This window comes from Lagopus muta, chromosome 9 (assembly GCF_023343835.1).
Source record: "Lagopus muta isolate bLagMut1 chromosome 9, bLagMut1 primary, whole genome shotgun sequence".
Lineage (NCBI taxonomy): Eukaryota > Metazoa > Chordata > Aves > Galliformes > Phasianidae > Lagopus > Lagopus muta.
In genome coordinates this window covers 16,329,338-16,473,516 of record NC_064441.1, presented here as the reverse complement: position 1 = coordinate 16,473,516, position 144,179 = coordinate 16,329,338, and the positions used below count along the sequence as shown (strand labels likewise).

At 39.0% G+C, this 144,179-nt stretch overlaps 1 long non-coding RNA gene across 2 annotated transcripts; it reads right to left on the bottom strand.

Moving 5' to 3' along the window:
- Nucleotides 1-37,287: 37,287 nt before the first annotated feature.
- Nucleotides 37,288-119,003, bottom strand: LOC125697453 (uncharacterized). Of its 2 annotated transcripts, XR_007378797.1 has the most exons (5): nucleotides 118,932-119,003; nucleotides 96,599-96,735; nucleotides 45,902-46,037; nucleotides 45,436-45,542; nucleotides 37,288-38,161 (listed from the first exon to the last, which is right to left on the bottom strand). It is a non-coding gene; the product is annotated as an uncharacterized LOC125697453 (long non-coding RNA). The 2 variants fall into 2 exon arrangements; XR_007378798.1 differs by lacking the exon at nucleotides 45,902-46,037.
- Nucleotides 119,004-144,179: the final 25,176 nt, after the last annotated feature.

The following is a 144,179-nucleotide window of genomic DNA, read 5'->3' as shown; positions in this document are numbered from 1 at the left end:
ATCTTGAGGCATTCAATTAGAGTCACTTCTTCTGAAGCAAAGCCATTTTTTATAATGGCAAAAAAATTTTGAAAGTGCCTCATTAGTGCTTGATTGCACCACTCAATAATATCATTTGGTTAAAAAGGGTATTCTTTCTGATCTCATGACCTTCATTCAACCAGGACTGGAAGGGGCAGCATGAACTCATTAATCACATTGGATTATTTAAGCGGGTCTCAAGGTCTGATCAGGAGAAAGGGCTGTGAAAGTAAACTAATATTAACTAGGCTGCAAACAAGATCAGGCTCTAAATTTCAGATACTCCAGAAAAGACAGAAAAAACCCTCAGGCTTCAAACCATCCCTGTTTGCCAATCAAATATGTCTGGAGTATGTAGTTGATGTTTTCAAGGTGCAAAACAACAGCCTCCTCACTGCCTAGCCTAGTGTGTTAACAGCAATACTAGTCATCTACTTTAGCCATCTTTCATTCTCAGCATCGTTACATGAAACAAAACAACCCCAGAGCCCTCAAAGCTTACCAAACAGAAATGCTTCAATGTGCATACAGTGATTCTGCATGAATGTTGAATTACTTCTCATTATAAATTGAAATATTAATCAATGTAATTGTGATCTCAACCATTGTGCATTAATTCTACTGATTAACAGGCTAGGGTTTTGTTTATTTTAGAATTTACAAACTCTGTAAAACCACAAAGTTCTCTCATGCCCTCATTATCTGCCTTTTGGAAAATCTACATATTACAAAAAAATGGATTTCATATTATTTGTTTCAATCAAAATACAATTAGTGAGCTAAAGGAGAAGCACCATGTTGGCATTCTTGTCCTACAGAGTACACTCTTAACTCCAGACCTTTGCCAATCCCAGCAATTTATGTTCAGCCTGACAGCCAAAGGAGCTGGGATCTATCTTAGATAAGGGAAAGACAACAAGACACTGAGGTGCTGCAAACTGAATTCATTTGGAGTGACTGTATCCTGGCAGGATTTGGCCTCAAAATACTCTGTAAGTACCACATATCAAGCTAAGTCATTTATGTGTCTAAATCCTAACACTTTTTATCACAAAATTTTGATACTGCAACTCTCTGCCTAATACTTAGTTCAAAAATGTCTTTTCAGCATCTTCCTTTGATGCTCAAAACAGCATGCAGACTCTTTAGTAGTACTGCTTTGGATGCACTGTGACAATTACTCATTAAAATCATATAGAATTCTTCCATTTCTTAGGTTTTGGACAAGGATCTTACTATCCTGTACAGTTGAAGAGAGGAGAAACAGCCCTAGCACAGTCAGCCCATTAACTAGGTGCAGGAGATAAAGCAGCAGGACCAGATAAAATGGAAATGTTGTAAAGTACCTTCAACTGATTCTTGAAACCATACTTACAGGGAGGGTCATACTTTGCTCTGCTGTATGCAAAGCAAATCACTGATAAATGGGACAGTACTTGTGTAGGTAATTATTTTTTACATATGTTTGTTGTAAATTTTAGTTGATTCATTCTCCTCCTGACTCTTTCTCCATGAATTGCAGAAACAAAAGTCAACTGTAGTGATAAAATGCTTAAGATTTAATTAAACTATTCACTATAAAAATGTTAATAGAGAAATACCATGTATCATTTAGTTTTATAACTAAGGAAATAGCTCCTTCTGAACAATACTGTTATTCAGCATTAAACTGAGCACAATTGGCAGCCAGACATATCCAGCAGTGCAGACATGCACTTTTGGCCAGGTCATAGCCCCAAAATAACATCATTGGCACTTGCTGATAAACACATGGTTATGGAGCTAAAGATAATGCTGTATCTACTGTATCAAAATTTTTAACATTTGTCATTTGGGGGTACTGAATGTCCAGCCTGCTATAAGAGACCTAACAGGCAGAGGACTGCACAGGATCAATTTATTGCTTTCCAGATGGACCCACATAACCACAACACACTCCTACTGTCTTTCTTCTCAGTCACAGGTTCTGTCTCTTCCCCATAAAAGCACAAGGGAATAAAGATACTGCCAGGTAGCTTTGGCTTATCTAAACAATATTTTAAGAATAGATTCGGTTCTTCCTTTCTAGGTAATATATCCTGTCAGCAATCTTAGAATAGGCTGTGATACAAAAAACACACTCAGGTGAAATAGAGCAAACAGTGAAGTTATATTGGCTTGAGGAACAGGTTAGTTAATTCTCAGCTATATAATGTGACATGTTAGATTCATTCTAGACTGCACTTCAGGAAATGCCAGATGTGGCCTTTTCCAAGAGCTGTAAAAATTCACCTCATGCATGTCATTTGTTCAGAACTGAAGTGCCAGTATTGGTATGGAAACAGCAGGGCTCCTTTCCTGAAAACAGGTGGAACAGTGCATACAATGGACGATTAAGCAAACTCTGGGAGTATGTTAATGCAGTTCAGCCACGCTGATATTGTCCTATGAAGCCCTTGATCTGATAGTGATTTAATACTAAGAATTGCCTTGATTTTTCAGGCCAGGCTGAGAATTTCAGAAATGAGATAAGGCTGTCTAGAGAGTTCTTTCTGAAAGTAGACTTTAAAAGAGCATCTCAAAATAGTTATGAAGAAACCAACTGTTAGCAACACGTGTAGTTTTACTTCATAACTGAAAAAACTCAGAAATGTATGGCAGATTCATAAAAATAAAATCAGGAATCAAAATTAAGGCTGAAGAGCAGCCTAAAGGATTTCCTGCAACTTTCTGTCAAGTTGTTTTTCCTGAAATTCCCACTCAGTGGTTCTGTGCCTTGAAAAGTGGCTGTTTTCAGAACACTGAATTTAAAAAACAATTGAAATTAGAACTTGTTCCCTTAGTCGAATGAGATCTCTTGTGTTCTGCATCTGTCATGTCCTGAAATAACCAATAAACTAAAAAGAATCTTCTCTGCACTCTCTACTCCCTGTTACTTTTTGTTTGCACAGCTCAAAAGAGATAAATGTGCACTTGACTGAGCATTTAACATCAGGGAATTTTTTAAAGATCCCTTGCAGAGAAGGGATTGCTCAGAAAACTCAATCATTGTAAAGATGCATAGCTATATGAATTACTTGTCAGCAAGAAGAAAGAGGGAAATGTTGGGTGAAATTGAAAGAGATAAAGCCACGGAGGGAAAAGGACACAAATAGGAAAAGAGAAAGTACTGGAAGATAAATGAATGCTACAGAGGTCTTCTTACTGCACACAGGGCTGCACAGCCAATACTAGCAATATGGCAGTAGCACATCTAAGCCATTTGTGAGAGGCAGCTCAAAGGAAGACTGCACTGTGCCTCTTTGCTGGCTTAAGCAGGCTATCAACCTTGATTCAAAATGTTTTAGCATTCAAACCACAGAGAAAAGATAATATTGGACATAAAAAAGAAATATTACTTGATTCTCAACTAAATTCTGGGAACTCTGCAAAGAAACTGGAAAGAATTTTCTTGCCAGCATAGGCAAAAAAGGATTTCAGGGCTACTCCAGATGGTATTTGGGCTGATACTGTGTGCAGACCATCCACACATTTCCAGAAAGCCCAGTTGTATGTAATGCCAGCCCAGGTGTAATCCAAGATTTCCAATGTAGAGAGAAAGCAAACCTAAGCAGGTGCTGGAAGATGCTCCACATCTTACCAATATTAAAAGCAGACAAGGAAGTTGGGGAGAAGATTGGGAAGGGAAAATCAGAGCTAGTTAAAGATTTCCTTTACATGCAAAACAACCTTGAAGAAACATAATGCCAGTTAAATAACTGATGATCACACCAAATGCTGGATAAGTTGAGAGAATACAGTTGTAAATACAGAACAAGAGCAATAAAGTTCTGGCCAATTTAGATAGATTAAGAGCACGCACTGATAAATAACTGCAGTTCCAAGATGAAAGAGACAATGTAATATGGCAATAAGAAAATCAACATACTTCTCTATTACAAACACTGAACATCAAAAGATAATTACACGTAATGAATAGAAGTCTTCTTCATATTTTCCACACAGTGCTTGATGGCAGAAAAACTCTGCATTGTATAAACTGAATAAATGATACATAAAAAATTAACTCAGGAGAATAAGTTCAGTAGTAAAAAAACAAGTAAAAAATGAGTGAAGACTCACCCAAAGTGCAAAAAGAAATACCAGTCAACAGAGAGTATAAGAAATAACAAATAGTATCTCATTTGATAAAAGACAAAAACAGTAAAGCTTTTAAGAGGTGCAGTATGTATCTGTTAGAAGCAAGTACTGAAGTATATAAATGCATAAGACAATGCATGAGAGTTGGGGAAAAAATCCATTTTCTCATGCATTTAAATGTTTCCATATAGGAATAAAGCAAAAATCTCAAGCAATATTCTTTATAATATCCAGATTATGGAAAACATATAGAATTTGATGGATAAAACTAAAAGATAAAATTCAAGATTTTGTCCAGTCCTCTGAAATTTAAGGGCATCTATGTGGAAATATTGCGCCTGACATTTAATTTCTCACTAAAATACAAGGGTTACTCCAAAAGTAATGCCTTCCATTTTATTACGTCAGCTCACTATGTTGGTGGAATGGTAGTCTAGGTTGAATATACCAATATCCCATCACATTTTGTTGCTGTGTGACAGGTGGTAGACAAGGGGAAGCCTGACAAAATAGCGTCCGACACGGAAGTGTGTATGAAGCAAAGCTGTGGAACAGAATTCCTCTGGTGGAAAAAATGGCACTCACTGACATTAATGGATGCTTGCTGAATATTTATGGTGGCGACCAAGCAATGGGTGTGAGCACAGTTAGGCAGTGGGTGTTGCATTTCAGCAGTGGTAATAGCAATACTGGGTCATCTCCACTGGTGCAGATTTTTACAAGCACATCATGCAGGCCCTTGTTCATTGCTGGCAAAAATGAATAGTTAATGGCGGTGACTAGTTACAGAATAGTCTTTTGTAGCTGAGAATTTGCTCTATCAAACAGTGTTATTGTGCTCTTTGAATCTGTTATGGTTTCCATGAAAATAAATAGAAGGCATTATTTTCGGAGTGACCTACATATTACAGAGGTTAACGTTTGGCTGTGATGCGTAAGTAAATCTACAGTGTCACTTCAAAGGATTGTTTTCTATTAGCTTTACCTTTTCATTGCCAATGACTAAAGATAGTAGAACACTGCAAGCTCGGTCACGTGCGGAATATACTAACCATGCAATTACTTACAGTATTTGTGAAGAATCAAGAACGAACATCCATAGAAAATGCTGAATAACCCTAAATTATCTCAACACCTTCAAAGCCCATCTCTTTCCAACACTACATTTAGTTAAGATTTATACTTGCAGTACAGTAATACCAAAAGCTTTTAATTTCATTATGTTGCATAAAATTACTAACAGTGCTTTTCATCATTTCACATTATGAATGATAGAAGGTGATACGCACACTATTTAAAATGCTGACAGAATAAACTACATGAGAACCAAGAAATGCAGAAGGAAAAGAAAAGTAGGGCCAAGGTTGAAAGATTCTGACCTTACTCAGCCATTATTTTGGAGAATGTATAAAAAGACACAATAGATGTAGGATAAAAAAATAGAAGTTCTAATTCCATACCAGGTGTCTGACAGATTGGTCAAATCCTTACACATGAGCTGAGGGATTTTTTGGAATGAGATTATAAATATATTTAATGTCCTAAATCTGTATACACTATAAGAATAAACTTTAGCATTTAAAGGATTATTTGAAACATCTGGACTTCCCTTCAGGCCAGAGAGCTCACAGTTGCCTTCCCGCTGTTGATCACAAACACCTGAAGTAGACATGTGGGCTTAAAACCCCACTGCGCAGTCAGTGCTGCCTAACTTGGGCTGGCTGGGGGGGACAGAGCTGAGACTATGGAGAAAAGAACCTCTTCTTACCAAACGTGGCTTGCTCCATGAAAGATAGTGAAAGCTGGTGTTGTAAAGAAAAATGCACCAAAATTCCAATTTCAGTAAAATATACTCAGTTCCCACAGATTCAGGATTGCTATATTTCACTTTTTTTTCCATGCAGAATTTTAACTGTTACACTTTTACAGGCTCTTCCAATTTGTGAGTAGCACCACTGCATAATCGAGTGTATCATACTACTGAAATCAAGTCATTCGGATGTTCTACGTTAAAAGTTTTATAAAGCATTAAAAAAAAAAAATCAGGCAGATGCTGCTGCTTGCTGTTTGATGAATCTTATCTTTTCAAGTATTCTCTATGCGTGTGGCAATAAAACATTATCAGACTTCAGAATCACACATGATTTCCAAGTCTCAGACTACAGAATATATGCATACATAAATGAAAGATCTGTATACTCACATTCCCATCCTAAGCGAGAAAAGGAAAAACTAGTTTCTGAATCAGAAATTCTTAGTTTTAGCCTTAGTACTCATGCAGTTCTTAGGGTGATGTGCACTCTGCATCTCAGACACTGAGAAAAAGCTGATGAATTCATAGTTAAGTAAAAACAACCTTAGAAATAAGAGCCTTTATAGCAATCCTTCAAAAATTAATGTAATAATAAAACAGTAAAAAAGCCAGCAACCCTACTTGTTTCCTCATCCTATCTTCCAGAAAGGCTGCCATTGTCTGTATCCAGATTACAAGTATAGAATCTATTTGCTACAACACACAAGATCATGTCTAAATAACTGTTTTCAATAAATCTCCTTTTGCAGCAAGTAATTTACAACTTGTATACATTGACCAAGTTCCATGGGTCATTCAGAATGACAATTCTTTTTCTTGGAGAATGCCTTGTCTACCTTCATGCACAAGTGATAAATGGCATTTGTTAAACATCCAATTGGCAATTCACTTTATAACTTTAAGGGTCAGACCTCAAGCACCTGGAGAAAAATTTTTCAGAAAAAAACTCCACTCGCTCTCCCTTCCAATTTCATTTACACCAATGTAATTCAGGCAAGGAGAAATACAAATCAGTCCTATGCAATATGAAAATAATACCTTATGTAAAACATCTAACTATATCAATTTCTATTTAAAAATTGCTGAGATATTTCATGGATTGGTGGTGAGGAAGAAAATGATGGGAACAGCATCATCAGCTCTGAAGGTAATTTAGAAGTTGTATGGACATATTTAATAGACAAAGGTTTGGCAACAGTATAATACCTAAATCTACATTGAGCCATTGAAGAAAGCAACAGATGGAAGTTGCATAGATGTAAGTTACATCCTCTTGAAAGTTTGTCATCAACCTTACTACAGAAGCTAATACCTGCAAAACTCGAAACTTAATAGAGTTGACTAAGAGGTTGTTTAAGGTGGTCCTTTTGCATCATTGTAAAGGTCACCATTTTGTGATAACACCAAAAAATCAGCTCATAAATGACATCTGGTCTCATACAATGTGTTACCAGTGATGCCACATGGAACAAGACAAAAACAGTGACAGAATATCCTTGCCAGAGATCATTAAGACCCACTGTTTCACAGGGACTGATAACTGATGAAGCACAAAATAATCAGTTCCTTCAAATCTGTCTGATTTCTTGTGAATTTACTTCCCTGGCTGACTGACAACTTCCCAGTTTGGCAATGGCCGTGTTATCTTGCAAAGCTGAATACCCAGGGCTGAGCTCCAGCCCCGTCTGCCAAGAGAGTTCTGAATGAAAAGGTGGGAGAGGGGACAGAAAGGGCTTCTGTTCCACACCAAAATGAATTTAAACATAAACATCTGTATCCTCTGCAAGTTAAAATTCCTCTTCATGAAAAATCATCAGTAAGATGAAAGAAATCATCAGTAATTGCAATGCCCAAACAAAAGCCTTAAACAAAACAGCTTTCTAAAGTGAAAAATATTTTTGCCTTTGTTTCTCCACGTTCTAATATTATTTCTACCAGGAGTTCAACATGACATTTTAGATGTGCTGTCTGAATGGGTGTTACAGGGATTCTTACTCCTGAAAAGATATAAAACATCTATTTCATGTAAAGAGTAACAGTCACAGGAGCATGCTGATATCAGTTTTGTGAAGATTCACAGACAATATGTTCAGAGATCTAACTGTGCTACTACAGAACCTCTTCATTAGAGGGAGGGATTCATTTGTTTGGATTAGATTCTGCCCATTGAACACAATGACTTCTTCCTGAGAGGTCTCCCTGATTCACTGACATTTGTAAAGTGCTATAAAATGCTAATTTGTATAATTGGCAAATCATTAACATTCTGTTTAGTCTTTCCCTCCAAGAAAAAATTATAATAGGAAATAAAACATCACATAGCAAAGAAATAGCTGAAGGCTGTAAAAAGAGGCAAGTATTGTTTCCCCTTAGATGATAAACCTATCTCTGTATAACTCCTTGTCCTTACACTCTTCTGGATACCCACAGCCTTATCAGCCAGAAACAACCACTATTTCTGTTCATAACAAGTCATCTCCAGCCAAGGAAGTTTGCTGCTATAGATATTCAACATTCTAATTAAAATCTATGTTTTATTAAGTTTTTCTAACCTTCCACTCTTTGCTAATACACAGACATGCCTTCAGCTGACCAGCAATTTGCATCTTTGTCCCAGGTATGCCTTTTCCTACCACCACGTCTTGGAAAGAGAAGTCAGTCTGCTCTGCTGCACTCCAGTACAAGATGCTTTTCATGGCTCTACTAGGCTGAACGCTGCAGAGTTCAGGCACAACACAGTATTTGAATTACACTAAAATGTAAAAACATTTCTGGTTTAAAAAAAAACACTTTATTGCCACCAATTTAAAACCATAAACATACTTTGGATCCAATTCAGTATATTCCTTATTTGTTCCTGATTCTCTCCCTTTATTATTATTAGAAGACATAAATTTCCAGCAAGGCTTGTGCTTGACAAGGCTCCATTATTTGCACATGACAAGGTTTATCAAAAACAGTTGGATTTTTATGAGAAGTCTTTCATGTTCCCTCCATAAAATATAAATAAATGAAAAGGATTAGATGGAGGAAGCAGAGCATAATTCATCACCAATGTGAAGCAGAAGGAGTAGACTGCAGATGGATGAACTGAAGAAGAATGAGGTGACTGGTCTACAGAAGAAAACTACTGTCTCTCTCAAATACCATGGAGCAAACAGCATGAAAAGAGAGCACTAACTTCTCTTGCCACTTCTAGGTGTTCCTCGAAGTACAAACTGCTTAGGGTTCAGATGTAAAAACACATAAAATAGTGATTCAGCAGTCTAGTTTTATTTGCTTGGCTGATACCTGCCGGTTTTGTGGTTTCAGGATAAATTACAACACAAGAAACTTAAAATAAAACCCACTCTCTGTCAACAGTTTGAGAACAATTAGATGGAAAAACCTTTCAAGGTTGCAATATCTCACTCTGTTCCCCATTACCTTCATGCCAGTCAGATAAAAATCCATTAAATGGCCCTGTATTCCCACAAAAACAAGTGGTTAAGACAGTGGTCCACTTTTTTGCCCACCTAAATCTGAAAAGTTATCCTGTAATCCTAAAGCAAGACTTTGGAATTAATTTATCCATCACAGATGCCATACAAAGACACTCGGGAACACGGTTGTTTTCTACACAAGTTAGGCAACTGCATGACCTTCTATGTCTCTGTCTGTGGTAATGGCATGTACAAATTAAGCATATGGGTTACCATGGTTACTGGGATAGAATTTAAAAAGCCATAGAAGTCTGTTAGGGGAGGAAAAAAATGTAGTCACAAGCTTTAGCTACTGAATGCAATCCCAAATCCATTTTTCCAAGCACAGCCTCAATTTCCAACAGAAATGAGCTTATATGTCTATTCAAAGTCAAAATATAGGCATTCACTTTTGGTTCCATTCAGAATGAATACAGTTTTGTAGAAGGTAAGAATCCTAATGATTGGTTTCAGTAAAGTAAATACGAAGCCAACAAGCACAAATGAAGTTTTATCTAATTTTATCTTACTAAAATAAAGTAGAAAAATATTTATATCCATTCACTTAGATGCTTTTTCTCTCAAAATTCATCAACATGAATAGAACATTTCTCCTTTGTCAAAACTGCAGGGAAGAATTTCTCAAAATATGAGAGTTTGAAGTGTGCATTTCAATGGATTGTCTTCAAATAAAAGCTGATGATTGTCATGGTAGACACTTGCTGTGGCAAGTATGCACTTCTCACATGCTCTGTGAAATACTTAGGTGGGATGAACTATGAAAATATTGTTTCACCTTAAACCATTGCAACATTCTCTTCATTTTTTCAAAACAAGTAGAAGACCCTCCCCTAAGCTTGTCTCCTACTACCTCATAATCTTACCACCAAAAACTTCTGCTTTTTATCTATATGAGGTGTGTCTTTCTTCCCACACCTACACAAGACTCTGCCTGTCAGTACTAAATCTGTTTCCAGCAACAAAGGAGCTGGGGGACACTGTCCTTAGAGACAGAGTGAATTAGCCAGAATAAGTATGAAAGCTTAAGTTAAAATAAAGGTTTATAGAATGATGCATACAAGATGGAGAATACTATCTGAAGGATATAAATTTGTTGAGAGTTTCCACAGTGAAAAGATATACGTTATATTTAACCAATCCCCAGATTCAAGTGTGTGAGCCACAGCAGAATTCCAACAGAGAACTATTTTTGGCACAATTTTACATCACCTTGTCAAAGAATAAGCTAAGTCACAAGTGCTAATGTGCAAAGTAAATACAAACTCGAATATTTTCTCACTTTATTTCAGATTCAGTTCAAAAAGAATAACTTTGTGTTTCATTTTTTCCTTCATTTTAACATTGTAATTTTTGGTCTTGATCCCACAAACTTTTATATATGTAATTTCCTCATAAAAGCAAAGCTGAATGCTTGCATTATGGTTTGCAGGATCTGTGCCTTCCATTGCACATTCTTCATGCGGTATTCTGCCATACTACAGCTCTATATAAATAGAGAAAATTAATAGGCAACAGGAGAGATTCAGGTGTTACGCCAAGCAAAGTCATTCCCAGGAATTTCTTTTGATGCAGACTGTGTAGCTGTGGATTGACTAGCTAAATCTGTGCATTAATGAAGTCTATCTTTTATTCATAAGTCATAAGTGTTTTCATTTGTTGGAAATGAATTGTGACCTCCTGGTATGTCTCCCTCTGCCAGGTCTTGTGAGATTTAAATGCGTTGTATATGTCCCAGTTTAATCAGGTTGTACAAATCTGATTCAACTGACGATAGATTCTGACCAGATAACCTTAGTATTTGTTTTGGACTGTTGACTAAATCTTCGGCACACCCTGTATTGGATTGCATCATGGACCAAAAGAGAGGGGAAAAAAAAAACATGAAATGATATTTCAATATATGGAAGGAGGCCTAAATCTGATTTGCAGACATGCTAACAATAAATGCATGGCAAAATCGAACTACAGGCAGTCTGGGAAAGTTTCCCCATGTACCCTACACAAAGACATTAGCATCACATTTGTGCTTGCTTCACTTCTGATCACAAAGCTGCCAAAGTTAACTTCTCTTTCTGGATACAGAACAGTGATTTTCCTATAATCAAAATTAATGAACTCACAGGGAAGCACTGATACTTAAGTAATGTGCAATAAAGGTATCTTGAAGGTGTTAAGTGTGGCAGCCTGGGATTCAGTCTTCCAGGGCATGTTCAAAAGAAGCAAGTGATTGAGAGAGGTCAGCATGCAGAGTCCAGCACACAATAATTGACATTCTACATTCACCAGAGCTGTCCTTGTGACTCTTTGATAAGAGCTCAGGAACCAACTGGCCACTGCCTCTAGGCCAAGTCCCTGATGACCTGCTGCATGTCAACAAAGTGTCAGATGTCTCTGCAATATATGGAATCCCTGGAGCAGAGTGTGAAACACAGATAAGTGACAGGGGAAAGCTGATTTATACAGCCTAACTCTCTCCCCAGAGTTAGACATCAGCAGTGCTCACTTGCTCCTCATCTTGTATCAGGACAAATATCAGTCCCTTTACTACCAAAGAATGAACAGAAATAAAGTTAAACCATAGAAAACTCAAGCCTCCTCAGAGCTGTGCATCCCAAGTAGGCACTAGGTGGAAAGACTGGTTTTATAGCAGGACAGGGAGGATTTGAGAAAGAACAGAATGGAGAAAAGGTTGTAGAAAGATTAAGTGGACATAAAGGAGCACTGTTGCAGATACTGTATTAGGCGTCTAGCGTCGAGATCGGGATGTGACGTGCCAGGAGTAGGCATTAACAAGGCAATATCGGGATGTGATGTGTCAGGACCTCCCCTGCTCTGTGATGGATGTATAACACCTGCTTTAGGGGCGTAGACGAAGCACATAGAGTATATAAGCTAGAGTTCACTTGTAATAAACGCCATTTTGCTGTTCACCATATTGGTGTGAATGTCCAGTGATTTGGCCCTGGCCCTATCGTGGCAGTATCGTAGATCCTTAACACCGCAAATGGTGCCCCGTGTGAGGAATGAACTCACACAATGAGGCGATTGCTATTTCTCGGTGTTTGACATTTTCTACATGCCTGCGGGTGTTTGTTGGAACCTATGGATGTTTGCTGTGGTTGAGGTGTTCATTTGTTTTGTTCGTTCTGTGGGGACATGCCTGCGGAGGCTGTGCACAGCCATCCATGGAAGTCCGGGAGCGGAGAGAGCCCTGTGAGTGGGTCGCACGCGGATCGCAACATCAGTACCGTGTTGGTGATGGACCAAGTTATTAAGGTAATCCTTCAATTTTCTAAGTGCTATTGCGGCAAGAATATTCCTTCCAGGATGGACGTCGCCGCTGTTCTCACCTGTCTTGAGAGGGAGGGGAATTTCTCCTCCCCTCAGAACATCTTAGATCATACCAAATGGGATTCCCTCACCTCCCCACTCGTTCAGTATGCAATGGCTGAACAGAAAGCGTCGGAGCTTAAGATATGGGGGTTGATTCTTGGGGCCCTTAAAGCCGCGAGGGAGGAGAGTAAAACTAATGAAGCGATGCGTGCCACGTTGGGGCTTGGCTCTGTTAACCGAGGGGAAAGCGGTTCGGGAAGCGCGTTTCTTCGTAGATGCTCTGATGAAGAATGCGCCTTGAGGATGGTGCCCAGCACCCCAGCCGCACCTTCAAAGCCTGCCTCGGACAAGCAATCGGAGAGTGGTGTTCAACCTGCAACTGACCCCCCTCAACCGTCAGAGCCAGCTGCCCCCCCGCCATATCCGCATCAACCGCTGTATCCTTCATTGTATGATCTTACACCACCTGTGGGGGTAGGCGGGGAAGTGAACCGGGGCGGAACGCCTGCCTCCACTCTAAGGGTAGAAGATAAACGTTGCAACATTCAAGATGTGAACCAGGGCAGAACGCCTGCCTCTGCTCTAAGGGTAGAAGATAAATGTTGCAACATTCAAGGGGGAGGATGCTGGGGACGGGGCCTGCGAGGCCTAGGTTCCAACTGGTCAGAGGAAAAAGGTTATATGGATACATCTGCATTCCCAGTTTTGGCTGGGGAAGAGGGACCTATGTGGGTCCCCCTCGATCCAAAAGGAGTAGCTCGGCTAATGGAGGCCATCGATAAGAAGGGGTTGAGATCACCATTGACACTGAATGCGTTAGAAACTCTCACAGCACAGGGACCCTTGCTACCCTATGATGTGGAACGCCTTATGCGTATTGTACTTAAGCCAGGACAGTTTACAGTCTGGAAAGAGGAATGGGTTGATCAGTTGAAATTTGTTGTTGCGGCAGCCCAAAACGATCCCAGGCATCCTGCACATGGTTCAGATGTACAAAGACTGACAGGTGCGGCTACTGGAATGCTCAGCCCCCAGGGACAGATTATGCAATTACACCCGGGGGAGTTGATTGCTACATCACACTCAGCAGTCGCTGCATTTAGGAGATTCGCCCAAAACGCCGAACCTTCCGCCCCCTGGACAGACATTAACCAGGGTCCAACGGAATCCTTTCAGGATTTTGCAGATAGATTAATAAAGGCAGTAGAAGGGTCAGAATTATCGAGAGCAGTCCACAATCCAGTGATATTGGACTGCTTACAACAGAGGTTCCTCGATAACATCAAAGCTCTACTCCGTGCAGCCCCTAGAAAGTTTCAAACTCCGGGAGAGGCCATAGGATATGTACTGGACAGAGAGAAGGAACCACTCTTGATGAACTCGCCTGATAAGGGGAGGGCATCTACGCTAGTATCAGGCAAGAATGCGACGTGTAAGACATCTACAATGGCTCCTGATAAGAATGTGATATGTAAGGTATCAATTATTTTTGTCTTTGTTCATTTGGCTTTCATGGTAAGCGCTGTTTCGGGGTCGGCTTGGTACGGTTATGTAGGACACACTGGAATTATGGGACCATCCTCCAATGTAACCTTGCTAACGGTGGTCTTGCGTGGCGATGAACCATACAAAACTAAGGAGTGGGGATGGGATAACAATAGTCGAATTCACAGGCTTTGGGGGGAAGTAGGACAAGAAATAAAGGTGGGATGTTGGATGATTAATGGATCCAAACAAGAGACAGCAACTCAGATATCTGTGACAGATAACGTGACCGGAAAAAAGAATAGGACATCTTGCGGCCTTAAAGTATCGGCCTGCTGGTACAATTTTACTCTATCTCAACCTGTCATAGTGATTTGTCACTGGGCAAACTCTCATCGGCCCCAGGGAAATAATGCCCCCCATTACGTCTGGCCAGAATCACAGCAGGGACGAACCTTTAAGTTTAAAATAGATTTCCACAAACCACTTACCACAGTTACCCCATATACTCCAACTCCCTTCAAGGACCAAATTACAGAGGGGGAGTGAAATGTCCCATATGTATATGAGATCGGGCTGTATGTTATCAAACGTACAGGCCTACAGCAAGTGATGTTTAACCCAATTTGGTCTCTCAAACGAGTGAAACTGGCAATGCAGACTAATGTTTCAGTCCTCGACCCACACTGTACGCCATTTTTACACACATCTTATGCAGGCTGGTTAACATGACTACATCAACAGACTCTCGCTCCAACTAGGAGAGTACAAGGGGATGTGACTGGCATATTGGGAACAGGTTTAGGAGTTTTGAACAGCATAGATGCTGAAGTGCTTGAAAACAAATTAAGTTTAACAACAAGTGATTTATATGCGTTGCGGCATCCATTGCAATCTTCTTTATCAGTGTTGGGGACTAATTAGTGGTTTTTATCAGATGTACTTCCTCAGTGGGAAAAGACAAACATGAAAGACCACCAGTTAATTGTAGATACACTTGCTGCTAGCCAAAATGATACTTTTCTAGCACTTGGCTGCATCCAAGCCCAAATATGGATACAATCTGTGGTGGCAGCAATTGTCAGGGAAGGGGAAGGAGGTACTCTACCTACAGAAATCTGGAAGGTGATTTGGGATAATGCGAATGAATTTGAAAGGAAATTTCAGTCTTGGTGGCTTTTAGTCAATTTTACCTATGATCCTGTCACCAGTTACGTCACAGCCTTCATTTTAATAATACAAGAGGCTTTAGTTTTTACAATACATCCGGTTGTTGCATTGGGAATATATCATGGTTGGGGTATGCTTTATCCAGTCGAACATCAAATATGGGCCCTTCAAAAGGAAGGGAAATGGCAGACTGTGGATGTTAGCTCATGTGCCGTGTGGGAACAACAAGGATTTTTTGTGAAAGTAATACCCTTGAGACGCAAGACATCTGTCTTGACACCGAGCAGAATATTTGCCACTTTGAGGTCCAACCCGGTGTAACATCCAAAACAGTGCTTATATATGCTGGAAAAAGATGTGCTTGCATGAGGACTTACTGTGATTCCATACAAATAGATGATATGGCTGTAGATACCAGCAATCATTCAAATCTTTGTGTCTATAACTTTATCAGTATTTTAGGATGTGATTTTAACTATACAGCTCCAGTTACATCGTACTGCAGTCTAACTACACGTTGATCCAAGACTTAGAGCCCGCACCAATCAGAATGAATCTCGCTTTAGTAAGGAAGCTTTTGCAACATGATGATCTGTACCAACTGCTAAAACGCATTCGAGACAATGGACAGAAAACGTTGATCACTGTTCACCATGACATGGAAGAGATACATCGTGTCCTAGAGAGAGTAAAGAAGGACGGAGAACATCACTGGTGGGAAGTACTTTTTGGATGGTCCCCCACAGCAACGGGGATATTTAACTCTGTACTGCATCCAGTTGTACTTGTGCTAGGTCTAGCATTACTATGCTTAGTGCTTATAGTTTATATAAAGATGTGGTGCTTGCTGAGACGAGTGTCCCGACTCGATTCAGCGTTATCTAAGAATGTGGTACACCGCCTCATGTAAGACCCATCTTAAGGCCAGTAGGCTGCTAGGCTTTTAAGGTAGAACTATTAGGCGAATTGCACTAACGGGGCAAGGCTTTACCGAGCATGGGGAGGGGGAGATGTTGCAGATACTGTATTAGGCGTCTGGCGTCGAGATCGGGATGTGACGTGCCAGGACCTCCCCTGCTCTGTGATGGATGTATAACACCTGCTTTAGGGGCATAGATGAAGCACATAGAATATATAAGCTAGAGTTCACTTGTAATAAACGCCATTTTGCTGTTCACCATATTGGTGTGAATGTCCAGTGATTTGGCCCTGGGCCTATCGTGGCCAGTATCATAGATCCTTAACACCGCACAGCACAAAGAGACAAAGGAGGTGTTTCTGTCACACATAAGAGTTAGAAGGAATCACTTCTGAGCAAGAGCTTGTTTTTTTTTCTACTGGGACTGGGCTGAAAAAGTTTTCCAGACCCCTTGCGCAATGTAAGCAGTACAGATTCTGATCTCAGGACACAGAGGACAGGGACTGACTCAGTATGTGCAAGTCGTCCTGTGACAAATGGATTCCTTGCTTAACAGGACCAACCAGATGCACAGGAAGCAGGTCACAGGTGCTATGCACATGCCTTCATCTCCTTCCCCATCTGGTACCTCTGAACACCACAACTCATGTGCAGCTTCTGCGCATCCTCTTTCTGTACCCACCCTGCCACACTAGTCACAGAATACAAGAACATCACTTGACAACTAGCCAGACGTTGAGTACAAAATCCCAAGGCATCATAAACACGGGCACCCTAACTGTCAAGTGCCCTATGCCTCAGTCTGCTGCAAAAGCTCATGAAGGAGATGCAACAACTATTGCGCACTGGAGCTCAATCTTTGTACCATCCTTATAGCCTTATTATCTACCAGGACAACAACCTCTGAGACTGTCACTCCATTTGTGTTTGTGATTTCTGTTTTCATTCTCAATAACACATTCACAGAATGAACCAGGGAATACAGAAAAAATATCCCACACTGTCTGTTCAGAAGGTTTATTTTACATCCTAGGGCTGATGTCACTCTCTAGAGCAACTAAAAAAGTGAGAATTTCAGTTCAGCTTTTAAGATCTTTGTGCATCTTCTCAGTAACAAAAATAAGCCTTTGGTTTCAAAAATTTTCCACAGTTTAGAAACAGACTAAGTACGCGATAGCTATAACTTGTGGTCAAATTCTCCCCCACTAGAAAGCAGTCTATTCCTTACACAGTGTCTGTCATTTCACAGGGATTCCTTAACAAAATGTGCAAGAGGGGAATCCCACGCACTCAAAATCCAATTTATTTATGTGGACTAGACAGGAAATACATCTGACTCTCACATATTATTATTATTATTATTATCTTGTTTACTGAGAAACAGAAATGATGCCATTATACTTCACTACTTAGAAATATAAAATCACTAAATAGAAAGGGATGAATAAGAGCAAGGAAGACTGATTAATAAAACTGTTGCTAAGTTAATTGAGCACAGCATTGCTATTTCCATGTCAAAAATAATAATTGCTTTTCAGCTCAAAGGATTCATAAACATACTGCAAATTCTGTAAATACAGAGCTGATCTTGGTCTGAGGAGCTATTGCCATAACCAGTAAGTTAGTTTTTAAAATAAATGAACTGTGGTTATTTTCACTAGTTATGTGGCAAACCAAGCTCATTTGCCAAAATAACCAGGAAACATTTGGTTTAGACCTGGATTGTTCACCTCAGAAACACAACTCTGCAGTAAAGATACTCAGTTACAGCAAAGCCATCTGACCAGTGAAGACAGCTTGCACTGCACAGTTTTAATACTTTAAATCTGCCAAAATCCTTTTCCAAACAACTTAACCAATGTCTACAAAACTGTTCTTGAAAACTACAGATCACTGATTCAAATGAGAATAGGTTTGATCAACTTAAGGTCCACTTGCCTGACAGATGCTGTACAAAAGAGATAACACATGCACAAAGCTCTGAAAAATGTTTACATCTTTCTAAAGAAAACAAACAAACGAAAAACACACACCAAAACCAGGAACTAAACAAACAAATAAAAAACCCTCTGGAAAAAAATACCTATAATAAGGATGATTTTTTTAAATAAGAAAATTTATTCAGGTAAAAAAGTATTTAATACCTATTTCACTGTGATTCAGAAGGCTATTGGCAGCCAGCACTGCAATTTATTACTGGAAACCTTTTACATAGACAGACTTCAGGGAAAGTAGAATTGCTTCAAAAGATGTTACAGTTTGCCTTACAGTTTGCCAATTGGAAATCACTACAGGAGGTTTGGTGAACAGCCTGCTGCTTTCATTACCTCATCATTTTCTGAAACCTGAATCAAAAGAACCCCAAAATAAAGTAACCCAAATTTAACCACAATAGTATTGGCTTGCTGTGCATTCACACAGGTTTGTATAGGTTTAATTGAAAGTGTATGTTCATATATCAAGCCTGGAGACTTGGCTTAAGAAGACAGATAACTCAACGGTATGCAGCCCCCCTCTTCAAACTTTTGGCCGGAGGGAAACCAAGGAGTGCTTTGAAGTTTCTTATAATATGTAGAAAACAGTACCTTACTCGAAGTGGGAATATGCAGATCAGAATTCCTCAGGTATTAAGCTCTTCTGACTCACAAATTGTTTGTGTCTGAATGCTGTCTAAAGGCGAGGAAAATAAAAAGTGCTATGCCATATGATTTTTTATGACACAGTTGAGGAAGCTTGTTTTATTTTTTTCCCTCTAACAAGGAGTCCTTCTGGCATTTGTTGGAAATTGTTGTTTGATATCAGTAGGTTTTATTCTAATTCTCCACAGAGAACATACTAAATAGTCATCATTTTTACGGCAATTTCATTTACTTGTCACATTACTTTGTGTTTCTTGGTAAAGGGGAGGTGCAAGGATATTTTTGCCTTATTTCTGGTACCATTCTCAATTTCCAGTTGCCATCATTTAGGAAATGTTAATGATATTAATGAATACTGAAGGTCATTTCTGAGGGCTCTGAAAGTAATGCCTCTTATTTCACTATGTTGGCCATCAGAGGTGGATGCTGGTGGTGTGGCAGTACAGCTAAACCTTCCCATCAATATCCCATTACATTTTGTTGCTGTATAACAGATGGCAGCAGTGGGGCAGTCAGACAAAATGGCGTCTGACTGGAAGGGCATATGAAGCAAAGGGGTGTCAGTGAATTCCTCCATGGGGAAAAAGCCCTACCTAGAGCAGAGCTCTAAATGTACCTTGGAGTGACCTACATAGTTAGTTTGTGTTACCTAGCACAGCCCAGTTGATTTCTGCAGCTGTACTGATTCAACACTATTGCAATTTTCTAGTCTTGGTTATAGATTTTGTTCCATATATTCAGCTGTACAGAAATATTTGCAGGATCAAGTCAAAATGCAGGTTAATGTACTGATTGCCAAGCAATATGAACTGAAACAACTTTTCATTCATTCCCATTTGCATTCATAGACACACAGTTAGGAGCATTTTTCTTCCTTCATTTCTTTTTTTAATAATGAATGCACACGAAAAATAGCCAAGTTAAATTGAAATCTGTGAAGCTTGCAACTAAAGCATGAACAGAGCATTATGTGCTCTCAATAAATAAGCTGCACACCCACCATTTTTAACTTGCACACCCCTAGACTTTGAATCCCCAGACCAACCTATAATTTTAGTACAAAATCATAATACAGTAATCCTGGAGTCACCAATATAATCACAAAGGAGAACAGATCCCAAACAACTATGGAAGGCTCCGAATGCCACCATGTTTTAAAAAAACTCCTAAGCAATTAAGCTTACATTTTTCCTAGCTTCATCCTGTGTGATTCATCTAAAGATGTGGGTTCACCTTTATACAGTGCGTCTTGGCATGTATCATGTCTTTTGTGAAATAACTGATCTCCAGGTCAGTCTACTGCACTGGCCAGAGGAACCACTGTGCTTGCTATCTATCTGTACATACTTTCTTCATATGAGATGAAAACTCTCCAGGACAGGGTATACATGCATTTCTAAAGGAGTCTGAGTTGTAATAGCAGGTCCCAGACATCACCATGATACAATTACCTATGTGAAAATTACTCTTTATTTGCTCTCTGGAACGATGTACTGAAGTAACACAAAACTCTGCTATGCAAACTTGTGACACATCTGAGAAAACAAGCAAACAGTGGAAAGACTACTAGCTAAAAACTCTGCATGAGAACCACTTTCTTACTATGGTCAGCTAAAAGCATAATAAGACAAATGGGTGCAGCCTAAACAAGACTGGCTGTTCTGAAGTTTGAAAAAAACTATCAGAGACTACTCTGAAGGCAGAAGGAAATGAAAACAACTCAGTTGAACTACTCCAAAAAACAAGACAGAATAGACAATGGCTAGGATAATTTCCCTTTTCCACTGACACAAACTCATAATGATAATAAATGATGACAGTAGACAATAGATAGATTTTCTTCACTTCTTACACCCATCAAATAATTGAAAATGAAAATTAGCCATTCAGTGGTAAGGTGCTATGAAGGCACCAATTTGATTCTGGCAGAAGTGGAATTTAAATGTAGATACCTTAAACTAGGACAAACATTTCACTCTGGCAGTTAAAGGGGAATGGTGTGATGACACTTACAAACCACTTCCTGAAAAAGCACAAGTTTACAAGAAAATATTTGTATAATAGTTTTTGTCAAGAAATACACGCTTCATGATCCAAAAAGTCTCTCAACTAACCCTCAAATCCCATTTTCTTCTTTTTCATATTGTCCTTGAGAATTGTTCAACCAACTCTGGTTTTTAAACTAGAGTTCAAACAGAGTGCATAAGTGAATCTCTACAAGCAGTTTCCATTGAATGGCTTTCTAGCAACTTGAAAGCTCTGGTGTCAACGCTTCTGAGTGAAAATGCCTACTACTGAAAGTCTGATGCCCAAAGAAAAAGAGCTGTCTTTGAGTCTGCTAGTTTGAAGCTTTTTTCTTGTGTGCCTTTCCTGCCATAAAAAATGTCAAGATCATCAGAGACTATAGGACAAGTCAGGTAGGGAGGAACTGATCGCTTTGCTGCAACGCTTCAATACGCATGGTGAGGCTGTGAGACCTCAGCGTGCCATCCTTTGTGACTGAGGCATCACTTGATGGGGCTGGAAGTGCTTGATGTGAAAATACTGCCTTAGCCTCAGTAGAATGTCACTCCATTATTAATTGGTGTCAGAAAAGGTGATTAAGGTTGAATTTACTTTTATCACCACAACAAGCTTTTCTAGAGAATTTTTAAAGTGATTTTTTAAATCCTGAGACAAAAAGCTGGAAGAATCAATGATTTGTCTTGCCCTTCATGTTCTCATTTTCAAGCTTTTAGCCTTATCTTATGAATATTAGACTGCAGCAGACTATGGTAATATAAAGTATATCAGTTCTGCTCATTGCTAGGATTTTCTTTTTTTTCTTTTACAGAGAAAGAAACATAATAGAAAAAGAAGCCTGATATAACCTGGTGCCAAGGATTAATGCTGTATTTTGCCAAATGGGATTTCATAAAGCAACATAAGAAAAATCCCTATGGTTTCAGGAAAGATCCGTGAAAGCCATGGAAAAATAAACTACACCTTTTTCTGAAAGCATCACAAATCCTGGAGAAGAAAACATTTTTAACATACATAAACAGAGCAGGAACAGATAAGGCTCATACAGTCTTCTAAAACTTTTTTTTTTTTTTTCCCAGGGAAATATAACTTTTACTTATTTCAGAATTATACATATATTAGATGCAAAGTTACACAATGATAACAATTTTTTAGAGCTTAGTTGATTTGTGAGTGGAACTTGTTTGGATAAGGGTAAAGGGCTTGAAAAACTCCTTTCACTAATTCAAGAATTTGAGAACATAGAATTGTTGTGAGATGCCCATAGTTCCCCCTCTGAGAAAGGCCTCTTCTACCTGCTGTTTATTCTGGCATAGATTCTGGCATCTTCTAGATAAACTGTTCTACCTGAAGAGTATTTGGACTTCTGCTTCTTCCCCTAACCTTGATACACATGAAATTGGAATTTGTGTTTTAAGCCAACTACACAATTTCCTCTTACATCAAACAGTATCTTCAATTTATACCTAGCTGGAGCACAGCAGCCCCATCAATCTTAGGTCTGCAGCCTCTGTTATCCTTTCCTTCTCCCCTCCCTCTGGGAAGAAACAAAGCTGCATTTTGTAGCTTCTGCCAGCTTCTGCCTGAATCCATGAGCTCTTAGCAATCTGACTGCTATAAGCACTAGTGCTGTTATATCTATGAATAATTTTTGATTCTTCTGTTCATTTTTCCACCCAAAAGCATATCTCATTTTCCTGTCTTCTAAAATCATGGAGAACAAGAACTGTAATGGTAGTTTATTTTACCTTTGCTATCTTTCATCCTTTATGTCCGTAACTACTACTGAATAATGGAAATGCATATTGTCCTCTGGAATCTATGGCAGCTTATGGGAGCTCTCCTTCCAGTTGAGGCAGTTTGAGATTAATACCCTTTGTTAATCAGCCTTCTGTGTCTACCACTGTCATTCACACCTTGCCCTCTCAGTGCTCCTGCTGTGAGGCAACATGCCACAAGAAATTTAGGCATATTCACATATTTGCACATTACCATAGTATCCAAGTGCAGAGTTAAAGTAGAAAACAGTAATCCCAAACAAACAAAGAGTCAGCAGCATTACATACAGATAACATCAGACCAGAGCATAGGACAAGACTGTGCTAGACTAGTTAGTACTGGATGCCTGAATTAATTAATCCTGCCTCAGTACAACCAAAACGCTGCAGATGCTGAATAGTTCTACCCGTAGTAATCCCTGTAAACACAACACTGTTCTACACTGAGAGAGGTACCACAACAGGCAAATACAGTGATGTTAATTTAGCCCTACTTATTTCAAGTAAAATTTAAGACCAGACCTTTACCAAATGAATCAATGTAAATTTGCACAAGACCAAGCTAGAAAAGAACCAAGGGGAGAGTACAGTTCATGTGAGCACAGCTAACACAAGTGGACCACTTCCATCAGCCAGCGCAGAACAAGGACAGAGCAAAGATATATGTGTTTACAACCAGCGTTGCATATCTACCTTCAGATTTACACTTGATCCTTCAATTTTCTTCACAGAAAAGATAGTGCCATTTTATTACTGTGAGGAAGAAATTACTATGGTGCAGTCAGCCTGCACATTTCTTCCTTTCTTCCCTTCCATCCACACTTAGAGCAGAGACAAGTCTCAGTTAACCCCACAACACACACATCCACAAAGCAACCTTTTAACAAAGGTGAGAACAAAAGGATGTTTTATTCTTCTTTCTTGCTAGGACAACGCAGTTGTAATCACTGTATATTAAGTTTTCCAATAGAAATCATCATTTACCCATACCTTTGGGGAAAAGGCTTGGAAAAAGAATGTGAAACATATCTACCTGCGCTTACTGCCATTATATTTGCAGTCTGAAGAAGAGGCCAAAGCACCACTGAGGGTTCTCGGGGACAGCTGCACAAGTGTTAATGAAATCCCATTAATCACAGCCCTAGCTATCATGGGACTTGTCATCACAGGAGGTTGCAGACTACTCACGGCAAGTAGAGAGGTTAGAAAAACATGTCACAAGAAGGTACATGTATGACCTCTCCTGAATCTGCAGTGTTGGTCAAAACATTTTCATACTGTGCCTATACCGGAGATGGGAGAAAGAAATGCCATAGGGAGAACATCTGCAGAACTTAAAATGACACAGTTCAGTGAATTTTCACAGTTCCATTCTCTACTTATCAAACTGGAATGGTAAGTATTTCTCCACTTCCATTGCCAGGCAGGTAATTCTTTGTACTCCTTAGGATCGATATTAACTGCACCTGGAAAGATGTGTTGTTTTGCATGCATTTTGTATGCAAAATATGGTAATGGAGCAGTGAGCAATATTTCTCACCACTAGCATTAAAGCCCAGGAAAAAATAAGCAGGAACTACAGTACTGTGAAGAGAAATACCTTCACCTACTTGACACACAATCTCCTCTCACTCTGCTTGCCACAGCTGCACTAGACATACAGCAACCCTACACCTCTCACACACAGCCCACGAGATCCAGCACCTGATAAGGTTTCATCATTCACTCTGGCCCAAGTTCATTCAGGTACACTGGTGTGAATTTGTACTTGCCCCCAGTAAAGTCAGCATAGAAATATCAGCACAGTTAAACCTACAGTACGCTTCTAGCCTCTTGTTACTATTCTGGACACCTCATTATCACAGAGGAATTTAGTATCTCTGGAGCAGGTCTGGAGAATGGAAGCCTTTACTGTTCTCCTGTGCCAGATAAAGTGCCTTGGAACTCACTCGCGTATGTGGACTCCATCAGAGAAGCTGCAGAACAGCCCCAGATTTTCCTTAACAAACATAAGCATCTGTAGAGGATTGATTTAAAGTGTCACTTAACAGAGGTCTCCACCCTAGCATTCTCATAACACTGGGCCAATTTAGAAGCTATGGAGTATACAGTTGGAAAGACACATAAAAGCTGGTTTTGGGAGCCTTAAAGAGGGTTGATCTGTCTGCATCACAAGGCAAAAGCAGACTTTTTATCAGAAATACATGAATGATTTGCTGGGTTTGTATCTCAGTATTTAACAGACTGAGTTTCTTTCTTTTTCTGTCAGAATAGCCTGTACATTTCCTGTATCTCCAAACAGCTATATTCTGAAAAACATATGAAGAGCGACGTACATTTCCTCCTGTGTATATTTACAAGGGAGGAGAAGGTATAATGAAATGTAAGATAATAAGGGAAAAATGTAAACTATGTTTCTAAATCATCTGGGGGGTTCTGTTAACAAAATACAGTGTTTGGTAATATCTTTCATTTGTGTAAATTAATTGCACTACTGCTTCTTTTGGCCAAAAGGGCTGAATTCACAGATGATTTTTTTAATGTATATACCTCCAAGTGACCATCTAAAGGTGGTTTTAGTCAGCATGCACAGATGAATTCAGTATTTCATATGAGATAAAAAGAGAAAGACAGTAATTTGTAAACTGTGGAATAATAATAATAAAAAAAGATATCAAGGGAGAGGAATTGCTTTATATAACAAGCTTTGAGTATAAATAAGATGTCTGGGCAGGATGTTTAACTGTAATAAATTGACTGTTTGGGTCTTTGCTGACATATCTTTTTAACTTTATTGACATTAGCTATATTTGTATGGAACTTTATTGCATAGCAAGGATTTCCTTGTTCAGGATTTTATAAAATTACTTACAGTGCAAGCATCTTGAAAGCACAAATGATAATCATGACCAGAGCATGAGAAGATAAAGAGAAAAGAAAATCATAGGCAAGACAGGGGATGCAATATGGATGTATTTAACTGCATTTTCAGCAGGATCAGCTTTTTGCTACATTTACTTTACTGGTTACTTGTAACACAGCAAGAAAGTAGAGGGGAAAAAAACGAAGTTCTACATATTGTATTATTGCAATCTGAGACACTAGGGAAACCAAAGGATTAGACTTCAGCATTAGTTAAGGGTGACATTCCTTCCATTCAGCCCTAGCATTTACTGCTAAATGAACAGCTCTGCCCTCAAATTCTAAGATGGAAGCAGTTCATCAGCCCGCGTCTGGAATGTGCAATGTTACATAAATATTTTTTTCCAGTCTGCTCCCTTCAGTTCTTCAAATTTATTATATACATATTCTTTTTCTTTTCCACTGTCCTTAGCGATTTTTTTTTTCTCCCAGAGCTGAATTTTATGCTCACCTAGCAAGGTTCAAGAACCAATCTGACTCCATGCCCTGAGACCTCTGGGAGTTCTGCTCTTTCCAGTATGTCAGTGAACTTTACTGAAATCCTACACAGCTGCGTCTGCTCAAAGATGAGGGTAAGGGGAAGCGAGGAGGTTGCACAGCACTGCCCCTTCCTGCTTCATATAATAAGGAGTTACACTACACTGGACAATGAGCTTGTCCCAGAGCATCCTACTTTCCTCTAGTTGATGCATGCTTTCCCACAGCATGCCTAATGGTAAAACAAGCCCTTCACATTCTGAATCATAACACAGGGTGTTTGCCAGAAAATGTGTCATTTGAAAATGGGAGGCTCTGTCCATCTACTCATAGGAAAGAGGCCGATGTTCGGAAAGGGCTGGAGATGCCTTTTTCCAACCAGGCAGACACAAGGCAATCACGAATCCCCAGGAGTTACGATCCCACTCGGACAATGGCAGAACTCTTTGCCTACAATGCGTGGCATTTTCTCAGCTCAGCCACAATCATTTTCACAGCAAGACTAAGATAAGGTAAAACTGTATTACACTCTACAAGACACATAAGGGACCTCAAACCTAACACAGGTCTTGAAAAAGCTGAGCACTACCTCAGTAGGTCCTATGTTTCTATAGTCTGGACTTCTCAATGAAGTATGAGAGGTATGAACAAATTAGAGAAATTCATGAGGAGAAGGGAGATGACTGTGAGTAAAATTCAATGAGAGCTGCCCTGCAGAGAAAGACTTTGGGGTCCTGACAGACAAAAAGCTGGACATGAGCTGAGCCAACTGTATCTTGGGCTGCATCACGAGGCTGCATATCATGGCCAGCAGGGTAAGGGAGGGGACTGTGCCCCTCTGCTCTGCCCTCACAAGGCCCCATCTGGAACAGTGTCCAGGCCTGGGGTCCCCAATGCAGGAAGGATGTGGAGCTCTTGGAACAGATCCAGAGGAGGGGCACGAGGATGATCACAGGGCTGGAGCACCTCTCCTCCAAGGAAAGGCTGAGGGAGTTGGGCTTGTTCCATTTGGAGAAAAGAAGGCTCCGTGGAGCCCTTCCAACCTGAGCCATTCTATTAATCTTTGACTAGGACGTCTGCCATATTTTTTTCTTTCAAAACCCACACTTTTTCTTTTCAAATAGGATGGCCAGAAATCTATCCCTGAATGCAGTGAGCACTTGAAATGCTTATGCCTTTAATGTGCAAATCCTATACCGCAAAAGGGAATAACTAATGAGCCACTATTTTAATGAACCAAGTTAAAATGGCAAGGTGACATCTCTCATTTAAGGGAATGAATTCTTAATGCCATTGCAAAATGAGCCCCTCCTTCTCCTGGGAAAGGAAGACAATATTGGTTTGTTATTAAATCCTACAAGCCCAAGCAGTACGTAGCAAAGAAGCAAGGTAACCTTTAAACGCACAATAAAAAGCCTAGTGAGAACACTAGTACTCACTGTCTTTTCTCACACTCCCCACTTGCACTGGGTTTGTTAGCAGTGGGGACTGGTGGGGTCTTTCTGGGGGGAGAGTGGGGCTCTGTCCCAGTGGGACGCATCCAGAAGGTTCCAGTCAGTTCCAGCTTAGGCTCAGCCCATCAGCAGGGCTGCTGATGCACCAGGGACCACAGATCTGATAAAGGGCACCAGAGAGGGGAGGAAGTGCGAGAAACACCATGCAATACTTGAAATTTTAATCGATATATTTTATATGTGAGATGAGTTTCCCTGGGATGGTTGGTTAATTCAACACATCGTATTTTTCCCTTTTGAAGTTCACAGAAACTTATTTCTCTCCTACTCTGCAGCGTTATTCAAGACAGTGCTCTGTGCAGTTAATTAACCTGGGGATCTGAAGACAATCTACAAGTAGCACTAAATTCATGCACACTACTGCTTGAGCTCCCATAAATCCCTGATCCATATTGACAAGTCCAATCTAAATTCCAGTTTATAGGAATCTTTCTATTAACTTGCAGGCACTTTTTGAATCATTTCGTAACTCCTCTGACTGCACAACTTTTCTCAAAGAAGCATTAAAAGGGGAGGGGGAAGGGTTTGTAACTTTATGATTTCCATTTCCCAACCCTAATAGTAAAACAAGATGGACAACAAGATCTACATCATTCCATTTACTGATCCGATATATCTGATATTCAGTTGTTTGTGGACAATACTGCAAGAGGAACTGTTTCAGTGGAGTTACGTTTCTCCTCAAGCCCTGACTCATTAGTGGGATTCTGCAGACAGACAATTAATGGACAGGACACCAGCTCTCAGCAGGCACACCTCACCATCACTGCGCAAATAAGGCAGATCCTCCAGAATTATGTAAACAATTCTCATAAATGTTGCAAAGAGTTCCAGACAAGTATTTAACTAACCTTTCCTGCTGGGAAGTGAAGGAAGTTTGAATCATCATCTGTCCATGGAAACAAAATAGAGAAGCGCAAGGCTTTGATTTCCTGAGTGGGAAGGACTCTGCATCAGATTGCTGATATCCTCACTTTGCAAAAGCCCATAAGCTAGAAAAATGGAACATGACTGCAAGAGAGATGAACGGCCACTGTGAAAATGGACAAATAATTTATTCAGAAGCAGTTGTTCATTATTGTTCACAAAAAAATTGTTAGAGTCTTAAAACACATTAATTATTTCAAATTGTTCCATTTATTTCTTCAACAAATAAGATACATGTTCTGAAGATATTCTAGTTGTGAAGTGTACCATTGACTACTCCAGTCAATGTCTTGGATAGCTGAATTATTTGCACAATTTAATTACATAATATGGGGCAGGAAAATCGAGCTTTTAATCACAGTGAGTAATGCTTACTCAAGGAAGAAGCCTTATCGAAATCCAAAGAGTAAAGACTTTTCAACATTAGAAAATGAGTCAGAATCTGACCTTATTCACAGTTGGTGTTCTGAGGTACCTTTACTCCTTGTTTTTCAAATGCATACATGTCCTCACAGTTTTGTCAAGGAGCAATAACAAATATCTTTTGCCTTGCATAGTCAGCCAGCACAGTGCCAATTGGAAACTGAAATGCTATGAAGAAGGACCTGATGTTCAATGACTCAGGTAGAGGAAGGAAAGAGGGAAAATACCTTTTCCTCCAGAGTCTCCATGTTAATGAAGTACAACTATTCACTCTTTATAAAAAGCGGTGTTCAAATTTATTTCCAAAGTCAGGCAAATGTTAGTAGGATAAAAAAGAAAGTCTAAAATATTAAATGAAAAGTAAGACAGAGCTGCACCCGATTAGCTTTTAGCACTACAGAAAAAAAATTATGAGCTGTTCTGTCATCATTTTCTAGAGGTTTTTAGGAAGAATCTAAATTGCTATGCGGGAAGAGCACTAAAAGAAGAAATTACAAACATATGCTAACTTGTGGTGTTTTGTATGCCAGCTAACACCACCCCTCAATAAATTAGATGAACTCAACAAGCTATATTCTTTATTAAGACAAGCATTACAAAGGAGACAGCAACACAACGAACTGACAAAAAACCCTCTGTAACCTAACAAGAGTGATGGCATGAATCTGAAATGAAACTGTAGCTGCAAACTGCAATCAGCAGAGACACCACATAGCACACTATTCAATTCCAGCACAACAGTATCAGAATCTGTCAGTGGGCACTGGGGACCCACACATGCACTTGTAAAGAAAACAGTATGGGTGGACTGGAAGAGAAGGAAAGGTCCAAAAGGAAGTTTTTCTACATGTGAATGACATTTTAAATTTAGGGGGAAAAAGATAAAAATGGGAAGAAAAAAAATGAAATGAGGAAAAAAAAAAAACAACACAAAAACAGCTACTGTGTCCCAAGAATGTAGCTTCAGCACCAAGGAATTTGAACTGAATCATCATCAATTTTCACCATTTCAGTTAGGTATTTCCAACTTTCCTTGAGGAGGAAAAGGCTTAAACCTATTTTGTTCTATTTAGAGATGGAGCCAAAGCAACACTAAAAGCAGGTCTAGCCAGTAATTTGACTGTCAAGCTATTTTTCTTCCATCATTATTATTTCAGTTTGTACCTGCTTGAGTTTTGCCCACATCTGTTATGTCTGGTTCATTAGAAGAGCTTGCTAATAAATATACTGTTTTAATAATAGAGTTTTGGGTCTTGCACTAGAACAAAGTTATCATCTATATCTTAGGCCTTTTATCCTCCTTTTATGTGGAACATGTAAGTTCCTTTCGTGGAGGATTTCACAACTTCATTCTGCTTTGCTGAGAAACAAACCTCTGAGTAGGAAAGCTTCTCCAGATATTGAAAGCATTTGCTCCAGATGAAACTCTGTTTCAGAGTTGACTTGGTGGGGGGCATTTTGCAAGTTCACAACAGGGCAAAAGAGGTAAAAGCACTGTCAGCTGTTCATATCCAGACACACTGCTCACTCCAAAGCACTGAGGGGATGTGGGTTTTCTGGCGGCGGCAGTGGTTTGGGTTTTCTTCTTTGTTTTAACAAATACAGTCTCTTAGATCAAACATTCAGACTTCAGGTCTCTGAACCTCTCAATTAGGCTTGTGCAAATGCACCCAGTGCCTTTATGATCTGCTCCTTCCCTCTTCCCCTTTCATTCTCCCTTCCTGCTTCCCCAGCCTCGGAGTGAAGCCTCTCAGACTTGGCAAGAGCTGTTGTACTCCAGCCAGCTGGTGCTACAGACCTAGGCTGAGCTTTCAAGGCACAGACCTCAAGCAGGGTGGGGTGGAATCACAAAGCACAAACCTGAGCCAAAGCACTGAGGCCCTGGGAGAGCTCACCATGCAGGTGCTGCTGCATGTAGGAGCCTTGCTGTGTGCACCACTGATACAAGGAGCTACCTCCAACCAAGACAGATCAGATATCAGCACGGTCACGCCATACCAAAATTACCACATCCCATTTTTCTAAAACACACTGGATCAGGCTTTTCCACTGAATTTGAGCCAGTGTTACTTTTGGTTAATTCACAAAACTCAGCCAACCCTCATTTAGATTAGTTCCTCAGTTCTTTCTCCTATATAATACATTAACCTTGCACTGAGGTCTAAGGGAATCAGCCCAGTAGCTCAGAATAGAGGAGGCCATTCAGCTTCCCTGGGTCTCCAGCTGGCAGTGTTAATCCTCAGGGCTCCAGAGTTAAATCTGCTCCCACAGGCACACTGCTTGTCTCAAAAAAGGAATTTTCAGATTTGACAGGGACAAATAGCAGATCTGCATTCAATTCATTCAAGCAGTAGTGTTTTATTTTTCATTCATTCAATTACGTGCAATCAGTTGCTCTTTCCTTTAAGACAACCAGAATTTGCCACAGAAAAAAAACTGGTGCAGTGAGCTGCCCCCACAGAAACGGTAACACCTAGGCCTGATGGAAATCTGTGAGAGCAACTGCTTCTGCTGTAGCTCCTACCAGGTGGCATATTCAACTATAGGCCTGATTTCCAGGACATCAATGAAGCAGTGGTGGATGCACAGGGGAATGCACGAGGCAAACTTCACCCTTGCAACAGTGCAGGAGTTAAAAGAAGTTCCCTACTATATATGCTACACACTTACATGCCCAGAGGCACTGCATTTGGCTTCCTGTACCTCGTGTTTTACCTTTTTACTTACCCCTAGTGGTTCATTATTGCAGGCCTTTAACTTGTGAGAACAAGACTCACCATTCCCTCTGGGAGTTTCGCCGCTGCCCTCTCACTCCCTGTTCCTCCCTTTTTTGTTTATCGCCTTCTAACTACCTCTCCCAGCTTGGGAAAGGAGGTAAAAGGCAATGTTTTTATCATGCTTTCCCCCTCCTCCACAATCTCTTCGCAGAATCGTTTAGCTCTTAACAAGAGAAACACCACCATAAGGTGAAGATGAGCCAGGTAGGGTTTATTTAGAAAGCAGAACGAAACCCACAGGCCAACCTAACAGCACAGGGATATCCACACCATCTTCAGACTGAAACACTGGCTGCAACCTGCCCAAGTCCATCCCTCTCTGTGAACCTGCCTGCAGTTTAAGTGGATCAGTCTCCAAACATTCCATGCCTGCTCATCTCCTACACTTGTCTGCAGGGTTTAAGCAGAGGCTTATGAACAGTAAGGGTGAGCTCAGTAGTAGACGTTTACAAACATGCTGTGCTAAAAAGAACCCCATTTTCTATTAGCATCAGTCATATATTAAATGCACTCAGTAAACCTGATTATATTTGCCAAATCATTTATTTAAAGCATTTATTTTGCTTTTTCCTCTACCAATCTTTTTCCTAACTTAATGGTTGAGGAAAGAAGGTTTTGATATAGAAAGCCCTCCATATCAATTCGAAAAATATTTGACTGTTTCAGACCTTATTTTTCCCCCTGTGGGGCAACAGGTAGCTTCTTGCCCTTCTACCAGGAGGATATGACAAAAGGTTTGAAGCAGCAAATTCAGCCTTCTCCATTGGATCCCAGCACCTTTAACTTCCACAGGAAACAGAACAGATGACTGAAAGAGCATGGGAAGTTGAGCTCAAGAGACAGAAAAGTGGTTAAAGGAGAAAAATGAGAAAAAAAAAAGGCATTTCTTTCTTTCAACATGCATTCATTTTCCTGGTGGATGCAATAATGCGTGCTGCACGTGTTTTCTCTTCTAGAAATAAATAATTTGCAGGTATGTGGAGTTCAACTACAACAAATCTTTCAAACCAAAGCAACATTTTCTTTGTATGATTAATATGTTACATTACAGCTTGCTTATAAATTAAAGGAACAGAATATGATGTACTGCAAAGGAGTTGTATATTTTCCCTGCTAAGCTACAGTGCCTGTAAATCATTTCCACTGCACTTCATTTTTAATTTGAATTCATAAAAGGCTGTACACTTCTTTGTGGTTTTAAACAAAAACAAAAAAAAGAAAATGATGAAAGGATGCAAGCTTATATGTTTATTAAAGGGAAAAAAAAAACATGCTGATGTAAAGCTTCAGGAATTAAAATATATGTAAAATATAAGGAAGGTGAACAAATAAGATTTCTAGTTAACCTCTGGGCTTTTGAGTGAAGTTTGAGACCTCCCACTATAAATGCATCAGCATTTGGCCAGGACAAAGTGATAAGAGAAGGCAGGGGTGAGGAACTGGAAGGTCTGGAACAGAAATGCCCTCCACAATCCTCCACTACCCAGGTCAGGAATTTTCTGAAGTCAGCTTAGTCTATCGGTAGCTAATCATCTTTAGAGGTAGAGCTCAGTCTTTCAGAAATGTAGGTTCTTTCTTCTCATCATGTGTGCAAGTTCACAGTGACAGCTTTGCTATCCAGATCACTAGCATAATGTAAGTTTCCAACTTGTAGCAATAAACCAAAAAATTCAGGTTAAAACTACACAATGGTTTTGATGGACACAGGAAGGTTTTATTGCAGGGCTGTATTTTTAAAGCAATTATGAGGGAGTTCTTTTATCTGAAATTAAAAAATAAATGATACACTTCCTAAGAGATGCCAAATGCAGTTTCTGCCCACCTGTAGATATTCTGGTCCTATATATTTAAGTAAATTTGACTTTCAAACATAAAGATAGCCTTAGTGAGGCCAGATCCCAAGAGAAGACTTGGATCTTACTTTTGTAGCCTCAAGGTTAAATGAGTATAGGAAAGTTCTGAGATAGGCTCTAGTAATGCTCTTTATAGGTGAGGCATTAGTGTTGAGGTAAAGGTCATGCTTCCACTGAATGGCGACTCTACATTCACATTCTGTTTATTATACTCCCCACCTAATTTATGGAGACATCACCATCACTAGTATGATGATCAGAAGGGGGAAGTAATTTTAATTGCAAGAGCAAGAAAATCACTGAAGTGATATCAGACAAACTTTGCTAAATACTTTCTATTACATATGTAGTAAGCTAAATGTCAGTTGCTTTAATAGCTCTTTCAATGAAGTATTATGTCAGTCAGTGAGAAATTTACAGAAGTGCAGTATCAATGACGATGGCTCTGACTCTATACAAATCTATGATTTCTTAAAAATTAGCAGCAGTCTTGCCTCACCTCTGCATTGACTAATTTCAGTAGGAATGTGTTTCTAATAAAGCACATACTTAATTTTTTTCTGATGCACCAGAATGCAGCTGAGTAGTTCAAAACTCTTTTTATCTCCCACATAAAACTGCTGTAATGCTAACAGTAGTAGATCAAACTTTTCAGAATGTACTGACTTCTTCAGTGAAAACTGCACAATCACAGTTTTTCAAATGGAAACAGTTCCCAGTTCACATTCTAGTTGCTGGAATTCCCATTTCTAATGCAGCAAAATTTGCCCAGAGCAGAAGAACATGGTAATGAAGACCCACGCTTTGCTCGGGGCATTTTAATTTGTACCAATTCCATTTCATAGGGAAAGGAGAGCTACAAAAACTGTACGAGTATATGTTTTGCCTGTATACTATTTGCCTAGCAATGCTGACATTTTCTTAGAGAATGCTGTGCAGAGAACCCAGGCTTATCCTTCAGAAAACACTCCTGCAGCCACTCCTGCTCCTGTGAGCAGTGTGGCTGTATAAAATCAGAGATCTTAAAATCCAGAGGACAAAAAAAAACAAAATCCCACAGCTAAACACCATCATGTTTTCAGAAGGCAGAAGAAAGTATTTTTTAAGGCAGAAGAAAGTAGAAAACCAGCAAACTGGCAAATAGCTTTAAGTTTTAAAAGAATATCAACTTTAAGATCTGGTCAGTAGGGACAGTTCCTTCTAAACGCAGTAAATGATCCTGGGTTCAAATGAAGAACCATCAGGCTTCAGCACACAGTTCCACAGCAAGTGGTGATGAAACATGTATGTGCTTTCATGAAAGCAGACCCCGTATTGCACGGATACTACATGGGGACAGTGGGTCCTGCCTAGATTTAGAGAGCCTAACTGCAGAGAGTAAGCCTCGAGATCCTCACTTTTATAGTATGCTGGAGTTTGTATACATAAACAAACTTAAATAAGCTTAACATTTGAAACTTCATGCCATAGTAGATGAGCTTTTCTACATCTCAGCCAGAATCAGCAAGCCTGCATTTCTGCATGTCTGCAGTGAGTGTAGGGAAGCCCCAAGCAGCAGGACCCAACAGGCTAATTAAAGAATCATATTTATATCAGGTGCCCAAAGAATGTTGTTTCGCTTGGCATTTCCTGCCTGACTGGTTCTCTTCCTAACAACCGATCTTTGTTTGTCTTAATTTGTTTACTTTCCTTGCAGTAAAAGCCAACATCTTCCTAAGAAGCAATTTGGAGGAAACAATACAAGACAGGAAAGCAACTCATAACAGTGTCCAACAAACTGAGCTTATAACATCTCTTCTGGGACACTGGCAAACTAATGAGCAATCTCCTAATTACAAGGAAGGTATTTAAGTAAACACAAAAGCCTAGATGATGCTAAATTGACACCTCTTGCAGAAAAAACTGCTTAGTCTTAAGTTAGCACAAAAGCAGCAGCTGCAAAAATCTACAGGCAGCCAACAGGCTTTTGTCACTGATGCAAAATAACAGTACTGATTTATTTTTTCAAGTTCAAGTGTTTTCTGACTTAGAGATCCACTCTGCTATAAACTTATATTTATTTCAGTCTACATTCCTAGCAAGTTATAAAGCCTTCCTTTGAACTCAGCAGACAGTGCAAGCACAGAATCAATTCATAAACTTAGGTCCAGACAAAATGCTGAAGTCTTATAACAGACCTCATTTGCAGCAGTGCTTATTCATCTAGTTATGAAGACCAGTCCTGAAACCTCCTGCTACAGTTCAGAATTTTTTAACAAGAAATAGGAGACAGGAATAGCTGCCAGGGAGGAAAAATTGTCCATGATATTAGTACTTCTTATGACAGGTTAGACAGATGCTAATTTGCTACAGAAAAAAAGAAGGTTCTATGAAAGAAACTTGTGTTGAGATAGGATTGCGATATTTTTGTTAACTGTATTATGTATTCTAAAGCTACATGAGTAAAGGTGGCATCACACAAGCTCAGAATATATCCCAATCAAAGTAGCTGGGAGGAGAAGAGAGGAGACGGAAAAGGGAGAAAGAAGTGGTAAGAGGGGGAAAGAGGGAGCACTTGCCCAGCACCTGGCACAGCACTCCAGATCTGTCTCACCAGGGCTGAGTAGAGGGGAAGGATCAACTCCCTTGGCCTACTGGCAACACACATCCTAATGCAGGTCAGAGGCTGTTGCCTTGTTTGCCACTAGGACATAATGCTGGTTCATGGTCAGTCCGGCACCCAACAGAACTCCCAGGTCATTTTCTGCAAAACTGCATTCCAGCCAGCTAGTGCCCATCTGTCTGTGTGCAGGTGGTTATTGCTTCCTATGGACAGCAATTTGCACTTCCATGTGTTAAACTTCACAAGATTTCTGTCCATGGCAGTGCAATTAGTGAGTCAGTCTCTCTTTCTAGTTGCTTATTGTCTGCACATTTGCTGAGGGTGCATTTTGCCTCCCTGCACAGGTGGGGCAGAATGCACACGAAGATGTTAAACAGTGTGGGTGCCTGCATTGACCCCAACCATAGTGTTACACCACCAATGACTAGTCTCTAACTGGGCTTTGTGATACCAATCACATCTCTGAGCCCAATAGTGCAAACTTGCTGTCCATTTACCCAGTCTATGCTTTAACATCTGTGTTTGTCTATGAGGATATTAAGGAAGACAGTGGTAAAATACTTGCTAGAATCCAGATAAACAAAAACTACTGTTCTCCAGATCAAAACATGCTACTTTTCTGCATGGCGTGTAGCCACTGTAAGCTTTTTCTAATACGGTACTCTTTCTTAAAGCTCAGTTTAAAAAAAAAAACAACAACAACAAAAAGCTTTACCAGCCTATCATAAAAAAAAAATCCATGTATTTAAAGCAAGTTTCAATTATGTAAGGAAGATGCATGACTGAGTACATACACTTCTAAAACTAACTGTAAAATCAAATAATACAGGTGAGTAAAGATGGGTAATGGTTTGGACATGAAATTGAAAGTTAGGCATGAAGCAAACATACTGACATTCCTCACATTCCAAACATACAATTTCTGCTATCTCACAACCTGGTGGAAGATTCAATGCTGCAAATTCACTTTTTTTTTTTTTTTTTTTTTTTTTTTTTAATGAGCTCACAACCAAATTCCTATGCTTCACTATGAATCATCTATCAGAAAACACTAAGTTCTTTACATAACAACTTTCGGTAGAGACTGGAGACACAATCTGGCCAGGAAGTCCATGGTTCAAAAGCATAAGGCAATAAAACAATGCCACCTGAGAGACTTTGCATCAGTTCAGAGACAGAAGTTCAGCCACAAAACAATCCAGAACAAGACTTTTTGCTCTTGCTCAAAACAAACCAAAACATGCAAACATTTCCTAGAAGTACCCTGTGCAAATTCTCTGGGGAGCAAAACGCTTTTTCCACTCAAGGCTCTGGTAAAACTCTCAGCAATCAAAAGTCCCCTAGAAACACATCGTATTGATCAAAATCACAGTCCAACTTGAATTTGTAAACAACCCAAGAGCCACTGAGGTATTTCCAGCCTTGCAGTGATGCAAACATGACAACCTATGTAAGGTCAAGACCAGAGCTACAAGCATAGTTCAAATCCACAGAAAATGACGCTGAGTTTCTTAAAGTTCAGAAGGACTTTTTTCTATTTCCACCCTCATTCCCATTCCCACGCTTACCTTTTGGAACTGATCTGTAAGTACATAGGCTGCTCCCCCTTCTGCTACAGTCAAGTCCACAGTGGGTCTGCAGAGTACAGAATCTTCCTCTGGTGGAACAACACCTTGTAGATCTCTCATTTGTACTTAGGATGACCAGCTGTACTTTTAGAGCATTTTCACACTTTTCCCAGCATTTTTTTAGAACAGCCTTCTCAAATTCTGAAGTTCACAGTCATTTCCACCATTCCAGTGCAGTTAGCAGCTCTTATGAGAAGGAGATAAACCTCCTTCTGTCTGGCAAACACGCTCCGGTCTGAGTATAGTTTTGCACCATTCTGAGGAAGAAAACAAAAGCAAAATAATCTCCGATGTGTACAAGTTGATTTTCAGAAACTTTAAGGACATCTAGAAGATATGTTAAGTTCCCACAAAGCTGTAAAAACTACTCAAAATGTACAAGAATAGCATGCACTCATGCAGAAATGTAGATAGTGTGAGTTTTTGTAATGTCAGGAGGGAACAACAGCAAGACTATTCCAGGAGGGAAAACGAACCAGGAGCTGTGGGAGATCGTGGCAACAGCAGGACTCTGCCCTTCCCAGCAGACAGAGACCCAGAAACCCCAAGCTGGGCAAGCAGAGCATGGCAGTAACAGCAGATCTCATCAGTGCTCCAGCAGTCATCAAGCAAAGGCAAGGTAACAAGCCAGGACTGGGATCAAACAAGGAAATCCAAACAACAATTCAGGAACAGCAAGGAAGAACACTGAAAGCCCAGGCCTCTGCTTAAATGGGCCTCCTGGAACACTGAGCTTCTGTGGGTATGGATGAGGCTCCCAGCTGAGGCTCATGATGATAGTCAAAGCACCCATATCCTTGACAAGTAATCTGATTTAATATTTAAAAATATATTAAGGACAATTTTTTTTTTTCCTATTTGCCATTCTTCTCAAGCCCAGCCAACTCTTCTCAAACTGTAAATGTGGCAAATATCCACAGGTAATGATTGTCCTTCAAAGAAACTGTGACTGTCCAGATAAACAGTGTTCCAATATAGCTTGCTTCCCAGGACTAGAGTGCCTAGGGAGTAAGGCAGGATGCTGCACAGGGATGAAAATCATTTTGGAGTTTATACCACATACTCCTTTAGCCAGAAGTATGTTTCTCTTCTAATGTCCAGCCAGTATGGACTATCTGAATCTAGCTGTACAGACGGGACAATAATAATGAAAGCTCTGAAGCCTCAGCTGAGAGATTTATTATTTATTTCATATTTGCTCCCTTTGCTTTGTAATTCATCTATACCATATGCCCTAGCACCTAAATGTGGAGTAAAGTATCTTTAATCACATACTGTCCTTGATAATTCATTTTGCTATTATCTTAAAAGGCAGTGCTCAAAAGAAGTCATCTCCCTGAGATAAAGACTGAATCACAGCATGACTCAATATTTACTTTCACTAAAGGACTACATTCCATTGCTCTTTAAGTTTCATCACAGAGCTTGTTTCAACCATTTTACTTCTAAAATTTGCACACTATGTAGTCAACATTTTGCAAGTTGATTTACTACTTCACAAAACACTTAAGAGTTCACTGAAAAAGCTTTGAAGATTTTAATATCAGAATCCTTCTCCAAGGTCTGCTTTGGTACCTGTTTTTCTTATTAAAATAAAACCTACTTACAGCCTACAGTGAATGGTGTGGGTTTTCTTTCTGCTAGACAGGCCTATTTGCATTCTGCGAAAGATTGCTGGCACACCAGATGCCATTTGATTCAGTTTAGTTCAAGGATGTCCCACTGAAATTTGTCTCTTTACCTACCAGCTGCTTGCCCCAAAAAGGCTACATTTGTTTTCCAAATCAGGTGCCCAGGGCCTAAAAGTTTAGACAGACTTCATTACCCAAGCTAGATAAAGCATAAAAGCATAGAGTTAGCAGCAGTCGCTCCACTGAACCATTCCTTTGCTTTGTCCCCACCTCCAGTGACACTGATTACAAGACATTGTTCCTGAATGTGAGGCATCCTTCAGTACCAGAAACCCATCATTAACCATCTTCCCCTTCAGGTGTTCTTTATTTGTTCCCAGGTACTTTGCTCAGAGGAAACTCACTAAAGCATAGCAGTGTTCATAACAACCGGTGAATTTTAATTATCTCCATCCATGGAAAACAGTCTTAAAATTGCAACCAGAGCAATTATGGCATTTTAGCTGACAACAATGGGATGGTATTTTGCTATTGGAGGTACATTTCAAGGGGTTCCTTGTTTTAAGGCACTGACCCCTACTGACTCTGTATCAATACAGAATAGAAAGCTCACTATGGCCTAAAAAGTAGCATTGTCGTCTGCCACAAACATTTTATGGAGAACATTTTTCTACTGGAAGAGAAGGGAAATGAATTGGTAAATTATAATCAAGAGAGAATGCCTAAGGCCAGAAAAACAAAACTTTTATCACTATAAACTCTACTGTGAGGGTGACAGAGCCCTGAAACAAGCTGCCCCAAGAGGTGGTAGCATCTCCTTCTCTGGAGAACACAAAACTCACCTGGATGCTTTCCTGTATTACCTGCTTGTAGGGAATGTGCTTTAGCAAGAAATTTGGACTGAATGATCTCCAGGGGTCCCTACCAAACCCCCTCTAATTCTGAGACTGTGTGAGAAAGCCCCACACTCAATCTTTGCAAGTAATTTGTGAAGAAAACATAAATTCAGTGACCATGAATAAATATAGATTTTAAATTCCAGAAGAACTGATATAGAGAACTTCTATCAAAAGCGATTCTTAACAGGTCAGACTTGCAACTGTTTGTTCAGAGTGATGGCTTGTATTCTCTACCTGTAACCATACTTCCTATGCAAATAAGGCATACTGACCAGAAATGTGAAGCAGATCTTTTTAAATCAGTGACAAAGCCATTCACACAGCAAATGAAGTTCTCTTCAAAACAAAAATCTGTCCTTTACGAAGTCCTCCAAGTGGCAGTCCCAGTTATATGCCTTCAAGCCTTTGCCTTAAAATCCTCCTTGCTCCTGCAGAACAGTCCTTTCTCTCCTATGCTTTAGGTTTCTTACACTGTATGAGAGAGAACTCAGTCTTTCTCCACCAGGCTTGGATTAAAAATCCCTGTCCTCAGAGACAATTCTTGAATTGCTGTCCGCAGCACAAGCTTGTTTCAGACTATCTTAGTCCCTTCAATATTATCTTTATTTCTGAAAATTTTCATTATTCCTTAGAAGCCACCCTAAACCCCATTTTCGTTCCTTTTTTTTCTGTGCACTTCACAAAGTGCAAGTAGGGATCTCTTCCAGAGAGGTGGGGTCATGTCAAGCTGTAACTAAAGACTGAGTATCGAGTTTTTTCCCTTAAGTCACACAAAGGAATGTCTAAAAACATTCCTTCTCTTGTTCCTGTAGACTGCTTTTCCTACAGAGCCTTTACAACTGCCTCCACTAGACCCAAGTAGAGCTTAATCGAAAGGATCACTGAAAAGGCTAAATTAATGTCATAAACTAACTTTATATCAACTTATTTATTACATTCATTTTGAAATATATAACTGATTTGATCTATTTATTTATCTAGCCTCCTCCATGTAGGCCATATAAGCCATACGGAATCTATATGGAAAGACCAATCAAATTCTCAACTACTGTATTTTATATATATTTTTCATACGAGTCACTGGAATTTCTCTGAATTGTACCTGCTGAGCCTGTGATGGAAAACAGTCAACTGTGGATTTAGTGTGGAAAAGGTAGGAAAGAGAGAATTGAGTATTATTCTGTTAGCTCTTATCTGTTAAATCTCAATTTGTTCTGCTGCTTTTCTAAAGTGAAACCAGTTGGTAAGTCCTTTATGAATACTACTTACATTAGCTAAATCTCCCTACTGACTGTTGTATTCTACTTGTTGCAGTACTGAAGCACTAAATGCTTCTTCCTCACAACACTTCTCTGAATATGAAAACTGATATACTAAGTCTCTTTCCATTGCCGGTCCAGAGTGGTTCCATTTTGTTTACATGTTGTTGTGGGATTTTCAGTTAATCTACTCTGTGGCATGAAAAGAAACAGGTAAAGGAAAAATGGGGAAAAAGGCTTGGCAGCCTTAGATTTACTGAGTATCTCTCTAATGCCACAGTCCTGCATTCCATCTTTATCTACTAGCTTTACAAAACATTTGGGAGGATTTCTTCTGTTCCCACACAATAGAGCGTGCACAACTATTTTAATGCCACTGATGTCATCTAGCTGGACTGTAGTAAGGCCTTTAATACAGTCCCCCAAAATATCTGGACATGAGCCAGCAATGTGCCTTCATAGCCCAGAAAGCCAACCATATCCTGGGCTGCAGCAAAAGAAGCATGGCCAGAAGGTCAAAGAGAAGTGATGCTGCCCTTCTACTCTGCACTGTTGAGACTTCACTTGGAGTACTGTGTCTACATGTGGAGTTCTCAGTACAGGAGAGACGCAGACCTATTGGAGCATCTCCAGAGGAGGGCCACAGAAATGCTCTGGGATGGAACACTTCCTCTCTGAGAGCTGGGGCTGCTCAGCCAGGAGAAGAAAAGGCTCTGGGGAGGCCTGATGGTGGCCCTTCAATATCTAAATGGGGGCTATTCCCATTTTGCTGATCACCCAATCAGACATCACATTTTGCATCGCTCTATGACATTTCCTTGTTTTTTGGTGTTTTTTTTTTTTTTTGTCTTTTTTTTTTTTATTTGCAGGTTTCCACCTGTTTTTGACTGCTTACTTTCAGTCCTGCCCTTTCCAAAGTTATAAGTGGAAATTATTCTCCCCTCTTACTGGCACAACAGATATTATACTCACTAATCTTTCCTGAGTAGTGTCCCAACTTAGTAGCTTACATGGATGGGTGGTCCTAACCACATGAGACACTTTGAGCCTGTAGTTAGCTGCCCTGCCATGCCAGTCAGGTTCTTTGGTTGACTGGTATTGTGATTACTGTAAATATACCCTTAAGAAACTAGAAAATAGAATGTACCTGGTAAAATTCAAAGAAAAAAAATTTTATCTTATCCACTGGCCAGGGTTAGGAACAAATAGCTGCATATGGATAAAGAATTATACAAACCTCTTTAAAAATAACTTGACAGGAAATAGAGCATTCATTTCCACAAAACTGAGCTATGGGCAAAATAATAAAACATACTATCTTTTCTTTAGCAATTCAGTGTAATCTCACGTATACTGCTGGGACATTTGTAATACAGTGCATGTATCTTAATAAAAACATCTCTCTTGAAAGCATATTCAGCATTAGCTAGTGGCAGAGGAGGTAAAGGTGAGGTTATACTTCAGTCTACTCTTAGATATATCTCCTACAGAAGTCAACAAAAATGATTGTTTAGCGATTCTGATGTGATTTTCAGAACCCTGGATTGGTATTTAACCTAATTCTACAGTGTTTATTTAAAATGTATGTCAGCTGACATATGACTCATTAAGGCTAAAGTATAATGTATTTTGTTGTTTTTCTGATCTACTAGTCTCTCTTTCACAGGTTGGTAGCTGATTTGATATTCAGTATATCAGAACTATCTTGTTTTAGCTGGAAGAAATGTGCATTTGGAAATGTTCGTTAATACCGTTATCATTAATTGGTTCTTATCTGAATCACAGTGCTGCAGGGACTCTTCAGATTAAATGACAGATTGTAGTTATCTTTTTTCAAGTAAAATTTTAACAGCACTCACACTGCAAATCACATCTAAAGGGCCAGATTCTGCTCTCCTCCTAAGTCCAAGTAACAGAATTCAAGCTATTCTTACTATACACCAAGACATTAGAGAACAGAACCTATACCACTTCTACTGCATCTAGTGCAAAATTATACCCAGGTGTCTTAATCTTTGGAGGGAAGAACACACACTGAAATTCAGTTCATCTTGGCTTTTACAGACTCAGTTGCTGAGGTGTGTAGACAAATTCTGAAAAAGCCTGAGCTCAGGTAAATCAATAGCAGAGTCACGTGCTTGAAGTTGAAGCCTCCCTTGCTTTGAACCTCACCTATCCATTCTGATGCCCTTGAGCTGCCCTCCTCTGGTGTAGTCCTGGCAATGGAAGGCGAGTGAGACACCAACTGACTGTAGCTCAGGATCTGGCCTTGGGATTGCATGAGCACAGGTGTGTCTAGGATGGTCACGCATCAGATGCTGCATGTTCTATGGCCTTTACACCTTAAGCTGCACCTGCAGTGTATTGCTGTCTGTAACATAAAACAACCCAGTAATTTGAATAGCAGCTGGCTTGTGACCCATTAAGATTCACCCTCATACTGTTCCCCTCACTCAAATTGTTTCTGAGCATCTAAGTGAAACGCTTGCTGAAAGGACAGGCAAAGGGAAACCACAGGAGTCATTCTAAAACCCTGAAATACAGAATTCATTCACTTTCCCCAACACTGAATGAGTCCTCAAATTACAGCGGTTATTTGACTCCCAGGCTTCCCATCAGAATGCAGAAAGCTTAAGTACTGTTTTCTCATACACAAAGCTACAGCTCATCTGATTAAAAGCAAATGACTGTCTTGATCCAACTTGCAGGATTAAGCATCTCCTGGTGGGATGAAATGAGTCCTATAATATACTTATTAATAATCTTTTCATGAGGGACAATAGATCTAAGAATTATTTTGTCTTGGCCAGTGCATTAATTGACTTTTTGACTTCTCTAATGTAACATAAAACAGTGTGTCTGCTGCAGCAAAGGAATTGCACTTAACCGTCCAGCTGGTGCAGTCCTCTATGACAGAGACTTGTTCAGAACACTCATATCAAAGCAGATATTTGAAAAATTCTAGCAGAGGAAATTTGTTGGATCTCTGGTAAATGCTAGCAGAGAGCAAAGCATGTGTATGTGCTCATATGCACACGTGTTACAGAAGGAAGGAAACCCCTCTCTTTTAATTCGTTAGGAATAAAATCCTCCGGAGGACTTTAGCATAGAGAATGTCACCTTTCTCTTAACTTACCAGGTTCCATTCTGCCAAACTGACACCTCAAGCAGTATTTGAACAACACACAGAACTCTCTTCTTCCCCTTCCAAAACCCAGCCCTCAACCTATAAAAGGCAAAGCATTTACCATGTATGCAAATCACACTGGTTACTCAGCTTCTCTAACAGAGAAATGCCACACTGAGATGGGAACAAAATGCAACTTAAAGCCTTAAACGTGCTCTGTAGGGCACAGTGTGCTCTTTCAGATTGTGAGCAAATCTACTCCTCGAGTAAAACATATAAATATGCCTCACACACAAGCACTGTTCTTTCTAACAAAAAAAAAAAAAAAAAAAGGAATAATAATAAAAAACCTTTCCTCTAATAAAGTTACTAGTAAAAAATGATCATTAATGGCAGGCTTTATAATAAATTCCACAGCCCTCCTGCTGTCCTCTGCACCTGCTGACTGTCTGGCATAGTCAGCCCCCCCTGTATTGTCCAGCTGTTTCAAATGATACTTTACTTGGCAGCGCTTTTTCACAACAAGAGTTCTGGGAGGCTGATTCTCCTCCAAGTATGCTCAGTATGAACCTGCCCCTCTTTGTCCTTATGACACAGAAAGGAAGACTGACTCACCTGTTCTTTTCCTGCTAGCTCAAACTTTCCATTTATTGGTAGCACTGTACAGTAATGCATCATCCCAAATTGGCAGTAAACACAGTGGAGTCCACCACAGGTCAATCCTGCCAAAAAAATTTGGATGAAATTATTTTAGAGATCCCCACCTCATCCTCCCTACCACAATGAATGTAATTGAGGAAAGAAAAACATCATGTGGTTTCTCAGACTTTGTTGATCCCCAGGTACCACAAGAATTAATTGGCAGAGCAGTGCTCACAGCCCAAGTTTTACCATGTGAACAGGAAATCTCCTCATTGTGGATTTAATACCATGTGTACTAACAAAGAGGGTGAAAGTGAGATTCACCTTGTTGAATATAGCGAGTCTATTTTAAGTAGTGCCAGGGCAGAGTCTGAACTCAACCCCTGAGTAGGAAAAACGGTTCAGATAAATACGGAAGTCACCCATAAAATGCACTCACTGGAGGTTGGTGGCATTTCCATGCTGACTGTATACAGCAGATAGTGTGCTCTCAATTCAACAGAGGGATGATCTGCCTTCTGTACAGCACTGCTTTTATTTGAGCCAGAGCCAGCGAGCCTTGGGCTCCCTGCCACCTAACAATAAGAAATACAAATTACAGCTGCAAATGGTCTTTTTAGCATAAACAGCACTTCCAGTCTTCTCCGATTCTGCTCCTCCCTAATCCATATTTACTGGTTTGGGGGACTAATTTCTCCAATTTCCCTGCCACTATTTGCATGATTGCAGCTGTCTTTACAGATATGCAATAAATTGCATGAAAACAAAGAATAAGCACATGAAAAGAATATGAAAACTACAATTAAGCAAGACCAACATTACAGGTGTCTCTTCCCCTTTCCTGAGTATCAGATGCTGATACCCCAAACCTTTTACTTCAGTTTGCAGAGTCCTGGCCCCACAGAACATGCTGGCAGCAGACCTACTGATAGCAGTAACCGTGTCAATGTGGCATTGCTGGCACAGTGCGCCCCAAAGGACCAAGGAAATGACTGGCAGAGAACCAAGCTGGTGAGCAGCATCATGCAGGGGAGAGCAGCAGAGGGAAGCAGGGCAGGCAGCTGCTCCTTTCTTCCTTCCCCTCTGCCTTGCAGATGGACATCTGGACACAGATGACACATGCCTGTCCTCAGCTTTCAAACTGGTCTCCGTGATACACAAGACGGATAAGTCAGCCACAGAATGGCACCCTATGACTTACAGAACCCTGGAAGCTCCCCAAGAGCCTTCTCCCTACCCCAACATTTTATACCAATTTGCTGAGAGCTCATCTCACTGCAGATGATTGTACCAGACTACTGATTGCAGCAGTCCTTTCAACAAATGCCTAAGGAAACGGCTGGCAGATTTGCAAGCCAGTGAGCAGGGGTCTGCAGGGGAGGGCAGCACAGGCAGCTTCTTCTTTGTTGCTGCTCTCCTTGCAGATGGACATCTGGATGCACATGGAACTAGACCACCACAGCCTTGGTCAACCAGTCCACACCTGCACATGGACACAGCACCAAGCCAAGCATGAGGAAACCACATGCCTCGCTCTGTACCACATTGTGGTCCTACAGGCAGCCTGAGGATTTGCACAGCATGGACAGAGGGAGTTCCCCAGCACCTCTCATCTACAGATCCCACCACAGACCTACACATGGATGTACATTCCCCATAGACATAGGCAGCTGCTCTCCATTCATCTTATGATGGAGTGAGGACCTTAAGTATTGCACACATCAGCATCTTTAGGAACCATATAAAGGAAAGAGAAGCTAAAAAAATATGATTGGCCCAATTAAGAATTACTAGAGAAACCACATCCAGAAGAGAAGGCAAGCACCATAAGTGAGTATGCTCCTAAGACTGGAGTCAAAAGTTTAGGAGTGATGAAGACTATCAACCTTCCTCCCTCAATCCCTAGATGTCCCCGGAGAGGACTGGGAGACTGAGGGTGGACTGTGTATGCTCCAAGTGTGAGGATATTATTTATATCATTCTAAGAAATATTTACTATATGAATGAAATTCTGGGAAAAACAAGAACATGTATAAGCACAACCAATAGATGTAATCTGCACATAAGTCAAGGTGCACGTATTGGACAGAGCTATCCCCTATGTGCCCAGAGCTGCAATAAAGGAACACTTGCTTCACACAACTCATTGGCACATCAGATTAATCTACCAACATTCTCAGTATCACATAGCCATGCTGGAAAGCTATCACACAATTAACACTTTTTAAAAACTTTTGTAATAAATTTTCTGATTTATAAACCTCTCCCTGCCTCTTCCATCTCACTATATATATTCTGCGAGCTTCTGGAGGGCTTTCCTTCTTTGTCATCATCTCCTTATATTTATGTATCTGTATATCATAGAATCACAAAATTCTTTTTGGCTTTGGGTTGAAGGGACCTTTAAGATCACCTAGTTCCAACCCCCCTGCTATAGGCAGGGACACCTCCCACTAGACCAGGTTGCTCACAGCCTCATCCAGCCTGGCCTTTAATGCTTCCATGGTGGGAGTGGGTTATCCACAACCTCACTGGGCAACCAGTTGTTTCACCACCCTCACAGTAAAGAACTTCTTCCTAACATCTAGTCTAAGTCTATCTGAATCTACCAACTTCCAGTTTAAAATCATTTTCTCTCATCCTGTCACTACATACCATTACAAGATGTTCCTCCCCAGCTTTCCTGTAGGCCCCTTCAGGTACTGGAAGGCGGCTATAATGTTTCCCTGGAGCCTGCTCTTCTCTAGGCTGAAAAGCCCCAGCTCTCTCAGCCCATCCCTGTAGGGGAGATGCTCCAGCCCTCTGAACTTCTTCGTGCCCTCCTCTGGACCCGCTCCAGCAGCAACATGTTCTTATTGTGCCCCAGAACTAGTCTCAGTACTCCAGGCCAAGTCCCTTCTGTTTCACACTCGTTACCAACAATCCCAACACCTTTCTCCTTCACCAGCAGAAATATGCAGGTACTAAATGAAGTTAAGACAAAGATACAAATGCAGTTATGTGACACCATTGCATTTTTAGGTGCACGTCAGTTGTACATCCATACTCACTGCAGGCACAATAGAACATAAGGTGAGCACACAAAAATTAAAATAAACTATCTAATTACAGGGCGGAAGAGCATCACAACTCAAAGTTTTCAAAGCCCTCTGCACTTACTTCGTTTTGAATTTTGCCTTTTTTCCAGTGATTTTTTATCACAGGAAAGGGGGCTCTCTTTATTTTGACATACAGAATCAAGCCGTGGAATTTACACTAAATTCATATTTTAAAAATTCCACAAGTTGTTTGGATTTGGAGTTTGGGCTGACCTATTACAATGCCAGAATTACCCAATATGACTTACTGAGGCTCACATTTTACACAATTAGTCCAATTGCAGAATGGTAAGATAAATGGGTTTCATTTATCTCTGATTTTGAAGAGGTTTAATGACATTACAAAACATTGTTCTATGCTATTTCATTTAGAACTTGGGAACTGCTTTAGTCATAAATAATAAAAAAGTAAATATGACAAGTCATATATTGATGAAATGGCATTTCCTAGCACTACTTGAGTACTTACATTCTGTAGTGTTTTCTTGTTATGAAACTAACATGTACCCATTGCAGTTGTCAGGTGTGCATTCAAAACAATTTCAGCATGCATATCATATTACTTCTGGGATGAACAATCAGCATACTTACAGGTGTGGTTTTTTTTTTTTCCTCACAGAGTGTGACCATAAAAAGTTTAGCATTGTCTTGAATGCATCCCTTTTATAAACACAGTAGGATTAGAAAAGCATTCCAGGACATATATCTGTCACTATAGCTGATATCAGCCTGTAACTCCACTTAGCTAAAACCCCTCCTTAATCAGGAAGGACGATAGGTTTGTTCTGATCGCACTGGAAAGTGGCTGTGCAAGTGACAGATGCTGAATATCATTCTTGCTAAATTCTCTTCACAACTGGGATTAAATAACATAGCCTAGGAACCTTGTCCTCGCTTTGTCTCTTTGGAAAGAGAAAGGTTTGATTTTAACACTTATCCTACATCCTTGTAGTCTTACGTTTGAGCTTTGATAGCCAGATAGAGATGAACTGCAGCTTCATTTTCTATCTTATTTCTAGGGAGATTTAAAAAAATGTTAATTTAATTAGCAGACTTGGCACACTGGGGAAAAAAAGGAGGGCTTGGAAAAAGATCAGGCAGAAGCATGACCAAAAGTAAAGGCACTCCAGGCTCAGGTGCTGTACAAAGCATACACTCTTTGAGGCCATATACAAGTTCTCACACTGAACAGAGGCAAAAACTTCCCAACCATTTGGCTCTGTCTATCATCCCACATCAGGGAGAGAAGTGCTGCCTGCTTGTGCACAGCAGGCCAGGGGCTGCGAGGGAAAGAAAATGAGGGTCTGTAAAGTTGCTTTCAAGGCAATCAGAGCAGACAAAAGATCGGTTTAGTGCCTTTGTTCTTAGCTGCAGTTCTGGCAGTGCCTGTGAAATTCCTATTGACATCCCAGTCACATAGAAAGGCACTTCAGGTACATATGGCACGAGTGTGATGTTCCCTTTTTATGGGTAACATTTACCCGCAGGGTTCAGCTATCCCAGAAAGTGGCATTTAAGAATATTCTCAAGGGTTCTCTCAGTAGCAGAGAGAAAAAATATGCTTGTATCTAGCCTGGATTCTACATTCTATATTAAAGGAAAATGTACTGCTCCAGTCACATGCGAGGTAAACAGATATTTCACTGTCATCTCTCTGTTAGCTAGCACTGAGGTTTAAAATTCAACAACATGACCATACTGAAAGGAAAACAAAAGAAAAGACAAGAAGTCACGTTCTCTGAACCAACAAGTCTTGAATTGCCACAGAAAATGCAAGAAAAGGATCTGAATTAAGAATTTTACCCAGAACCTGTAATATTCAGGCTTTGAGGTAGAATGAGAATAAACTTTTCTGCAGATGGATTTGGGCGAGGGCAAGAGAAAACGTGAGACATCTGTGCAAGAAAAGAAAAGAATACCCTCTCAGACATCAGACTTACATCAGGATTTGTGGCCAAATAGCTTTATTTTTCAATTACTAGGCAAGCTTACAGAATAACATGAGCTTTGCCTTCCTACAGTTTTTGGCATAATAGAGAGCTAACTATGGAAAACTAGCAGATGCAGTTTTTATCAATAAAGCTCTGCTCAGAGGAGTTGAAAGTCTTTTCCTTTCACGCTTTCAAGTTCTTATTGTATACAATCGTTTTCCTCGGGGGATTATACCTGATCCCATGAAGCTTTCCCTGCCAAGACAGTCCAGCCTCATTGTGGAATAAGAGCAGACATTGATAGGCAGGGACCACAAGGGAGGCTGTGGCAGCTCTGGGCCCCTTTCTCGCAGCAGGGTTTTGCTGCTCAGCCTGTAAGGGTCACCTGAGCATGGCTTAAAGGATCTGCAAAGGACGGGATATCTGAAGGCCAAATATTTAAAAAATGCAAGCCCTTTGCCATTTCTCTATGAACTTCTCTCATCAAATAAAACAGATTCAATATCGTTTGTTTCCAAATGTGCTAGAAATGAAAATAACTGCAGTTATTGGAGCTGTGGGAGGTACAATGGATATTTCAGCTGCAACAGGATGAGAATGACTGTTCAAAGGTTCCCTTCAAGCTCTTTATAGCAGACAAATCCTCAAAAGAAAACATACTTTGTTAACTTTCATTTGAATACATCCTGCTCCAGCCAGACAGCCTACTTAAAATGACACAGGGGTAGTAAATTGTTCTACTGATTGGTTAGCTGGAGTTTAACAGCTTCAGCTTATCAGAAAAGAGATAGGAACAAAAGTGCAGGGCGTATCATCGTTCAGACAAGACCCCCTTCTACTCTGAGGTGAAGGCCTTTAATTCCTCTTTGTGGTAAAAGATGTGTCATGAAAACACTGGAAGATGGACAAAGGCCACCCAGAAGGGATCTCATTTGACAAGCCTTACATACAGCATCCCATAAGAAACTTAATGCAAAGTACATCAATACCTACGTTTATATATCAGCCCATGTTTTTCCAAGACAGCATTTGCCTCAAAAATTCCCTCATGGGGTAGAAACAACAGGAGATCCAGCACTTAGGATACTTCCGATATCTTGCAACAGAAATATGATGAGAAGCCCAGACTTCCTCTGATTTTGTTCAGAGAAATGGCACCCCAAGGCATTAAAATGCCCATGAAAACATAGAAGGCCATATTTTCACAGGAACTTGTGGCACACACTGTTGAATGGAGATTCAGAATGCTCAGTTCCTGGTTTCTGGCCAATCCATTTAGTCTACTGACTCTTCCGGCTCTGAATCCCCTCTGGAGATCAATGGCTTATGCCCAATAACATGCATGTGCCACTAAACACAGCATCGTCAGACAGCTACACAGCTGATCAGAATCACATGTAGGTTTGGTTATTTCTGTTTGATGTTACAGTCAATCTCTGAATAAAACCAGTCTGGCCAAAAGCATCACCTCAATGCCAAAATCTCCATAATGTACAAGACTATAAAATAGAAATGGACAACCCCTCAAAAGCAACTGTGGTTGCTGCATAAAAGAGTAACAAAGCTCAATTAACCAATAAAATTGTCTGCCAAGAGACTAGAAAAATCAACTGTTCAAACATACATAAAATCAGGCTAAACAGAAATATAGAGGTCAGAACGCCCTAACAAAAAGCAAATTCCACAGGCAGTCCCAAAACTCAGGGTACAAAGGAGACCATAACTCAAAAAGGAGCTGGAGATGCAAGTCTTTAGAACATCTTAATGTTATCGTTCAATGAATCCTCTGAAATATAGCACAATATAGAAATCCACCAGTCAGATATGGACTCTCATTGGCACTGGGTATGGTGAAGTCAAATACACGCATATCCTAGATCAATCTCCTATCTGGACGCTGTGGCAGATGGTCATTTGTGCGACACCACCGACTCGAGTAATAGGTAGAGAGAATTTAAAATTAGATGCAAGCTTCCCCTATTTAACTCCACTTCCTGTATTTCTTTAGGCTTTTTTTGTAACAATATTAAATCCATAACAAAGAAAATAAATTCTCAGGAAAGCTACAGAGTTTGTGATTTATTTTCTTAATCTATAGATGCACTGAGAGTTATGCACTGAACAAAACAGCACTTTAATGAAGATAGTAGTCTTTGACTACCAACTACCCTGCTCAAAATTTGTCTTTAGTTGTGGTCCCAGTTTTTAAAAGGTTTTTTTTTTTTAAAGGTGTATTCCACACACTTTTAAATATTAAACATTACCATGCTACAGCAGGTGTAGAACTGTTCAAGTATACAAGAGGTTAAAGCAGATTTACTTAAATCTCATCAGAGAAACAATTTTGCATATGCAGTACATTTTAGGCCAAATACTGCAGTCTACTTCTCACGCTGCTGTGGATATAGGAAGTCATTGGGATCCTCTGTGCCAAAAAACGATTCTGTTCTAAATTAAGCATAAACACAGCACTACCTCAGCACAGCACAGCACAGGGACAGTTCCTCAGGAGGGACACATCAATAGATCCTGACTGCATACAGCCATACCAACTCAGGGCAGCCATACAGCTGGTTTTAGTGAGAGCAACACTATACGTACTATGATAGATGTACACAATGAGGAGGAGTTCTATAAGTACATTCAGCAGCAAAAAGAAAACTAGGGAAAACACAGACCTACTGAAAGAGGCAGAGGACCCCTGTGACAACAAACACCGAAAAGCCTGAAGTACTCAATTAATGCCTACATCACCCCACAAATTACTGTAGGATTCACCCTCCAGGAAACCCAGAGACCTGAGACCAGAGGAATGTCTGGAGCAGGGAAGATTTAATCCGAGTAGAGGGTACTCTACCACAGTAAAGGAGGAACAGACTGAACAAGGAGGAGCTGTGGAACTCGGTCCCTGTGAAGGGTATGAGACAAGTAAGTCTGGAAGCCATTTTTGAGCATATCAAGAATACAAAGATGTAGTAGTTTAGAATGAGTTTATGAGTTTAGAATCTTAGACACATAGAACAGTGGGTTGGAAGGGACCTTGAAAGAACTTCAAGTACAATCTTTCATGAGAATAGTGACCCTAGATGAGATTATCAAACATCCTGTCCAATTGCATGTGGAAAACTTCCAGTGATAAGAATTCTACTGTGTCCCTGGAGCGGTTGTTCAAGTGATTTATAAAAGGGAAATCATGCTTGACCAACTTGACAATGACTGGACAGCTCAGAGAGAGAAGGCAAGGCAGCAGCTGTTTTATGTGTTTATTTCAGCAAGTCTTTCGACATTATCTCCTATAATATCCTTATAGATAACTGCTGAAATACAGGCTAGAGAAATGGACTGAAAACAAGCTGCACTGCCAGGCTCAGAGTTGTGACTGGTGACATAAAGACCAGCTGCAGGTCAGTAACTGATGGTACAGCACTACAGTTGAGATCGATGGCTAAGGCCCATGCTGTTAAACATCTTCATAAATGACATGTACAAATGGAGCCTCTACTCATGCAGATAATCAAAATGTGACTAAGTATGAGCAACGTGCTGTAGCTGATCCTGCTCTGAGCAATGAAATTGGACTACATGATCTCTGTGTTTTAGATTGTTTGCCTTCAATTGGTGGAAAAATCTAGGAAGCACTTGGGACTTCTATTCATTCCTAGCAGTCTTCTTCCAACTCGCTACTTGTTCCATAATACCACTTTCATTGTTTCTGATTTTTCTGTATGACCTATTAGTCTTCTCATTGTGTAATTCATAGTCTGGTGATATCTCATGACAGCTACAACACATATGAAAAATCCAAAAGTCACAGGCATTCAGATCCAAAGGCAGGTACTCTGTGCGCAATTTGGCATAGGCCTCTCTTTTTCTTTTTTTCTTTTTGCTTTTTTTTGGGGGGGGGGGGGAGTTAAGGGAAAGAGTAATGGGGAAGGACAGGGGAAATGGGGAGATGTGGAATAAAAACTTAGGAGAAAAGTCATCACAATCTCTTAGACTAATTTACTGAAATCCAAAATGCTCTGACTATTGCTGTTCTAATTCCAGAGTTACTCAACAGAACTGCAGATCAAATCACGGTACTTCAAGTTTACAAAGAGATACAGGTTGGCTTCAGAAAGTAATTGGACTCCCAAACAAGTTGCAGATCTTGCAGTTCTGTAAATACTGCTACTGTTAGAGGAGGGAAATGCATCCTTAATCTCCAAAGTATCATTACAATTACACTGAAAGGAAAAGTGTGAGTACAAAGAAAATTCTACTGGATTCTGACCATTCTATGCAATCGTTGTAATAGAACCTTCAGAAGTTTGGACTCTCCACTACAGATATCCTGAAGTATTTGCTTACTTATCTTTCCCAAGATATCCAACACACATTCATCCTTTTTTTTTTTTCTCCAGAAATGCTGATATGAATTGTATGGACAAAGTAAACAGAGCACTCTGTTAGAGTTTTCCTTTTTACAAATGAGCCATAAAATTGTCCATTAACTAGCCTTGCTTCCCTAGGGGCCAGTCTGCATTGTTGAGATTTCCTCTTCCATTTCTGATCCCTGTTTTGTTGAGCCGATTACAAAAAACAGTCACAGTGCAGAAAACCAAAAGAATAGGCTTTTGAAAATTTTGAAAAGCATCCTCCTCTCCCCAGGCCTTTGGGCAGAGCTGGAGTTTTGATCAGTGGTGGAGAATGTTAAACGCACCCTAGTTTCCTTCGTTTACCTTGTCATAAAATAATCGCCTATTCAGGCTCCCACCTCCCATCCAGAGGACACGGTGTCCCTATCTTTTTAAATTACTCCAGAAAGTTCCTTAGAACAATAAAAAGGCCCTTTAGGGTCTCCTGGAGCAAGTATTGACAACTAGAGATATAATTAAATGCTGAGAGAATTTACTAGGAGCTTTGCCTCCTGTTAATTCCTGAGAAAGTTGCCAGTTCTGACAGTGCCTGAATTTATCTGGAGGGCATATCCTTTTAAAAAATGGCAGGAGGAAATATATGTCTATTGTACCTGTCACTCCACAGTGCATGCTGTCTGTAAGCACAGGGTCAGACAGCAACTATACCGCACATCAGATCTTTGAAGATCCAGCTCTTTACCAAGGACAGCCAACTCTGCACCAGGTTTTGAATATGCACAGTGGGAACGAGGTGAAGAAGTCAGCCAGTTGCAGTAGGTTTTCTAGTCATTTTTCAGTGTGTGTTAGAATAAGTAGCAGGCTAATGGGGAACAGAAGTACCTCACAGCATATAGGAGCGCCGAAAACTACTGTAAAATAGCCCAGGATTAACAAAGTCCACAGAGCTGCGTGTGATTATGCTGACTGTAGATCTGGCTGCTAACTGCCATGGATTTTCTACCTACCTTCTGAAAGCAAATGCCTTTGTCTGCTAGGTGTTAGAGAATTTAATGCAAAACTTTCCAGTTCATCCCATCTGTAATTAAAACTCAGGCTCTTATTTCGCCTCTTCAGCCTTCCGTCTTTCACCATGTGTCACTCATTTAGGGGGAGATGACATAAGCTCCTTGCAGGGGTATATTTTTAGCTGAGCAGCTTATTTAACATGCAAACCAAATACATAATCAAAGTGCCTTTTTTTGAAAGGGAAAGTCATCTCAAGGTTGACTTAAAAGCCAAACAGCTTTATCTCACCAAAGTCTCAGTTAAGTGCTGCAATGTGGTGCCCTATGTGTAAGACAAGACTGCTCTTTCCAGTGAGGCTCTGTTGATCTATGATCTAATCTCTAGGCTCTTTAAATAAGCTTTTGAGTGTGTAACTAAGAACTCCTTTATCTGTTATTAATGTCTCATTTTGTTATCACCACCAGCAATTTAAATGTACTAGTCATATTTGATAAATTCCTCTGCAGATTTCCCTCCCTCCCAAAAATACATGAAGCTTAGGAGGGGGAATTTTTTTTGTCTCTGTATTCCTTATGAGCTCAGTGGCACTCTTAACAACATTAGCCTCTTGCACATAAAACACTGAAATGTCTGGACATGCATGCAGTGTGACTCACTCACACCTAGTGAACAAGTTCTCTCATTCAAAGACCTACAGAAGTGTGAGTTTCTTGAATCACTGATTTTATTAGTACAAACATGTTGAACTTTACTAACATACCTTTTGACTTTATTGGCGTACCTTACTTTATACGTCTTAAGGACCTTGGCAGTTTTTTCTGTGGTTAATTGAACTGAGGTAGCATTCAGGAAAAAAAGGGGAAAAAAAAAAGAAAAAAGACTAGCCAACTAAATCATAAAAGGAATTCCTCCTAATCTTTCTCATATTAGTTGTGGCTGACCTAAGGAGTTACCTGCTATATAACCTGACTTTTTCTCATGGGGGTTCATTTATTCTTATCTAAAGCCAAATCTTACCACAGCTCTGATTGCACTTCAGACTGAGCTGTGGGAAGCATCTCAAGTTTTCACATACTGTGAGGGAAGCCCTGTGTCCTGCCTGAAACCTAAAGCAATATTCATTATGCATATTTGCATTGGCTTCTGCGTCACCCAGGAAAAGTGTTCTTAAAGGAGAGAAAATAAAAGAAAAGCTGCTGAGAAACAATTAGCTGCCCTGGGAACAGACTGTGCCAAGTCAGCTCTCAACTCGTGCATCCCATTGCCACGGAATTTGATTGACTCCAAGGCACATTCTATCTGACTTGTCCTGTTGCATCTGAGAATTGCTGACACTTTTTCTCTGGACAAAAAATATACATGTTTTTATATATATGTATATATATATATATTTAGTACATATATATTTGTCTTATGTGATATTTTATATTATGTGTATCTTAAATATAGGTATAGATTAAATAAAAGAGCACATCTACCCTTTCTAAATCTTCCAGACCTAGAAAATAAATATATTCGTTTTTCTTAGCACTGCAGTGATGGCATTTACCACTGTGGTGGGATAATCCCACTGTGGTGGGATAAAAGAACGAACATGCAAAAGTTAAAATCAGGATTGCAGTTCTGATTAAATAAAGGTACTTGATGAAGTATTTTATTCTGTTTTTCAGCTGCCTTATCCATAAATGACTTAAACTTATAGAACTACAGAATATCTTGAGTTGGATAGGTCACACAAGGATCCTCAAGTCCACCCAAAAACAAAACCGTGTTTCTACGAGCACTGTCCCCATGCTCCTTGAACTCCATCAGCTTGGTGCTGTGACCATGCTGCCGTGGGGAGCCTGTTCCAGTGTCTAACCAACCTCTCAATGGGAAGTGTTTTATAGTTACCTAGCCCTCCTCTAACACAGCTTCCTTCAGCAAGTTTTACACTGATGAGAATTTTCTGTGCTAGTCTGGAATGCTTAAACAAATTTTGATTTCTTAATTAACAAGGAAGTGCCTCTAGACAACTTCAATCCAAGCCCCTGTTCCTGTCTCCAGCAAACCAGCGTGAAATTGGCTGAGTAGCATGAGCCTGATGCCAAAATAGTGACCAAAAGCAGCTCTAAATCCAGTTAAGCTAAAAGAACAGGTATAGAATATGCAGAATGGACCAGAAAAACTCCTCCTACTGTGTTCTTATATGGAAATATATTAAGGCAATCCAGGTTATCATCTATATGGTGTGAATCAGCAATGCCTTTTTTCCATTACTTAAAGATTCAAGAAAGGAAGAGTCACCTCCTTTCATTATGTTCACAGTGACATACGTGTATACACACACATTCTCATATGTGAATGGACACACTGGAGAGAAAACAAGAAAACCTGGAGTCAAAGAGAACCTAAGTATGATATCAAGAAAGCAGAAAGTGCAGAGACTTGAAATCTTAAAGCCCTATGCTAAAAGATAATTTGTAGGCTTCTCTCCATGAATACAGTTCTATAAATAGTGTAGAACATTCTGAAATGACCTTCTTATTTTACAAGCAGGTGTTTATAATTGCAACATAAATGCTCCTATCACAACTTAATGTTCCACCAAATTGATGTGTCAAAATCCAGACAAGAAACCACTGAAACCATAAATTCTTTCAATGAAAGTTGCTGACTCTGGTGTTTCAAAAGAAAAAAAAATATTCCTGTTAGTTCTATCCTAGAAATACGTGGGATTTTAACAGGTAAGCCTTAACTAGTAGGCAATTATAGCACGCTGTCCTGAAGCAAGCCTTGTAAAAGGTAAATGACACAAGAATATAGATAATTCCTCAGGGCAGTCACCACAAAATAGTGAAATCTGACCACTGTATCTTCCCTCCTCTTTCTAAAACCATTTTATAATTGTAAGAGGATCCCTTTATGGTCCTCTTGCTTTCAGTAATGAGTTGACATTTATTATTTTTTTATTCCTTGCTCTGTTAAGAACCTTCTACAACGCGTAGGATCTCGCTGAAAAAAATATACCTGAAGCATTTGCATAATTTGCATATCATTTTAAATACATTTACATGGCATTTTTAATCAAGGAAAATGCAAACATTTATAACTTTATATTTATAGAGTTCTTATAAAGCACTCAGCAAAACATACAGACAAAATATGACCTCAGGGGTGAAGAGGAAAAAGTATCAGTGAGAAGACTGCCAGCACGTCTTAGAAATACGTCTGATTAATGTCCTGCTTTACATACAACTACTGTTGTTTGAGGTTATTTAGGAGCTTGCAATATTGATTTAATTAGTTCTATGACAGAAAAATCCTGTCTATAAGTACTCAGAAACTTTTTCACAGAGCACACATGAACCTCTTCGTCCATTTTGAACATCATCTGACAGATGCCTACAGGGACAGAGATGATCTAAGATTAAGTCATGAATGGATTTTAAGTTTTTTGAAAATACCACTAAGATAACCTGACAGCTATCACATCTCCTCTAAATGCCATGATCTGCTCACCCGAGTTCTCTCACGTTTCCTTGAAATATGCTTGCAGAGGAGAAAGGTTATAACAAAGTTGGCCAGGAAAAAGCTGCCCTGTTCTACCTCATATCAGCTGGTTTGTCAGCTGCTCAAAAGTTTTTCCACTACCACCAGCAGACACGCACACTCCATCCCCCCTGAAAATACATTTATGCTAGTGGCTGACTCACATTGTGCCTCCCAACTTGAGGAGTGGTGCAATCCACAGAGGGAAGTTGTATGAGATTCATTCCTGATTATCCTCACAATTGTACTAAAGCCTTCACAAGGGACAGAAATGAGATGTGGCTGGATACCAGATTTTAACACCATGAAAACTGTTCACATCTCTCATCTATAAAGTTAAGGCAGAAAAATTCTGCAGAATTAAAATCTTGAGGAAACTTTCTCCAGGATGCTTTCAAAAATGTGGAATTTCTCATAGGAAATACATTCATCTGATTTCATCCTGAACCTCTGGAAGCCAGAGCTGCAGCTGACTGAAATTGAGGCTTTTCTCAGCTTAAAAACTAATCACAAATAAAACTGAATAAATTCCCATCCTCAGTAGCTTTGTCCATTTTGAACAATGAATGGAAACAAGGATGAAATAACGTAATTACTGATGCTATGTACAAAAATGCTGCTCTTAATATGCAGGTATCATAAATATTTGCCCCAATCCGACAAGCAATATTATGAGATTTAATTAGCATTTGGCTAAATGTTCAGTGATTCCTAAGCAAAAAGTCCTTTTGAAGTATTATTATCATTACTGAAGAAAATAGGAAAGACCAGTCTAATTAAAGGAAGAGAAAATACAGGAAACATGTAAGAAAAAGAACAAAGAAACACTGTGACTCTTTGAAGGGAAGTGCTTTTTAACATCACTTACTGTTCCACAGATACTATACTCATTTTTGCCTGTCCTCACAGAATAGCAAGCTCTTCAGTATAGGTCTCATTCACATAAGTGTTATCATATAATCTAAATCTTTTTCAGGACAACAAAGTAAACAAAACTGCTAATGTGCTCTATAAATTTTGCTTGAGGTCTTTAAGGACACCAGTGCCAAAGGGCAAAATCTATTCAGTCTTTTACTGTCTGCCTAGGAGGAAATCAATAACTTCCTTCCATCTTCTGGAAGAAAAACAGGGTTTCTGAAGCGAACAAAAACAACCCTACTGTCATGCTGAATTCTGGGCACCCTTCAGTATGAAGCAAGAGTACTGTTGAGAGGAGGTATCAGGCAATGCCAAAGCAGAACTTTTGGGTTTGTTTGTGGTTTTTGACTGAGTATAAAGAAACAAAACAAATGCTTGCCATTACTGGAAAAGCAGAACTCACAGAAACAAAGTGTAACAAGTGATAGCTCAGGAGCCATTCCTTGTATCCGTACCACCTTATCCACTTTTTCAGAGCTTTTGGCATTTCTTTTTCCATCCCCTTAATGACAAATTCAGAAGGTTCAGACCTCAGTTATACTAAATACATTGGAATATCACTGTGCCCAAACATCTAATTGCAGCTATAAAGATGTTATTTTTTTCTCAGCTGCTTTACTCATTTCTGAGTAAGCCACATGAATGACCACCACATGGAAGCATGAAGAGTTCTTCAGTATACCTAGGGAAAGCCTTCATTCGGGTTGTCATGTGACAGCTACTGATGGTAGGGATTATGAAAAGATCCATGACCAGGAAACTACATCCATCCGTATTTTCTTGAATTACCCCCTATTTTCTAAAAGTTACAAAATACTTGCAGGTTATAAAAATATGAAAGATCTCAAGTATTACATTTAGAAGAAAAAAAAAATTATATCACCCTCCGGGAATTATTACAGAAAATCCTACTTCTTACTCAATGAAATCACAGAATCAACGGTTTGGAAAGGACCTCCAGAGATCATTGAGTCCAACCTCCCACCAAAGCAGGTTCCCTACACCAGGTCGCACAAGTTGGTGCCCAGGTGGGTCTTGAACATCTCCAGAGAAGGAGACTCCAGACCCTGCCTGGGCAGCCTGTTCCAGTGCTCTGTCACCTCACCTAAAGAATTTCTTGCGCACATTTGTGCGGAACTTCCTATGCTGCAGTTTTTGGCCATTTCCCTTTGTCCTGTCTGCTGAAAAGAGCCTGGCCTCACTGCTCTGCCTCGCAACACCTTAGATATTTATAGACCTGGATCAGGTTCCCTCTCAGTCTTCTTTTCTCAAGGCTGAACAGACCCAGTTCACTCAGCCTTTCCTAATAGGAGAGATGCTCCAGGCCCTTCACCATCTTCGTGGCCCTCCGCTGGACTCTTTCCAAGAGATCCCTGTCTTTTTTGTACTGGGGAGCCCAGAACTGGACACAGTACTTCAGATGAGGCCTTACCAGGGCAGAGTAAAGGGGAAGGATCACCTCCCTCGACCAGCTGGCCACGCTCTTTTTTAATGCACCCCAGGATGCCATTGGCCTTTTTGGCCACAAGGGCACACTGCTGGCTCATGGCCAACCTGTCGTCCACGAGGACACCCAGGTCCCTCTCTGCAGAGCTCCCCTCCAGCAGCTCATCCCCCAACCTGCACCGGTGCATGCAGTTATTCCTACATATAGCTGACAAATATACATATATATATATGTATATATACAGCACTCTCTGTATTGCTAAATGGAATAAAAATTCACATGAGAGGTGATTCAGTTCATCTGCAATTTACTGTTTAAAAAGCAGTTAAAGCCAGTAGCTATGACTAAGCTTTGTAATCTGATATGGAGCAACTAGACAGGCTCAGTCCCCTTCAGAAATGGTGGTTTGTACCATATTTCTAAGCACCACTATACTGTAACAAAGACTTCAGTATTACCTGCTGGTGTATTAAAAAATGTATAGACAGTACAACATTGCCAGCACCCACAGTTTTACCAACATTTTCATTGCTTTGGGTGTTTTCCTTAAAAATCCCAGTTGTGAGGGTCACACGACTATCTGAAGGTCCAACTTCAAAATAACTCTTTACCTCAGCTTTTAAGAGAAGCGTGAAAGGGTAGGGCAGCTGAACCTCACTGAAGATACACAAATCACCAAACATAATGCTGAGAAAACAATAGTGTTCAAAAACTTCTCTTGAAGGCAAAGGCAGCCTCACTATCAGTAAAGGAAACGGATGTCACCAATAGCACCATGATGACATGAGGAAGGTAACGCTTGCCAAATTTTCACTTCCCCCAGGGGATGATCACATACCTGGAGAAGCAGTAATACTGCTTAAGAGCAATCATCCTTTGGCCCTCTTGAGAGGAAAGGTAAACCTTCGGGAGTTAAAATTAATTAATTAATTTACATGCAGCTCAAGAGCTGAGAGTACTATCACTATGAGAGTCAGGAACTATTCAAGGGTCATTGAACAGTCACTTATCCTAAAACACAGCATTAATTATGAATGCCTCCAACAAAATTTTCAATAACAACCACAGAAGACAGACTGGATCTTTTTCTTAGCTTTTACCTGCTCGGTTGTGAAGAGACAATTTGCAAGTAATGTTTTTGAGCAAATTCTGCTCAATTTTTATGTATTTCTTAAATTAATAACATGAGAATCTTTCCTTAATTTCCTCTTGTTTTGGGGGTAGCGGTGCTGCAAGCATTCGAGATACTTGAGTACACTCCTCAACCTTCAGTGTTTCTCTAATCTAAGAATTACTCTGGAGAAGTGTTACTAAAATCTTCCTTCAGTTTTTATAACATGAGAGGAACTGTACCAAGTTCTCCAGACTTCAACCATGGGCTACGTCAGAGTTTAGAACACCACTCAAGTATGGTGAATTAGAACGAAAAGTAAAATATGTCAACCACAAAGTCTAAAATACATTAATCTAGACTGCTATCTGTATCTAGTTCAAATATGCAACTTTTTTCATATTTTGGACAGATATGATATTGGCATATTTCCTTCATTTGCTTAAAGAATGATATTAAATTCAAAAACCTTTTGCTGTCAAAAATCTTGGAACGCATTTATACACATATTTAATTCTATCTATAATTCCACTTCAAGGAAAAAAAATACATCTAAAGCCTATTTTTAAATTATTTTTGGCCTTCATATTTTCTTCCTGAGTTATGTCAAGGAAGAGAAAATATATCACCAATAAAGCCATCACTTAATATTCCATCATATGTCACCACAGATTTCAGTTTCCAGACCTCTCTGCAGTTATACAACTGTTTTTTATGCTTCTAGCTACTGGTTTTATAGGCTGATTATCAGGAGGAGAATTGGAGTTACTTTCTTTGCTGGTTTTCTGTCTCTCCAGAAATGAAAGCAGAACAAATCCAGCAGAAATAAGAGAAAGGATTGCCTTGCCTTTCCTTAGTTTGGGTCACTTTACTTTCATGTTCTCTACTATGGAATCCCACTGAAAACACATCTACAAGGAGCATCTGTTAAGCCTAAACTGACAGCTACTGGTAGCCTTGAGCTTCATGTTTTGAAATATTTTAATATTTCCATTATGTCAACCAGCAAAATATTCTATTTTATATACAGGTGTCAGTTCTAAAAAATGACAGAATACTGAAGTAAGATTTGATTATCTCTTGCTTCACAACTCCCTGTTAACAAATGCTTAAGTATGTATACCTCAAAAAACAACACAGTACATTAAATGAATTTCAGTAGTAAAACGATAGGAAGAACTCTCTCTCTCTCTGCCTGTCAAACAAAACTGTAACTACCTATTACATGAAATCCTTTAACAGTAAAGTATAATTATTCCAATTAAAAAAAAAAAACCCTGACACTACATCTCAACATCAGCTGAAAATAACTGAGGAATAGGTCAAGTTATCATCTGAGAAATGAAAGAAGATAAACTGTTTAAAAGAAATGGTCTGTTACTGGAAATGCAAGCTAATATATGCCACTGAATCACTGAATCATGTAAGAAGGAAAATATTTAGTTACGATGTTCACCAGCGTAAATTATAGAAGGAAAATAGAAGATATACACTTAATGATCATTAAAAACTGAAAGAATCATATAACAAACATTACAGAAGAACAGTTTCAGTTCTTACAAAAAATATGCAAATTTAGAAAACAAAATTGCAAATATGTAATTGAATTTTTTTTCCATCCTTGTCATGATGGATGAAAGACCACAGCATCTACTATACTACATGAATGGCCTGTTTGTAACCCTGAAAAGTTGGGCACTTAAAGGTGAAAATATGCAAGAGGCTTTTCTCCCATTACTTATTTCTGCAGATCTGTAAAACTGAAAGGATTAAAACTGTAGATCCATTGGTTACAAACTTGGGGAAAAGACTGGAATAGTACATTTAATACCCAGCTCCTTTTTAAATTGAAAGTCACAATGACTTATTCTGCACCCAGAAATAGAAAATAAGAGGATCTGACTGGAAGAAGAGATCTCCAAAGTGTGGATGGCAAATCTTAGTACAATCAACTTTTTGAAGGATTTCTATTCCCATGGTGAGAGAAAAGTAGAGGTGTTAATTGTGAGCTACAGTTCAATACAAGGGTCCCACAGAGCACTTGGTACTCAGTTTTTTTGTTTCCCATGAAAGGCCCATTTTTTTCAGCTAAAAATTCAATCTCTGCCCCTCAGTCCCACTCAGAATTCATGGTTATGCCTAATCTGCTGGTTTGCTGGCTCACTTACAGGTCTTTTTGGCAGGTATTGAATGCAAAATTATTTTAATGGGGGAACCCCTGGGAATGGGAGCAAAAGTTTTGAGCATTTACAATTTTACAATGACATATGGCCAGCTGTTAGAGGAAATTGCTGGTGCTCCATTGCTGGTGCTCACTAGAAAGAGACTATTTTCATGGATATTTTCAAGTCAGCAGTCTGCTAGAGAAGAAAACTAGATCATCCAAATGAAAGAATAGGGCTGGCCTGGATAGGGAAACATCATCAGGGCATATGGCACTTATTAAGCCCATTGCTGGGCACAATGCGAGTCACATCCCCAAGCCGAACAGCACAAGCAGTTGATGCCACAAGCAAACTGGGAACCAATAGAGCCTGAAGGTCCAGATGGAAAGGTGAAGTAAATAATACAGTTCAAAATATCAGCATGAAAAAAAAAAGGCTGTACTACAATGATTTGGTATGTTGGACAGTTTATACAAACTTGAATCTAATTTGGATAAGGGCTCAAAGCACATTTTGAGCAACTTGATCAGAGATTAATTCACATATTTTCTATTACTTACTGTCTCTTAAACAATGGCTGGAAGTAGTAAAAACTGGTGCCAAGTTCAGAGAAAATGGACTTAATTCATTTCCCACTGAAATCAATAGAAATCTCTCCTTTTGTCCAGTGGAAGCTAGGCTAAGCCACTTATTAGCAAGTGCATCTGCTCATAACAATACTTATTTTTTTCTAATTGTTCTAACATAAGAAACAAAGAATAAGCACTACAGTTAAGAAAAAAGAATACTGTTTTTAAACATATGTAATTCTCTCTTTGATTTAAAAAAAAAAAAATCAGTCAAGATGCCCTAATTCACATTTATTTCTTGAACTTATCACTGGTTCCCTAGATATCTGTTTATCTTGCTTCCCTCCACTTTGGTCTCTTAGCTGTTTCAAATAACACAACCATTATTTTCAATCGAATGCCTCCTAAAATATCCAGAAAAAGCAGCTGAAAAGAAACGCATCCATCTTAAAAAATACTTTATCCATTTGGGTGTGGGCTTTTCTAAATTATAACAGAGGTTTATGGGGCCAAACTGTACTGAGTTCCTTTCAAAATCTCATTTCTAAGTCAAGAAGGACAGTGTCTCTATGGAGACAGTAGGTAGGACTTGGTAAGCGCAGACTCTGAGCTCAAATTCATGGCACATATTGACTGTGTGGCTATTCTGAACAAGTGCTCATGAAAGTTTCATTTGTGTTCAAAAGACAGATAAGAAAATCTAGGAGGCAAAGGGTTCAACTGCACTGGGGCAGGGAAGATGAGAAATATTCACCAGGTGGGCATCTGATGGAAGAAAGGGGGACACACAGGCACCTTAGAATTGGTATTGACCCACATTCGAATATCCAATACTGAAGCAGTTGATTAATTCTGCTTAAGTGTTGAACTTCCACCTTTCCTTTCTAGACAGTATTCTGACTTTTCCAACTCATATCTTTAACTCTCCACAAAATCTTGATTTCTAATTTCTGTCAAATGAAATTGCAAGCCCTTCATAAGTCTAGCAATCCTCTCTCACCACCTGAGCTGTAAATGACAATACTGACCAACATTACAGTTTTGAAAGTAGAAGGAAGCTGCTATTTTCTGAACTTTTCTCCTAGCCTCCATCCTCCTGATTTTAATTCCCTTCCTCCCTCCTTAGGGCATTTCCAGAGAACTATCAAAGACAGAGAGAAGAAAGAGACTTTCAGTCAGTCCAGGTGGTGGTAAAGGCCACAAGCAGCAGCAAGAATAGATAAATAACTGCAATTCAAAAACACAACTACATACACAGAGTTGCAACTCTGCACAACACAGCTGATACCGTGCCATATTTGCTGTTTCCTAGAGTTTTAAAAAGTGAGTTATTTACATGTTCAAATGGTCCAGTGCAAAAACAAGCTCCACCTGTAATCACAATGTATGCTGTCTCCTGCAGGTCAGAGTAAGACAGAAGAAACAGCAGTGTCTGATATTCCTGCATCACCTGTAAAAGCCTTTTGGCAGAGCTCAGACCGTTCTGATGGCACCATCAGCCTATAGTGTCTTAACACTGCATGAACCTCCTAATTCTTTTCAGACATTCTCTGTGTACACTCAAATCTGGAAACTTTCAGCTTAATGGCTTAATTACGCACTCAGATAATGTAAATACAATACTTTGGCTGCTGTAAAAAAAAAAATCCAATTTTGTCTGCTGGCAGAGCATCTGAGTGAGAAGCAATCTGCAGTGAAGAAAATTCTGCCTTATTCTGAATGGAGCCAGAAATCTTGATAATGTTTGTTTTTATTTGAATGCTTCCCATTTTGTGGTATTGCCAAACTCTGTAGCCCCCCTTCCTAACTGTGTAATCCTCCCCCTTTCAAGACAATGCAGGAATCAAGGGCAAAGACAGTATTTATTGAAGGATTAAAAATACATATATATTTATGGGAATTCCTATAAGAGAGTTATTCTATTACCAGTGCAAGTCAGAATGGGAATTCTGTTCTTTAGAACAGAAACTGAGTATGCAACTGGAAACCACCCATAGCTCAAGCTTTAGATGGATTCAATTAGCCTTGATTCTGGTCAGTCACACACAGTGAAGAGTCTCTAATAAAAAAATAATATATTTTTTTTAAATTGCAGAATGCTCCTTCTCCTTTATGTTATTCCAGTTTTAGGTAAGTGCAGTGTCATCCATCTGCTGTTCAACTACACTGACCTAACACTGGAGAAAAAGAGGATCACACCTCTTCAAGTCTCCAGAAACTTTTAAAGAAAGGTTTAATACATCTTCCAGTCTGATGCCAACATGTATCTGGGAAAGCAAAAAAACTCTAATTTCCATCCTATTCAAGCTCTCAGAAAGAAGCATTTTTTTCCTCACTAGAAATTGAATTTATTCTCCCAACTCCATCCAGGACTGACCTACTTAAGTAATCCCTGAAGTATATAACACAACAGCTACGTGCATTGTTTTCCTCCACAACAAAGAATCTGTTCACGTTCCCTGAATGTCTTATGAGCATCTGCAAAATATCAGAGAGGATAAGCACAGAAATATGGAGAAAAATTACACTTAGGAAATAATTATACAAGTGGTTAAGATTAGAGAGAAAAAAAATCTGTATTTGTTAAAAATAATTTCAAAAACAGAAAGGAGGAAGATTTCTGAGGCTTCCAGACCAGAGAAGAATTTCCCACTTAGCTTAAAAGCATACTATGGGATTGTCCTGGCACCTAGCAGTAACAATACAAGGAAAGCATCACAAGACACCTCCTCCTTTTTCACAATAACTTCTTGACAGCAGTGCTAGCATAAAATAATGACAATCTCACATCCCTGCTGCCAGCTTTTACCCATTGTACCAGACCACTATAAGCATCTGACAGCCATCCAACAAGCCGGCACTGAAAATGATTTAGCTGAAAATAAAGAAGGGGACTTTGCCAGCCTCTTTTCAAGCCAAATCAATTCTCAGCTTCACCACTTTCTTGTGCAAGAGCTTAAGGCTAGAATAGCACAGTTGTTAACACAAGGGTGAAGATTACCCAGGTCATATTATTAGCCACCCCCTAGCTGCAGTCTAAGTCCCAAAAGACACATTAGCATGCTTTGAGCAATAGGACTGAGGGGAAGATCCTGTCACTGAATTCAAACCCAGTCTCACTCACACTAGCTGCACACCAGCATGCTGCTCTCAATTTTCATCCCTGTAAGGAAAAAATCAAGGCCAATGAGTTAATGAAATGTCGGGTGAAGAATCAGCTTAACATGTCAAAATGCCACAAAAATATCGCTCCCAGAAGAAAAAGATTCAAGAGTTCACCAGAAATGGCATGGGGATGGTAGTTATTATTAACATTAAAAAAAAAAGAAAGCCTTCTCCCTCCCCCACAATTCAGTTGGAATTTACTCTGCTCCTTTCTCGACTACCGCTCTAAAATAATTCTATAAATCACAAATGACTGAAAAATACATGGGCTGCTCCAAAAGTAATGCCTCCTATTTTATTATGTTGGCCTGTCAGAGGTGGATGATGGTGGTACAGCAGCAGAGGCTAAGTCTTCCCACCAATATTGTTACATTTTGTTGCTGTGAGACAGATGGCAGCAGAGGAGCAGTCTGACAAAACAGCATTTGATGTGGAAGTGCAGATGAAACATAGGTGTGTCATTGATCTCCATGCAGAAAATTTTGCACCCATTGACATTCAATGTTTGTTGAACGTTTCTGGAGACTAAACAGTGAATGTGCTGCATTTCAGTAGTGGCAACCATAGGTCACCTCTGCTGGTGCAGATTTTTACAGGCACAGCATGCAGATTCTTGTTCATCACCAGTAAAGATGCACAGCTAATGGTGGTGACTGTGTTGAAAAATAGAGCAAATTATCAGCTACTACACATTGTCAAATAAGGTTATTGTGCTCTTTGTATCTATTCTATTTTCCTTGGAAACTAGTAGGAGGCACTACTTTCAGAGAAACTACATATATATGGCAGTCCTTCTAGTTCAAAATTATTTACAGCATTTTCAAAGCTATGAACAACTTACACAATATAGTTGAGCCTCAATATTATCAAATTGTAAAAAGTAACAGCAATTCTCTCTTAATGATACAGATAAAAATCTAAGTGTCACCTCCTCAGAAATATATTCTATCATCTTTTTCTTCACTAACTTTTCACATCGTGTCTTCTGTTATCAATTCTATTCATCTTTCATAGTTATGCGATTAATTTTGCAATGTTTTGATTCATTTTTTCCCCAGCCCTTAATGACATACAGTGTGCCTTTATGTAAGATGCAAGCTTAATGGGGTTAAACAGATGCCAGCAGTACACAGCACAGGCATAGAACCCAAGTACATCCCAGAAAATCAGGACATAAAATAAATAAATAAAAGTAGTATTCTCTCCACATAACCTTATTACTCTATAGAGCAAATAGAGAATGAAGCAAGATTGATTTTTATCCACAACAGACATGCTCTCTTTTGGATTAAGAAGCACTGAGAAATCAAAATATATTCGAAATAGATAATCAAACTCTGAAGTTTTCTCATCTTCTTCTAAAAGGTCATTTCCAACTGATGTAAATCAGCTGAATGTATTTCATGTCATAGTGTTTATCCACATCAGTGGAGGATCTGCAGACACTGGGAGCCGTCTGGCAGTTAAAACTTCAGTCTAAGAAGGCAGAGCTCCATTCCCAGCTGAGCCACCACTTTTCTGCATGAACTTCCAACGCAAACCTCCTCATTCTGAACATCTATTTCTGCTCTACAAAATGGAAACAGAACTTTTCTGGACAGTGTATTTACACTGTAAGCTATTTGAGATAAAATGGTCATTGTAATCAAAATTCTATAAACGTAGCTTTCATCCATTTTTTCCTCTAACCAATGATGTGGTCTCTGTGGGGTAGTCCAAAAATTCCAATTTTCACACTACGATTCTATCTGCATCAAGAATGACTTCTAACAGAACTGACCACAACACTTTCCCCAAGGTATATGCCAAGCCACTAAACTCTGAACTGGAAAAGGCTTCAGAATCACAATATGAAAATGGTGACATTTCTGTTCCAGTGTTTCCTCGTCAGGTAGCACCTCGAGCAGTTACTAACACAATCATTCTGTAGAACACATTAAACGTCCATTTGAAAGATACAGCCCCATGATGCCAGTAAAATTTCTGTACCCACTATCCTGTACTGTTCCATCTAACATCCAAGGTCTCTCCAAGACCTTTCACAACTTAATTACTTCTTTCCTCTGTTGGTACTTCTCAGCTTAGTTCAAGAGGCTTGTTTGAATACTTGCATTCTTTTTAGCTCTAAGATTTTAGCAAGAGATGTAGCCCTCAGGCATAATCTAAAATTCAGAGTGGTGTGGTCAGCATACTGGGGGGAAAGGAATGCCATCCAGACGAACCTTGACACACTCAAGGTGAGCTCACATGAACACCACACGGTTCAACAAGGCTAAATGCAAGTTGCAGCACCTAGATCAGGACAATCCCAAACATGAATAAAGGATGGACAGCTAATGCATAGAGAGCAGTCTTGTAGGGAAGGACTTGAGGGTACTAGTGGATGAAAATTTATGAGCTAGCATTGTAACGGTCACAACACAGAAAGCCAGCCATGCTTGGGACTGCATCAAAAGCAACATAGCTGACAGGTCCAAGGAAATGATTCTCCCTGTCTACTCTCATAAGACCCCACCTGGAGTACTGTGTTCAGCATGTCCCTCAGCAGAAGACATAGACTCACCCCCTCCCTGTACAACCAAGTCCAAAGGAGGGCCACAAACATGATCAGAAAGCTGAAGCACCACCCCCATAAAGAAAGTCTGAGAAAGTCAGGGTTATTCAGCCCAGACAAGAGGAGGCTCCAGTGGGAACCTGCAAGAAAGATGGGGAGCATCTCTTTGTCAGGGCGTATAACAACCATTTTTAAACTTAAAACAAGCAAATAAGGAGAAGGTTTAGATTAGAGACAAAAAGGAAAATCTTCACAGTGAGAGTAGTGTGACAATAAACAGGTTGCCTGGGAAGCTATGGATGCTCTTCGCCTGGTTGTGCTCAAGGCTAGACTGGATGGGGCTTCGAGCAACCCGGTTTAGTGGGAATGTCCCTACCTTTACTAGGAGGTTTGGAACTGGATGGTTTTTAAGCTCCTTTCCAACCCAATCCATGATGCTCTCAGAATTTACTAGGCCAAAATATTACTCACACTGAACCTTGTATTTTTATTGCCACTACCTCCCATTAGTGTCAATTATTTTTAACTTCCATTAGCACGTCTACATAAAAATTGGAAAGTGCAAACATTCTCGTAAGCAGTGGAGAAGGAACTACTATGTCAAATAAAAGCATTGCAACACAGCCTATAAAGAAGGTAAGTGAATTCATTTCAGGTTGCTCGTAGTCCCAAGAAATCTGTTTTAGTCAGTTTGAGATAGGAGAAAAGGCACTTAAAAATACATGGGTTATTCTCAGTAAAGCAGCATTCAAAAAAGCATTTATGTCAAACAGTTTGCTGCTGATCTGGGACTACAGAGATTAAAAAAACTGTGCCCATAAGTTCAAGCACTCAGGGGAAATAAATAAACTAGATAAAGACCAGACAAATCTGCCAAACAGGTTCATGCGAATGACTGCACGTACAATCAAATAGCATAAACATGACAACAGAGAAAGGGATATAAAGTTCTCTGAAAGACTGTAAACCAGAGTCGTGTTTTCCTTTGTCGGCCAGAAAAGGATCAGGACATTCTGAGTGCTGGGTTCATATGCCTAGTGCTTTTACTTATGGCAAGGCCAAGAAGAGAGCTTAACTTCAAGCTTCCAAGATGAACATATCCTACTACTTTTTGCCATTCTTCCTCCCTTCGTCTGATAGAACAAAACTCTCCTGTACTAAAGCATTTGCAGCACTGAATTAGAATTAGAAAAGAGCAGATTGCCAGGCAGTATTAACGGGGAAAAAAAAGAAAAAAAGAAAAACAAACGCATTATCAAAGTGATCTAACTCAGAGCAGATTGTTAAAAATCTGCTGGTCTGAACTCATTCACACACAACTGACTAAATAACGTGAAAAAGCAGGCAAGCAAATTGCAGGAAGAAACGTCTGAAATATTTGCACATAGAAAGGAGTTAAAATATGTTATCTGCTGTGAAGTGCTTCTCAGTTTCAGCACTGCAGCATGCCCTACAATTTCAGCAGGAAAAATTAATTAGACTTCCGAAGTAATTCATACATACCTCAATAACCTCCTACTAATCTGCAAGGTCTGGAAATCAAGCTGAGATCTCACGACAGGACTGGTATAAATAAGGAAAATATTTAATGACTTTAATGATTAGCCATACCATTAGGAGTAAATGGACAGTGAAAATATGAATTTGCTCCAAGTTGTGCAACAATTTGTATAATATACCAAATGTCTATAGGATAATGAAACAACTGTGTCATTCTCTTATTCCTTTTAACAGAGTTAAATCAATTTCCCAAATGTCTCGGCTTAAGTTATCCACAAAGCATTATCCACAATTCTGTTTCTGAAAAAGGAGGTGAGGAAATATTAGCACAGCTGCAAGTGAATTGTAAGACTTCATCCTTCCAGATGCACCTGGATACAACAGTGATTTATATATCTGCAAAATAACCTGTCCCAATGAGGTGAGATAAGTCAAATATTTTATTGCTGCTTTTAGAGAAATAACAACAACAACAACAAAAAAAATCAGAGCACCTCAACTTAAGCTCTTAACTTTATTGCAACAAGGTAAAGCAGTAAGAGAATCCAGTCTTTACACAGAGTAAAGAATTGTTCTAATTACAGAGAAATTATTTAAGCAAACAAACTGAAAATCACATTCAGTTAACAAAACTAATCTAATTTCTCCCTGCAATAGAATTGCTGCTTCTCCTCTGCTTGATAGAGTTTAAACACAGCACTCTAGCTTTCTGGAGCTTAAACTAGCTATATCATTATGGGTATTTCAAAGCCAGCCTATTCAGACCTAAAGTTTTTTTCAAAAATGAAAGCTGCAAAGGACTGAGCCAGGAAACTTTGCTGTCCTACTTTTACATAATAGCACAAGAGTAGAATAGCAAGATTCTAAGATTCATTTATGTTGCCTACCATTCTAAAGAGAATTCTAGCATTGCTGAATTTAATAATCATTCATTAATTCACGGATGAAATTTTACTGCTATCCAAAAAAAATAATTCCATTGAATTTCTTACTTTTTGCTTTAGGGATTTTTTTTTAATAATATCTTAACTTCTGGCAGCAAAAAGCTTCAATCAGATTTTAATTAACTATACAGTTAATGTGAATTTAAACACAAGTCTGAATGAGCAGCTCTTACTGAGCTTGTTGACAAAGGCACCGCCCAGCAGTTCTGCCATCAGGACATGCAAAAATTTTAAGCATGAGAGGAACCACGATCTAGAGCAGATCAATCTGAATAGCCTAGAAAAAGGTCATTCAGATTACAAACATTGATGCTTCTTTCTCTCAAATTAATTGCCAACAGATCACATTTTTTTCCTTTATGTTTAACTCAGTCTTCTGGGATAGTGCCGTCGATTAACCACATTTCCACTGGAAGGTCACGAGTTTCATTTCTAAAAGTGCTATCTAGACTCTCTCCATAAATGATAATCTGGGAAGATAGCAGGAATGGAGGAGGGCTCTCATCAACAGCACAACTGAGCTGATGCAGGTGGTCATAACTTATTGCAGATGGAGGTATAAATTGCTAAGATCTCTCACAGGACTGAAGCATTCAGTGTGTATGTAAAAAACCACAATGACTTCCTCAGAAGAAGAATGGTTTAGAAAAAAAAGAATGGTACTTGTTCTTTGAACTGGAGGAAAAGTCCCCAAAGGAAAAGAGTGATGAGATATTTGTTTATTATTCTTATATGAACTCCTAGAAAAGAAGAGAAATGTTGAAACATTTTTATCTTAGAAAAAGGAAAGTTGTGGTCTTTTCATTTTAGCACTTAACAAGCCAAGCCAGTGGCATGAAAATAATAAAGAAATGTCACCATGCACTAAGGCAAGATATATGTTGCAGGGGAAAAAAAAATGTGGTTTGTGTTTATGGCCCACAGCTTAAAGAGAGAGACCCTTGAAGAACACACCAATTCCAAGTTAAAAGGCCATTTATTAAATTGCATCTGTGCATTTCTGCTTGAAAAGTAGTGAACTGCATAAGTTCGGTATGCTAAACTCAAAAAAAGTAACTACTCTTTGTGCTTTCAGGGAGAAAATGGGATAGATTTTGAACATGTGTACATCTTAAGGCATGTGGAAGTCTCTACAGATGCCTTCAACACTCAAAATGCTAAATAGCAAGGATGATGTATTGTCAGACTGGAAGCAGAATTTTTAACTAAGTTTTTCCAACTTAAGGATGCAGTAATCCCACAAGAAAGATCAGTGGATCATTCAGCTGCTTCTTGTACCCTCTAGTTGTATTCCTCTTCATGTTAAGTTCTCCAAACATTGTCCCTAGCACTCAAAGAATGAGAGAGTTTTGCTAGGCTGGAAATCCTCTGTAACACCACGAAGGTAAGGCTTAGATCCAATGCAACAGTGGTGCGAGCGTATTTTATGGTTAACAAATGCACTGGTATTTAAACTGCCTAACATCATTAACACTAGTGCAAACATTTTAATAAACCGCTATGCAGTCATTAAATATTGAAATCTGTTCCTAATTAAGCGCTTTATTTAACATAAAAATCCTCATTCACAATGCAGGATTCAGCTCTGTTCCAACACAAGGTCAGTAGCATGACATGATGCATCAGACCATCTGTGTTGATAATCAGTGGCTTTCCCAATGTAAAAGCGAAAACAAGGTCAGGTCTAAAACACATTGCTTTATTTAGTTAGAAGGTAACTTAAGTCTTGCACTGTAATAGATATCAAAGTCCACCACTTTTCATAGGTCTGTCCAACTAGTTGCAACTTTCTGCAAAATGAACTGCTCCACTGGAATAACTCTTCAGAAGGTTTATACGTTTCTTGAAAAAGATGCAGTGCTCTACAATTATATCACTTTGTTCATCCTTTTTCCTCCCTCAATACTTGTTACAATGTAGATACTGAAAGTCAGAGGAAAACCATCATTTTTAAAGATTTTTCAAAGTCTAATCTAAGTTGCACAATGATTTTTTTCCCTGTGAAGTTTGCAGCTTCAAACAGAATTTAGGTGATAAATAATTTCACTTAAATTACATCTTCTAAATCCAAACAACTTCCAAGTATCCCTTTACTATCTAAACTCCACAAGGATTGTCACTGGCAGATTAATGAAAGTGATATTCAGCTATAGTTATCAAAAATAATTATAGCATCAAAAGCCTTATATTGCTTTAATAAAAATATTGCTGTAATCTGAAGCCAAACCTGTGGATGAGGGAGAGGCTTGGCATGAGAGGAAAGGAAAGACATCATGGCACAATGGAGAAGTTCATTACAGTTCCCACAGCAAAATAAGGTGACTTTATACAAGAACTGCAGCCACAGCTACCAGCAGCTAGTGTAAATTCATGCCGAGGTCAGATCTCTCAGATTCTGCTGGACTTAATGTACGCTAGCAAAAAGAACCATACAATCTAAAAAATCACTTGCTCCAAGTTCACATATGTTAAATACTTCTACAACTGGCAATGGCAATAAATGTTTCCCAAAGATAATTAATGAAATTCAGAAGATATTTTTAAGTGCTTATATGATACTAATCCACACACTGTCTGGGAATTGCATTGCCATTGTGGATAAGGAGATGTCCAGCATTAGTCACAAGGACTCTGGAATTTAACATATTCCTATGTGGAAGCAGACTGGTATTCCTCAAGCAAGTCACTGCTTCTCATGTTTAGCAGTTGAATAAAATCATCAGTGCTTGTAGCTGTGATAATGAGGTATTTTTTTAGAAAAAGCCATGTCCAGTTTTGAGTTTCAAAAGAAAACTCAAATATAAACTTTATCATAGAATCACCAAGGTTGGAAAAGACCTAAAAGATCATCCAGTCCAACCGCTCACCTATTCCCAATAGCTCCTACTAAACCATGTCCCTCAACACAACATCCAGTCTTTCCTTGAACACCCCCAGGCTCGGTGACTCCACCACCTCCCTGGGCATCCATTCCAGTGCCTGACCACCCTTTCTGAAAAGTAATACTTCCTCATGTCCAGCCTGAATCTCCCCTGCCGTAGCTTGAAGCCATTCCCTCTGATCCTATCACTAATGACACGAGAGAAGAGGCCAACCCCCAGCTCACTACAACCTCCCTTCAGGAAGTTATAGAGAGCAATGAGGTTTACTTGCTTGTAGATCCAGATAGCAAATAAAATTTAATAGAAGCAACAAAAATGTTTATAATCTAAATGATATTTGTCTTGAATCTTTATTACTAACTTTATAAATGTATGAAAGGTTTGGATTTCTGGGGTGGTGAAGAATTCTCTACAGTGACTTGCAGAATTATAATGGGGAAAAGCTGCACTGAGTAAGGTAGAAACATGCAGAAAAATACTAAAATGTGTAAGGAAACAGCAAAGATTGCAGACAGTCACCATTTTTCTTTTCTTCCTATGCCTTTGATCTAAAGAGAGGCAACAGCAGACATAAGAGCTATAAAAGGCAGATACAAATATGAAGCATCAGAGGCCCATTAAACACAATCAGTTGGAGGGATTTCAGAATACATGAGCAAAACCAAAAAAAAAAAAAAGAGTACAATTTTAGATTCGGAATCATGCCTTTATTCTATTTTTTGAAGAATCTCAGAGTCAGTTTCTGAAAAAAATAGAGTTCCCTAAGATCTTGCTGGCCACTTAATACAACACTGTATGTTCTACCTCAGTATGCTTTAAACAATGCACAATTTAGCAAGCATCTTCTAGCCCATCAACTATTTATTTTAAATTAGTCATTACAAAAAACTCCTTTTACACTGCTTTGCATATAACTTCTGAGAGTAAAAGATTAATTTGTACTTAGCATATTTCTATAGATCCTCCAATATTGCTTTAGAATGGTCAGGCAGGAATAAAGTTGCTTAACTAACAGCACAAATACTGAAGAGTCATTTATAGAAAAGATGCTCTACAGATGGCAGCCAGTACTTTATCTCCCCTAAATTGTTTCTCCACCAGGCTCCACTTTGATCTGGAGGAAGTATTTTATGTGACAGACAAAACAACTGTAAAGGCATTGCTTAACTGGTACTGTATGCTCTGTATGCTTGCCAATAAACATATTAAACAACAGAAAGCACAGGCTTTTTGATGACAGAGGTGCAGAATATACAAAGCTCACCTCCCATCACACAAGAGCAATGCTATTTCTGTCAATAGTCAGCTGAGGAAGCAACAGCCCAATCAAGGAAGAATTAAAACTGCTCAGGAATACTCTGTTTCCTTGTGACATAGGTGATTTATTTCAAATACTTATTTCAAAAATGAAAAGAAAAGTCATTTTTGAAATTTACAGCAAAGTTTTGAAATATTCAAGCCATCTCTTTCAACAATTTCCTCAGCATTTTGATTTCTTTTGATATTTTTTTTTCCCCACTTTGTACTATTTCTAAAGTTTGAAGTGGAAAGACAGTTGAAAACCATTTTTAAAATAAGGTACCAAGTAAGTTTCCACTGTTCTGATGGCATCTTTGTACATTTTTATGTGACTTCTCTATCTGGACAGAACTTTGTCAGGCATCAATATCTTTCTGACAACCCGGTGTCTTTAAAAATAGAAAATACCAGAAAATATCTCATTAGAAATCAGCAAAGTATGCTTCAGTTTAAAAAAAAAAATAAAAGGAAATGTAGTTTGTTTAGGATTTTTATCCAACAGTGCCTATGCTCACTGGACAAGTACTAGAACATTTTTGTTTGTTCATTTTAATATGCTACTTTTAATTACAGTAGAACTAGAGTTACATATTGTTTTCTGTTGGGAACTCCCAAACCAGTCACATCCAAGAACTGCCTGAACAAAAATTCAGTTCAGTATTCACATTATGTTCAGCAAAGCATAAAGCACATCCACACAACTTTTCTTTCTGTACTGATTTAACACCACAACAGAATGGTCAGTGGGAACACATCATTCATACATTAATAAATGGAAACTGATGAAATGAAATCAGGAATTAAGAGCCACTTGTTATTTCCTGCACTCTCTAGCAGGACACAATTCCATAACAGGCACAGTTAACTTCAGACGTTCCAGGTACAAGGTGGCTATTAAGTCACACCAAGGACTAAATTAACACCAAGATGCCTCAATGCTTTCAAAATCAAAATAAAGGCTGCATAACACAAGCATTACTATTCAAATCTGCCATAGTTTCTAACATGAAATGTCATAACTTCAGGTACTTACTTGAAGGAAAAGATTTTATGGTTAGCTGTTAAAATCATTGAATTTATACATATAACTTCATGTAAAAAAGGATATGTGCAGAACAAATCTTTTATATTTCCATTTGTTCTTTTGTTTCATCTATTTGTGATTGTCTTTAAAATTCTGATTCAAAGCTCACCTCCAAATACTCAGAGAAAGCTGCCCATGGGATAAACAGTTTGAAAAGTGGAAACCCACATCTTAAGTCTGAACTTTTATTTAGTAAAGCTAATGAGAGTATTGACACAAATTTTAATGACAGAATAATCATCGCTTGTTGTTACAACGCACTGTAACACAAGCATTCTTAAAGAAGGACTATGCTCTTCAGGACTGAAACTTTAGCTGCAGCAGCATGCTGCTCATGTCTGAGCTTTGAGATTGCTTCGTTATTCCTCCCCTGAGAATTCAATGGATTTGGTTCAAGCACCATTGAACGTGATGCTGTATTAATTGCCCTGGAGGGTAGCGAGGCCTTTGAACTGTGGCTGTGAGTGATATTTTGCTATAAGACATGTGTCAGCACTTGGCTGGTTAACTCTAGGGCTGGGTTATACAACATGCTGGGACCAAGTATCTGGAAAACTACTTTGCATCCTAATCTTACATCTGTTTTCTATCACGCTGTGAGATTGACTGGCCATTCTATCAGTGAAGCATCATTCTGGAAAAGACAGTCTAAGTAAAAATGTTGTACAATCAAAGAATATTAAGGATATGCCATCATCTCTTATAGGTCATAACACCAGCTGGCAGACAGGCACCAAAGTAATACCATAGCTGATGCTCGGCCCTTTCCCATTTTGAGGAACAGTCTGTGCCCAAATTGGTGTAGTAGAAACTAAAGCTAAAACAGTTCCACAGTCTCACTTTTCTCTGCTTTTGGGCATACATTTTCTTCAAAAGTATCTATAGGCAGAATTCCTGTCATACAATCATTTATCATACAGTCTATTATCATCAGTATTAGAATAGCACCAAGAGGTCACAACAGAGCTTTAGGGGGTATAGCACTTCCCTAAACATTACAGATTCCAGTTCAGACTCATCCTCCCAGAAGAGCTCCAGTCCATACTTCCATTCCCTCTGAAGATGAGTAAACCAGAACAGTGCACTATAACCTGTCTCCACACTCCTCTCTCAAGGCATACCACTTTGCATTATGAAAGCATGAAAAAGATGAGGGCAGTGAGCATTGCTTCCCCAGCTGAGTGCATAAGGGAACCACCTGGTACTGAAACACCTGCGTTTTCATTCTTAGTCTGAAAACAGTTTCTGCCTCACATTTTTCAGGGGAAACATCTAAGTTACACCTAACCCATGCTCTGACAGTATCTTTATATAGAGGAGATCACTGTCACCATCTTTTGTGTTGTCTCCACTCCTGAAGTATTTGTTACATGTTGCAAATACTTCAAGCTCCCTAGAGGACACAGGCAGAACGAAAACAAAGACCCTGATCTGCCTGAAGTCCAGGTTTCCAAGATGCTGAACTCTGGCAAAAGCAAGGCAGCCAGTCATGCACCAAAGCAGAAATTGTATGAGCATGCAACATTTCAGTGAACAGAAACCATCCTAACAGCTAGCAGCATGCATGGAGAATACGGGGAGTTAAGCTAACTTGTGGACATATGATTTAGATGTCAAGATCCACTTCCGGTGTCCGGAATACTTTTCCTTCTTCCTCTCCTTTTTCTCTTTCCTTTCTCCTTCTCCTTTCTGTACCTTCCACTCCTCTTTTGGTTTAGTTTATTAGGAATCCTTTGACAGAGCAGGCAACTGAACTTGCCACTGTTATTAAAAAAAAACATTTCCTGTTTCTAAAAGGACAAGCTACACCTTCCCCATTTATCTCCACTAATAATTACGTTTGGAAGTAATTAATCTCTTCAAGTTCAGAAAATGTATGTGCGTTTCAAGTGGATGCATGAGAAAAGCAACTATAAATTCACAAGACATGTTAACATCAACAGATCTAAGACTTTGTACATATCTACTTACTAACATGTGAAGCAGAAGCACTAACTAATACTTGACAGAGACATTAAATACAGAAACACTTTGTTAATGTAGTATTTCAGATTTGCAGTGTGACAGAGCAACACCTGATGATATAAATATAAAATCCATATATTTACAGTCTTTTGATCTAGGACAATTTTATCCTTCATATTGCTGGTAATGTGAACTAACTAAGAGAAATATGTTCCTCCTTATAATAACTTGGTACCCAAAGAAGCAATGAATTAAGACTTCCAGGGCCAAATGAAATACTTGTAGTAATCCAAAAGAAACAACTCTGCTACGCTGCAAACAATGGAATAAGTACATCCAAAGAACCAGCACAGTTTACAGCTACATGAGTTAGAAACTGTAACAGAGATCTCAGCACCACAGTGATGCCGAGCAGTTTCACTCTCGAGAGACCTGCCAAAGCTCTTCACAGGACAGTCTCTGCATTTTGTTATTGCTCCGGGTTGTCAAGGAGATACAAGTTTATTTGGAGGATGGGATTTCTGGGCTGCATCTATCATCTCCGGATCCCATTTACACTAGCAGGAGTCCCTTGTAAGAGGCAGGTTTAATGTTCCCTAGGAAGAGTGGAAACAACACTGCTCTTAACTATGCTCTGTAAAAAGCAAACTGTATGCTGAGGGAAAATACAAAATGGAAACCATCGCTGAACAGGAACTGCAGCCTTCTTCAAGAACAGTGTAATACGTTCGTTCCCCACAAACAGATCAGAATTGATGTTTTCAAGAACATTTTTAACAGTTACCTTGAATTCACTCATTATTTCTGAATATCAACAATCATAATCCAGTTGTCATTTGAGATACACTGTAATACAAATAATAACTGCTAAATTGCTTATCACCCTAATCATATATGATCCAAATTTCAACTTTCCCCTTTATTAATTTCTATTCTGATGCATTTCACATCCAGGTAAATCTATCATAAGAAGAGGGAAGAAAGATTACAGACAGTTTTAGAACTGATCTCCTCTCTCAGTCCTCCACATTCTCCATGTTATTTTTAAAAGGAAGTAGAAAGAAAAAAACGAAAAGAAATTCCTTGCCAAATCTATTTCTTCTTAAAAATGTGAACAGCACTTAAAGAATAATGTGTCTGTGGAATACAGTATTTTAGGGAATTTAATTTTTGAGGACATGTTCTAGTGCCAAGACACTCTTAGCAGAAACAGACTTCAGGAATGTCAAAATGCAAACAAAAGCAACCATGGACCAAGGTCTGTCAGATTAGTGTGAAATAGCTCAGGACAAGCATCTGTCTTGAAAGAAAAGCAATAATGAGACTTAAATTCACTAAATGATACAGAGCCAAAAAGCTGAAGTCAATGATACTATAATTGTGCCCACAAGATAATTTGTTTCATACATAACATTCCCCTGCTCTCAATTAAGAGAGATATGTTAGGACTACAATATAAAACTTTTCTCAGGGGGAGGTTTCCAATTTTCACAATTTTTTATTCATGCTTAATTCCATTCTGAAACTAAAAATGGCTGGTGTAACAAATACAGTAAATATCTTTACAAAACACAGTTCTGATTTCCATCTGCATTTGGTGGAACAAACTTCCAGTTACCCTAAGTGTAATGTTAGCTCCTGACTTTGAGACTAAAAAGCTGTCAGACTGCCCCTCTGCTGCCATCTGTCACACAGCATCAGGATGTAACAGAATATTGGTGGGAAGGCTCAACCATTACTGCCATACCTCCCATCTACCTCTGACGCCGGGCAGCAGCATAATAAAACAGGAGGCATTACTTTTAGAGCAGCTCCCATATGTACAGACCATACTGAGTTTGAAAAATGACCAAAGGAAATACCCACTTTAAAAATAGTTGATTGCTTAAAGACGTGGAAATGCTTTCGGTGATTTTGAAATTTTGAGGGGGGAGGGTCTTGACTGCAGAAACACCAGAATTCATAGTTTTTTGTTCCTTCTTACTATTTTCATTTTGAGAGACATCGTCCACAAGTGCACATTAATACTGCACATCTAAAAGAATACACATAATAAAATTATTTTTAAGTTTAAAAGACACTTATCTATCTTTCTATCTTCATTCATTTCAGCTTGAAGAAAACATGAGTAAAACAGACCTCTTTTTCTCAGCCAGAAACAAAAATCTTACAGACAGCTTCATTCTGCAGCCTGAAAGCCCTATGTGGGTGCTATTCAAAATCTCTTGAGATCTTTGTGTAGAAATTAATTGTTCTAAAAGCTGATCAAATCACTGTCATTGAAGAAAAAAATGTTAGCTATTGGATTGGTCTCACCAGAAGATATTTCTAACAAAACTTCACATTTTATAAAATCATGCAGATACTCTTCGTATTCAACATACATTAATAAATGAACTCATTATAAATATCAATGCACCATAAATAAACTGGACTCTAGTTTAAGGATAAAGGTTCATGTTTTCTGGCCAAAACTGCCTTTTTAGTAGAAATCTCTTGAAATATGAAATGATATTCAATTCTCCTTAAGTAATGCATGTTAATGAATGTAGGATTACAGCGTATATTCTGGGCAACTGCAAGCTTGTCTCACATACACTGCAAGCCAACCAAAATCCAAAATTCATACCCTAGCCACAGATTAGGCTCAATTAATAGAGCCCAACTGCTTTAACCAATACATAACTGGTTTTAATCTATTCCACTATAGAAGTAGATGGCCTAGAGTTGACTCATACCCCACAGGATTTAAGAAAGAACAGAAAAGTGATAGCTGTCTATTTCAAATAGGTAATACCCTTAAAAGGATAATTGTCTAGCATGATGCAGTAGCACTAAATTCAGAAACGTGATGCTAATGTAAGAAAATGATACTGAAATGACAACCTAGGAAAGTGTTGGCTCACATGAGTCACCATGTGCCAGTATCAGACATGAAAATTTGACTTGCAATGATGAGACATTTGTAGGCAAGTATTCTTTCAAAAGAATTAAATTGCAGCTCCCCAAGATAATGAATTCTTTACATTGATTTCCTGAACAAACAAGGACCTCTCTTCTTGTGCTTTAAATTCCTGAGCTAACAGATATGCAGCCAAATATCAGTTTCTGTGAAACAGATTGAAGCAAGTGTAAAATTCCTTTTAGAGGAACCAACAGTAGGTTGGTGCTTGAAATAGGAGTAGTATTTTAAAATATCATCTTTCTTGGTTTGGAGCACTGTTTAAGAAAGTTGTGCTGTCCTTTGCTTTGACTTTTTATCTTACCAAAAGTATATTGCTTATGATCAAATGTCAGATTGACATGACTGAGTTATGCTGATCTGCTAATATTACCAGCTTTTCTGATCTGATAAGATGTTCATTTCAAAAATACTTTATCAAAGAAAGATGAAGGTCTCAATGTCCTTCTACCATGTTATTTAACATCAAACATGCTCATGAATTCTTCAACATTGTTTTACTTTGACGTCTGCAGTTCTCACCAATGAGATACAACACTTAAAAATAGGGATGTTACTTTATTGCTGTTTATTTTTATTAATTTTATCCTGGTTTCAAAATGAGAATGAAAATATACAACCTTCACACTGGTTCACTCATTTTTTTTGTAGCTCTTCACAATATTTTCACTTTATTAGTTGAGTTCAGTTTGCTTTCAAACATATATTCTGATGGATAAGCTTGACCCGCTAAATTGTCAGCCAATCTGCTAATACTCTAGAATGAAACTTCAGCTACACTGCAGTAAAAAGAACATCTCTGCTTCTTTAGCCAAAGGGAGAAATACAGTGATCCCCACGCTTCCCCCTTTCAGCACTGGTGCACAGAAAAGCATACTTGGACTCTGTAGGAAATATGACCAAGCAGCACATTATGGAGAAGTGAATATACAGGTTTAAGGAAGTAAATGAAATATCCTTGAAAATTATCAAATAAAACCACTGGGAAGTCTCAGTGCCTATACAGACTATGGTTTCATTTTTCATAACAGAAGTAAAAGCCAGAGATGACAGGAAGAAGAGAAAACTTAATAAAGATGGCTTCAGAAGGCCGCTGGCTTCCTCAGCCACATTTCCAGCTGGTGCACATCAGCAGAGCTCTGCTGAAGTCTAAAGCACCAGAGGTGCCAGCACAGAACCTAGTATTAATATCAACATAGATTACCTAAAGATGGGATAACTTGAGATGTCTAACACTGAGCTGGGTTTGTTTGTAATGCTACCACCCATATTTCCTACCAGTTGTCTGCTCATGGTAATGTTTGTGTAAAGATTACAGATCACTACCAAAGAAACAAAGCCATGTTTAATTGAAAACAACTGTATAAATTCCAGAGTTGTCACAAAGCTACTTTTACTTAACTGTACTTCTGTCCATACTTTGTTATAAGCTACCAAAAAGACGTAGTAAATTTAAACTCCGCTGTTCACAACAGGCATGGGATGAAACCTGAGCATCACTGACTTGCATACCATTACATATTGAATGTAATCTTAAATTTATGAGGTAAAAATACAGAACTGACAAGAGCTCTAAATCTACTGTCCCTGGCAAGTGACTTCTGCTTCTCTATGTCATGAATGGCGTCATACTTCCATTTCTAGGAGGAAGTTCCTTCTTCTAGCCGAGAGAAAAGCCATGAAATAATCATTAGCATCAGGATTAATAATTATTCTTGACTGCTTATTCTGAGTTACTAAAGGTAAGTGATATAGTTTTCTATGCCTTATATAGAGCTTTGTATGCAGATTTTTAGCAAATATGAATGCATTTTTTAAATTTGGACTCTGTAGGAAAAATGACCAAGCAGCACATTATGGAGAAGTGAATATAGGAGGTTTAAGGAAGTAAATGAGAAATGATGCATTTTTTAAATACATTCAAAATATTTTCAACTTTTAAATACGTAAGCACAGACCAACAACATTACACTCCTGGGATGCAATACGTACAGTACCAAATGAAAAATCATTCGATTAAAATATTCATTTTCAGCATCTGTATTTTCTGCAAGACCGTATTGATTCTGAATTAATTTTCTTCCAGCCATACAAAGTATTTTCAGCTTTCCTTCCAAAATAGCTTTTCTTTAAAGAAAACATAATCTAGTAGACTAAGCATAAGTCAAAATAGAAAATAAACCTAGTAGAAAATAAGAGGACCTATTTCAGTTGATCCAAGGAAAAGTTTAGGCGCGTACCTTGGGAAGTAGTTTATAATTTCTGGGTTTTCATAAAGAATTAAAAAAACGCAAATGTTAGTATTTTCAAAAAATAGAAATCCCCTGTTTAGACTGGCTTCTGGGCTGAGCATTACATACAGTAACATATACAAGAGCAGCTAAAAAAAAAAAAAACACTAGAACTTTTCTTCATGTCATAGGCAAAGGCAGATTAATTCTCACAGTGTAATTATTCATTTTTTCCCCAAATTTCACTAGTTAAAAATTTAGCAGCACTAAGGCTCCACTGACAGAAACCTGGGGTACTCTTTTCACATAAGGACTCATAACAAAAAAAGACTGCTGGCTCACATAAAGCAGAGGAATTTCGAGGACCCAATTCTAATAATAATCCACCATTGGATCAGAATTACTATATAATTATAATTACGTAAAATGCAAATGTGATTTCTCAGAGTCATCAACAGCAGTCTGAAATGCCGTTTATTTGAAGACGTAAAAGACAGAAGTGCTCCCCTCACAAACTACATAGCACTGAATTTGCCATCTATCCAGCAAAGCACAGTGAAACCACAGTTCCTATCAGAAGATGCCCTATTTAACAAGCAAAACTATGAACACACAATATGACTAATATGCCTTCCCCCACTCCTGAATACTGAGCAAGGACATGTAAGAGAAGCACGTCTGAGAGAATGCTGGCACTCATGGTCCCCTCAGTGTCAAGAAATTATCAGAAATATCTACCACAGGGAACTAGGCAGATAATGAAAACAAAAATGATCTGAACCTCAAGGATAATGATAGCTAACGTCTAATTACTCGAAATGAATTTTTGATGACACCTCCTCCAGCCAATTAGTTTGCTAGTCACCAAAGAGTGCTTTTGGCAAGCAAGGTTAAGCAGAAGGCTGGAAAAATAACAAGGGAAAATAGGACTGAAAATGCTGGAGCCAGAGGGGTCCCAGATCTCCAGTCACTTCTCTCAGAGACAGGAGTTGCTCTGTGGCAGCCAAGAGAGTTAAGATGACTTAAAACCAGAGTGAAAGAGGATCGGCGCACCTCCCACAGCAGCTGTGAAAGTGAGGCATCCTGTTGAGTATTACTGTCCAGGCAACACCTGCTAACAGCAGCCAGCACTGTTGCCTCTCCTCCAGTGCCAACCTCAGTGCCACACACAGCTGCTCAGTCTGTTCTGCTATTTGGCATCTAGAGAGCTTGCACAGAGATCCTGTAACATGATATCCCATCACGTCCCCTACATGCATCTTCACAAGTCTGGCCCCTGCCACAATCTTCAAGGCTTTGTTGACTGTGTGAAGGTATGCACATTCATCTCCTGTGACCTGGTCTTCAGCTTTGGCAAGAAAAGATGAAAGGAAACCAACGCTTTGGTTGCTGGTCAGCAGTAAAATAAAAAGTAGCAAATAAAAAGTAGCTATTAAAACAGTAGAAACAAGACATATGAAAGGCCCTGAACTGCAGATACATAAAACAGCATGGCTCCATTAAATACCTCTTGAGCAGTTCCAAATGCCAACACCAATGACAGCTGAAATGTAAGTTACACTTACCTTTCAGAGCCCACTTTGTCTTTTCAGAACATTAGGTGGCTATGGAATTCATTCTTACTAAGGTTCTCAGCTATTTCTCTAGTGCAAAGGGAAAAGTGGCATAATGACTGCTGAAAAAGACTAAGGGAGTTTTCATTCCCCTGAATTTAAAAACTCAACCTGTGCAAAACTGTTTGTCTGTTCTTTAAAACAGACCATTGCAAAAAAATGTTTGTGTGGGAAGATGGAAGGATGGGAATGGCAGGTTGACAAGCAGGCATGATTTCTCTCGATTTTTCTCCTTTCAATTACAGCTTTGGTCAGTAAGGCTCATGTTTTTGACTTGGAGCCAGAAAGACCCTTTTTTTTTTTTAAACCATAGCTAGTGTTTACCATAGCAAAAAAATATCCAGCACAACTCTATCTTGTCATTTTCACTAATCCTACTAAATCCCTCTGGGATTATTTTTTCCTTGACTATAAATTTGTTCTCACCCAGTAACCTACCACCTGTTGATCCCAGTTATTTCCGAAGCTTGTTACAGATAGGTTTAGTTACGATGGTTTTTCTCTGTTCCATGAAGCAGAAGCACTATCTGATATTTGCACAAAGCATTGGTCGTGCATTCTGAGAAGGCAGTAAGACACCTCGTATGCTACAGAGATGTTTATTTTCGACTTTTCTGTAGCAAGTAAGAACAGTGTAGAAGAAGCACAGAAGTACATAGAGGACATAAAGGAAAGGTCTCAAGTCTAGTGAAGGTCTGAGGTGTAGTGTATTTCTCAGTGCAGAAGAATATAAACAAATCAGAGCATTAGTTTCAGACTTGCTTGACTTAAAATGAATTCCTGCAATCCCATCAGGCATTGATATTGACATTTCATGATATTTGAAAAGCTATTTACACTCTGTACACTGGACATACACCAGACAGTTCACTTTCAATACAAGCAGTTGGTTACTCATTTGTGAAGCCAGGATAGGATGGTGTGGTCAGCTTATGACTCTTAAAGACTACTGAACTAACACACAATATCAAAAGAGCTCCTGGAACTCCCTCTACTTTTTGGGTTTGACTGCAGTTACCACCTGAACTACATTTTCTTATCAGACTAACTAAGCAAAACAAACCGAAGGCGCCCTGAAGAGCAGCCTCTTGCTCAAAGCAGAACTGAACTCCAGGTTAGATTAAGTCATTCATGTACTTTTCCAGATGGGTTCTGTTTTCAAAGACAGTGATTGCACAACCTCTCAGGCCCTGCTCCAATGCTTGACCATCCTCATTATGAGGGTGGAGGGAGGAACCTCAAAAAACAACCTACTGTTTTTTACAGCCACTCTTACAAGACACAGCAGTGATAAGATCTGAAACAAAGTAATGAACTGTGTTATGTCTGAATATCTTCATGCTACACAGTAAAGACTCTTCTTGCTAGTGATGGCAGGTAGCATGAATTCAGGGTTACTTTACATCTGAACATATTACAGTATTTATGGCAAACTCATGATGAAAGCATACACCAGTACAGAACAAACATGGTGTCACCATTTCATCACTCTCAAACATCCTATTTATCGAATTAGAATTCAACCATACTTTTTTAATGCAGATGTAACTCAAAATATTCTTGTGATAGCTTTACCATAAGGCCTCTACTTTCCAGTTCTCCATAATTTAGAAAAAATTGTGTCCCTTTCAGACACTTTTGTACACTAGCGACCTTCAGGCAAAAACATGATATCATTGATGTGTTTATAATCTAACCTTCGACAAGAAAAAACAAATTAACAATTTGAAAAAGTAGTCATTTGATACAGCTCAGTTCAGTTATGTTTATTTCCAAATAGTGACTTGAGTAGGGCTGATTTAAACCAGTGACAAGCACTGTTTTCTGTTGTGTAACTAAACTAAGGCTAAATTAACAAACTCCCTCAGTTTGTAATCAGGTTATAAAAATAAAGAGCAGCAAACAGAAACCAACCTGTTTGTTTTGTAAGAAATGCATGTGCTGTAAGCAAACCTTAATTAGACCACATAGTAAGAGACTTTTATAGATGGGTTTTTATAGACACTTTTCCAGACATGCTGTGCTCCTGATATTCCTTCCCCAAGCCCCAATCCACACCTTGCTAAATAACGTTTATAAGGCTAATTAAATAGGCTGGTGATTCAGTAGTAATCCTATTAAAGCAACAGAATCTGGCTTTCTTACTACATCATCCTCCCTTCTGTCTAGTAGGATTCCATAAAATGAGCTACTGGTAAGATCTTAGGACACTCCTACAATGCAGAGCCGAGTGTCATCCTATAAATGCTTCACCTCGTTCTGTATGAACTGGATTGTCTACACAGTTCAGCAAAACACCAAAAAAGGACACTAATTCCACTGCCAGAAGCAGTATGGCAGCAAGAGTATTGTACTGCACCCAAACAAATTGCTTGCTTTTCTGCTATACTCCTCCAGCTTACGTAGCAAGGAAAGCCAGCATTATTCATTAGAAACACCATCTGAAATCTTTTCTGTCTAAATTTTATTGAAAGATAAAACTCCATCACTGAAACGAGAATTTAATAGGGATCTATAGAAATTACCATCCAAATAGAGGAATTCATTTGAGAATGATTTATTTCATTTTATTGTAGTATTGTTAAATTTAAGGAACACTTCCATAGGAGGCATGCGAGCCCATTAAAGCTGATAACAAAGGTCCTACTATTGAAATTGAAGCCACAATTCCCTAAGATGACTTAGAAACCTTAGAGATTGGTTACAATGCTCTGTTCAACTCTGCAGGCATTTTCTGTGAAGAATAAAATATCGGAGAACCCTCTATAAATGATTAAAAAAGCTGCTCATGTTCGAGGATTACCACCTGTCTGAGAATTCCATTCAGTCACAGATTCATAAGAATGAGTCTGTTGAATACTCCTCCTGTTTTATCAAGGTAACGCTGGGATCTATGAAAGACCAGAGTCAGTCATTCCCACTCAGTTCTAGCATTAACATGGCACATCTTGGGAACACACCTTACAAATTTCATTGTACCTAGCAAGTTTTTACTGCATTTACACAATTAAGAGGATTTTTCAGAATGAACTCAATACGTTGAAATAATTACAAGAAGACTCTTGACATACTGGATTAGTTGAGAAAAGGGGCACAACTACAAAGGCATCTGTACCATGATCAGACATTAGCATCTGGAATTCTACCTGCTATATATCCACCCTTACAAATACAGAAAGGGAAAGAGAGTAAAGCCCTTTGAGTATAAACACCAGGCTGAAAATAACATTCTCCTGGAAAATCCACCATTTTCTCAATGCAAAATTGTCTTTAGACGTAATATCAAAATGGCAATTGTGGTTAAAGCAAAATAGAACTTTGTGAGAAAGGAACTAAAGGTCCAGGGCCTATCAACTGGCATGGGTGCACATGCTGCAGCAATCTTTTCAATTAAGAAGTTTAAAGATACCCTCTACTTCCCCATAAATCTTCATCAATATAAAAATAAATCCTGCTTTCTGTTATGGAAATTCACAGTGGCTTTTTTTTTTTTTTCCCTTCTCAAATTGAACACCCATACTTAAAAATCAAAACATGATTTCTCTAGCTGGATATTCTAACTCTAATTCCTGCTGCTTCTGCTTTCATTAACATTACATGACTGGTTCCTGCAATAAAATTCTATGTAGCTGTCCCACAGACAGTAGTCCTCATCTCTAATCTTGAACTGAGAAACTAAAAATAACTAGAAATATACAAGATCCCTGCAAAGTTCAGTCCTACCCCTAATTTGTGGTTTGCAAGTACTGTTTCAAGTTGGACCACAACCACTCCCCAAAATAATAAGACAAATAATAAGACATTGCATAGCTTTCTGAGAAAGCACCAGCCAATGAAGAGTTAAGCTGCACAGCAGCGAAAGACTTCCTATCTGAGCAATCCATGCCACTAAAATAACAATTGGTCTTATTTCCACCCTGCTTATAGGGAACCAGCAGGCCTTTTACTCGTTATTATTTATTTCTTTGATCTTCTCTCCCCTTGAACCTTACTGCACTTCCTTTTACAAGTTTTCCAGTTCTTTGGCAAAGGTGTACATATCAACACCATCTGGCTGCATGCAAAGAAACATTAGTACATGCCTCCCTTAAGACAAGCCTGCTGTGCTAGCCATGAGCCACTGACATGATTTCCAGTTCTACTTGGAAAAATTGCTCGCATTTCTTTACTAAAGAGGGAGGGAACAAAAAACCCAAACCCTCAACTGGATCTATAATGGCAGGGAACGTATGTCATGTTTCATGAACACAAAAATTCCAGGCTCAATTATGTGTTACTACTAGTCTCTCTGCCTGCCAAGCCACTGTTCTGTTTCCAATAAGTACACAACAACATAATAAAAGCCCAAAGTACAGACCCTATATTTTGCTTTTAAGTACTACTTTACGCACCTTGAACCATCATGGGACAGGTTTTGCATCTTCGGAAGTGTATTGGCAAACTTTGCAACTGTCACAGTTTTACTAAAATATTTAAATAAACCAAATAACAATAGGCCCTATTTACCATACTGCCGAGTGCTGAGCAACTCATTCTTTACAGCTGCAGACTTATGACAAAATAAGATTAGGAGTAGCACTGCTAAACCAAAGCCTGTCATTTGTTAGCTTCCACAAATACGTATTTGTATGTCTAAATATTGTAGGCAGGGCTCCCATGACAAATTAAAGCTAATGAAATTGTATGCATCTCCTAATTCTTGGAATTGAGATAATATTAACACCGCATGCAATACTAAATGAAAGCTTGCTGTGAGCCTTTTAAGTACAGTGCTTTCTTCATCTTAGTACCTTTGGCTATGCAGTCAGTTCCAGTTTATATTCAGACACTGTTCACTGTTAAGCTGCTTTGACTAATTAACCAAACTGAGCATTACATTGGTTGAAGTGTCATAATCTGTTCATGTCAAGCTCAACTCTGTCTAGTGATTTTGTTACAAAAAAAACCTCAAACAGAGACAGAGACAAATATAAGTGCGACTTCATCAAACCCCAAAAGATTCAAAGCTGAAGCCTAGCACCTGTAATCTCACAGCACAGGCCTCTCTACATACTTCATCTTGAAGAGATATCAGATCAAGCTTCTTTCCACTCTGGCTGTTGCACAGAGTGCAGAACTAAGTTAGGCCTTAGCTTGAGGACAGATAATGGTGATTTTTGTCTGAAAGTTCTAAATGAAATACATTTGAAGCTATTTGAAGTGATTTGTTACAGAAACAAAACATATGGAGAAAACTTGCAGTTGCTGCCTGGATGTCTGTTTTGAGGTCTGCATCTTGCAAAGTAAAACAGTAAATTCAGAGGCTTACTCTGCTGCACCAAATTTCCATAATCACAAACATGCTACAACCATGCACCATCTTGACATAACACCAGTAAATAAAATCTGCAGACAGCACAGGATTCAAAAGTAACCTGCTTCACTCATTCAAATACATCCATATACATCTTGCACGTGTCTGTGTAATGTAATCAAAGAAGGATGGAAATCTTCAGACTGCTGCAAAAACTTTACTATAAAAGCAGGGCTCCTGAAATCTGGTAACTAGAAATGCAAATAAACTCCCACAGCCTTAAAAATTTCATGGAAGTTGTTTTAAAGTTTGCCATTAATATTCTCCTAAAACTACAAATGGATGCTCTATACTTATTCTGCAGAAAACACAAATCTGTTCTCTTAAGATGCAGAGAGTGTGCGATTCAAAATACCCTAAATAAAAATTGAGAAAGCATATAAAAAGTGGTCCACACTGCTGATCCTGAAGACAGATGCTTCCTTATTACACTGGACAGTATCAAGCCAAAAATGAGAATAATATACCCTTTAATTTTTTGCAGAACAAAGTCATTGACAGCGTATTTGGAAGGCAGATACGTACAGATTGTATTAATTATCTTTAGCATCTCATGCTGGAAGTTTGAAGCTTCTTATTCACTCATTCTCTCATAATTCTCATATAATCAAGTAGGGACCAAACGAATTATCAGGAAAGCAGGCTTAAAACAAGTAAGAAGGGAGTACTGTTTCCACACTGTGACCGATTTATTTTTTTTGCCAGAGGCTACTTTGTATGCCAAAGTCATGGACTGGTTCAAGAATAAAAATCATGATTTGTCCAATTTGAGGTAGAAGGTTTGACCAAGACCTATTATATAACAGGGCAAACAATCAGCAGCTCCAGAAATGCCAAAAACACAAAGATGGAATCTAACAGAGCAAAGAAGGAGATGTATTCAACTTCACTTCTCTGGGTTTTTTTTGTTGTTTTGTGTTTAAAGCCTAAATAGATCTGTTGAAGGCTTCTGCTAGAGAGATGTCATTAGCCTAGCTGATGCAACTAGGTCTTCATGGAAGATTTCTCTCTTTTTTCCCCCCATCACTTAATCTAATGGGAAAACTAGTGAAAGTGAAAAAAAAAATGTCTAGTTTTGAAAACATCCAGCTTAGAAATTATTTTGTGAGATTTTCCAGTAGCTTAATTTTTTTCAAAACTAGCAAACCAAATAGACAATGTTTGTACAATCATAGCTTGTTAAAAGCATTTATTTCAAGTTTCTATCTCAATTTAACTACAAATAGGCTTTGTATCTAAATCTAATCAACCTCATGGAAAAAAAAAATGCTTGTCCTGTACTTAATTTCTTAGAACAGCTGAAATGTGCATTACTTAAATATTGAGTTGCAAGATACATGCTGATATAATGTCAAGGACGTTTCTGACTCTTGCACATGAACAGGTACTATGGAACACAGGCAAGGTAATATCCTTTACCATCGACTAGGATTCACTCCTAATCAAAGAAGTAATTATTTACTGTAAGAAAAGCATATTGACCAAGGATAGCATATGAGTAACACGTAACCAGTGCAATTACACCAGTTCTTCATATGTTACAAAGTAGGTTATTTTCATCTCCTAAGCAGCTCTCCACATACCTACACACTGATGTCATTTACTGCTCAGGCAGTGGTTGGTTGTCAATCTCTCAATTTCTGCAGTAGCAGATGTAGCCCTTATTCTTTATCATAGCATCACCTTTCTTGCTTTATCTGCAAAGAAGGCAGTCAAATTTGTCTCTGTTTACATCATCAGCAACAAAATTCAGATGCTTTTTGAAAGAAGAAAGCCAACTTTTTACTATGTAGATACTTTCCTTTAAAATTAACAAAAACTGAACTAGATATAGATGAGTTTGATTCCATGCTTAAATTAAAGGCATTTTAACTTTGAATGAGGTTCAGAGAGGAAATGAATGTTATCTAAGCAACCCACATTAAATTCCAATGGATTAAGTTTCAGATTAATTTTTTGGGGGGCTTTATCAGCATTACGTATAGTGTGATCCACAACCTGAAAGAACAGGTAGCTGGGCAAACATGAGAAGAAATTATTTGCTCGGAAGCTATTTCCAGATGACATTACAGTAAAAAAAGTATATTTACTCTATAAGGTCTGGTGAAGTGCTACTTCCATTTCGTTTTACAGTTAACCAGGTTGTATAATGTTTTGAAACACCCAAAAATCTTGGCAGTTATAAGATTGATGGAGTTGCTAGGTGCTTCTGTTTGCAGATGAGAACAAGTGCTACAAAAGCAAGAACTAAATTCCCTATGCATTGGTGATACACTTTTGCTCAGTTAAGGATAAAATAAAAAATAGATTTCATAAGTAATTATGCAATATTTGACATATTACAAAGCCAACTCACAGCGAACTCAGATAAGAGCACAATATCAGGAAAAATGAACTTTAGTAGTTCAATAACAGGTCAGTGAGATTGGGAACAGGCTATCCACCACAATCTGCTACTTCATCCAGATCTTTCACATATGGGATTACCAACTGAAATGACTAAATCAGTTCTAATTCAGTTCTAATTAACTTGATCAAGGAATAATGACTTTCCAGTGGAAAACCTTGTTACAACTCTGATATAAGATTGACACAAATTGTTCACTGATTCAGCAATTTTCAGTGGGAAGTTCTTAAGGTAAATGCAGGTTTCTGACAGATAAAGTGTGGGTTTAGATAGTTTTCAGTCCAACCAAGAAAGGGATATGGATATATTTTTAACTGCACTGTCCACAGTGAATAATGGGATTATCTCTGGGCAAGGGGAAATCTATCTTTTGCTGCATGGTAATTGTGCAAAAACACTTTCAACCTCTTCATTCTCTTGCTTCTCTGCGTATATAAAAAGAGAGAATGAGGATATTGCTGGCAAGTTTAAGAACTGGGCGCACCAAAGAATGATGGTGTGTCTTTCAGAGTAATGTTATTATCTATTCTGTGTGTTGCAAACCATATTGACATTTCAGAGGCCACCTGGATTTGCTGAGTAAAAACAGTAAATGTGTCTCAAAGAGGAGCTATAAGTCATTCAAAAGCATAAGCAAGGTATATAGAGTTTTAGAAATGCTCAGATAATAAGAAAATAAATGAAGTGTTAAAAAGAAAAAGAGGCTTGGAAGGAAGTGCTCTGCATCCAAACATCGAAAGAAACCCATAAGCAAGTTGATGAGATTCTGATTAGTAGTTACTGATCACCCAGCATCACACAAGTCAAATGGGAACAATAGAAGTGGAGATGTCATGAAGGCAGGCTCAAAAAGGAACTGATCAACCTATCAGCTGCTACAGTGCTGTATCTACAGAACTTGAACAGTAAGCAGTTCATCTCCCCTGAAGTTTGTGTCAGCGGTGAAACACTCCGAAGATAAAAGGTAATTCTCTTTGTTTTATTGATATATATATGTATTTTTTAATATAGAGCAAAAGCAAAAGAGTTTTTTCCACTTACTTGAATTCTGTGGGTTTGCTTGTCAGTTCTTCCAGATGTGACCTTCTTAGTGAGGGTTTGGCTCCCCAGAATCTACTCACACTGCTATTAGCTGATTTTCAGGGCTTCAATGGATATCAACAACCCATGGGGCAAACCTGAGGGAAAGAAAAATCTCTCATAGACCATGCCTAGAAATGTTCTCCATTAAGGTAAAAAAAAAAAAAAAAAAAAAAAGCTATATTCCACATTTTAGTGGACAGCTATAGCACAACCCATGCATGTTGTTAAATGTTGCCTGCATTGTTTTACAACATACAGATCTCTTAGTAATGCTTTACATGTGCACGATTATTTTAACACTACATAATTGTATGCGAATTTGGCGTTTGTGAAAATGAGCAGACTATTAAAAAGGCCAGAATCTACTTTATGAAAGTCCTCTGCAAATAGCCACCTGTTTCACTGCTAAACCTTGAATTTCTGCCAGTGCCACTTGATCCTGTAATGGTTTTGTAACGAGTCTAAAGATCAACACCTCTACACTACATTGGAAGAAGACTAAGAAAGAGAGCTGGTATATAATGAGAGAAAATACAGCAAGGGCAAAGACATTTAGAAGGTTAAAAATGGAACAAGAAGAGAGAAAAGGAGGCAGAAGGATGAACTATATGGTATAAAGAAAGGGAAAAAGGATTTTTTTCCACCTTTCCCCTTACTGTCTGTCAGTGCTGTCAAGTGCATATTTTACTTTTGCAAGAACTCAACTGCCAGCTAGCAGAAAAGTGGTCTATGTCACTGTCCTGATACGCAGCTTGCATAAATCAACAGTAGCACAACACATTCTTGGTTTGAAAATGCTTCAGCGTGTCTGAACTCCTGAGCTGGGCAAGAATACAAACACATGGAGCCTTATTCTACTGCACATTATTAGAAGCTGGAGTTCCAGTCACTGAGCCCTGCTTTGAGTACACTGTACAACCTCATTTATCTATCCTCTTATTATCCAGAAACATTTTGTGACAAACCATGTCCATGATGTCTTGCATGAGCATTCTCCTGAGTTTCAGTAAGAACAGATTCAGCACATAATGCTGTGTATGTACTTGCCTTGAAGAAGCAGGGCCAGATCATTAGCTGGCAAAAACTAGCCTCAGCAGAGCTATAGGTGGCACCTGATGTACTGGGTACATCACTTCTCAGCATCTGAGCCAGCCTGCAGTCAAGGGCAATTTTCACTTGGTTATACAAGAATTATTTAAAGACATTACCAACAAAATGATAGAGAATTTCTAAGAAAGAATGCCTTTTTTTTCCCTTAAGCTCAAGGAATGCTGTCAAATTTACTCTTCTTGTTGCCATAACATTTTTTTCCATGTAGATTATATCACTCATTATTTTCACATAAACACATCTTTTTTAGGGATCGACTACCTCAGCTGCTTTTTATCACACATGCTATTATGTTATTCTGTTCACATCATTATGCTCAGGAGACTGTTCCCCCCTCTTCTATACATTCTCATGCAGCAAGAGTTGGAATCACTTCTCACAGAAAATATCTATTTCTTGAGCAGAACTACAAACTAGAACTAGATTGAAAAGCAGGATTAAGTCATTCACCACAGACATGAAGAACTGTGTCCAAAACAGCAACTGGAGACAGTGCTATGGACAGATCATAATGGAAAAATATAACGGATTGATGAAATTGCTATGCTGAAGCACAAGGGAAAAAATGAGAGAGACTTTGCTTTTGATCAGAATTTGAAACTCTCATTTCTAGCCATTCCACTGTTTCCTGGGTAGCTATATGTGAGTTCTTTCACCTGCCTACATTTCTCCATTCCCCGGTTTGAGCACAATGGAAACAATACTACCTGCCTTTGCAAATTATACTGAGATCTATGAAGAGAAGTATGGTGAATTGACAACTAGCAATACCACATTAAAGTGCATCTGCTAATTCCAGCTTTCCACATACCACTGTTCTCTACACAAAGTCACCTCCAACAGTTGTTTGTTTGTTTTTTTGCCAAAAGTTTCAAGTGATTACATTTATAATTTTAATAATGTAAGAGTTTTTACAGTAAGATATTATGCAACCAAGAATTCATTACTTTTCCTTTCAGATTTTAATAAAAGTACACTATGAATTATTTAAACTAAATGAAACTTGCCAAGATAAATGAATTTAGTACGTGTTGTGATGCAGTATATTCTGGCTTTAATTGTGTTTGCTGCTTACTGAGTATAGCAATTCACAAAGTCCAGTAATACATTTTTCCATCCTTTATAAACAACAGCCACAGGAGTGTTGTATCATTTTCATTCCTCAGAGATTTTTTCCTTTTTATTTTTTAAATAAAAAGTTGAAGTTAGGTTTTCACACATTCAAAAAAAAAAAAATCAGCAAAAATGCCAGGCGGCTCAGGAGATTTCTTATACCACTTATAATTCAACTCTGGTCAACAGAACCCAAGAATAATCCCGACATAATGAGTTTTCAGATGTTGCTGTGGTGAGGAAAAACAATAGTAATAATTTGGAACTATTTAATGCTCCTTTTAATGTAAAAGCAAGGTCCCAAGAAAGTAAATAAAATTTTGCCTCTGAGATGAGTGATAAAGAACCAATCCATTCCCTAAGTGTTGGTTTCCAGCACGCCATGTGAGATGTCCTGGGGCTCCACCTGACAGTGCTCAAATTTCACATCAGTCCTGTTTCCATACCTGCCAGTCTTATAAGGAATGCTTGGACGATTAGAGTACTTCATACAGGTCACTGAACTGGTCCAGAGGGAGACATCTTGGGCAATCTCAGGTTCACAAAACCTTAGATACAGTTATACATTATTTACCGCTGATCTGCTCAGCCTAACAGATCTGATGGCATTCCTAATAGTAATGAATAAATATATATAACATATATCCCCTTGTATGAATATTTATATACTATGTATAGATATACAGATGTACATTTAAAAGAATCACACTTTCCATTTATGGGTGCTGCCAAGACTCACAAATACCCCATATCAAAGACTACATTCCACACTATACAGGTAAAAATTCTCTTTTCCAAAGCATTTTGCAAGGTAAATTTTCTTGAAGAATCAGGTTGCAGAAAGCTGGTAGCTTTGGGTGTTCCTGAGAATAGCATTTTCTCTTAAGGCATTAATGAGCAAAAATTCTTGTGAAGTCTTATGCCATTGTTAGCTTTGTGACATGATGGTTCACTTTCAAGAGAATGAAATACTTTTTAGATTTCTCACATTTTAATGAAAGTTATGAATTGTCTGACTTCTGAATGTGCAGAGAATCTAATTTGACCCAGAAATGACTGCTGTACTGAAGTTCTTAATCAAGAAAATCACCACATTATCAGGGAGTAAGCTCAGTTTAGGAAGAACACTGCAACAGCTTCTCAGAATCAATTAATGCTTGTTATCTGAGATGATAGCATTTGAAACAGAACATTGCTGAAAGCTGGAACCATACCAATTTTAAGGCAAGCTCATATCTGCTTCAATGAACTGAAAAAAAAGTTAGTTTTTCTTCCCAACAAGCTATGAATAATGCTTATAGCATAAGTCTTAATTTTAAGTCTCTTTTTTTTAAAAAACAGTCTATAAAGAGAAGCCTTTATATTATACAGTGATTCCTGAATGTTTCACAAGATATTAACTTGCGTTCACTTAGCGGTCATTCCGTTCAAGAAGGCTGATTTAATACTTGATGCAAGTAGAAACTTCACCACTGTGGCAGAAAGCAGGACTTTTAAGTTTCTTTTTGTCCAAATTTAATAGATCCTCAACCCAAGCAAAAGTCAAGTTTAGACTTAATATCCTCAACGTAACAGCTGAGGTGTAGGTGAGTCAAAGTCAGTGTAGAGCAATCTCACAGTTTCTCTAGGTTGCCTTCAGTAACATAGGCTATTCCCATATAATTACATCAGAAAGACACTGATACATCCAGCACATGCTGCTGTATGAGAGGATATAGAGAAGAGAATACCATATCCAATTGATCCTTCAGGGAGATTCGAAGGAGAATGAATCCATGTTTGGAATTCTGCCAGGACACTGGAGGTCCCATGCCTTTTTCTACATAAAGGGCCATTGGATTGTTAACAAGCATAGGCAGTCAGGCCCTTGGTTTTCTGTCTCACCAGTAAGACTACCCTACGTGTTCATTACACTCACATTTGCTTTAAAATTCTCTTAGCTTCTATTGTTCGTAGGTCTCTTTTTCTTATCAAAATGCATTCCGTTACTTATTCACTGCAACTGACTCATCTAACAACACATGGGCCAATTCATAAATGAAGAAATGCTACACTGGCAGAAAGAACAGATAGAACAGTTCCGTGTGTTCCTAATATTTCTAATGCCTAACATTCCTCATGCTATGTGCCTGAGATTTTTTCCCCCTCAGATTAGATCACTGAAATCACAAGATTTTTTTTTTTTTAAGTGACACCCAATAAGACTTATCTTTTTTTTTTTTTTCCAATTTACTTAAGAGTCCTGATAAGCAGTGGCAAACTTTTCCAGTTTTTCAGGTTATGTTCAATCTCCCTTCTCTGTTATTAAATCATTTCATGGTATTAAACAGTCAACCAGTTTAGGAGAAAATCAGCAATAATTATTAAGTGCTTCAGGAGAGAACATTCTTCATCTAGCAAGCTAAAACTAAAGCTTATATATTTTTAAAGGAAAATGTAGGAATGTAAGTAGGCAGCAAGTCCAAAGAAAAAAAAGTCCAGTGGTGTGTGCCTGAAGCTCTGCTACATATTGTGTTGAAGACAAATAAGACTAACTCCAGGGATCTCAAAACACTTCCTATTTGAGACCTTTCTTCAGAAACATGACTATTACATTTTTCAGTTAAAGTGGTATTTCCTAAAAGGACACGAATATATTCTTGCCATATAAGTTCCAATTGTTCTGCAGGAAAAAAAAAACCACACATTTTCCAGTATTGACAACCTGCAGAGAATATTCTACAACTTTCTGGAAAACTGTATTTTTTAAGATGTCTCTAGTTAGGTGTTTTTAAGTTACTTGTGCTTGAGAGAAAAAAGAACACACACATTATTACAGTGTAGCTGAGAGGCAGAAATACACTAAGCCACATAATTTGCTAGGCACCAAAAAAAAATCAGTTTGTTTTGAAAGTCTTGGTGTTAACCAAGTAGGATCTGGGCTCCTTCATCACATAATATTGAACACAAAATTAAATAAACAATCCCCTTCAAATAAGGTTCCTCACGTAAAAATACATATATATTTACAGGACCTTAGGCTAGAAATTCCCCACTTGGTGCATGTCTGTTCATCCTGCTTAGAAAACAGCCTGAGTTTCCAGCCCACACTACATTTTTTAGCTTCAGTCCGTCACCCCCCTTGTTAGCTCTGTAGTAGGAATGAAGCATGCAGTAAGTGGTAACACTACAGTCACTGAAGGATGCTATTTAAAAAGCAAAACAGTAAAAGCAGAAAAGATTCAGTTTTCCCAATTAAAATACTAAATCTCTGTGTTGTATGAAATATCCGACGCTGTTTTTAGAGTTGAAAATAATCTATCACAGTTAGATCCTTCTGCAGGAGGGACAGGTGGGATTTACGCAGCCACCATTTCCTGTGTTCTTTGCAGGCTCATCTACATTTAATATTCAAGGAACCACTGCTCTGCAAACCAAAGTTCGTGAGAAGCAACAGAACAGATCAAGGATAATTTTCTTTTCTGCTCATATGAAAATTAAGTGGAAAAGTCCGTTTAAGGCAGCTGTCTTGGTATCATCCAGGACAGAGATGATTTTTCCTTCCTAGCATCTGCTAAGATGCTGTTGTTTTGGTTTTAGGAGAACAACAATGTTGATAACACACCAATGTTTTAGTTGTCATTGAACAGTGCTGCACAGAGCCAAGGACTTTTCAGTTTCTCAGTCTCTCATTCTGTCCCACCAACAAGGGGGCTGCAGGGCACAAGGAGCTGGGAAGGGACAGAAACAGGACAGGTGACCTCAACTGCCAAAAGGACACTCCATACCATACAGTGTCATGTGAAAAAAAAACCTATAAAACTGAAGGTAGTCAGCTGGTGGAGCAGCTATTGCTCAGAAACAGCTGAGTATCAGCGATGAGCAATTGCTTGCCCATCACTCCTTTTATAAATATGTATATATAAATGTATTACTGTAATTAGTACTGTTTCTTTCTTCCTTTTCTTAGTAAATACCTTTTATTTCAACCAATGAGTTCTACTTCTTTCTTTCTCTCACCCCCCCCCCTCCCCCCCATCCTACTGAAAGCCGCGAGCAAAAGGCTGTGCAGTGCTTACCTACCTGCCAGGTTAAACCACAACAGGTCAGTTTACTGAATTACAGCACTAAAAGGAGCTTCCAAAGGAAAGTGAACATAAGGGAAATACCTGGCTAGTATAACACTTCAAGAAGTGGAAAACCTCAGGGAAGATATCAGTATCAGGATGTCATACATTTCTTGTCACATTTCTACCTTCCTCTTAATATATACTGTAGTAAATTGAACACAGACAGATCTTGCACAATCTCAGAAGTGAAAGAGCCTGCAGGTGGATGCAGACAGGATATAAACTACCTGGAAATACTGGGTATTGCAAGTGCAAACCTAGCTGTCATGGATGAGCATTAGATCACTGAAATTAAGTATGCTGGAAGAACACCTCTGGTCTCATCTACACTAATTAATAGAAGTGACAGGAGATGCTTTCTGCATTATGGTCTCTACATTCACAAGAAGTTATCTACTAAGTCAAACTCTGGAACTTGTATTTACATCACAGCATAAAATCCAGTTTGTCTACAGGGGACTTATCTGCACAAGGATCTGATGCATAGAGAAACTGTGCCCACGCTGCAGGACATTCCTTATTTATGCACACACACACCTCTGTTCTTACAGATGCACAGGTACTTCCAACACATCCCAAGCACAAAGAAAGCAACATGTGTCCAAAGCAGCTTCCCAACTGATATGTAATGTCCTGTAACAAAAACTTTGATTGCATCTGTGTAAGCAGGCAAGCATTGCAATTCATCTGAACAACAACTTATCAACATTCTGAACTATTTACACATGCACTGATTGCTATCCTGTACTCCTTGCCAAGAAGCATTTGAGAGCCCTTTAGCCATCCTTCCTCAGCGTTTCAAGAGCTAGGTCAGATGCTGAATACATATAAACAGTCCTTTTGTGCTTGAACTTGAAAGAGAAATCAGTCATCTGTATATGAACTGTGCTACAGCAAAATGTAATTTTTCCCTCTGACATTGTGTTTATGGTTGTTAAGTTATCTTGATTGCCAAGATAAATCTGTTTTCTGTGCAGGCTTGTATTGCTTAAAATGTCAACTGCTTTACCCTTCCCCCTTCTTCCTTTTTCAACTGATTAACAAATTAAGTCAACTCTCTGCTAGCTTGAAGAAAAAAAAACGTATTCCTGAAAATTAAAAGTCTGGCACAATTCTACACTGAGAGTCCATTTATCTTGTCTTTTCTTTGAAGATGGTTTACAGATTCTGGCAAAGATCCCATTTCAAGTAATACGAGCCCCCCAAGGACTCCTGATACTTGAGACTCTCAACCTGGATCCTGACCACTTAATTATGATTGCCTATTACACAAAAGATCATTATTATGTGTATTTTTATATTGTAAGAGGAAAAGAGCACAAAAACATTTGTATGTTAAATGCTGGATAATACTGCCAAATTGAAGCGACTGCAAACTATACTTTAGCCTCAAGGACCTTTATCCTTTCTACATATTACTTTGTTACTTATAGCACAAATAGCATAGGCATTCACTACTCAAAGTAATGGAATTAGACTATGCAGATCCTTGAAGGACAGCACTGAGATAGTTTGAGAGACTACTGTTTCAGAGATTTTATCATCATCCATAGGACACTATCTGAAACTCAGCATCATTTGTTACAGATAAATTGAAGTGTATGAACTTCCCTATTTAATCTGCATCTCGCATAAGTTCTTGTTTACATTCTCCATATCCAGTTGCTAACTACTATTAGACACAAGCACCTCTTCTTGCTTCCCACAGTAGAAGGCTTTCCTGGTGACCTCAAGCTTCTGCATTCAGAATGTGAAGATTACTGACTTCCCTGTGGCTCCAACTCTAGTAAAATTATTATACCAAACTTTCATGGTGTTAGAGGATAAAGTGTGTGTGAAGAACTGCATGCTTGGAACCATTTCTGAGCACTGAGCAGTTTCGCAGATGGGGCTAACGGGCTGCTCAAGCTCCTTGGGACACTTCCCTTCCTTTTAGCCACAGCTTTATTCACTAAGAAATACAATCTTCCTTTTAACAGAGTGTGCTAATAGAAACCCATTTTGTCAGCATACTGGTGTCACTGCAATTGAAGACTATATTGGTTCAATCATTCACAAACCAATGTGCATATTTGTCCTAATCTCTAATGTCATTTCATCAATGCACTCCTTATTTTGTAGTTATTGATACTAAATTCCAACATGATTACAGAATCACATTCTTCGCTTTATTACATTTTGAATAGTGGAGAGTTTTCCCCTTTATTAAATTACACTGTATTTAAAGAGTCTGAAAATCTTCTGATGCATGACCATGGACATAGTTCCATCTATTTTGTTTTTCTCATTCATTACATAGGTATTTTATTTTATTAGTACGAGTATTTCACTTTAATTTCACTTCATGTCCACTGGGTTACATCAGTTCTGATGTGTGGATACTACTACAGAGCTCTGAAAGCTGATTCAAGTCTAAAGTGAAACCAGCTCTTTTATAGCTCAGGTGTTTGGAAAGGAGATACGGGTCCTTAAGTTACCAGGTTAAAGCAAACACGTGGCAGAAAGCCACCCCAAAACCTGCCATGACCAGTTTGGCTAAAAGTAATCTGCATTTGAAGGGTGCTTGCTAGCCAATATAAAAATGGATTTCCTATTACTTTCTCAGAAACACTGGCATTTACACAACCAGAGCTATTAGACAATTATTTTTCTCCCTTTCTGCACAGATGAATATTTACACCCCTAAGGGCTTTTGAGGGATTCCTTTTCAACAGCACTTCTTCAACTGATAATGGCACAAACACACATGCCTGTGTAGTTGTAAATGTAGTATTGCTGGACATGAACAATGACGGACTCATTCTCCTTTATCCTCAAAACAATGACATGAAGAGGCAAGATACTCTATCACCTCTCCAGAGAAGATGGTACGGTGATTAAATGGCAGTAAAGATAGTCCACACAGAGTGAGGAATACCTGAACAGCAGCAGAGGCTGGATTCTACTGAGCATGTTACCTTTTCTCCTAGTTTAAGCTACTTTTAGAATAAATCAATTTGAAGTCCAGATAGGATATCTTATAAAGGTAGGAACAAAAATTAAATGGATCCACGACTTCCCTTCTTACTCCTTTCAGCAACTTCGCACGCCTGGATAGAAAAGAAATTCCTGTCTCCACAGCACTGCAATTCTCCACGTTCTCAGTTCAGTTGGGCAGAGCAACAAAACACTCAAGTATTAAAATAAATTATTTAAAAGATTACAGACTGTATATAGCAAGATCTAAGAGCCTTAGTGCTTTATAAGTTTCCACCCACCCCCAAATAACAACACTGCTTATAACCCTGTACAAAGACCGCATTGTTGTAATAGTAGGGGAAGAAAATCTCAGAGTAGTATTTGTTCCATTAGCCCCAGTATTTAAGGTCATTTTTAGAAATATTTGCTCAGAGATTGTGTATTTCTGCTGCCCTCATTTCAGTTTGCTTTGCTAACATCTTCAGATGTTGCTGAGACTTGAATATGGGGTATAAAGACAGTGAGAAGCAATTTGCTTTAAAGATAATTCTCAGTACCTAGAAAAAAATATGTTTTTTGCTTTGGAGTTTCAGCATTCTGTGCATCTCTATTCAGTATTTTTGAACTCACACATACACAAGCAACATAAAATCAGCACAAGGGTTATTACCTCAGAGACATAGATAGGTTACATTCCTAAAAGTAGTACCATTGCCAATTCATTATTCCTTCCTGTAACTCTATAAATAAGAAAATAAGTCTCCTCACGAGAATGACTCTTATCAAGAGCTCACTACAGAGACCTTCAGAGCTTCCCGTTCAGAGTATATGCAACATACCAGATTGCTCTGATTTCCTATGCACGTGTAGAAACGTTTGGTGCAAATTCAAAGTGACCTGCACTGAAAATGTAAGTCTTCAGTACCTCCACTTGTTAGCTTGTTTTACAGCTGTAAATTACAGGGATTTAAAGCCAGTTGTGCAGAGGCTAATTCCATTCACAAAAGCATTTTTGCTCTCCCTTACAAAACTTTCCTGTGTGCTTTCAACTGACATACCTGTTCTCGTTATGTGGTTATGTACTTCTGCCCTACAATAAGGCATTGCTGAATGGTAGAGTAATTAAATGTCACTTTTCTCTCATTCCTTTTGATTACTCAGTAAATCCCTAGTAGCAACAAAACCAGTTTCAGCAAAAGGACTGCATGCAGAAAGGCATAATTCAGTATTGAGAACCATATCTGACCACAACAAACATTCTTAACAAATTTCCATTCTAGCATAAGTACATATAGGAAGTTCCATATCTACAGAAGAAATAACTTGTGTATACATATTATATATGTATAGATAATTTACATTAAGAACAGTTAAAAACTCATAGATTTGAAGTACTGATTACAACAGGTGTCAGGTAACTTAGTACATCCTGGTTGGAATGGCTACACAACTGGCTTGTAATTTGGGCACAAGACTTGGAAACAATAAACAATGAAAACTTCCATCAGATGAAAACGTTGACTCTAGTCCAGTTGCATAAATTTAATACGGCAGGATTTGTATAAGTAAAAGGGCAAATGCATTAAGGTGATTGACAGAAGATAAACCCTTAGTATTATCGGTCTGTATGGTTTATTTATTGGGGGGGGGAATATTGGGTTTTGTTTTAGTTTTTGTTTCTCTCCTTCCACTAAACAGTAGCACCTCATTCTCTACTGAGGTATTTCTTTTATGCACAGTTCAAGACAGCAGTAAGCTCTTCCCCCTTTTTGGAAAAGATCATTCAAGATGATCTTAATCTTTCACCACTACAGGTTTAACTGGGAAAATGACTGGGAAAATCTCTAGTCTGATTCACTGCCAGAAGGCAAGGAGGGCACCATTGCAGCACAGAGCTGACCCCAGGAATTGACCCCAGGAATTTTGTGCTGTGAATATCTCTACATGCATCCATGGAGGGATTTAATGAAACCATCTTAACACACAGACTAAAGTTTACCATCATTAGTAGTTTTGAGAATGGTAACCAGAGGCTTGGCCCACTGGACCCACGTGAAGTCTATACAAACACAAGACATCCCAAAGAATAAAGAGATAGACAAAATGGCACATAGCTATTAAATTCAGATATTTATATTATTTACACCAGATCTGAATCACATTCCCGTTCACTCTGAAGAGTGTAGGGAGGTTAACAATCCTTGGCACTAACAAGATTAGTTACTGTGAATATACTTTTCTCCTGCCATGTTCCCCAAGCTCATTCTTTGTCACTTTACCCAGTTAGGAGGCTGTGACAAACACGCACAACAGAAGGCTGCATACATAGCAAAACCCTCCATACAATGAGGAGGAAATTACGCTTTGAACACTCTAGCTGTCAACAGGGCTCTTGAGTCACTATACACACCAGAAACTTCTGTCAGCACACCCCAATTGTTGAAGACGTCACTACAGCTGCCTTCAGGCCAGCTCAGATCTCCTCCATATCAGGAATATGGGGATTTTTTGCCTTATTATTGATCCCGCTTAGCCAAATCAGCTGCCACATTCCCTATGGCAATCAGCAATCACTAAGGGCACGCTCAACACAAAGGAAAAGCATGCTGTCTTCAAAAGATACAAACCCAATAATGAATGGAAATAGAAGGAGACAGTGTAAGTACTGAGATTATTTTGGGGGATAGAGTAGCAAACTTGAACAGGCACTTGAAAGACAACAGCAATGAACAGACCTCATATGGGACCTCTGAATAGAAGCAACTTTACCCAGAAAAGGAAACTCTTTTCATCTGTACTTTTAATTTGGGGGTGTTTCTGTTGTTGGATGCATTATTTTAGAGGTGTAGGTACTGTTTCAGTTTGAGAAATTCTAGGCACATAAGGCTCCCCTGTAATCAGTGGGTTTTTTTACAATAACATAGGAAAGATCAGAAGTCTGGATGGAGCACACGATTTTCCAGCCTCGTTAAGCAAGGTCAGATTCTTGAAGCTAGAACGAACAGCCTTCCTCAGAATTGCAAAAGAAAAGAAAGAAAAGAAAATCGTGGTTGAATCTCAATCTAAGTGCCAGATATAAAGATAATGTGAAGATGCTAACTAAAATGGTTACATAGAAGTAAGAGCTATGTTTTCTGGAAAAGAAAATCAGAAAAACAATTTTCTATCAGCCATTACATTTACTAATGCCTCAGGACACTCAGACTGGTTAACTGCAAAAAACACAGCTGAATTACATCTTTTCTGATGAGTCTATTTAGCTTAAGTTGTATTAATTGTATAAATTAATAGCTTAAATCTATTCTATCCAACCAGAGTTCTAATACAAAAGCAAGACTGTCAGTCACGAAGTCCAAACTGGTGGCTGTATCTCTATGGCAGCTTGTTAAGTTAAGCCATTTTAATTGTTACAGAGGGGTACAATTGCGTCACTTGGCTCTATATATTTATATATCTACCAATGAAAACTGCTGAGAAATCTAAGCAAGCCTCCTTACACTGTACAAAACTGAAAGCCCTGAGAAGAAATATAATTGCTTTGGGAAATTATTCATAACTCCTAAAATTTTAACCATTCTCATTACTTTAATTAAGTGTGGTTTGGGAAACTAGATAGCTCAAGAGATTACTAATCAGCTACCAGTTTATTTCTACTCCAGGTCAAGAACTCAACAAATGGGATGCTGAATTATTGCCTTGCACTAGAAATGTGATTCCCTAATCACACTTCCCAGCCTAAGTGCTTTCAGTGCCAGTCCTCCAGCAATCCTGACCAAGAAACCAGCTCCCAGACTACCTTTAAGTTCAAATTAAGTGTATGACAGCCAAAGTACTGTGGGAAGCAGAGAACAGTGATATCTTCACTCCCACCAATAATCACTCTGGATTCAGTTCCATCTTTTGGCAGGACAGTATTTCAGCCCCCATAAAATAAGTGCCAAAAAAAAAAAAAAAAAAAGACAGGTGGGTTTATTGAAAGATTTGTTCTTAAATGGAAATTTGTCTTAATTTCCCCATGGCATGACATCAGCAGATAACTAAGTAGTTTTACATAAGAACTTAAAATATTTTCACTTTTCAGGCAACTAAAGAGCTCCCATGATTTCATAAATTCTAACACCATAACCCCTTCTTTGTCCCACAAGGGATGGATGTTTTCATCCCTTGGTATACTGAAAGATAACATCAGAGAAATTCACCCACTCCCTTCTGGGTTTTGTAGCATTCAGAATTTAACTACAGATGTGGAGCTCTTGCCTTTCAACATTTGTTTACAGATTTTTATTTTATCATTATTATTTTAATAAACCTGTGTAACCCATTAATTATAATTAGGGATTTCCAGCCATTACCAGAGATTCTGGAATATTCAACTTGCAAGTTTTGAACATCTACTAGTAAATCTAAAATCACATTAGACTACCAGGGATGCAATAGCATGTGTTTCAAACATTTATTAGCCCTTTAGCCACTACGATGTACTACCACACTGTACGAGTATTATAAAATGTGTAGGAAGACCTTTGAGCCCCTGCAATATTAAACGTGGTCAAACTCGAGTACCATCAACTGGGAACCGACCACTGGGAAAAGCTAGAAATCCTTGAGTTTGAACATTTTCTGGAACCTAGAAGACAGAGTGACCCTTTGTTTACGTAAGAAGCTAAATGAATATGGGCACAGAAGGGGAAATAATCGTTCATTCCTGCATGTGCTCTATCAATACCTACTTCCTAGAAAACTAGAGTTCAAAACATTTTTGTTTCTTGCAGTATCCACATAAGAGCTACTCCTCAACAAATTTTGAGTACAAAGCAATTTCAACAGCACAACAAAAATAAACATATCTTCGTGGCACACTGTGGTATTCAGGTTTTTGAAGACTGGTTTCCTTCAAAACCACCCATCCCCACTAAAACCAAACAACATTTAGTTCAACAAGATCACCTGCTTCCCAGTTACATGACATGACCAGCTACAGTCTTATTTTATATAGCCCTCAGATGTTCCTTCACCCCTCTCCACACAAAGATCTGGTAAAAGACTTTTTTTTTAGTGCAATGTTCTAAGTTCAGAGATTCGAGTCAGTTAAGAGTTTTCCCATCTACAGTTTCAGTGAGAAGGCAGTAACTGCTTAAAACTCTATTTGGTCTAAATGAACTCATTAGCCTGGGAAAAAGTATATCTTTAAAATAAATATGAAAAAAATGTAAATAGCTTCAGAATAAACATGAGAAAAATCTAAACATAATTCCTAAGAGACACTTCTGAATCGTTTCCATCACATGAAGCCATGATAGGTGCATTCCAAAAATCCAGCCACAGGCTTGATTAAGATAATTTTCTTAAGACGATGCACATGTTCCCAGTGTGGGCCACTTGAGTTTGAGCCATCTAGTTTATTATTATTTGTCATCTGATTTCTAGTCAATATTTCAAAAGAGACATAAAACAAAAGCAATCAAGAGCTCCTTTTAAAAAAATACAGACATGTGTAAGCATCTATAAATTATTTTTTTCTCAGGTTACTAAGTACAGTAATTCAAGCTTTGGCTGTCTGCCTAAAACTACAGTTTCCTTAAGTTTTAATTCAAACTTTCATCTATAAAATTGATTGTGCCATTAAAATAAAAGTGACATAGTTACCAACTACTCTCTATAATTAGATACTGTTAGGTCTTTCCTGTTACTTGAAAAACATTCTTCATTTAATATACAGAAAGAGGCAGTGTTGACTAATGAGCAGCTCCATTACTAACTTTTACCAGTTAGCAGTAATAGTTTTATCAGAGCTGCAAACACTTTTGAATAGCCAGGTCTTTGTTTTGAGAGCTGAACTGAAATGTTCCAAACGCAAGTAAAACTCTAGAGCCCACGCGCAATATGGATTCTTTGTTCACCTCCTATATGGGCTGAGAGAGACAAACCTAGACATAAATGGTCATTTGTTCTCATTACTGATCCCAAGCAATATTGTGAAAGAATGTGGAAATTAATCTAAGTATCCTGGCCATGTTCCAGCTTGGATAACTACATCCTCTGTACCTTAAGCACCCTCTATTTCTCTCCACTCTCTATTTTCATTTTAATAAATTACTTATTTCCCCAGTTATAAAACACTGCTGATGATAAAGAATGACTACCACATTTCTCTCTGAGGAGGGCTGCAGAATAAGCCTTACCTCCCCAGGTAAGCCAAAGCAGGGAGGTGCCAATTTGAAACAACACATTGCACCTTAATAAGTAGGAGAATGCTCCAAACTGGAGGGAGAGTTCACTGCCACACCAAAAAAAAAAAAAAAAAAAAAAAAAACACAAAACCACAGGCTTTGTTCATGGTTGTAGAGCAATATTTTCATCAGACTTAGTTTAATTTCAGGCTGTGGCTGCAAGGGAAATAGAAGCACTGATCTCTCTGGTGACAGCGATATGAAGATGCATCAAGGAAGGATCAGGCTGGGTATTAGGAAAAAGTTCTTCACTAGAAGACTACTGGGCTCTGAGCAGCTTCCCCAGCATAGTGATCATAGCCAAGCTGACAATTCTGAAAGTGTCTGCAGAATGCTCTTAGGAACACGGTTTAGCTTTTGGGTGGTCCTATGTGACAATACTTGGGGGTCCCTTCCAACTCAGGATATTCTATGATTTTGAGAAGTCCCATCAGTCTACGACTCTGCTACAGCTTGCTTCCCTCCACCTTCTGGCTACTACTCACTCAGACCTCACAGCTGAGCTACTTCTCCAAATACTTGTTTCAGCCAACTTAAATTTAATTGCCATAAACAGCTTAATAAATGTTAGCCTTGCTAATAGCAGATCAGTCACAACTGGACCAGGGTTAGGAATAATTACACAAGCAGATGGCAGATATCAGAGGTCACTGTATTCTTCTGGAGTGACAGATACAGTCCTGTAGAAGCTAGTATCTTTTTCCAGTTTAGCTGCAGCAAGAGAAGGATATATGCTATCTGCACCAACATGAGAGCTTGTCTTTATCCTAAGACATATAAAGCAGAATGTCACTGGCATTAAACTGGAAAGATCCACTCTTAATCATAAAGCAAAGTTCATATGATTGAATTTACACAAGGATAATCCAGCTACACATCAGGGCACAGAAATACTGAAACATGAAGATCAAAGTATTACATGGAAACATAGGACTTCTGTATCAAACAGGGACATCCCCAAAAATTTATTTATCTTTTAAAATTGAACTGAAGTTCTCTACTCTTGATATATTCTATTAATGCTAGGAAGAGTACTAGTAGGGAGGGAAGTGATTATCAAAGTTGAACAACAAGAAGAAAAAACAGAAGGACAAGATCTGAACATGCAGCATCCAGTACATGGCAGGGGTTCAGCACAATTAGATATTCTGTTCACTAAACATTCAACTCACATTTTCAGAGAGTGAACTATGTACCCATTTCTTATTCAGTTTTCTGAACCATACCTACTGAACAGTCCTGGGTACACGATCTTAGAGAAGACTGCACTCCTACACAGGCTTGAGAGGTACCAGTGGAATGGAGCATCACAAACCAGAGAGGAAAAGAGGTCACCTTGCTTCTTTTCCTGGCTGAAGCAGAGCCAACCTTTCCATTCTTCTCCAGCATTTGCCACCTTGTGCCAAGCTTCATAGCAAATTCAAGTTACACTTCAAGCTTGTCAAGTGACCAGTGCCTCTCATCCATTCAGCTTTTCCAAAAGACCACAGCAACCACAGTTTTATTACTCCATACCAGAGGGTAACCTGAATTTGTTAGCATTATACAAGTTAATTTAAGCAGAAGTTGAATGCTGGAAACATTAAAAGCTTGTCCTAGCAAAACAAGGCTAATTCTGAAGGCTGACTGCAAGGAAAGGTTACAAAATAAAACACCGAATAGTGAATTTAACAGGATAAATCACTCCTGAGTTTCTCCCATTTAAGTCTACATTTTCCCTTTCTTCCTTCAAAACAAGTTCCCAAACAATCCACAAATCTCCAACCAGAAATGGCTCTGATAATTCACATTTGCCTCTACCTTTTCCTCTTCAGCCAGAACTTTCTTCTTTCAGCACAAGTAAAACATTCAGTGACTGGTGTTGGAACAAAATCAAGGCAAATCAAACATTCAGGGCACCTCTGGAAGGAAGACAGATAAAGGGAGGAGGGGAGTTAACTTTCAAGACTATTAAAAAAAACTTTATGAATCCAGTATCATAGGAAATGTTCACTGGATGCACATCCTGTCTCTGGCTCGGCTTAAGCTCTCCACAGGGACCAAACACAGCACATTAATAATCTAAATGACAGAACTGGCATGTAGAGTCTTTGTCTGAACTATATTCCCTACTCTCTTCTGTTAGCCTGGGGACTTGCAACAAGTGGGTTTCTTCATCTATCACTCTCTTTTATATATCCACTGGGCTAAAACTAGCAAACAAAAATCTGCTTCAAATATTTCTCTCAAGCATGATAATAGTGTCATAGCTTAAACAAAGATGTTTCTAGCTTTCCCTGTTTCATATAATTTACCTCTGCACAAAAATTCTATTCTGTTAATCAGAAACAATGTTTCAGCTTCATTGATGTTTTCTTTATTCCTCTTATAGCTTTATCCAGTGCACCCGCATTTGATTTGCTACGTGAGTGATCATGACTGAACTGACAGTTAACCCAGTCTGCAGACTACAACGGCAGTCCAGTTCCTTTAGCCTTTCTTGCAGATGATGTTATCCATGCTGTCATACAAAGAAAACTCTCCCGTATGAAATCATAGATGTCTGAAAGCTGCTTTGTAACTTTTAACTTTTCTTAACAACTTTCTCAAGGAGCAGCTAAGATGTCCTAACTATCTAGACTATTAATAAACACCACCAAAGCAGTTGAGCATTCGGCAACCCTCAATGCAGTTACTCCCATCACACCCCTGAAGTAAAGCAGTGGCACAGTGTACCACTGGGGATACAACAGACTGTATAACTTGTTCAAAGCATTCACCAGGACCACGGGAGAGGCAAGAGTTCAGTATTCCTTTGCAAGCCAGAGCTCATATCTCCTCCAAAAACAGCCAGGAGGAGCTTACTTGCTCCCTATCATCCTCCTGCTTCTCCAGTTTTGAAGAATAGGATAGTTACATATGGAGCACATAAAGGTTTCCCCTTTATTTTGTGGGCACGAGGAAAAAAATGACACTGTCATTAAAGGAGACATTACTACCAGTTCAACAGGTCTGTGAATACAACAGTTTCCTGCATTGTGCATCCCTGAACCCAGCCAAAGCAAGTCTGTGAACAATGGTAGATACCATCTTAGCCTCTCTAGTCACCCATTATCTTTACTACCATTCTATAGCTTCTTATTACAAAGGAATGAATCAAACAGGCAAAAACCTGGTTTTACATAAAAGGTACCAGCCACAATACAATCTTATAAGAAAAGACAAGCCCAGAGCTTTGCTTTCCAGGCATACTAAGTAGTTATGGTAACTTAAAGTGCCCTGTCACAACTGAGACCATTCACCATTGTACTGAAAAGCGTTCTGTTGTACACTTGTATTTAGAGCAGGCTAAGAGCTCCTGTCAATAGCCCCCATAAGAAGTTTTCACACTTGTAATATCCAATTTAGGAAGGAATGTTGGTTCCATCTCAATTATATACTGTAATCCTCGATTTAATCCTTCCTTTCAGGTTTTACTGCAACTTACTCTATTCAAGCACGGCCTCAGCTGCTAAAGATGTTACTGTTCAGCATGGACATTGCAGTGAATTATTTTCTTCTTAGACTGCATCAGACCATTTCAAGGTTATAAGAATTTTTTAAATAGGTTGGGTTTTGGTTTTTTTTTTTTTTTTTTTTTTATACTTTCATTAAAAAGAAACACAAAGAAAGTTATCTTATAGGCACAATTAAGTAAAGCAACTTTCCTACTCAGCTGCATCCTACAGCCTTTAACAGTTCTTCTCCCTCATGCCCTCTCCATACCTTTCCTGCCTTCTAGTCCCAAGAGCCACGTAAGCCCTAAAAACTGAAGAAGTTACAGAGAACTTTTTAAACCAAGAGATTAACAATAACTGCTGTCAAACTCAAGTTACATTTGTGATGATTTCCCAGCTTGCTAATGCTTTCTGGAATGGGTAAGTGCCAAATTACAACCGTTCTCCTTAGGAGGGACATGCACTCTGACTTCTTCCGAGTCACCAATATGCACAACTCCTTTGAAACCAATATCAGTCTGTCCAATCTGGCTGAGAATGTTTAGTTTCAAAGCTAGTGACACAGACTGATGGATTAACAGCATAGATTTTTAAGACAAATACATGCAACTATTAGCTCCTCCTGTAACAGTTCAGCCATTAGCTGTCTTCAGATTCAAGATGAGACCGGTTTAATCACATTCCAATTCAATCAAGAAACAAGTTTTAAAGTGTGAGACCGATAAACGATTATCCAGACTAAAATACAAGTCAGTGGATCTGGTTTCTAGTTTGCCTAGGGGTACCCCTCATTTCTGTATGGTGCTGGTTCTTTGTGCTTCTAACAGAAGCTCCATATTCAGCTTGGCTTGAAGCTTAGAAAACTATCTTGGCTCCACTATTTTAATGAGTCTGGTTGTTGGGAAAGCACTACATACAAGATACATCCTTGTCTCTCTACTTTGTAAAGCCACATCTAGTTTCAGAACTAGTTTTGAATCTTCCACGTCCCTTCTAATTTCTTTCATTTTCTGAAAGCACAGCTTGTGTTCAACAGAGAGAAGCAAGCTCACCAAGAAAGGTACCTCTGGCTGTTCTGTGAACTAGTAGAAGCATTCCTAAAGTTCCAGTTAGGTAATAAATATAATAATGAATAAAAGTCAACATCTCTGTGGTAACAGTGCATCCACTCCATTAAGATCTTGACAAACTTTCCAGTGAGGTCTAGGTTATTAATGTAATATATGACACAATTACAGTAAAAGTAGGTACTGTTTAATCTTTATACACACTGACTTGGTATCCTTCATCAATATACCTTCCAAACACATCTCTCAACAAGGTTTTTAAGGTTTTTTTTCCAGGAATTATGGGATGGGAACATAGGAAGTAATGCAGTTATATCTTCAGCGTATACATTGATTCTGTTCCTCGTGGCTCACTACTGGTAAGCCAAGAGGGACAACACAGCACTCAACTGCATTTTTTATAAGAGGTCTTAAAACTTCATGTTCCTTAAGAAAAAAACGGAGTTTAGAGCATCCAAAAGATAGCAATGGAAAATGCTTTAATTTTCACTGAGAAAAAGTTTGAAAAACTAACAAACTCACTCTTATAATTTACATAACATACATAAATTAAAAAGTAGCAGCAGACAGGGTGTCTTGAGACAGTGATAACATGATATCATTTGATATGCCTTAGCAAAGATATTAGAAAGTACCAATTTCTGATTGTAGTACTATAAAGTTTAGCCCATTCCTATGCAACTCCAGCAAGCTAATTGCCTTTTATACAATTTATCACAGCACCATCAATGAGTTTGTGTTTTGAACGTATGGCTAGGGGTGAGATTATCAGCTCTAAAGCAAAAATTGTAGTGAGGCAGCCAAGCCCAAAGGATTTTTCAGGAAAAGCAGCAGCAGTGCCAGCACGGTGAGACACCCTGGAGAAAAGGGAAATCAGACAGCACAGCAGAAGGACAAAAAAAGAGTATTTCAATCCTAAAGTAACAAATAGGAGCAATTTTTTATGGCTTTTTTTTTCCCCCCCCCTCCTCCAAGAAAGAAAGGAATAACAGGAGGAGAGTCAGAGGATGAGACACCAATAAACCTGGTGAAGATTTCTGGTTTTGGAAGAATTTTATATTTAAAACTTTTCCATAAAGCTACAGAAGATAAGGAACTTTCCCATCCTAGTAGGAACGTAAACTTTTCTAAGTATCTGAGATTTTGTTGAGGCTTGCGATGCTAGGAAACACAGTAAGCATCAGAATGAAGTTTTCAGACTTACCTTTGTACAGTTTTCTATTAAACAGAACACAAATTACATCACCATACACAACCAGAGACAGGCACCACTGGGCTTAATTCACAGGTTTTACTCTCCCAAAAGGAATCCCCTGTTCCTTCCATAATCTTATAAAATCAGGTTGCCTTTTCATGCCCAGAAGCAGTGTCCTTATCCCAGCTTCCTTTCATATCTCTCCCCTTTCTGAAGAAACACATTGTTTTGTGTCTGAGCAGAGGCTTACAGTGTATTTTCTCTTCTGAGTGGTATTGGCCCAAAGGGGCATAAATACACCCTTCACTCAAAGTCTAAGCAATTTTCACACCACTTCAAAGAAGTATGGCAATAAAAACTCTCATCAGTGGTCAATTAAAAAAAAAAAAAGGAGTATATAAGGATAAGCACACCTCCTCAAATTAATTTGGAGGGGAATTTAAAAGCCACAGAAAGATCTGGAATAAACAAGAATGAAACAAAGCATGCAAAGACATTCCTTGCAATGCTTATTTTCCTCACTGCTTCCCACACAATTTTGAGGAAAACACAGGGCAAAGTTGTTTTAAGATCACAGCATTTTGAGGCAATAACGTAACTCATTTTGTCACTACAGATGGCAGACTGTAACGAGCACATGTTAATGACTACTATAGGTATTCTATACACAGATACATAATGGAAATTCACTGCAAGATGTCAGCAGCGAAACAAACTCTGAGAGCCTTAGCCTCATTTCAGGCTTTGTTACAAGAGCAAAGCTCAGATGTGGTTTTCTCAAAGGTGGACACATGGCCAGTGCATACAGGAGCACTTAGCTCACTTACTAAATAAAACAAAAGAGTCACGATTGTGCACCAATTTTTCCCAGATTCAAGATAAAGCCTTATGAAAAAAGGTTTTCCTTAACTATCATGTTCATTATTGAAAGCTGTATAATGAATGAATATAAAGATGTTATAAATTTGAAGTAAACAAGAGAGTTTGGCTAACCAGGTTATAATAACAAAAAGAGAACAGATAGAAAGCTTACCCGTGTCCTGGGCTCACTGCAAAACTTCAGAGGAGGGATCTCCAGAAAAGACCCTTCCCCACTGCTAGTCAGCTCTTAAATGGATCTAGAAGTGCAGCCAGGCTCCAACCCCTTCTGGCAGCACAGGTGAATTGCCTTCACCTGTGCTCCCATGGCTGATTCAGTGCTCGCCCCAGCTGATCAATCAGAGGTTCAGGCCATGATTCAGCAGTGCCCATATAAAAGCAAACCAGGCTGAAAAGAAATTTTAAGTAAATTAATAAATGCAACACACCCCAAAGCTGAGCACCACAGAAACCAGAAGCACACCTACTTGGACTATCCTTAGAGCTCACAGCAAAATGCTATTTTTAGCAAAGCCCCACAGAACCTCACATGAACATGCATTTTATTTGCATGCAGTCACAACACCCTCAGTACAGCAATGGGCCCCGTCTATCCCAGCCAGTCCTACCCAGGACATACATCCATCACATCTTCTGCCCATATGTCAAGGAGGTTCACTTATATCCCAGCTCTGCAGTTGTGCCCAAGCTACATTACAAGCTGTATCTGCTCCCAAGCTAGAGCCTAGATTTCCCCAAATTTACCAAAGACCAGGCTATGGCTAGCTATTTCTCTTTCCCCCATGATGGCAGCACTACTGCTATCACCTCCCTGCTCTGCTCTTTCAGTTCATACCCAGGTGTGACCTTTAATGAGGCTCCTGCTTATATAAGCAGAAGGACAGGTGGTGATCCCAGGTGAAGCCAATCAGGACATTAAGGCCCATTGGTGCACTGAGGCCCTGACATTCCTCATATATACAAAATAAACAAGAGTCTGGGGAAAGAAAAAAAAAAAAAAGCAGATACTGCTCATACTCTTTTCAAACGAAATATTTCAAAATGACAATCTCTAGTCCAGGGAATGTAATAATAACAATAGAAACAGCAGAAAGATACTGTGTGGGGATTGAAATTTAGTTTCCTCTTTGCAAAAGGGGCTTACTTTCAAGAACAGTTAGGTGAGACACGGTATGGAAATACAACTGATATAAGAAGTGACAGACAATTCGATAAGCCTGATAATCTATCACATGGAAAAGACAAGTCAAATTTAGGGCTATGCTTTGTGGGATGGAAGTCATTCCAAAGGACAAAAATTCATCATGTGAAGAACTGGTATTTGGAATTAATAAATGAAGAGAGATCATTTGAATAGTCTACCAGGTGGGAAACACTTGTATGAAGGTCAATTTAATTGGCTCCAGCTTGATGCTTATTTAAAAAAAAAAAAAAAAAAAGAAGAAGAAGAGGGTTTGGCCACTGATCTATTCAAGGATTATGAGGGTGCCTGATATCCTAAACTTATAACAGAGAAATTACTGAGCTTCTGTAATTTCTGCCTAAAGTGGTGATAAACTTATCACAGTTTGTAGGAGGAAAATTAAAACAGTATGAGGATGCAAACTATCTGCAAAGCCTGATACAGCTATGAAAGGCACTACCTTGATATTAAAGATAGATTCCATCAGTAACTGTAAACATTACATGTTCTACTTCGCTGAGGCATTGACTGGAAAGTGCCAATGGAAACACTTCTACTTTGCTGCTTAAAGAAGAGAAAATCAGGGGCAATAACCTTCTTTGGAAACTTCAAAACATTTATTATGTGGCCACACAAGACAAGTTGTTTTCAACTTTGTGTGAGCAGATAATTTTATTTCTTTTTCTTTCAAGCTGCTCACAATTTATTCCCAGAGGATATAAGCCTGGAGACATACTTGTTATCCACTACCTGAAATCCTCTTGGGGAAACCACTTCTTCAATCCTAGTCTGACAATACTGTGTTTCAAAGACTACATTGTTCATAAAGCATGCTGCTCCTGCAGCAAAAAAACTCAAGACCCTTAAGCTCTGGCTCATACCTGAAATTACCTCAAATATTTGCAGCCTGTCCAATGTAATGGGTTTTCTATGAAATATTCCATTATAGACAAAAAAAACCTGCACTAATTGTTTTTATTATCTTAATAATCTTAACATTTCCTCATCTAATAACAGTTAATTTAATGTGCTCCTATAATTTGTTCCTAAATTACTAGTTTGTTTTAAAAAACCCTAACAGTGCTGACTTCATGTTTCTACACATTGCTTTAATTATCTGGAAATGTCTCTGAGACTTCCTAGAGTAGATTTTCACAAACTCCTTATTGTTTCTGTATAGATGTTTAAAATATACTATAGTTCCTCCAAGTTCATCATCCCTATCATTTACAAAAATCTTGTAACTGATAGCAGTAAGCACAGAATTCTGGAAGTGAAAAAAAATATTAGATGGCCTCCTGCTTTTAGCTCATAGACCTTCCACCCAAGCAAATGCACTGAGAGTTGGTGCTACACGGGGATGCAGATCAGCTCTCTATAAAATCCAGAGGAGAAGTGAATTGAGTGTGCACACAGCCTCGTCACGTTCCTCTTTGCCTGTAGGTTATGTTCAGGTGCTCATTTACTATTTAAGGAAATTTACTTGCAAGTCTGGAAAATTAAAATTGTGAGAATAAACGCAGAGCAGAAAAAGATTGTAGTCACTAATAGGAAAAATGTGAAAGCACTAAGTAGACTACAACCCGCAAGGTAGAACTAGATCATTCCAATATTAAAATGATTTCTTTCCTCTCTCTCCCACCTCCACAGTGAGAACCCAGAAGTCTCAATCTAGAATTTGCTAAATAAAACCACAAGCACATACAGAATCTGCTCTGGTCATGGATAACACCTGTTAAGAGATACAGGGGACAGCTTCTAGCTTCATTTTATCAAACAGAATAATTATTGCATTCACCCATCACCACAGTGTAACCTCAAGTCTGATGCCCTTGCAAGAACCCTGATCTTGGTGAGGTCACACCTAGAGCAACGTGTGCAGTTCTGGGCTCCGCAGTTCAAGCAAGATAGGGAATTTCTAGAGAGAGTGCAGCAGAAGGACCAACAGATGATGAGAGGCCTAAAGCATCTCCCTTATGAGGAAAGATTGAGAGATGTGGGACTTTTCAGCCTGAAGGAAGACTGGAGGGGGAATTTTATCCATTTTATTTTAGAAATATCCAAAGGACAGGTGCCAAGAGGACAGGGCAGGCTCTTTTCAGCAGCGCCCAGAAACAGAACAAGGGGCAACAATCACAAAATAGAATATAAGAAGTTCTATATATACAAGAGGAAACATTACTTAAAGAATTACAGAGCACTGGAAGAAGCTGCCCAGAGAGGCTGTGGAGTCTCCTTCTCTGGAGATACTCAAAACCCCTTTTGGACACTTTCCTGGGTAATTTACTCTAGGGAACCTGCTTTAGCAGAGGGGCTGAGCTGAACTACAGGATCTGTAGGGGTCCCTCCCAACCCCTACGACTCTGCAACTTACTCAGTTTCAAGATTTGACAAATATCTGTTAACACTTGGAAGTCGCTAACAGGGCAGCTAGGAAAAAGCTGCAAGATCAATTCATTATATACCATTCCAGAACTTGCAAAACAACTCTGAAGTTCAGGTTTGTCAGTGTCAGAGCCAGGCTCTGCCCTACAGCACCTCTGAGCCAGGTGGGAATTCTCTAATTGTCCTCACCAGGCACTGAGCAGTGCCAGGCATGGCTAAGGAAAGCTACTCTTTGTCAGTAGGTCTCTTGGATTTTAACCTCAGAAAAACTCCTGACAAAGCTTAAATTGTACCACTTAAAAGGTGTAATGCAAGATGAAGTTCCCAGTTTCCCCTAATTTTTGTAGCTAGGACAATGGCATAATCTCTTTTTAGATTACTTTCTTAGGACTAGCCTGCTTTAGGAACTTGTATGGACCAGTAAAACAGAAAGTGATTATGCACCTTCTTCCTGGAATCCTTGGACAGGTCAGAGGAGGAAAAGAAATACTTGGAGGCAAACAAGATACATTTGGAGCAGAACAAGTGAAATATATACACATCAGCATGCCCTGTTATAAGCATTACTGATTGGTAGCATACAAACACTTGGGCAGAGGCACGCTATGTAAACAGAAACAAATAGTGAAATATAGTTCTTTGCTCATTTCTACCTGTAGTATTTTCCAGCTTGCACCTATAATCAACCAAACTGTTCAAGTACTTTTATTGTGGTTTGAGAACTTTTCCCCTCAGAACTCGAGAAAAACAAACAAATCATTTAGAGAAACACAGGAGTCTTAGAAACTAACAACCACACGTGAAGATGCTGTGCCAGCCAAAGTATCTGAATCTTAGCAATTGTTCTTTCCCTACACACTGAACGTTTTCTGGGTTTCCTTCTTGTTTCCACCCTCCTTAGTATTTTTCCTGCTTATTGCTACTAGTTTCTTAACTATTGAAAAATCTGCCCAACTTCTTTGAAGAAGTCACAGTCTGTATTCCCTCCATTTGTTTTGATCTTACTTAATTCAACTCTCCCAACCTTTGCCTCTTTCACACACTCAAGATTCGTTCCTTGTTCTGAAAGGCGTTGTTTACAATTGCCCTTTATATAGAAAAAAAGCTTTCTAGAGTTTATCAGCTATGACACTGTGCCAAAAGAACTATTTGTTATACTTCAAACCTTAGTAACAGAAACTTAACAATGAATTTTACATGGTTAGATTTAGGGATGATTTGTTAAAAAAAAAAAAAATTGTTTTCCTCTCTAGAATATCATACAAAGCAGCTTATGTCACCTTTCTGATAGAATCATTGCACCTTCTAGTCAGTAATATGGCTGCACACCACTGGTATGTAGCATGGCACACAGCAAGCAAAGAGCTCTGTTTCATAGGCATAAGATGTATATGGAAAAAAGAGGATGCAGCAGCTGCTAGAAATGCAACACAGGCTAGGTCTTTTGGCAGTGAATCAGTGACCCTAGTTGCCATGGTTAGGTTTTGTTTCCTTTCAAGTCTCCTAAGACACCTGCAACTCTCCTCAGATCACATTATGGACCTCTGGAGAGCAGAGCACAGGAGTGCTACCAAGCAAAGTTGACTCAATGATCAACCTTAATCAGGTTTGCAATGTGAGAAAAGCGCTACAATATGCTCTCTTCTCTACTGTCTCTTGAAAAACAGTCATGTTCTTTCAACTAATTTAGTCGCAGCAGAGAGGTATTCTCAAAAGAACATTTCCTGCAGATTTCTGTCAAGTTAAGAAATAGAGGAATGTTCAAGACTCCATTCTGAGAAAGGCCACATCACTGTATCTCCATATTAGACACTAGTGAATATACAGAATGCACAGAAACTTTATTAATGCCCAGATATTTAAAGAAATCATGCCAGACATCAGACTAATTTTTTCCATTTTGATCCCAAGTTAGTTACTATTTTCATTCTCCTTTAATTCCTTTTATTAAAAAAAAAATAAGCAAAATCCCACTGGTCATTTTTTGTACAGGGCTATGTCACACTATTTGAAAAAACTCCATTCAGAAAAGAACTGTTCTCAGTACACTTACTAGTATCTTCCTGGTTATTTTATTCTATAGATAGAGGCAAAAAATACCTGAGGAACAACTTCTGTGGGTAAAAAAAATTGCCAAGTTCAACCTTCACCATTAACAAATGGGAAAATGGAGTGAGATCTTAGGATGAGCTTTTCAGTGTGTGTTCTTCACCCAGTGCTATCAGTTTTGCTTTAGATCACACAGGGACAAACATTAAAGCCAGTAAAAATCATTCATCTTCATCTCCTTCCTTGTTTTTCTTTCCTCTGTTCACAATAGCAGCATCCCTGGTGTGGGATAATTCCCTATAAAGATCTGTCTTGCTCTCTGCGCCCTGTGCTGTTTCCCCCCCCCTTTTCACACCACAAGCCTCCCTTGAGTGGAATAATGCCCTGTAAAAGCTTAATAGGGCATGTGCTACACATTGTCTATTTGTGTTTTAAATGCCTTCCCTAGTGTGGTATAAGACCTAGTAAAAATCTGTCCTGTCTTTATGTTCAGCACTGTTGTTTTCTGTTACCGCTGAATTCTGCAGCCAAGCAGCATCTGATCCTTATAAACAGCAGCAACATAAAACAGGTACTGATGTCAAGAAAACAAATCTTATTCTTAATTGTAGAACGAAGTATGCAAGTACTTCAGCTGGAGGAGACCAAGAAACCAGCATGCTATGAATTCTGAGGCAGACATTCAAGTAGCATAGGCGTACAGAACTCACACCTTCCCTCAGCCCAGCTTCTGCAAATAACAATAAGCAGCAATTAAACACACAGATGTGCTTTCTCCACCTAGAGAAAAGAAGAGCATCTGTTCTGGGATGGCTACATCTATCTGCTATCGTTTCCAGCCTGCTGCTCGGGGAATAGACAAGTTAATGGCAGGACTGTACACAGAGAGCTCTCCATAATCCACAGTAACAAGAAGCCTGGATATGGTAGATAATGGTAAAGTATGAACTATACAGGTGCTATTTTTGCAGAACGCAGTATTATGATGCCAGGCAAGCTCAGGTCCAAGCTGCTCAGCACTTGCTCAGCTACTCCTCATGTCACTTCCATCCCACCTTGCTTTTTCCCCATTGTCAGCACTGTTCAAGCTCATTCCATTTTAGCCAGAAAAGTTTCATCAACCAGAATTGTAAAAAACAAATCCCAGCAACACAGGAGTTCGATGGTCATTTTTAGTCACATATTACTGCTTTATATATTTTCTGTGGCAGACCAGCATTTATTCTGAAGTAGCTTTCTGGCCTAAGCTAATGAGGAATGAGTGTGACAAATACTGCTGTTAGTGATTGTGCATTTTAAGGCAATTTTAGAGAGCATGATCTCTGTAGAAATAGCCAAGCACATTTTGCTTCTCGTATATATAACTTCAATCTCAGTCATCAAGTCCCATTAAAGATATCCTACCCTCTTGACTGGGGTTTTTTATCTTTGCTAATGTAATGCTAGTGGCTCTGATGCAATGTGAATGTCCTTGGACTGATTTAATTGGGCAGAAACCTTTGAAATATGCCACAGGCTAATTCATTTTGAGGGTTAAAACAATGAATCCCTGTAGAAAATAATATATTAGTGGGTAAAAAGATGAATTAATGGCAGTACTCTACAGCAACCAGAGCAGCTGAATTAATAACATAACAAGGTTTTATTATGGCTTGAAAATTACAGCTATGATGACACTGTGAGTAGGCCAGCCTTCCCCTTTATTGGACCTCTGTAGACACAGTAATCCTTTGGCCTCTGGAGAATTTGTTCTCTCAGCATGATCAGGCAAGGTTACTCCATTTACAGGATCATCTCCGCCCTTTCTGAAGCACCTGCCAATCTCCATTTCTTGCATTTCTATCCCTCCTCCCTCCTTCAAGCTCACACATGGGTTACACACCAAAATACCCACCTTATACCTCTGCTCATGCATATCAGTAGCTTGGAATTTGATCACACCAACTTCAAATTACAGTTTTCACAGGAATAAACAAACCGTCATTTCTTGTGGCAAAATAAACAAGTAGAAATCATGCAATAAATAAGTAGGCATAAAAAAAATCCTACATTATACCAAGAAATCAGAAAGCAAAGTCTTCTGTCATATTCTGCAGCATAAAGCTGGAATGGTTCTCCATACAACAAGGCAAAAGATATCAGATTTACATTCAAGTGACAGTGGACAGACTGCAATGCGTTTCTGATTTTTCTATCTAATAACACTGTTCAACAAAGATGAAGGTCTCCAAGCTCTACTTGTGGACATCTGATTGAAATATTCATCTTAGCATACCTCTTTTTTTTTTTTTACAGCAAGAATTTTAGGAAGAAAAAAAATCAGCTACAACTTCCTAGGATAGAAGTGATATTCTGTATCATAGAACCAAGGATAATTTTTTACCAGCATTTCTACAAGTGCAAGATGAAGCTGCTGAATACTAGACATATACACTAGTGTTGTCCATGATGTTCTAACAGTGAGGAAGAGCTTTAGAATGTTCTGTGAAAAAATGGTTCAAATGCAAACAAAAAAATCCACACAGAACATAAGGCTCTAAAGAGGTTCTGATCAACACAAGGGAGCAAAGTAGAAAAGAATTCACCTATCATGCTTTTTAAGCCTCACTTGTTCGGTCTGATGGAGAGCAGAAGGACTCCAGGTGGGATTAAAGGGACTACTATGCTTGGCTGGTTTTTGGTTCTGATTTCAAGTTTTTATTGTTTTTGTTAATGTAATTAGCAATTTGTGTAACTATTTTTGACCAACTCTAAATAATAATAAAAACTGACAAAAATCAACATTCAGTTTCCAAGCCCCTGAAAGAATGTAACTGGAAAAGAAAGATCAGTAAAAAGAAGCAGGTACCATGGTGAAAGACAACAAACAGGACAGGCAAAGAATTCAGTGCAATAGCTTTATCCTTAAATCTGAAATTGCTTTCTACCATACTTGAACTTTCTTTACCTCACACACAATGATCACTTGGCTGCATTTTCTGGATATTTCTATTCTATTTCATACACATTTCCTGTAAATGGGGATTAGGCCATTTCAATCATGACCTGCTCACACAACAATTACTCAGGCAAAAGAGCTATTAAAATCAATGGGATAGCTTGGCCCATTTTAGAGAACACAATAAAATTTATTACTGCTGGCATTTTCCTAAACCTGTATTGTTACGCATACTGAAAGGACTCTTTTGCTGTGCAGGCATTCATAGGCCATAATCTCATCTGTAAAAAATTGCTATGTTGGAAAAAGATCAAAATGATTTGGGCAAAAGCAAGGCCTGGAGCTCTCAAGGTGAGAACATGGAGCCTTCAGGCTGTTTCAGATGTATCTACAGCGTCACTAACCTCTCTCTCCACACCTGGATCCCTGCCTGCCTTACACCAGCTTTGCTCACTGGGACTGGGACTTCAGTCAGAACAGGGTTTGCAGCGTAGATCAACAGGCAGAAGTTTGAATCATGCATAGAAGTACCCACACTTCTTTATTTACAGAGGTGGAAAGAAAGCACTGGTAATAACAGCAGCAAAAAGAAAAGAAAAAAAAACAAGTGAAATGCAAGGGCTAAAAACTAGTAATTCACTTAATTTAGACTAGAACAAAAACGCATATTTTCGAACAAAGAAGCTAATTAAGTCATTAGAAGACATTAGCAAAGAATGGTTTAGTTTTTCAGTCACTTAAGTCTTTAAATTCTTTACATTTGCATATGTTTCCAATATATTCCCTCATGTACCAATCTTTCCAGATGCAGTATCACTGAAACAGTGTGGTAGTTTTAATGCCAAAATTGCCAGTTCAGGTGGCAACATCAACATGATGTCAGATGCATATTAATGAAGATCTTCTCTTACTTCAGAAACTAAAAATCTCCTGATTCATTCCCAAGCAATATTCTGAGGATCAAGCAGAAAAACACGCAATTGAAAATTTTCCAATTAAAATTTTCAAATTTTAATTGAACATTGCTTCATATTTTGTCTAACTATCAGAACTGAGGGTGTTGACGTTGAACATCACTTTGGCAAACATCCTTATGCAAGGAAATACCTAGTTAATTTCAAAAAACAGGATCAGTTGAGTTGGAAGGGACCTTTCAAGGCCATCTAGTCTAACTGCCCTGCAATGAACAGGGACACTTACAGCTCCATCAAGTGCTCAGAGCCTCGTACAACCTGATCTTAAATGCTTCCAGGGACGGGGCACCCACCACCTCTCTGAGCAGCCTGTACCAATGCTTCACTACCATTACCACAACAAACTTTTTTTCTTATATCCAGTCTAAATCTCCCCATTTCAGTTTGAAAACATTTCTCCTTGTCCTATCACAAGAGCCTACTAAAAAGCCTATCCCTTTCTTTCTTACAGCATACATGCATGTGACTCAAAACTTAGAATTGATAGTAACAAGCCCAACAGAGCCAGAGAGAAAACAAGTCCCTCACTTGAGATGGGGCAACAAATCATTATTGCTATTGGAAAAACTGTTTGTGTCAAAGCAATGAAATTATATACCTTGAGCAGAAATGTGAGTTTTCATGAATCTCCCTCAGGCCAATACACTATGAACAGTGCATTGTCAGTTCCCAGAGTGTGGTAGGAGCCAGTAATCTTCAGAGATTACAGGTGAGGGGGCAGGCCTGCCATCTCACGCTAAGAAAATGCTTGCTTTCTTTAACTTACACTTCTCCACAAACACTACCTCACATTCGTTTTCAAGCCATCATAAATTGGACCCCCAGAATCAGGTTTTACTTTGAGGTTTAAAGGTTGAGTTATCAGCACTCCTTGGGGGAACAGTTGACTAAACTTTTGCATCAGAGTAATCTGGAGTGTTTTGCATGCTGCTTTCAGATCAGCTAGTTTGTCTAACGAATGAGATGTGAAATGAGTTCCTAGGGCTCAGAAGAAAGCTGAAGGAGGATTTCCCAGTCTCTCTGAAACTCGTGGCATTAGCCTTGCATACCCTATTGCATGTCAGAGTGTAACAATCACCTAGACAAACCAATCCATCACCAAACCTTCTGCTATGCATTAGCAGCCAAAAGCAAGGGAGAGGGCTGGATGAATGTTATTTGAAATCCAAGAATTTTTAAAGAAAATAGAGGCTGACACATTAAGCTTTTGCCAGCATCTGCTGGAGTTCTAGTTTTCTGTGCTGAGAAAAGCCCAGTACAAACGCAAGGTAAGATATCCCTAGGGCTATTGGCTGTTTCTAACCCAGAACCATACAAAAGAAACTGGCAAATGCACTTTTCTACCAGTATAAAGGGAGTCCAGACTTATGCCTGTTTGCCAGCACAGGCTTGTCAGTATTGCTAAAAAACACTGAAGGTGCTTAAAACTACATTCACATACCATAGTCTGGACTTTTGCCACAGGTAGATCATTGCAGGGAATGAACACAAACTCAGATTAAAGAAAAAAAATAAATGTTTCTCAGTTGCAAACTGCAAATGCTCTGTCACTTATTTGCATACATAAATGTAGAGCAGAACAACCGGGTGCCACCCCAATATAAGTGCTTTTTATAAGCTATAATATTATGATTTCCATATATAATGTCCCATACGTAAGCTCTGAAGAGTTTCCCCACAAATTTCCCAGGCCTGCCACTACCAGCTGAGCTGAGCTCTTTCCTTCTCATGCAAATACTCCACAAAAAGGGTGTGAATAGAGCAGGGACCCACAGTAGAAAGCTTCCCCAGGCCAAACTGGAACTTTGCTAACATCTAAGACAACCCCTAGTTTTATGCCTGTAACACTCCCCATATTGCTGTTCAAAGATGCACATTGTGTAAGAATGGAGGCCTGCTCTGGGTTATTTCTCCAGGGCTAACACAATTGATAAGGACGAAGAGTTTACAGAATTCACGGACAGTGCAAATGAGGGAAGTCATCAGATGTGGGCAAAGGCTCATTTTTCACATAGAACAGAAGAAGCCAGGCATTCAAAAAGCAGAACAGCATAAGCTTTTGGAGAAAACAGAGGGAGCCAAAGCTGAGCCAAAGCCTCAGGTGTTGTGCTTCTAATTACCAGAGAAATTCTTCCTATTAAATGCCATCAGTCATATTTATGCATCTATATTCCTAGATGAGGGAGATAGCCTACTTGACTTGGGCAGCATAATAAAAACAGACTGTGTCTTCACAGTAATACAGATGTCTAAGAAAATGTTTCACAAATAACAGATGATGATGAAAACTTAAAAAAAAAAAACAGTCACTCCATCTCAAGAAGAACACTCAGAGCTCCCAGTGATCAGCACTTTAAAAAAGCAGAAGCAACAGTAACTGCAACTACTCAGAAGTTTCCCAGCATCTCAGATACACTCGAGGTTCAGATCAGAGATTCTCTCATGGCTTACACAGTATTTTAGTGAGCTGCATTCTGATGCAGAGCTCGAGAGGAAACAAATCACATCATTCTGTGAGCAAGCCTGAAACCAAATCCTTTGAGCATTGCCCAACATGTGAACTCTCTCACCACATAGTTCTTCTGCAAACAGCCTCTGTTACTAAAGTCACAGTTAAATAGTGATCCTATTTGTCATTTACACTTCATAGATATAAACAGATATAGATAAAAATCCATCAGTACTGCGTGGCACCCAACCACTATTCACTAGCAGTAATTAAATCCCGATGTAAAACTGCTACAGATATTTTTCAAAAGAATAGGTTTTGTTTTGTTTTTTGCAACCACACAATGATGAAAACATGACAAGTTCCACAAACCAAAGAAGCATGCATTTCACAGAAAGCTTCCTCTACAATTTAAAACCATGCTATCTCAATTTACCAGCAGCATTACAGAGATAAAACATAACCATTTTCTGATATCACTATTCTTGTCTATTTTTGTCTTCAGTAACACAGCATGTATCAGGTGAACTGTGGAGTAAAAAACACAAGCATTGTGATCATGAAAGAAGGCTTAGTAGTCTGCATTTCTGTTTCCAAATCATAATAAATTAGCACAATCACTTTGACTTAGTTACAATTCACAAATCATATCCTCTTGTGGTTTTTTTTGTTAATAAACTATTACTCTAATTACTATTTGTACTTTAAAGCATCTCCTGGTTATTCAGTAGCGTCATTTCTTTTTGGGGGTAGGTATTTATATTCAGTTACATTCTGAGTTGCTTTAAGCTGTTCCTGAGCTATAAAATAGTTCAAGGTATTTGGGTGCACGAGGGGGATACATTCTGCTTTTTCCTGGTTTAGGTCTGCTGCAAAGAGAACCTGTATCTTCAAAACATGTTACTAGCTATCCTGAAAAAACTGCTTTACAAGGAAGAAAACCTCCCCTTCAGTCCCAGAGTATGTATATTTACCATGGAGTTGGTCATGATAGCTTGTCAGTATGACTGAGAAGAAGAGAGCTATTTGGTCTGCAGGGGCATAAACTGATAGCAGTTACCATGTTCAATCAAGAGTCACAGTGGCTACTGGAAAGCAAATTCTCGGTCAAGCTGGCTTTAAACCAGTGAAAAGCAGTTGTAACTCAGGGAACAGACAGACCAGATTTCTAAGAATTCTCCGCACCCCTGGCTGGGGGGTGCTATTTTTGAAGAAACAGCCTGGATCTCAGATAAGCACCTGTGAAAACAAAGACTTTTCCTCGGTGTCAAGAATTTATGAAAACTGGGACATTTGGACTAAATGTCTTAACAGCAACTGAGCTGCCTTGAATATCTGACACATAAATCACCCAGGAAATACAGTGCCTACATAGGTTCCCTACCAAAAGCACAATGACACCAGCTACTGCTTACTTAAAACCACTGCATATCATTATGTCAGAGCAATTGCTACTCTGGTACATCTCTTATTAGCGCTTATTTATTATCAGTGTTAAGGAGGGTAACTGCAGCGCTGTTTCCTTTGCTACTGGGCTTTATTGCATGTCTGAGGCACAGAGTTCCGAGTAAGCTCAGGCAGCAAAGGAAATAACAGAGGCTGTAGCTCAACAATAAATATCCTCTAAAGGAATATAGCAATTGGGCAGGGAAAAACAAAGCAAATTTCTTCAGGGGAATATCAAGAGAGGAAAACTACAGCTTTTACTCTGATGAGGATTAGATGAATAACTCACAGAGGTCATTTGCCTGAGAAATTTAATTTTTCTGTTGCAGAATAACTGTAGAGGGTGTGATCTTCTCTTGTTGGGCAGTTTCCCAGAATTCTTCCATTTAATGTTATGGGTTGATTGTTATCAGTTGCTGTGGAAAGTCATTTCTCATTGTACAGGTAACATTAATTAGTTGCTGCCTGGTCAGGAAAGTTACCATGTAGTACTGCTGATCTACCATTGCATTATCTCAAAAGCATTTCCACTACAGTTATTCATAGTCAATTGGAATGTTCACACATTTAAAAGCTTTCCAATCTCACCTTCCAACACTTGCTGATGTGATTAGCAGGGAAAGCGGTATCAATAGGAATCAATCTCTCAGAAAATAACTGCATAGCAAAAAAAGAAAAGGTGTTGCAGCATTCACAAAGATATTCCTGTATTATTCAGCCACTTACCTGAAAGTCTAGTACAACAGTACAATATTCAAGCTACCTGCACACCAGTAAAGATGCAATAAATAAAGCATAAGGAATGGAGAAAATTTAAGTGGATAACTATGATGCTAATCAAACAGCAACCAAACAACTGCAATTTTCTGTGCATTTCTGTCATTGCGTGCACTACAGCCCCAGAGAGATGAGGGACAAATGCATCTGCACTCAGCCAAAATACCCCAAATCAGGGAAGAGAAACACCCTGGTAGACTGAGATAGTACCCAAGCAGTGCTGCATCTCTCTTGCTCTCATGTACAACTCTGTTTTACCACTGGGCTGCTTGATTTCCCTGTGAGTCAGAACACTTTTGTGGCATTAATTTGACCTCCCAAATAGCCCTTATTGACTGAAATTATTACCAAATAAATAAAGAGGCAGATGCGAGGAAGTGAATGCTTCATGCAAGTGAAATTGCCTCTGACCTTTCCTTTGCTTTTCACATACTTTCAGCAGCTTGGACAGTGCCTTGGACAGGCCTGCAGACCCGGTCTGCCTCACCTCCACCATTACTTTTCTGACAGAAAACTCTCTCCCCTCAGCTTTCTTTCTCCAGGGTAGAACAAATTCTCTCATTTTTGCAACAGACAGAGTTCTATTCTCATGCTCGTCACTGCCCTGCCCTGGTGGGAGGGGGCTGCCAGTGGATGCTGTCACAGCACCTGGGAGCAGCCCCCCAGACCCTGCTGCCTCTGCTTCACTATGCTCTCAGTCCCTTAGCGCAGATCATGGTGGAGCACTACATTTGTACATTAGGGTTTTTTCTACCCTCAGATGCCTCTTTTCTCTTCCTTTTCCTGTCAGTCCCTACAGGGTTGCTTGACCTGACACTTTACTGATGGAAGGTTGCATTGGAGACACTGCTAGAGCTTTTCATCTTCAGCCTGCACAAGCCAAAGGTGGTAGAGCCAAAAAAATACTGCAGAGATCATTAGGGTAATCCTTCCAGGAAATAAAAGATTGCAATCTATTGCAGGCTTATTGTTTCTTTAATTAACGTCTATCAAATCAATTTTCAAGAGTCCCTTATAACCTCACTTAAGATACCATTTGAAAGCTTAAAACCAGACCAGAAGATTTCCCCTAATATTCAAATTAGCTTTCCTTTTTATTTTCAGTCTTCTGCTTCAAATTGTATCTTCTATGGAGCAACTGAATCCCTGTTCTCCTTCTGTAGCTATCAATTACGTTATTTTGCTTTCATACCCTCCCTTAGCTGCTATCTTGCTAAGCGCACATACCTACAAAAACACCATATGCTTACTTCTATACAGCAGTCCTTCCAGTCCACTGTAACTCTCTGCTATTAATACTTTTCAGGTCACCAAGATCTATACGGTAAATTCTCTACCCTAAACACAAGTAAAAAAGGCTGCATTCAGAGATACCAAGAACCCAAGATGCTATCATGACAGACTGAGGGCAGCTAATCTAGGGAAAACCAGATGGCACTATTCATCCATAGACAGAGCTGGAGCAGGGTGGGTAATGCAAAAAGCATTCAAGAAATATAGCAGTCCCATGGGAAAAAGCATAAAAAATTTAAATAAAAAGATGCTCCGGTCATATTTGCATCTGTAATGCCTTCACTTTCTATACATCGAGTTTTATAAATTTTCTTTGAATAATTGAGCTCTGAACTTTCCTCTACACGATCATTCCTACTGGAATCTGATTACGTTCACCCCATTACAAATTAAATATAATACTGTCTTCTTTGTGGTAATCTGTGCTGGAGATCCATGCAGAGCTGTGTGGAAGTCAATTCCCTTAACTGCAGGACTGAATGCAAAGTGAACAAAACAGCCTGATAGGGACTGCTGAATATGGAAATAGTTAAGTGCAAGTACAATTCATAAAACATTTAGTCAAATATTTTAAAATATGAATGAGCTTTAAAAGTAATCAGAGATTGCATCCAAACACTGTGAAAAAGAGAAAAATAGATGTTGGAAATACACAGTTTTTGCTTAACATCTTCCATGTGAGATTAAGTTGGGTTATACAGCGTTGGACGACAATTAAGGGAGAAAAAATACGAGAGGATGAAGTTGGAGAAAAATAATTTGATTGACTTTATTTGGATGAGGACAGGAAGTTAAAACAGATGGGAGGAAAATCCTACTGGAAGTCTGGACAAGCAGCCTGCAAGTAGCTTTCTAACCACAGGAGATGTTCAGCCAAGCACAGCAAACTTTGCTAGCATTGCAATTCCTTTCCAGCCTCAGATGTAGGAAAAGGGAAAAATCTGTGCTCTGAATGAAAACATCTCAAAGTTCTTTCTAGGTGCAGGGCCTAGACTTCGAAGTGTCTTCTCTTCAGGATGCCTATGCATTTTGTACCTCATCAAGCCAGCCGACTTCACAGCTTGTTTGCTGCAGCTGAAATCCTGTTTTAAAGTAACAAATCTCTCCTGAAATGATGCAATAGAAAAACAAATTTGGATGACAATCGCTACAAAGATTCAAGGTTTTTCTTTCAACAGAAGCAGCCCAGCTGTATCCTGAGTCCAGGCGTACAGATAGATTGATCATATTACTTTGTTCTCCTTCCCTGTTTAAAATGGACACTGGATATGGCAAACACACCTCCCAAGCCATTATGGATACTATAATCTGTAACAGAATACTATTCACATTATATCTCAAAGGGAATAAGAGATAAGACTTTCTTACCATTCTTAGGTGACCATTGTTAAATAATGTATAGGCAAATGGATGCATTGTGATACAAGAGGGGAGGAATTTTTTTTTGCTATGACTTCCAGAGTTACATCAGTGGAACACTCAAAGACTTAAGTGCTTTCACCTAAGTGCCCAAACTCCAACAGAAAAGGAACAAACCAGCATCCTCTGGAAAAAAAAGCTCCTGAGCTATAGGGTGATGTCAACTTCAATGGAGTTATGCTTACGTTCACTATGTGTCCTGCAATTTTCTGCCTTGCTCTCCTAGTGGGAGTGCTTTGCATTGTCATTCAGCTCATTCCAGGTTTGATTTTCATTTCTCCTTCCCCATGTCAGGTGAAGGTGCCAGATCTCCTTGAAGATAGTAATCAAAACCACATTCTCACTCCCAAACCAAATTCTTGTCTCATTCAGCCTTAAAAGATCAGCATACCCTACTGTGAGGTTGAATTGGCACAGTTTTTAGGAAAAGGCCTGGCAGGATGAGAAACACCCTGTTCATAATAATCCAGAACCTGCCAGTAACAGAAGCAAAAAGAAAAGCCCAGGAAATCCGTAGCAGCTCTCAACTCTTCTCAGGACTTGTCTTGCACTGTGCAGTGCAGAGTGGAGGAAATGCTTGCTCGGGGGCCCAGCTGATAACATACAGATTAATCACATGGCAGTGCAAGAAAACAAGCAGGTGCATAAATTCTTTAGCTATGCTATGCATTTTCTAATGCAGACTTCTTTCACTTTCATGCTGACAAGCTGTTGATTTTTCATTTTCAATTATGAACTGAAATTCCTTTTCCTATTAGTTATAAATATAGCAAGCAGTCTGCTGTTTAACTTCAGATACCATACCACTCATACTAGTTGCAAGTTTAGTCAGCTTAGTATCACTGCTATAAAATATGTGCCGGCAGGAAAATGAAAGGTTATCTTGTATTAAATAAATACAGAGTAACATGACTTCCTAGTGAAAATTCCTGCCAGATGACTACTGTTAATCTTGTAATACCATTAAACAAACCCATATTCAAAAGGGTTTCTCAGCCTATTTCAAACAGTAAAGATGAAGAAGGAAATATATCCTTGTATTTAAGGCACAGGTTTACGAATCTAACGATCTGACTTCTGTTCCCAGCTTTGTCACATACCATCCAGGTGACCTTTAATGAGACATCCATGTCTCAGTGTACAAAGCAGGGGCTGGGGCTAACTGGGAATAATACAACATTCCCCTTTTATAAACAGGTGGGTGTACATTTGGCCAAAGAGCTGTCACCTACGTGCTTAAATAATACAAGACAGACTGAGATCTCCTGATATCCTTATATGACTAACCCATAAAAACAGGAAAAAAAAAAACCATTGTTGTCACCTGGAGAGCAAGGGGTTGCTAACTGTAGGTGCAAACTGCTAAATGACTTCTTCTGCTCAGTGCATCCCCAAATGTCAGCCTCTCAGGCAGGCTGCTCCATTCTGCAGCTATGGTGTGCACTTCTGCCCTGTGCCTGGGTGCTGCTCTGAGAACCAGCCCTCCTCCTGCACCTTTCCCTGCCCTTCCCTCAGGACTTTCATCTCTTTCCTACCCTCTTGTTAGCTCTTGTCAAGACTGTAAAGGCTACAAGAGGTTCATTTTGGACAACCTCTGACACTCCTAGAAGTCATAAAAAGGTGCCTCCTTTCTGCAGAGAGGCAGATTATTCTTTGCTTTTCTTAGCACTGAAGTTTTATAAGAACTTGCTTTAACAAACCTTGTCAGCTACAGGGATCAACAAATATTTGCTGTCATCAAGACTGGCTTCTTTTTCAAGGAGGAAGAACAACAGGAAGCCCAAACTTACTGCAAGGAAGAAAACACCTCAAAAAAATTAAGCCCTGCTGAAAGACAGGGCAACACCTCACAGCTACAGCAAGTCCAATAGTCAGCATGCAGGAAAACAAGTTTGTCTTGAACTCATGAATTGACAAACTGGTTTCTTACAATAATTATGAATCATTATAAACTTCAAACTTCTAACTCATTATTATATTATTAACTGCTAATTCAGCTCTTCTTTCTTGTCTTCTGTCCCTTGAGAGAAATGGAAGGCATTTCAGTGCTTGGAACCCATCCCTAATGGTTGATTATTTCAGTGCTTATCCCCAGGAGTGTCTAGTTACCATCTCAAATAGCATTATTACTCTAATTTAGAATGGTATTAGAAATTCTGTTAATCCAGCAATCCTGGGGGGAAAAAAAAACTGTATGCAGATACTAACTGTCCACACTGATAAGGAAGTGCTCATTGCAGAAATATGCTTGCATACCTCTCATTCCATTCTGAATATTCTTGGGCAGTGTAAAGCTGCCGCTTTGTTATAGCCTTGAAATGGGAAATTCAATATTTACTAAACAAAGGCAGGTCTTCCTGGAAATACACGTTTATCTTCCAGCCTCGCCCTACCTCTGGAAAATCAGTGTCACAGAGCAGTTGAATTCTTATTTGAATGAGAGACTTGTCAGGTCCACGAGTCCTTCTATAACCTCTGCAACATCTGCAGTCCATAGCACCACATACAAGAGCTGCTCCAAAAGTAATGCCTCCTTTTTTATTATGTTGTCCCATGACATTGGAGGCTGCTGTTAGTGGTATGGCAGTAGCATTCACACCAGTTTGCACCATTGCATTTTGTTGCCACGTGACAGATGACAGCAGAGGGGCAGTATGACAAAACGGCGCCTGACATGGAAGTGTGCACGAAGCAAAGTTGTGTCACTGAATTCCTCCATGCAGAAAAATATCGCCCAGTGACATTCATCGACTCTCGCTGAATGCTTCAGGAGAGCCAGCAGCAGATGTGGACACAGTGAGCTGGTGGATGGAGTGTTTCAGCAGTGGTGGCAGCAATGCAGTCATTTCCACTGGTGCAGAATGTTATGAATGTAACATGCTGGCTGCTGCTCATCCCTGGTGAAAATGCATAGCTAGTGAAGGTGACTGTGCTGAAAAACAGTGTTTTGTAGCTGAGAATCTGCTCTATCAGTGTTATTGTGCTCTCTGCATAGAATGCAGTTTCCACGGAAATAATTAGGAGGCATTACTTTGAGAGCAACCTACACAAATGTACAAACACACATAAACAAAACCTATTATTTTTAGTAAAAGTGAATTTATTTTCTTTAGAAAACTATCACTTGTAAGTTGAAAGTAGAATCTGTAATTCTTGCACTTCAAAGAAGCACCACAACAGATACACTCACAGAAGGTTTTTCTGCCACCGAAGCCAAGAAAAAGAATACTTTCCAGTAACTTCTGTGAAGGGAAAGCATGACTTAAGAGTGAATTTCAGCATTTATCCCCTATACGCTCACAAATCCAAGTTCCCTAGAAATCATGCAGGCAATCAACCTGAAGTCATGGATTTATAAAGGAACATTTCTAATGAGAGAAGCCATTTGGGTTCTTCCACTGATCATATTATTTTGTAATGCTGTACTTGGTGCAGACCTGGTTAGAGATCCCCAGAAGGAGACAGAAAGAGCATCACTGACTTGCTTTCTTTTATTTTTTAATTCTTTTTACTCAAGATTGGACTCCTGCAAACAGCCCATTTAGACAACATTAAACTTAATTACAAGTGCTTCTCCCCTCCTTTCAAAATGAGCAGTAGCACGTAATCCTTAACCCCCCAAGCAAAAAGCAAAATCAAAAAACCAACAAGCCCTCCTCAATTCCAAAATCTCCATTTTCAGTGTAACACCCTAAATTGCAATACTAATATAAACATATCAATTGCAACTCAGGTACAGCTCTTTGAGCAACTGGCATCATTATAGCTATACATCTACAGATTAAGCATTAGAAAAAAATGTTTTATGTGCTACTGGACAGGCAATTTCTGTTGCAGCACATCCAAGATCAACCTTTATATTTCACACGATATTCATCAGTGTGTTCAGGTAATCTACAGCACAGGCCAAACAGCAAAAGATCAGCAGCAAGAAAGCAGTGCTCATTTAAAAGCGTTAATGCAATTTGTCATACTTCTTCATTTCCAGCACTCTGTGTATTTATACATCCCTGAAACAAAGTAGCTCAAGTGGCACACAACAAAGAGCTTTGCTTATAGTGAAGCTGGGTGAAAACAGAGAGGAAATGAACCTAGTTTATCTTGTTAGGAGTGTGAGCTTCAACTGCATCAGGTCACAGCCTTGCCCACCTGTACCAACATTTCTGTAATTGATTCCTACAAGTCCTCATACACTATGGCTTCCAGCTCCATTTAAATGCAGATGTGGACTAATGGAAGGGCTGTACATTTCTGAACAGGGGCTGAGGGAACACATTACTCGCCCATTCAGTGATCTGAAAGCTTTTATTCTTTTCCCTAACAGCCTTTATTTTGTTGTGTGCATTTATTATTATGATTTTTTTTTTTTTTTAATTTAAACAACATGGGGCTTTTTCCATGCTAAGTTAAGAGAGGAAGGGGGAAAAGAGCTAATTATATCTGAACTGAAGTGTAACCATGGCCCTATTAAATAGGTAGCAGTTATGGGCTATTGATCGCAGTTCACAGGAAAAGCTTGTCATGTAGTGTCAAGAGGTTAATGTAATTACAAGAGCGGGCAGCAGGATCAGCTGTGTCCTCAAATAGGCAAATAACTAAAAGCTGCTTTAGAGACATATAATGTTGTCAAAGCATAAATAATTCATCCCAGCATTCGAGAAGAAATTACTGCTCCGTTTCAGCGTATTATTCAGCCATTAAAATCCTGCCCTTGTAAAGTCTTTTGATGTAGTCATATTTTCAGTTCTAAGAGCAATTTTGGAGGATTCAGCTTTTATTAAGCCCTATGTAGTGCAGTTATCTAAGTATTAAAAAGGATATGAAACGGACTCACAATTTGTTTAATAACTGTGTTGCAATCCAGATAAGAAGGAGCGAGCCCTGTGGATTTATGGAGTGCCTGTGCAGTGCAAAGCCATGGCACGATGTGATGGAATTCTCCAGCTCCCGTAAGCTGGCCCAAATTAAGTGGGCTTTGGCTATTTACTAGCACTGATAGCTGCTGCAGCCTTCAGAGCATTTGGTGATCTATTTCCCAAGATCCAGCTAATAGAAGAACCACAGGAAGCATCAACGTGCCCAGCTATTCTCCCATTACAGCCTCTCAACTCTTTGCTCGCCCTTCTGAAAGTCTTTGGGAATTCGAAATTGGGTGGCTTTCACTTTTTGCATCTGTAGTTGAACCGTGCCTTGTAGCTGTTTGTAACGTCTACAGTTGTCTACATTTGCTGTCAGGATTTGTGACGTTAACATATGTTAAATTACAGCAAGACCCTAAGCAGCTACCAGACGGCAGCTAGCCCCAACAAGAGGGGCAATTCAGCAGAAGGACAGAAAAGAGAGAGAACTGACATTGTGCTCAGCCCACCTACCCACAACCTAAGGTTTGCTGTGGCTTCGGCAACATAAGTGAAACTAAAAAACGCTGAGTCTGAACAAGTCACTTTGGTATCTCTAAAAACTTTTCTTCTTTTTAAATAGCCAAACATAAAAAAAAAACAACCAACAGCTACCAAACAAACTTTACAACCAATTACTCATCTGAGAGCTTTAAGAAGAGATGTGGCTTGACAGAGAAAACAGGCTCTCATTTCAAGCTGACCAAAAGGAAAGCATACCCCCAAAACACAAACCCAGCCAAGCTTCCCCCACAGTAACTATTTGCCCCACTTTCTCTTAAGCAACAAAAATAAGAGTTCTCAGGACAAAATCTCAAAACAATCAAATTGGTGCTCGCTGTGAACGTCCTCATCTTTGAACTTTGTGCACTGCCCTTCCTTTTCTACTTCCCAAGCTTGGTGCTCAGATGTTTGCTGCGCTGTGAAGGGAGTTTGTCTTGGCTTTGTGTGTACACACAGTGTTGACAGTGGAATTCTGATGTTTCTCACACTGTTTCATTCATAACCTGAGGAAGAGAGCCCAGTTTACTCCTAAAGGAAGTTGAATTCAGTATCTTAAATTCACTGCACATAAATAAGATCATTAGGAGTGTGTCAATATTCTGTATACATGATTTACACCTCCATATAATTAAATAACAGAGGAAACAGTGTTTGAAACCACTGAAACAAACACAGCTTTCTGATGGCTCCACAGTTCTGAATTTAGAAAAAAGTAAAGGAAGAAAAAATAGGAGCTTTCCTACACTATTTTCCTGTTCTTTAGCATTTGCATGGCCTGCCCTGTGGTAGCACTGAGACCTCAGTTCTGAAATCACCATGCGATTGATTCCATCAGGTGGAGGTTTATTCCAACTTGGGGCTGTATTTGTCCTCATTCCTACCAGTAGAATCAGCCAGCCCATTGCACGACTTACAGCCTTTGTCTTCTGTGAACCTACCCTGTGATAAGCAAGGATTGATGCTTGCTTTTCACATGTGCCAAGTGGTAAAAATGAGACTGATGCACATGCTGCTGTGTTTGCTTAGCAGTAACTCAGTGGTCTGGCATGACTACATGGAACAAAATTTTTCATTGTCTCAAAGCCCTTATTAGGAGTATAGTGAAAACCTGAAGTTTTCACCTGGCTTGGATTAGAAAAGTTAGCAGTTTTGCACTTTGGGTTAATATCTTTGGAAAAACATAGATTACCAAAATGAAACAATCTTATTCAAAGGGTTTTTGTCCATCTTCCAGAAAGCTAGCTCCACATCTCTGGTTGATAAAGCAGTCTGAACCATGCCTCCTGCAGGAAAATGGTGCTGAGCTGAGCTCCTTGCTGCCAGGAGCTTCTCTCAGCAGTTGGATAACAAAACAGGCAGGTTGAAATCTCTCCTCTTTGAAGGCAATGATAAAACTCCCAGTGAGGCTGGGATTTAACTTGAGGATTACAGCTGCTGCAGATCAATCCTCTACCAGGTTTAGAGAAGTTAGGCCAATTAACACCAGCCAAGGGCATAGCCCCTTCATCCTACCCAGAAAGTAATAATATCCATTATTGCGTTTCCCAGCCAGCGCTCTGCTGTTCTTCTTTACCACAGTTTTCCTATCTCCCACCTTTTCTAGTTTCCCAGTTCTGACCCTTGGCTTGTAGAGCCCTCTGAAGCTTTGAAAATACTTGTTCTCTGAGAAGTAATAGAAAGAAAAACGTTCAGATTGTTGGCTTTGTCAGAAAACTGTTTTATTCATGTCCAATTAAAACAAAGATAAAAAGTAATCTCTTCATCTTTAGTCAGGAAAGAGTTGGGTCCTTTTAAATATACAAATCCAATGAAATAGCACACAGACTGCCAGCCCCAAATCAGATGTGCATGGAGGGACGTATGCAATGCATTATGAACATCTGCCCTGCATCTCAGGTCACATCCAGGACTTCTCAGGGCCACTGTCCGTGTTCTGAACTCTTTAACACACAACAGACTGCACATTCTTAGCTTATTTTTTGCTTCAATAATTAGTTGTCGGTCCTTGGAAGCAGCAAGACTGCTTCTGGTAAGTTCTTTGCGATACCAGGCAGTGTGTCATTAGGAAAATAAATCATACGTAGCAAAAAGTTGACTCACCCAACTAGCGACGAGGGTCTCTGGCCACAAAACGCTCCTCTGAAAGCAGCCTTTGTCCAGGAGATGTTCCCCCTTCAGAGGCCAGCGCTTAAATGAGCCCAGGGAGGGCTGGACCCTGGGCCCACTTTGTCACATGGGAGCACAGGTGAATTGCTGCACATGTGCTAGCTACCTCCTCACCAGGTGCTCTATCAGCAGTTCAGGCCATGACAGAACAGCTCCCCTACACATAGCTGTGTGTGCTTTTAATTCATGAGAGCAGACTGAATATTGTTAATGTGACTTCACTTTTCATTATGACAACTATAAAATCGTGCAAGGTCTCTTTGAAAAAGTTCTCTTTTCGACATCCTTACATTACCTGCAGCTCCTCTCCTCCTTTTCCCCTCCTCTTCCTCAGCTCCTGTTTCCCTGCTGCACCTCGCTCTGCCCAGCCACCTCCCTTTGCTTCCAGGCAGAGCTGCTGCAGCACAGGACGCAGCACAGGGCGCAGTGCAGCCCCCTGGGGCAGTGCAGATCTGTACCTGCTTGCCAAGCTGGGGCTGAGCCCACGCGCTGGAAGACAAACCGCACCAGATTTGTGCTATTCAATACCAGGCAAACCCTGGCTGACTTCTTAAACCATCTTTAAGGCTGCTTTGCACTTACAGAAATCTGTCCCTTGGAATATGAACAGGGCTTTTTGTTGCTTTTTCTATAAGTGATGGTTTCTTGCTGGGAAGGTTTGATTGATTGAGGCAACGTAAAAAAATCCCATGCAACTCAGTTGCCCAGTCACACCCTGGGTTTCAAATAGCAATACATCAAAGAGGACAGTTCAAGAGCTGAATGCTTGGCTGCACTCTTCAGCAAATCCATTAAAACAATCCAGTTTGCTTTATGAAATGATACATAAACAAACAGAGCAACAGCGTGTATATCATATGCCATCCACAAATGAACACAGCTGAAACTTGGCTTCTTCAGCTGCATTTCACTTGAGCTAAA